Source organism: Myotis yumanensis, unplaced genomic scaffold (assembly GCF_028538775.1).
Source record: "Myotis yumanensis isolate MYYU_CA2020_CCGP unplaced genomic scaffold, mMyoYum1.0.hap1 SCAF_10, whole genome shotgun sequence".
Classification (NCBI taxonomy): Eukaryota; Metazoa; Chordata; class Mammalia; order Chiroptera; family Vespertilionidae; genus Myotis; species Myotis yumanensis.
This window is the reverse complement of record NW_027223761.1, coordinates 61,172,939-61,317,117: the sequence shown is the minus strand read 5'-3', so window position 1 is coordinate 61,317,117 and position 144,179 is coordinate 61,172,939. Positions and strand designations below refer to the sequence as shown.

At 38.6% G+C, this 144,179-nt stretch overlaps 2 protein-coding genes and 1 non-coding gene across 5 annotated transcripts; 2 read left to right on the top strand and 1 right to left on the bottom strand.

Moving 5' to 3' along the window:
- Window positions 1-25,867: 25,867 nt before the first annotated feature.
- Window positions 25,868-25,974, top strand: LOC139019192 (U6 spliceosomal RNA). Its single transcript, XR_011473071.1, has one exon. It is a non-coding gene; the product is annotated as a U6 spliceosomal RNA (small nuclear RNA).
- An 8,192-nt stretch (window positions 25,975-34,166) lies between these two features.
- On the top strand, window positions 34,167-79,708 carry NAALAD2 (N-acetylated alpha-linked acidic dipeptidase 2). 2 transcript variants are annotated; one of them, XM_070425880.1, is made up of 19 exons: window positions 34,167-34,293; window positions 35,077-35,188; window positions 42,818-43,004; window positions 45,577-45,678; window positions 46,361-46,486; window positions 49,122-49,308; window positions 55,849-55,942; window positions 56,929-57,027; window positions 61,338-61,423; window positions 61,704-61,823; window positions 61,926-62,008; window positions 64,139-64,202; window positions 65,102-65,169; window positions 67,414-67,505; window positions 68,650-68,740; window positions 70,123-70,387; window positions 72,466-72,547; window positions 72,698-72,790; window positions 73,339-73,432. In XM_070425880.1, exons 1-19 carry the CDS (start codon window positions 34,212-34,214, stop codon window positions 73,412-73,414), a joined length of 2,109 nt encoding a protein of 702 aa, XP_070281981.1. In that variant the 5' UTR covers window positions 34,167-34,211; the 3' UTR covers window positions 73,415-73,432. The 2 variants fall into 2 exon arrangements, with proteins under 2 accessions (XP_070281981.1, XP_070281980.1); XM_070425879.1 differs by lacking the exon at window positions 73,339-73,432 and adding an exon at window positions 78,510-79,708 and having other exon boundaries at window positions 34,168-34,293.
- Window positions 79,709-86,740: 7,032 nt separating this feature from the next.
- On the bottom strand, window positions 86,741-109,096 carry CHORDC1 (cysteine and histidine rich domain containing 1). 2 transcript variants are annotated; one of them, XM_070425878.1, is made up of 11 exons: window positions 108,911-109,096; window positions 104,526-104,575; window positions 102,078-102,134; window positions 100,367-100,524; window positions 97,902-98,002; window positions 97,191-97,246; window positions 93,265-93,335; window positions 92,221-92,326; window positions 89,080-89,199; window positions 88,577-88,639; window positions 86,741-86,931 (listed from the first exon to the last, which is right to left on the bottom strand). In XM_070425878.1, exons 1-11 carry the CDS (start codon window positions 108,972-108,974, stop codon window positions 86,785-86,787), a joined length of 993 nt encoding a protein of 330 aa, XP_070281979.1. In that variant the 5' UTR covers window positions 108,975-109,096; the 3' UTR covers window positions 86,741-86,784. The 2 variants fall into 2 exon arrangements, with proteins under 2 accessions (XP_070281979.1, XP_070281978.1); XM_070425877.1 differs by having other exon boundaries at window positions 97,191-97,249; window positions 108,911-109,095.
- Between the last annotated feature and the right edge of the window lie 35,083 nt (window positions 109,097-144,179).

The window sequence follows — 144,179 nt, the reverse complement described above, 5'->3', positions numbered from 1 at the left end:
AAGATCTCACGGACATCTCCAGTACAATTTTCCTCTAAAACAGCATTCTCAAAGTGTCAAAACCAGAAATCATCCCAAATCCAGAACCTGCTCCTTCCTTGAGCATCCTCTCCGCATTGATCCCACCGACCGATCACCACTTGCCCCAATGCTTTTCATTGTACATTCAGTGACGTTCCCTCCTCACCTCCACAAGCACAGTGAAGGCGACCCACCCTCTCTACACACAAGCAGGAATGGAAATGTGAGTCCCAGGGGGGTTTTATAGGGCCTGCCAAGCTCTAAGAGAATTTTCCTAAATTATCCTGGCTAGTTAAATTTTCTTCAGGCTTTGCTTGTTGCTAGACATAGAATGAGTTATAAAGAGTGAAGGAGCACTGACCGGTTTGCTCAGTGAATAGAGCGTTGGCCTGGGGACTGAAAGGTCCCAGGTTCAATTCCAGTCAAGGGCATGTACCTTGGTTGAGGGCACATCCCAAGTAGGGGGTGTGCAGGAGGCAGCTGATCGATGTTTCCAACTATCTCTCTCTCTTCTTCTCTGTAAAATATCAGTAAAATACCTTTTAAAAAAAGTGTCATTCTATAGTTGACGATTATAAATTTGTAGACAATTAAAAGACTGAAGGAAAATATTTTTAATTAACCTTATTTTTTGGAGCAGTTGTAGGATAATAGCAAATTGAATGGCAAGTACAGAGCTTTCCCTTATAACTCCTATCCCCACACATGCATTACCTCCCCTATTGCCAACATCCCCCACCAGCATGGTATGTATATCTATTACAGCCAATGAACACACATTGACATAACATTATCACCCAAAGTCCATAGTTTTCACTATTGGTGTAGAAAAAAAATATTTTTTTCAATGTAACTTAGATTTTTATTCCAGCTCACCACGTTGATTTCTTCATTCATTTTTTTATTCAATTTATTGGGGTTACACTGTTTAAGAAAATTATACAGGTTTCAGGAGCAAAATTCCACAACACATCATCTGTATACTGTATTGTATGTTCACTATCCTGCAGGGAAAATTTTTTTCAGGAAAGTATTTTTAATTTAGCACATCAAGACTTTGAATGTTGTATCTTATCTATATACATAGTGCAGACCCTAAAAAATTTTTGTTTCCTCTTATTAAAACAAATATTAAAGCCAACTTAGAGATTTTTATTGAATGCACATGACATCTAGCATTCAAAGAAAGACTAATACTCTTATTGTCTATAGATTTCTTTTCCATTTTAGTAGGATGCTAAGTGTAAACACATGCATTTATTCTCAAAGTTCCTGGACATTTTTCAATTTTCCATATTATACTTATTTGGATAATTATTTAGCGTATTGTGTCACTTGCCTTCCCTCTTGACATTAAATTTGCAAAATTAGGTTTAAGACATGTTTCTTTTTACTTCAAATCAGCAGATTGCAGAAGTCATTTTTGCCACTAGGTGGTGGTACAGTTTAGGCTAATAGCGGCTAGATAGTGAGATTATGGTCAATTAGGGCTCTGCTTGTGAATCGAGAGCATGTCTTTTCTAATTCATTCAGCACCTCCTGTTTTGAAAGCCATGTCTCCTTGCATGGGAATCAGAGATGAACGTTATAGTTTCTGACTTCATAACACTCACGGTCTGGCAGTGAAGACTGACCAATGTAATCAGCCAGAGGAAGCATTATTTGGTTACAAAAAGCACTAACACTGGAATTGAACAAATATGCATTAAAATTCTGAAGTTGCTATTATAATAAGAATACATTGGTTAAAATAATTACCTCTTTATCATCTGTTTCCCCATCCATACATTCATAAACTGGTAATAAAATTACAGTGAGCTTTGATAACAGTAGAGATTAAGCTTAATGCTTATACAATGCTTGGCTCACAGTAGATTTATAGAAAACGTTAGGCTGATTCTATTGGAGCTGCTGTGGCAAAATATCATAGACTGGGTAGCCTATAAACAACAGAAATTTAGCTTTCACTGTTCTAGAGCCTGGAAGTCTCAGATCAGGGTGCCTACGCGGCTGGCTGATAGCTCTGTTTCCAGGTGGCAGACTTCTTGTATCCTCACTTGGCAAGGGACCTCTCTGAAGCTTGTGTAAGGCACTAATCCCATTTCTGAAGGCTCCACTCTCATGACTTAGGCATTTTTCAAAGACCCCACCTCCAATGCCATCACATCGGTGTTAGGGTTCAATACATGAAGTTTGGGGCCACACCAACATTAAGATCATAGTTCTTAACTTCTTTTATTCCTTGATTTCATCCATCTTCCAAATTTCTTCTTTACTGAATTCCAACAAGAAAGCATTAAATAATACATATCATATAGCAAGATAATTTACGTGAAAATGCATTTAATGAAATTATAATATACAGGCTATGATAACCTATAATCTTGCTGGAATTTATTTTCAACTCTGTCCAAAGCATCATTCCAGAAATTTAGAAAAGTAGTTCCATTGCTATATAGATAGATTTCTATAAAATAATAGTAGGAGATCCATGGTGCAAGGGAAAATGATAGCAGTACAGCACACTTTTTGAAATATAAAAATTTTACTGAAAGAAAATTATTCCTGAGTTTGTTCTTAAACAAATAGGGATTTGGGGAAGAAAAAAAAAAAAAGTAGTGGAAGTGGTGTTCAGCTAGAGGTAACAGCGTGGCCAAAAATTCAGAGTGAAGGTGGGCATGATGTCTTGGAGAACAACTTCCACAATTCCTTCGTCCTGGTTCTCTATCACACACAACTCCTACAAACCACTAAAATCCCTGGTATTCAGGCTGGAGGCATTCTTCATTTATTCATATATTTCTAAATATTATACTTAGGGCTCTGGCCTCTGTGTGCTAGCGTTGGCTCATGCACCTCAGCTCCTGCATTGTTCAGAATTCAAGAGGCACAGAATGACTCTCAGAATTTAACAGCTCACACGGGCTATTAGACCCCACTGCAGGCCTGCCAATCACTGAACTCTCTCCCCCATGAGCCAGTGCCAGTGGCCAATTCCCTGGCGTAAACACCACCGGAAGTGAGTGTTTATGGGGAATGAACGCAGGCCTTGGGCGCAAATAGCCCACAGCGTGAACAAGAGTGAAGAGGGGTGACATCTGAGGGGTAAGTGTCCCTGCGTCCCTTACTTCTTCGTTTACATAACCCACTCCTGTGACAGCTATGCCAAGCCTCGTGTAGGCCAGGAACACTGTTGGGGCCCCCCCTCCTCCATGCATGTATGCCCACCAGAGCCAACCTTACAACAGATACAACCCATGCTGGGAGTCCTTGCAGGGTGGAGCCCCTCCCCCCATCTTCTGCACCAGAACGCATGTACGTGCATCATGGCGCCAGGCACCCCCTCTTTCCCAACCTCTCCCCGCCGACCCCATCTTCTGCACCAGAACAGGACAAGGCTGAGGAACAGGAGAGGAAAGAACTGGAGGAGGTGGGGGACTTCCTGCAAAGCTTCTCCAGCAAGGCCTCCTTATCAGGAACCTCCATGGTGGTTCAGACCAGGACGTGTGCAATGAGCACTTAGGATTTAAAATTGCAACCGTGCAATCCATGCTGTAGATGCAGCCCTCCCTCCAGAAAGAATTTGGAGAGGTCTACCTGAGCACATGTCCTCACACTGGGGCAAGTGCCTTCATGTCCTCTGGACTGCATTTCCGTGGTTTCTAAAAGCAGTCGTCTTTTCTCCTAGCAAGTCTGAATGTTTCATTAAACAATTCTGGCCATGAAATTTAGACCTGAGAAACACGATATACTTCCCCCTGACTCCATCCCTCAAGGTTTTCCGAATACATTTACTGTACTAGAATATGTTGTTGTTTTTTAAGTTTATTTCTCTAGCGCATGGAAGTTTTTCAATAAATGTTGATTTGCAGGTATTTCTATTGTAAGGTTGCTGTTATAACATTGATCAAGACTTGACTGGACTCATTTCTGTTCACAAAGCAAGTAGCATGGGAAGAATTTCACCTTCTCCTCCCTTCTTTTTCTATGATGTGCAGAATTGGAATTATATTGGAGTCTTTTTCAGGAATGTTCACAGTCCTTTACCCTACCAGTAGGAGGACTTCTGCTGCTACAGCAGGGAGTGAAGCTTGTCTTCCCAGAGATTTGGTTGCAATCCTCTGAAGTCGTCACCCTTCATCTCCGTTGACCAATTTCCTAACAATCCTCTCCTCTCACAGCACAGAACACAATTGCTCTTTCAGATCATTGTGACAGTGATTAACAGACATTTATGCACGGTATGAAAATAAGTATCGAACAAGTTTTTTAAGGGGTGCTACCATGGTTCACACGCAGATGGAACCATGGGCAATGGTGAACCTGTCTTTCAAAGAGCGAGGGTGCATGTCCCAGGCAGAAAACTTGGAAGTCTATGAGCAGGGCTTCCAGGTTCAGACTGGCAAGCTGGGCTGTAGGTGGATGCAGGTTTCTGAGGAAGGGGGTTGGGCATGGTGGAGAGAGACCTGGCTTTGCCTCAGAGTGCCACGTACGTCTCATGGCTAGTGGAATTTTAACAAGTTGGGCCAACCAGACCTTGGGATGTCAAGCCCTGTTAACATGTGGAATCACAAGATTTTCTGCCTTCCTGGCCCTTACGTCTGTCTTTCCCCCACTAGACACGAGGGACATTCAGTGCTGTATGATGATGGCTCTCATAAGTTCCGTATCTACCAACGAATGTGCACATGTCACGTGTATGTGCAATTGTGTTTAGTGGCGGAGCCAAGATGCACACCTGAATCTTTTTTACTTCAAGTTCTCCTTCTTCTAGGGGGAGTAGCTAATAGTAGCCTAATAAGTTACTTGTCCGGGAGATAAAATAGAGGATGCCAGTTAAGTGTCAATTTCAGAAAACAGCAAGCAAATTGACAGTAAAGGTATGTTCCAAGTACAGTGGGGACCCAATTATCCTAAAAACTAATTCGTTGTGTATCTGAAATCCAAATTCCATTGGGTGTCTATTATTTACTAAATCTGGCCACCTATTCTTTCATTAAAATCATTCAAAAGATACTTTGAATTTTAAGGAACTGTAGAACTTCATGTTCTAAGAATCTAGCCTCCAGAAATAAAGAGGAGCCATGTTACGAGTACAAAGACAATCATTATGGTATACCCTAAGTAAAATTACATGTAAAATAAGTATATTGAGACATATATTTTTTTAACCAGAGAAAAAAGCCAAGAGCATTTTTTTTTAAAAAAATAGTTTGCATTTGCTCTTAGTTGCATAATACATCTCTGAAAAAATTTAAAGGAAACAGATAACAATGGCATCCTGGGGGTAAGAAGACTGTGCTACCAGGGCAAAGAGGCAGGCAAAAGACACGTCACCATATTTTCCATTTTGTGCAATTACACTGTAAACTAGGCAAGGCATTGCTTGTTTAATATATTACATTAAAATCAGTCGAAAGATTAAAAAGTAAACATTGAACAATGGAATACTCTGAGAAACAAAGACTAGTGATTTCTGGTCTTGGCCGTGTAGGCTATGGAGCCTTCCCCTAATGGACTGGAGCAAAGGGGATCATTTGGAAGGCTGGGCCGGCTGCATTCTGCAGAGCTCCCAGCACTGGATGGCACTTGGGGCCACAGGACTGCTCCCCAAAGAATGATGTGCACACAGCCCCCCAACAGGCTGGATCTGCTGAGTCAATCCGGGTTTCAAACACTGGGTTCCGTGTGGCCACAAGTTCCCAGTGTTGTTTATGTTTGAAATTTGTTCAGAAAGTGTAGTCTGTGTTGAAGTCAGCCAAGAGCTAGACAGGAAGCAGGTTGAAGGACCCAAACTAGGCTGATGGATCAAGAACTGAAAAAAAGGGAACATCAAGTAAAGCTTTTGTGCCGTGAATCTGAAAAACCAACATATAAATGGCCTAAGGAGGCACACGACAATTGTGTCATCACTAAAAACTTGAAAGGAGATGCTGATTCTTGTCTACCTGCCAGATCCCTCCATGGAATGTCTCCTCACCCCACCTCCACCCAGGCACCAACCTGTCGCCCCTCCCCCGATGCAGAATGTCTGGAATCCTACATTCTGACATTTAAATCCAACCTGTTCCTTCACTGGATCCTGAGTGTCTGTTGGAGCAGGTCACCTCTTGGACCTGGACTTGAATTCTCTCATTCTCTCTCAGCGGTGGTCAGTGCCTCAGCCTTCAGGGATGGCTTCAGAAGAAGGTAAGCCTATAGGTTGGAACGGGAGTTGGGGGTTGATTAGTAACCATGATGTACCTCAACACTTGGGATTAAAATGTAATACTTCCACTGGAGAAACATAGTTCGGACTGAAGTAGGGGAAGGAGAGAGCACTGATCCCCCAAGGACCTTTCACCAGGGGAGACTGAGAGTCCGGGGAAACCTGTGACTGAACAGGAGGGCTCCTCAGAGGTGGGTCAGGATGACTTCAGGGGAAATGCCTGGGTGTGGAGGCAGCAGGCACATGGATTCTTTCTAAAGGAGATACACGCCACTTCCACATGTGCGTAGAGAGTAATGGGCTGTGTCGTGGTGGTGGCACAGGGTCGGTCACAGGAAAGCCTAATCCTGTGTCCTGTTCTTCAGGCACCTGGAGCTCACCCACAATATCTTTCTAAGGGATTTCAGTTTAGGATACCGAAGCTATTGGGGCAGTGGGGAGAGGTAGTCCCAGCCAGAAAGTTGTCCAGTGCTGTCTGTGGCCAAGTCCACAATGAAATGTCCTCCCCGAGGGCTGGGCTGGAAGGAACTCCAGCTGCTGCAGCCCAGGCTCCTCCACTGCTTCCAGCCCAGAGGTCACTTCTGAGCCCAGGGAGCTGCTTGTTGTGCTGGACTTCACAGGGGCAGGGCAGCCGGGCAACTTTCACCAACAATATATTAGGGCGGAAGAGGGGGACAGTGACCTGGGTGGCCCTGAATTTTTCCCCTTCTGTGGCAAGTCAGTTCTTCAGACCTACTTCCTCTTGTTGTGTATCCTCGGTCCTGCCTTTATTTTTATTTTTTTAAAATATATTTTTATTGATTTCAGAGAGGAAGAAAGGGGGAGAGAGGGATAGAAATATCAACAATGAGACAGAATCATTGATCGGCTGCCTCCTGCACACCCCACACTGGGGATCGAGCCCGCAACCCGGGCATTTGCTCTGACCGAGAGTCCAATCACAACCTCTTGGTTCGTAGGTTGATCCTCAATCACTGAGCACCCAGGCCAGGCTCCCCTGCCTTTTATCTTTGAGATGAGGGGTTTGCTCATAGTCCACATCCCTGCTTTATAGACAGAGAACAAATGTGGAGTGTGGTTGTTTTTCTCTCGGGACATCTATAAAGGCAGATTTCTTTTTAAAGGGGGCAAGGGGAGTAGCACAGAAGCAGGAAGATGATCTGTATCGTTAGTAAACGTTTTAGGACACCAGTCCTGAGTAATTAGGGGCACATGATGTGTACCTAAGAAGCGATTGAACAGGGGAGTTGGGGGGCCCTTGGAGAATCAGGGGCTCTGCACATCCTCACATTTGACTCTTTTGGATGCTTCCCTCGGACCTCTCCCCTCCCATGGTAACATGGCTTCAGAGGTTCTGACCCAGTGGCACCAATGTTACTGTCCCCCCAATACTGCCCTCACTATCACATGCTCAGGGGGTGGAAGCTGGAGTCCCTCACACTCCCTCTTCTTTCCTCTGCCACAGTGTGCATTGCCAAGCAGGCTGTACCCAGGGCCCAAAGTGTCCAAAGCCCCCAGCAGCCCCAGGAGACCAAGGAACCCAAGGATATCCCCCCTGAGGCTGTGAAAGAGAACATGGATGCCAAGGATGGGCTGGTGGAGCTGGCCCAACCAGCCACGGGGGAGCCAGGTGGAGAAAGGGAAGAGGACGGAATGGAGCCACAGCAGGAAGAGTGTGAGCTCTCCCTGGACCCAGATATGACGACTTACATTGACATGCTGTTGTCCCAGGACGACTTGGTTAACAGGGTGAGTTGGCTCTGAGCTCCGAGGTCTACAAGATTCCAGAGCTTGGCACTCCAGCACCCAGATCTGGGTTCTGCCCAGGAGGATTGGATTAAGTTCTGTTCTTTGTTCCTGAGCTGGGTGCATGCATGGGTGATGGGTGTGTCTCTTTGTGCATGTGTGTATGTTGTATGTATGGTGTGTGCTTTCAGTGTGTATATGTGGGTGTGCCCTTGTGTTTGTATGTGCATATATTCCTCTGTGTGTGTGCGCTTGGAGCGGATGACCATGAGTAGTAAAACACTCACCTTGTGCAAGAGGATAGGGTGGGTCTTTGCTTTTTTACTTTTCCTCCAGGTCCTGCTTATACCTTCTTCCTTCTGTCCCAGGTGGAGGAGGTCATTCAATCCCGATTTGTGGCGCAATTACTTTCCTCAGATTTGCAGTTGGATCTCTTGGCTCTAACTAATGAGTTGTTGGAGCTGGAGGAAGGACTCGCTCTTATCTGGGTGAGTCAGGGGATGGGGGAAACTTAAGAAGATGGGAGGGGGGCTTCAGGTGGGCCATGGGAGGGAGGGACAGATGCCAGGTGAGTTAAAGGAGGAAGGGTCCCTATGTGAGTCATGGAAGGAGGGACTCCAGGTAAACCAGGGCAAGGAGCAGCTCAGAAAAGGGGGCACCTGACTTTGTCCACCCCAGTGCTGCCTGTAGGCATGCCATACCCAGGGGCCAGCTCTGGGGTGGGTGAAGTGCAGGAGGACAAAGAGGAGAGAATTGTAGACAGAAAAGGATGACGGGAAGAAGAGGATTGGGGGCCCAGAAAGGGAGAGAAGGACACAAAGCTGACTATGGCAGAGGGATACAGAGGAGAGCCACATGTCTGTTTGGGATTTGAATCACGGTGTCCCCCCTACCACTCCTTCCCCAACACCACTGTCCCATCACCCACGCTCCTCCTCCTCTCACACATGTGGCAGAGCATGTCACTGTCCCCCTCTTCCTCCCAGCTGTTAGAGAAGCTGCACCTGTACGAGGAGGAGGAGGAAGAGGCGGAGGATGAGCAGGCACCCCAGAGTGATGGTGCACTCCAGTGTGACTCAAGTCCTTCTGAGTCTGTGGCCAGCCAAGATGCCCAGAGAGATGACCACGGCCCCCAGCTGGAGGTCAATGGCAAAGCCTGCCCACCGGAGACCGACATCAAGGATGATCAAAGGCCTGGTCATGCAGATGACCACCTGTCCAGTCTCCAAGCCTTTGCTGCCCCTTCAGGATGTCTGGAGTGCCCACCCCTCGGGGCTATATGCCCTCCCTCTTCTCCCCAGAGTCCCAGGAGCACTGATTCTGGCCCGGGACCCAGGGATGCCACCATTCCCAGGCAGGTCTCTCCTGTCAGGGGGACCCCCGGGCCAGTGGACAGGTCCAGTGAGAAGGAGGGGGACCTCCCCTCCCTGGCCTTCACCTTGGCCTCTCCTAAGAGCCTGTCACCCAGTGCTCGCTCTCCGAGTCCTGACCCTGCCTCGGGCCTTGACTGCCCTGGAGGTCGAGGGCCCAGGAAAGCTGCTCAGTCCCAGGCTCCAAAGAGAAAGAGTGAGCAGTCTGTCTCGGAGAGGGGGAGGAAGAGGAAGAGGTACTGCAGCCAGCGTGGAGCAGTGGGGGGCCCCTCCTGCCCCAAGTCAGACGGCCCAAACTAAATGGGACCTGGCTGTGCCCCAGAGGAGCCCAGGGCTCCTTCTCATTTCAGAGCTGATCCTGGCTGTTCTAGGGACGTGGGAGGGTGGGAGGGTGGGAGGCTGGGAGGGTGGGAGGCTGGGAGGCTGGCAGGGAGGGCATGGTTGTTAGGGTGGGGGTGGGCCTGGGGCGTGGGGGTAGGATCAGCACCTTTGGGACATTGTATTTCAGTTATGAATAAAGATAGTTGTGTTTGAAAATGCTCGGGGGCCATTGTCTTTGTCTCTGTACTTGAGTCTGCGCTGCTCCTTGGAGAGGGGACCCAAGAGGAAGGGAATGTGGGAGGTCAGGGCGCTCTGGATCCACAGGTGAGCCTCAGTCCCTCCTTCCAGATTGAGAGGAATCTCCTTCCGCCTGCTCCTGGCAGCACAGGGCTCTCTGATCCCCAGCGACCCCTCCCATCATCACTTCTACTCCCAAGGCCAGGCTAGACGGATGAGGGGCCTGCCGGAAGCAGTCAGACAATGGGGCCCAGCGATTCTCAGCTCCTCCAGGGTTTCCTGTGTGGGTGGCCTGACCCTAGACCACAAGGCTTGGCCCCAGGTGACGGACTGTCTGCCTCGGTGCCTCCTTACAGGGGAAGCATCCTTTAGTCTCAGTGGGATGGTCAAATGTGGAGGGAAGTGGAAGGGTGAGGCTAGAATGAGGGGGTGACAAGAAAGTAATGATGACAAGCCTGTTAGAGGTGTGGACTCGGGAAATGACAGTGGGGGGGGGGGGAGGGGGGAGGGTGCCATGTTCCTGTCTGGATTTCTGTGTGGGAGACTCTTGTCCAACTGTGAAAGGAGGACCCATCTGGTGTGGCTGGGGGACTAGGCTCAGGGACAATGGGTCTTCAAGGCCACCCCACAATACTGTTCCTTCTTTTACAACCATGGCTGGACTCGTGTGTGAATAGATGCCAACATAGATTTCTATTCCCGTGGATAAAAAAAGTCCTACTAACAAACCAAGACCCAGTTTCGCAAGCACACCAGGACCAGCAGGGGCGGGAGGGGAAGAGTCGCACCAGATACAATTGTTCCGGAATTGTTTCTTTGTTACTAATGTTGTGGCCCCACCCCATAACAAAGAAACAGAATTTCCGGAGGATGAGGCCCAGAAATCAGGATTTTAAAAAGATTCCCAGGTGATTCTAATGTGCAGCCAAGGTTGAGAACCACTGCCCTAGGCGTACGTTTACGTTGCGTTTCTGGAGTAACCTACCGCTCTCACCTGATTTCCATCACCTGATTCTACCTTACATTCACCCAACCCCATTAACAACTTGGGGAGGTGGCCCTAAACACGACTAGGAGAACCTGTGGCCCTGAAAACATTCTGAGATGAAGCAAGAGCCTCATATACCTGTGGGGGAAAATATTGCAACTGTGTTTTCAGTTGTGCAGTATTGATTTTATTCAGTAAAAGAGCCACAAAGTACCTTAAACCTACACAAATAATAATAAATTAAACCTAAAATAAATAATTGTAGGCTTCCTCACATTAAGCCTACCCCTGTCCCAGCCCAGGGGAATAGAAAGGTAATAGGCAGGTTTCCCAGTCTGTTCAAGATGCCACAGTCACTGCAGAGAAACCCAATCCCTGGCTCTTTGCCAAAGGGTCATTCCATATGGATCAAGATGTATGTCTCACTCACATTCTGGAGAGATTATTTGTCTGGAATCAGACAAAGTATCCAAAATACAATTGCAGCATCACAGCCTCCCTAACAAGCAATATATGGCCATCAAGGATACGAAAGCTAAAGCTAAGTCTGATGCTTCCCATTGTGGCCACAGCAACATCACAGCTGCTAGCAGCTCTGTGAGGAGCTCTGTGAGAATCAGTCACAACTTCCCCAGGATCACAAGTGATTTCAGCAGCAGGACAAGGACACTGTTACTGGCAATAACTTGCCTCATGGTAATGTCATCACTAAGTACCCAACGTTGGCTCTTTCCTCTCAGATGCTCCTATTTTCTCCTTTCACTCACTATTCTCATTTCTATGTCTCATTGTGTAAAAATGTCTTCTTCGCATGTTTGAATACACTCACACTAGTGGTGTAAACACCTCCAGCTGTGTAAGTGTGAACGCATGAGAAAATGTGTCGTGTGTCTACCCACTGCTCTATGAGTCCATGAAATAAAGAGGAGACACCCTTTTGGTATATATATATATATATATATATATATATATTGCCCACCCTTTTAGTTTTCACTTTTCTCAAACAGTAGATATCTTACATTCAGCATAGAATTGAGTTTTGTGTTTTAATCGGACAGTGTCTTTTTGCTTTTCATAAGAGAATTAAGTGCATTGACTTCGATTCCTGCGAATTCTGTTGGCTTTTATTTGGGGGCCTGGTATTTTGCACTGTGTGTTTCATGCAGAGATGTGTCTTGCACTATCTCGTTTGCATTTGTTGCTTTTGTTTTACTGTTGAGATATTTAGGCAGGTTGGCTTTTTGTTCTGATGTCTGTCTGATCTACTTCCCTACACTCGTCACTCCCTTTACACAGCATTACTGTCTCCAGCCAATGCTCCTTGGACTCTCTTTCTTCACCCTCCCATGTTCTCCTGCATCCTCCAGTTCGATATCATACCAACGTTAAGTGTCTCCCTTGGCAGCAGTAAATATGCCTTCGCTTCCACAAACAACTCTTTGACTCCCAGGCATAAGAGATGGACCAGTCAGAGAGCTTATTCTACAGAATTCCTTCTCTTTCTCCTTTTCTCCCATTTTTCATCCTCCTATCATTTCATTTTCAGGCCACCTGACTTTGCACTCCATTCCTTCAGCTGGACCCTGCACTTGTTGTCTTCTCAGATTTGACATTAAGTATATTCCAGGCTCACCACCTCCACTCTGAAGGGAGGAAGTTGTTTTGCTTTTTATTTTTTTTTAATATATTTTATTGATTTTTTACAGAGAGGAAGGGAGAGAGATAGTTAGAAACATCGATGAGAGAGAAACATCGATCAGCTGCCTCCTGCACATCTCCTACTGGGGATGTGCCCGCAACCCAGGTACATGCCCCTGACTGGAATCGAACCCGGGACCCTTCAGTCCACAAGCCGACGCTCTATCCACTGAGCCAAACCGGTTTCAGCTGCTTTGTTTTTTAATACAGGATAAAACAATCAAAAAATGTATATGCCCATAAAATAGGGGGCACGAGAGAGAGCAAATGAGGGGATGGGTTTGAATGTGTTCTGCACTGGGAGGGATAGTACACAAAGTATTGGCTCTAAGACAGCAGGAAGGATGGTGGAGTATCAACAGGTGAAGTTAATAGCTTTTTACAGGCGGCGGGACGTGCTGCCCCCAATAAAAAGCTGAGCAGACTCTCGCACTGGTGGTATTTCAAATCCACAGGTCAACCCAGAGGTAGGAGTTTGAGAGTGCTCTTTTAGCACTATTTTCCTGAGAAAATATTAGGTACTTTTTTGCTGAGCAACTGTCTGTCTGAGAAAGAAAATGATTGGATTAGTAACAAGAGTTAGAAGATTTAACTTATTGAGCCAAGACTTTTATTATTTATTTCACATTCATGGCTTCTGGTCTTTCTGGAACCTCAAGGTAAGGAAGTTACCTGTGCTTGAATTTGCTGAGAACTGCCTCCCCCACCCCCACCTCCACCCTCCGGCATGTTTAATCTGGACATCTCTTTTCTTGGTCCTTGTCCAACTTCATAACTGACTTTCTGAAGTTACTCCTCAGGAAAGGGCTTTGTTCTGGAAGTGGTTAAATTGGTGAGTGCATGGGGCTGCAGACCACCACTCCGTCTGCTTTTGCCATCCTCTCTCTCCCCTAAGGAGCTGGAAGCCTCATAGTCCTCCTGGCCTCAGCTGCTCTCTCCAGGCCTGCCAAGCAGGGCTCCCTGAACTGGGGGGAAGGGTGTCTGTTAGCAGTTGGATTTCTAAGTTTCACAGGTCCCAGAGCCTTTGGGAACCCTGTGTCCTTTCCTTGTGTCCTCCGGGACAGACGGTGGCTCCTGTGAGTCTTTGTGGATTAGCTCTACTCGCTCAGTGTGGGGTTCACGGGGGTGTGGGGCTCATGGGCTACCTCTTCACTCTGTGTTGTCATAGGTGCTGCTTTGTTATCCTACTTGCTCTGTAGGGTTTGGTGGCAGATTCAGAGACATTAAAACTTGGCTGCTGCTAACACATTGCAGATAATCCCTATTAACATGTTTAATGTACGTATGGTTTGAGCCTATCCTTTTCATCTAAGCTATTTGACAGAAATATGGAAGACGGCCTCCTTATATTTCTACCTTTGTAAAAATGCCAGATTTTTAATTGAGATGATATGTGAACAACAGAAATGACCCAAAAAACAAACCCACCAGCCATTCATTATGAGCTTAAATACTATGCAGGTGTTAAGAATGAGGGAATTAATAAAAATTAACATGGGAGTAACTACACTAAATTAAGTAATTTATACTTTTTAAATAATGTCATTTCATTCAACTTAGTTTTTTTACATTATGTGTGTGCGTGTGCATGTGCTTTTATTATGTGTGTGGACTCATGGAACCACCAACATAATCAGGATGCAGAATATTACCATATAAGGATCCTTTATCCTTTGTAGCTACAGCCAACTCTCTCATTCTTTCTGTGTCTACTCTAGCCCCTGGCAACTACTCTGATAACTATCTATATGATTTTGACATTTCAGGAATTTTTTAATAAATAGGATTGTGCGGTATGAAACCTTTGGAGACTGACTTTTAAAACCCAGCATAATTCCCTTGGGAATCCATCCAAGTTTTGCCTGTATTTATACTTTGTTCCTTTTTATTGCCGCGTAGAATTTCATGGTTTGCTTTGTTTGATCTTTCACCCACTAAAGAAGATTTGAGTGGGAATATGATGAATACAACCTATACACATTCATATATATGTGTTTGTATGAACATAAACCCATTTTATAGCTCTAGGATAAATGCCAAGAGTTCAATTGCTGAGTTTAGCAAATATTTAGTTTTATAAGAAACTTCCATATTCTCTTCTTGCCAGCATTTGGTATTATGATTTTTTTGTGTTAGCTATTCTGATAGATGTATAGTTACATCTCATTGTGGTTTCAATGTGCATTTCCCTAATGGCTAATGATATTGAATATATTTTCCTGTGCTTATTATGAATATCTGTGTAGCATTCTCAGTAAAATGCCTAGCCAAGTCTTTGGCCTATTTTCTAATTAGATAGCTTGTTACTTTTCACTGTAAATTCTCTCCATATTTTACATATAAGTTCTTTGTAAGGTATGTGGTATGCAAATTATTTCCCCCATATGCAAATTATTCCCCCTCTATGCAAATTATTTTTCCCCCAGGCTGAAAGTTGTCTTTTCATCCTTTATGGGTCTTTCTCAGGGCAAATTCTTTTACTTTGATGAAAGCTAGTTTTATAAATGTTTTTATCTTTGTGAATTATGCTTTTATTTTCTTTTTTTTTTTTTTTTTTTTTTTTTTTTTTTTTTTTTTTTTTTTTTATATTACATAATTTTATTTGTTTCTTCAGAAAATTTTTATACTTTTTCTAGACTCATCATCATATACCCCCTTTTTGGCTGCCACTGCTTCAGCAAATTTTAGTGAGCTTTGGGGGCCAATATGCTATTTGGTCACATTTTTCTGTACAATAGGACCATGAGCTTTCTCCTCAATATATTTTGTTTTCTTTGTAAGTTCCTCTGTAAGTTTAGGATGTTTATATATTTTATTATAACAGTGCTTGTTGGAGGAGGAGATTGAGAGAACTTATGTTGCTCTATTTTCTCTAATGTCCTAAGGTAGAACTTAGAATATGAGTTTAAATATTTCTTCCTTTTAATATATGCATTTAATACTCAAAATGCTGTTCTAAGCACTGTTTGCATTGTAGGTCACGGATTTTGATAAGTTGCATTTTCATTTAGTTTTTTATTTATTTTTTTTTTTTTTTATTTTTTTTTTTTATTTTCCTCTTAAAGTATTACAAAGGGTATTACATAAGTATCCTTTTTCCCCCCCCCCGCCCTTGACAAACCACTACCCTCCCTTACCCCCCAGTGTCTTATGTCCATTAGTTATGCTTATATGCATGCATACAAGTCCTTCGGTTGATCTCTTACTCCCCTCCCTCCTGCCCCCCAACTCTCTCTGGCCTTCCCACTGCAGTTTGACAATCAGTTTGAGGCAGCTCTGCCTCTGTATCTATTATTGTTCAAAAGTTTGTAATGGTCTTTATTATCCATGAATGAGTGAGATCATGTGGTATTTTTCCTTCATTGACTGGCTTGTTTCACTTAGCATAATGCTCTCCAGTTCCATCCATGATGTTGCAAATGGTAGGAGTTCCTTCTTTTTAACAGCAGCATAGTATTCCATCGTGTAGATGTACCACAGTTTTCTAATCCATTCATCTACTGATGGGCACTTAGGCTGTTTCCAGATCTTAGCTATGGTGAATTGTGCTGCTATGAACATCTGGGTGCATATATCCTTTCTGATAGGTGTTTCTGGTTTCTTGGGATATATTCCTAGTAGTGGGATCACAGGGTCAAATGGGAGTTCCATTTCCAATTTTTTGAGGAACCTCCATACTGCCTTCCATAGTGGCTGCACCAGTCTGCATTCCCACCAGCAGTGCACAAGTGTTCCTTTTTCTCCACATCCTCTCCAGCACTTGTCGTTTGTTGATTTGTTGATGATGGCCATTCTGACAGGTGTGAGATGGTACCTCATTGTTGTTTTGATTTGCATCTCTCGGATGATTAGTGACTTTGAGCATGTTTTCATATGTCTCTTGGCTTTCTGAATGTCCTCTTTTGAAAGGTGTCTATTTAGATCCTTTGCCCATTTTTTGATTGGATTGTTTATCTTCTTTTTGTTAAGTTGTATGAGTTCCCTATAAATTTTGGAGATTAAGCCCTTATCCGATATGACGTTGGCAAATATGTTTTCCCACGAGGTGGGTTTTCTTGTTGTTTTGTTGATGGTTTCTTTTGCTGTGCAGAAGCTTTTTATTTTGATGTAGTCCCATTTGTTCAGTTTCTCTTTAGTTTCAACTGCCCTAGGAGCTGTATCAGTGAAGAAATTGTTTTGGCATATGTCTGAGATTTTGTTGCCTTTGTATTCTTCTAGAATTTTTATGGTTTCCTGTCGTACATTTAAGTCCTTTATCCATTTTGAGTTTATTCTTGTGTATGGTGTAAGTTGGTGGTCTAGTTTCATTTTCTTGCATATGTCTGTCCAATTTTCCCAACACCATTTATTGAAGAGACTATCTTGGCTCCATTGTATGTTCATGCCTCCTTTGTCAAAAATTAATTGAGCATATTGGTTCGGGCTAATTTCTGGACTCTCTATTCTATTCCACTGATCTATATGTCTGTTCTTGTGCCAGTACCAGGCAGTTTTGAGAACAGTGGCTTTGTAATACAGCTTGATATCTGGCATTGAGATCCCACCTACTTTGTTCTTTCTCAGGATCGTTGCAGCTATTCGGGGTCTTTTTTTATTCCAGATGAATTTTTGGAGAGTTCGTTCTAGATCTTTGAAGAAGGCCATTGGTATTTTAATGGGAAGTGCGTTGAATGTATAGATTGCTTTGGGTAGTATGGACATTTTAATGATGTTGATTCTACCAATCCAAGAACATGGTATGTTCTTCCATCTGTTTATGTCTTCCTCTATCTCTTTTTTCAACGTCCTGTAGTTTTCTGAGTAGAGGTCTTTAACCTCTTTAGTTAAGTTTATTCCTAGGTATCTTAATTTTTTTGGTGCGATGGTAAATGGGATTGTTTTTCTGATCTCCCTTTCTGAAAGTTCACTGTTGGTGTATAGAAATGCCTCAGATTTCTTGGGGTTAATTTTGTATCCTGCTACATTGCCAAATTCATGTATTAAGTCTAGTAGCTTTTTGATGGAGTCTCTAGGGTTTTGTATGTATAATATCATGTCATCTGCAAATAAGGCCAGTTTTACTTCCTCTTTTCCAATTTGGATGCCTTTTATTCCTTCTTCTTGCCTAATTGCAATGGCTAATACTTCCAGTACTATGTTGAACAGGAGTGGTGAGAGTGGGCATCCCTGTCTTGTTCCTGTTCTTAGGGGAAATGGTGTTAGTTTTTGTCCATTGAGTATGATGTTGGCAGTGGGCCTGTCATATATGGCTTTTATTATGTTGAGGTATGATCCTTCTATTCCCACCTTTCTGAGAGTTTTTATCAAAAATGGGTGTTGGATTTTGTCGAATGCTTTTTCTGCATCAATTGATATGACCATGTGGTTTTTTTCTTTCAATTTGTTTATGTGATGTATCACATTTATTGATTTACGGATGTTGTACCATCCTTGCATCTCTGGGATGAATCCTACTTGGTCATGGTGTATGATCCTTCTGATGTACTGCTGGATCCGATTTGCTAAGATTTTGTTGAGGATTTTGGCATCTATGTTCATGAGGGATATTGGCCTGTAATTCTCTTTCATTGTGATGTCTTTACCTGGTTTTGGTATTAGGGTGATGCTGGCTTCATAGAATGAGCTTGGAAGCGTTCCTTCCTCTTGAATTTTTTGTAGTAGTCTGAGGAGGGTAGGTTTTAGTTCTTCCTTGAATGTTTGGTAGAACTCCCCTGTGAAGCCGTCTGGCCCTGGGCTTTTGTTTGCTGGAAGCTTTCTGATGACTGCTTCAATTTCTTCCATAGTTATTGGCCTATTGAGGTTTTTAGATTCTTCCTGATTGAGTTTTGGAATGTTGTATTTTTCTAGGAATTTGTCCATTTCCTCCAGGTTGTCCAGTTTGTTGGAGTAGAGTTGCTCGTAGTATTGTTTAACAATCATTTGTATTTCTGTGGGGTCTGTTGTTATTTCGCCTCTATCATTTCTGATTTGGTTTATTTGGGACCTCTCTCTTTGCTTCTTGGTGAGCCTGGCTAGGGGTTTGTCAATCTTGTTTATCCTTTCAAAGAACCAGCTCTTGGTTTCATTGATTTTCTGTATTGTTTTTTTGGTCTCTATGTCATTGATTTCTGCTCTAATCTTTATTATCTCCTTCCTTCTGCTCACTCTGGGGTTTTCTTGTTGCTCTCTTTCTAATTCTTTGAGTTGTAGAGTTAGATGATTAACTACCATTTTTTCTTGTTTTTTGAGATAGGCCTGTAGAGCTATAAACTTCCCTCTCAGGACTGCTTTCATTGTGTCCCAGAGGTTTTGGATTGTTGTGTTTTCATTGTCATTAGTGTCCAGGATGTTTTTAATTTCTTCTTTGATGTCATCGGTAACCCAATCAATATTTAATAACATGCTATTCAGCTTCCAAGTGTTTGAGTATTTTGGGTTGTTTTTATTGTAGTTTATTTCTAACATTATGCCATCGTGGTCTGTGAAGAAGCTTTTTATGATTTCAATCTTCTTGAATTTGTGGAGACTTTGCTTGTGACCCAATATGTGGTCTATTTTTGAATATGTCCCATGAGCACCTGAGAGGAATGTATATTCCGCAGCTGTGGGGTGAAGTGTTCTGAAGATGTCAATTAAGTCCATCTGATCTAGTGAGTCATTTAGGATTGCTGTTTCTTTGCTGAGTTTTTGTCTAGCGGATTTATCCAGTGATGTCAGTGGTGTATTAAAGTCCCCTACTATGATTGTATTGTTGTCGATCTCTCCCCTGATATCTTCCAGAAGTTTTCTTATGTATGTGGGTGCTCCTGCATTGGGTGCATATATGTTTACCAGGGTTATATCTTCTTGTTGTATTGATCCCTTTAGTATTATGAAGTGGCCTTCCTTATCTCTGGTTATGGCCTTCACTTTGAGATGTACTTTGTCAGATATAAGTATTGCTACCCCAGCTTTCTTTTCCTTTCCATTTGCGTGAAAGATATTTTTCCATCCCTTCACTTTCAGTCTGTGTGAGTCCCTTCTAATGAGGTGGGTCTCTTGTAGACAGCAGATGTATGGGTCATGTTTTTTTATCCATTCAGCCACTCGATGTCTTTTGGTTGGAGCATTTAGTCCATTTACATTTAAAGTTATTATTGAAAGGTATTTGTTTGTAGCCATTTCTTTTTGTGTGTGTGTGTGTGGCTGTTTTCTTTCTGAGCTTGATATTTCTTCTTTTTACACCAGTCCCTTTAGCATTTCTTGCATGGCTGGCTTGGTGGTGATAAACTCCCTTAGCCCTTTTTTGTCTGTGAAGCTTCTTATTTCCCCTTCAATTTTGAATGATAGCCTTGCTGGATAGAGTATTCTTGGATTCAGTCCTTTGCTTTGCATCACTTTGTAGATTTCCGTCCATTCTTTTCTGGCCTGATGTGTTTCTGTTGAGAAATCATTTGATAATCTAATGGGAGATCCCTTGTATGTTACTTTCCGTCTCTCTCTTGCAGCCTGTAAGATTCTCTCTTTATCCTGAACATTTGCCATGGTAATTATGATGTGTCTTGGTGTGGGTCTTTTCGGGTTCACCTTGTTTGGGACTCTCTGGGCTTGTGTGACTTTTTTCTTCCCCACCTCAGGGAAGTTTTCTGATATTATTTCTTCGAATAGGTTTTCTAATCCATGTTCATCTTTCTGTTGTTCTGGCACCCCTATTATTCGTATGTTGTTTCGTTTCATGTTGTCCCAAAGCTCCCTTAGGCTCTCCTCCTGTCTTTTAATTTTTTTCTCCATTTGCCGTACAGTTTGAGTGTGTTTTGCTTCCTTGTCTTCTAATTCACTAATTCGGTCCTCCGCTTCTCCCAGTCTACTGTTGATACTTTCAATGGAGTTTTTTATTGAAGCTATGTCACTCTTCATTTCTTCTTGGGACTTACTTAAGTTGTTGATTTTTTCATCTGTTTCTTCTAGCTTCTTGCATAAGTAGTTGAGTTTTTCATCTGTTTCTTCTTGCTTCTTGAACATGTGGTGCATGTACTCTAGGAACCTTATTCTGAATTCTTTTTCCGTCATGTTGCATATCTCTGTCTCACTTAGCTGCTTTTCTGGCGAGTCCTCCTTTTCTTTCCTTTGGGGGTTTCTTTGCCTACCCATGTTTGATCTCGCTGACATATGTAGATGTTGAGGTGTTCAGTGGCTGCTCCCTGGGTGGCAGGGGCTCCTTGGGTTGTGGTTGCTGCTCAGACGGTTGCGGTAGCAGCTGCTTTCCAGTTGGCAGCAGCTCCTCTGGTGGGTGTTGTTCACAGCTGTGTTGGCTCTTCTGGCTGGTGGGGGGAGGCTTCACGTACAGTTGCTGTTCCACAGACAGAGGGTGTGGTGATCAGGAGGCTGTGGTGATCAGGAGGCTGCGGTGATCAGGGGGCTGCTGTTGCTTGGATCTGCTGCGTTGATTTAAAGGCACAAAATACAACAGAGCAAGGCACAACGTACCAGGCACTGAACACAAGTATATTCACAATATTAATAACTCCAAATAAAGGTGACCAACCGAATTAAGAGAATTAGGGGATAAGGGAGAAAGAAGAGAAGAAGATAAAAGAGAGAACAGAAAAGAAAAATAAGAAAAAAACAAACAAAAAAGGAGTGCAAAAATAGAATTGGGAAAAAAGAGGGGGGAAAAAAGAGAGCGAAAAAAGAGAATGAAGTAGAAGTGGGGAAGAGACTCCCCGTATGAGGAGCAAACTCCAATAGAACTGCCACTAATCTCAACAAATTCCAGCAACAGATCCCTGGAGATGAATGCAAACTACAAACCACCAATAATATCCAGAGGGGTAAGGGAAAACAGAAGCACAAAAATAGCTGGGGTGGGGTGGGGGAGGGAAGGGAAAAACCAGCAGAAAAAAAAAAGAAAAGGAAAAAGAAAAAGAAAAACAACCTCACAACCAGTCCTAAAAAAGAAGAAAAAACACAAAACAAAACAAACAAACAAATTTAAAAAAAAAAAAAAAAAAAAAAAAAAAAAAGCCCAATATATTCAACAATCAAGAAAACAATAGAAAGATAAGAGAGAAAAAAAAATGGATGGAAAGTGAAGAAGGATAAAGAATAGGTGTATAAGGATTTAGAGCAGTAGATTGGAAATAGGATATATAAGTAGGGTGGAATTAGACAGGGGGTAAAAAGAGGGAATTGGGAAGGTCTGGAGCAGGAATAGGGTAAGAGAAACAGGACACCAAAAGGGGAAAAGTAAGGAAGAGGGTTTTAGCAAAGAGGTGGAATTGAGATAGGGAAAATTAATGCTAAAGGAACGATGAAAATAGAATGGAGAACACTAATCCCAAAAGAAAATAAAGAGAAAATAAAATGGCACTTTAAAAAATGGTAAAATGGTAGGAGTAATAATACTGGTTAAAAATAAAAATGTGGTAATTGAAAGGGTAAAATCAGGTGATGGAAAAAGAAGAAAAAGAGAAAAAAAAATTGGTTTCTTAGTAAAAAGGTGAAAAAATTAAAAAGAAAAAGAAAAAGAAAAAATTTGCAGTAGTGATGGTCTTTCGGTTCTTCTACTCTTCAGCCTGGTTCGCCTTGGTCCTGCCAGGTATTTAGGAGAGTGTTGCCTGCATTACACTGTTCCTCCGTGTTGTAAATCACAGTCCTGATTTTAAAGCAGGCCGTATTTGTGATCCAGTCTGCCTTAATTTGTATTCCCCTAAGAGTCAGTTTGTGGCTCAACCTCTGGGTGGCAGTGTTTTTGGGTTGGCCTCTGAGGCTATACAGCTTCTCTATCCTTTTTTAATCCTTACCCTGCTCTGTGTTGTTGGTGGGACTGAAAATCCCTCTATAGGCCAGACCCTGGTAACTCCCAGGGACTAATCAGCTTGTTTTAGTCCTTTATCTCATACAGGGTGGAATCTGGGTGTGGCTGTGCTCCTTGCCTGGGGGGCTGGGGGGAGGAATTCCACCCTCTGGAGGAATGGCTGCCCCAGTCCTGGGCCCAGGGGGGTCTCAGCACTCAATTCGCTGCCACCTCCTCCGGCTCCCCCTCTTGCCTCAGCCTCTCCCCAGATTCCCCTCGTCTGCACCTTCACCCTCTCTTCAGCACAGGTGAGTGTCTGTATCCGAACTGTCCTATGAGCAGGGTTCAGTGAAAACAAAGAAACAGACAAACGCCGGCCGGCCGCGGAAACGCTCCTCTTACCGGTCTGGGAAACGCTCCTCTTACCAGCACTGCATGGTCTGGGAAACGCTCCTCTCTTATGGGCACTGCACGGTCTGATCAGTTCCTCAGGATGCCCCCTTTAGTCTCAGTTCTCCGCAATCACAAAATCCAAATCTCAAATCTCCTGGCGCCAGCAAACCCGCGGAACTCCTTACCCTGGTCAGGGTCTGTGTCTGTCCCAAGAGACGCGGCTGTCTGCCATGCGGTCTCCCTCCGACCCTCTGGGCTCAGGTCTGGCAAACTTTCCTGCCCAGATCCCTGGTTTTTAACCTTTCCAGGGGAGGTCTGCCCTTCCAGGCTGCAAGCCGTCTCACCAGCTGAGTAAATTTGCCAATTCGGGGTGGGTGTTATTAGTTTCAGCTGCTTACTCCGTTTGCTCCGGGACAAGACCTGGGACGCGTCTGCCTATATCGCCGCCATCTTGCTCTTCCTATGCTTTTATTTTCAAGCACAAAAATTACTGCCTCACCCCAGGTCCAAGGATATTTCTTCTATGTTTTTTTTTAAATAAAAGTCTTATAGTTTTACATTCTCTGATCCATTTGAATTTTTGTTTTAGCTGTGAATTTAGTCAAAGCTCATTTTCCTGCCTATGGATCTAATAGTTCCAGCTGGCTATCCTGTCTCTTTCAATTGCTTATGCATCCTTTTAAAAATCAGGTATATTTGTGTGTATTCTTTACTCTTTAACAAAAAGAAAATAAAAAAACAACAAATCCTTAATATTCACCAATTATGGAATGTTAATATTTTTTTTAGAGGGGATAGTTCTGAAATTAGAATAAAATACTTTCACACGTCAAATTGGTTAATATGCATAGCACTATTTCCTTTAAACATATTCAAATGAAAACAATTCAAACCGCTAAAATTACCCGACCATAAGTAATAAAAATATATTAAGTCAAATTGTTTAATTCTATGCATTTGAATGTGTTCAGAAAAGTCTATTTTAACCATAAATAAGCAAAATCTTAGTTTTTTTGTTTGTTTGTGAGGCTGGAATTGACGCACTTTGTGCAAATACTGTCCATTTCAGGTTATTATGAAAAGCAATGAGGGTGTGTCATTCTTGCAAAAGCCATTTTCTGCTTTCTCAACTCCTCAAATGCGATGCAAATTTAGAAAGCCCCGTTTTCCCTTTCTTAAAACACAGTTGTAGATATTTGCATCAGTGAATTATTGTGTTTGTGGTAATATATTTAAATATGTTTTGGTAATATATTTGAATAGTTTAATTTGTTAAATAATTTGTGTCAGATATTTTTTAAATATATTTTTATTCATTTCAGAGAGGAAGGGAGAGGAAGAGAGAGATAGAAACATCAATGATGAAAGAGAATCATTGATTGGCTGCCTCCTGCACGCCCCCCACTGGGGATCAAGCCCACAACCCGGGCATGTGCCCTCGACCATAATCGAACCCAGGACCTTTCAGTCCACAGGCCGATGCTCTATCCACTGAGCCAAACCGGCTAGGGCTGTGTCAGATAATTTTGATTAAAACTAAAACTACAAATCAAGCAGGGTGTGGGGTTTTGTTTTTTCTTTCTTTGAAAAATCAAAGTGGATTCTAACAGTTATGTAAAAGCTTTTGGCAACTATGAAGCTGAGGTCCCAGCCTCCTGGAGGACTATGGGTCTCACTGTACTCTTGGCCCTTGGACCCTTCCCATAAGCCCCTTGTAGGGACACAAAAAATTCCTCCCACCTTCTAACCTTTTCTGCCTGGGCTAATGATGAAATTAAAATGAGATATATTAACAGAAGAGTATGACCAAAGGTGATTGACGTGGATATTTGAGAATGCCATGAGAATAGACCAAGGACACATTGGGCAGTTGAGGCTTGTATTCCACCTGGGACCAAGGAGAAGGGGGTTTGTGGTTTGGGACTTAAAAGGGCAGAAAGGCAAGTCATGTGGAGGTAGAAAAGCACATGTTTGGTAAATGTCTTCTGGGCTATTGTAACACTGGGGCACAGAGAGGAATTGAATCCAAAGGGCCTTGCTAGGTTCTTCCCTGGCTATCACACACCAGCTCATTTCAAATGGTAGTTATCTGCGATGAGATCACCCTCCTGGAGCAGTAAAGGGGAAGGTCAAAGGGTTTTCCAGAGTCTTTTTTTTTTTTCCTTAAAAATAACCAGCTTTTAAGAATCAGTATACTAAAGAGGCATATTTGCTTTTAGCAAACTCTGCTCTCCCTCCCACCCCTCCTCAATAAAATGGTTTGATCTCAGAAAAAAAAAGTTATATAAAAATCTAAAAGTGTTGCCCAGCCAGTGTGGCTCAGTGGTTAAGCATCGACATATGAACCTGGAGGTCACAGTTCGATTCTTGGTCGGGGCACATGCCCAGCAGGAGGCAGCTGATGGATGATTCTCTCTCATCATTGATGTTTCTATATCTCTGTCCCTCTCCCTTCGTCTCTGAAATCAATAAATATATTTTAAAAAAACATCTAAAGTGTTAAAAAGATTCCAGTTAATCTTGAACACATTTTGACACATGTGTACTCAAGATATCGATGTATTTTGAGAACTTGAGTCCCGTTAGAGTTTGTGTGTTTTTGAGACCAGAATCTCTGCAAATGAAAGTACATTTGGGTCACCTGGGTACCTTGTCAAACTGCAAATCCTTACTGAGGGAGGCCTGAGGGTGCTCCCAGGTAATGCTGATGCTGCCGACCTTTGACCAAACTTTGAGTAACATGATTATAGGCTAGTGGTTTGCAGCTCTAGCTAAATATTCACCTATGGAGCTCTTAATTATGCCAGACCCTGGAATCAATACAATGAATTTAGAATCCTTGGGATTAGGCTCCAATCACTGTCATGTTTAAAGTGCAGTCATTATGTTTTAAAATGGAGAGATCCAATGTGTAGGGAGAAGCTGGCATCTCTTAAAAACTATAAGGATTAGTTCTGTCTCTGTCCTCTTGGAAACCTCAAATGAATTTCAAATTTGGGACAGAGGTAGAAACCAAACCAAAATAACCTTGAAAACACCCAACACCAGAGGACATTGGTAGACATTTGCATAACATGACCCGTATACCATGAGATCAGTTTCCTCAGAATATTAAGAGTAAAGTCTTAATAGTGCTCGCTTCAGCAGCACATATACTAAAATTGGAATGATACAGAGAAGATTAGCATGACCACTGAGCAAGGATGACATGCAAATTCATGAAGCATTCCATATTTTCTTTTTTTTTTTAAAAGTAAAGTCTAACAAATAAGTCAAAAGCTATCTTGTTACTGATTCAAAGTCCTTGTGCCTGATGCTTTGAAAGGCCAAAACTCAAAATGTCAGAGTTTGGAGCAAGGAAATGTTTACTGATTGAGAAGGTGGCAGACTCAAATTCATTTTAAGAAATTAGAGAGTGCAGACATCTTTAACATCAAGGGAAGGGAGAAAAGGGAATGGCAAGAAGTGATTGATGAACCAAGGGGGCACTGATTTTGAGATTTATCTATGTTGTTATGTGCATGAATTTTTATTGCAGAAATAATATTCATTTGAATGGATATACCATAGTTTGGTTAATCCTGTACCTGTTCATAGAAATCTCAATGGTTTTTCACTTTGGGGATATAACCAAGAAAGCTGCTATGAACAGTCATGTACGAATCTTTGAATGGACACGTTTTGATTTCTCTTGAGCAACACTTTGGAGTGAAATGGCTTAACCACTAGCTATCTCTGCTTGTTGACAGCACCCGGTTTGAGCAAATCCCATTTCCCTTAGACCCTCACTCAAATTCCTCAACCAAAGCCCAAATCCTGTAATATGTGTTTTTTTTTTCTAATATACTATTACTGAGACATCTCATGGTTCCCCATTGTGTGTTTCCTCATTGAAGAAAGTCATAAACTCAACTTAATCTATTGTAGGTGTGTTCTGGTGGGCTGGGGCTGAACTGCATTTCCAGGTTTCTTTTTCACTTCATCTAAATTGCCTAATTTATTGGCAGAAAGTTGTTTATAATATGTTCTTAGTCTTTATTTACTGTCTGTAGAATCTATAGTAATGTCACCTTTTTAATTCCTATATTGGTCATTTGTATCTTCTCCACTTTTTTCCTGATTAGTCTGGCTAGTGTATTGATCTTATCAAAGATTTTGGTTTTGTTGATTTTCTCAGTTTTTGTTTTCTATATCACTGATTTCTGCTCAGATTGTTATTTCTGTGCTTTGGCTTACTTTGGGTTTAATTTCTTTTCTATTTCTCTCTCTCTCTCTCTTTTTTTTTTTTTTGTTCCCTGGGTTCTTGAGGTGAAATCTGAAGTTACTGACTCGAGACATTCCTTCTTTTCTAATATCGAGATTTTAGTGCTATAAATTTCCCCCTTAAGTGTTGCTTTACTGTCATACCATAGATTTTGATATGTTTCATTTTAATTGAGTTTAAAACACCTTGATATATATTTTTGCATTTTTTTCTTTGAATCATAGGTTATTTAGAAGTATATTATTTAGTTTCCAAATAATTTGGAATTTCTTCATTATTGCTTTCTAATTTAATTTCATTGTTTTCAGAAAATATATTTTGCGTGAATTTTCATCATGTCAAAGTTGTTTCAATTAGTTTTATGGCCTAAAATATGGACTATCTTGCTAAATGTGCATAATCAAAAAGAATACTTAAACTGCTGTTATGGAGTGGTATGTTCTATGTTAATTAGCTCAAGTTGGTTGATAGAGTTGCTCCATCTTCTATATCTTTATTAACTTAATTATTGACAGAGATATATCAAAATATTCTATTATAATTATGGATTTGTTATTTCTTCTTGTAATTCTATTATTGTTTGTCTCATCTATTTTAAAGGTCTTCTCTTAGTGAATCAATGTTTAGGATCATGTGTTCTTTTGATGAGTTCACCATTTTATTCTAAAATTACCTATTTACTACAGTAAAAGAATTGGAAAAAATTTTTTACTGATATGGCAGAAAACACAGTAAAATAAAAAATTTAATAAATTTTTTGCCATAACCCAAAATATAATATATATACCAAAAAATAAAATGATGTACCTATCTTTGCCAATGTTTTTTGTTATTAAATATAGTTTCTCTGATACATCAAAAAGCAGTCTTGTTATTTTTTTGGCTTAGTGTTATCAAGTTATATTTTTTTTATCCTTTTACTCTTTAGCCAAGTTGTCTTTATATTTAAAGTGCATTTCTTCTTATAGGTACATATAGGCTAAACTTTCATTATTTTTTTTTGTATGTCTTACTTTACATATATTGTAAATTCCACACTACACTGGTATTATCATTCTTTAAACAATAAAATACTTTTTAAAGAGACTTGAATATAAAAATGATTAACTGCTACTAGCAGCTCAGCGGTTAGAGCATTGGCCCATGTACCAGAAAGTGCATGCCTCCTGCGTGCCCCACACTGGGGATTGAGCCTGCAACCCAGGCATGTGCCCTGACTGGGAATTGAACCTTGATCTCCTGGTTCATAGGTAGATGCTCAACCACTGAGCCATGCTGGCCGGGCTATCCTATTCTTCAGTATGCAAGTTACACTTGGATTTTGGTTCTAGCTTAAAGGATTTTTATAAAATGTCTTAATGACATTCTTCTTTATGGAAAGAGACTTCAGGGGGAATAAACAAAATGTCTATGTCGGTTAGAGATTTAGTTTTGCTGTGGAAGGATGACCTGTGTTTCAGGAATTAGGACAGAATGTTGTTTAAAATTTTGATCTTTGCGAAAGTCAGCGAGCATTCATAGAACCAGTTATTTCACATTCTTTGGACCACACCATGTGGTTCTCTTACTCTGTCTCTTCTTCCCGTGATCCAGTCCTACGTGCAAAACAGAGTGTACAAGAACTTCACCACTTTAAGCAAGAGCATGAAGGTTTCTGATGATCTGAAAACCTCTCTCACTTGCTCGCCAATAGCCTTGCTTTCTGGGTCTATGACAAATGAGGCGTTCTGCATGAAAGCTGGTAGTGATTGGAACTTGGCAATCCTGGCAGACTTTCTCAGGATGGTTTGAGGTTTAGAGAGAAGAGAATAAGCACTGAATTCCAAATAATGGCAGTGCAGTTTAGGGAACCACTGGGCTGATCTTTATTGTGGAGATGGCCTGCCGAATAGGAAATACGTTGTTATTGTCATGAGTTATTTTGTCCTTGGTCATTCTAGCTGGCCAAGAAGAGCTAGCAGTTAAAAGTGTCTTGGCTCACTGGAGTGAAAACATGAAATACTTTTAGTTCTAATAACTGCCTCTAATTATACAATTTGAATTCTGTTTCCTTGCTGTTTGCTTTGTTAGGGACCCTGGGACAATACTGTGGAAGGAGGCCAGGAACGTCCTTGGCCATTTGCCACTTACCAATGCCTCCTCCATCGGCAGACATATGGATACACTCACTGGGAGGGCACAGTAAGTAGCACGGGCCTCCCTTTGGGATTGTCTGGTTCTTTGTGATGCTGGTGACCGCTGCTGATGTGGTGGTTTCCTGGTCTCTATGCATTGGGTTGTCATGTGTTTGTTTTCTTCCCTCAAAGGGAGGCAAGATTCAAAAACTAGATCAAGTGGGTTTGGTTGCCAGCTCCCAGAAGTCTTAAGTCTCATTGTTTTTAAGTTTAATGAGAAAGCTTTGAAGGATTTTAATAACACCCCGATCTGGAAGAAAACTCTACTAAGTCAGAGATGGTCTATATATGAGCAAGAGTGGGGCCAGAGACCACTGCCGGGGGGCCGGGGGTGGCAGTTACAGAAGTCTAGATTAGAGATGATTGTGCCTGAGATTAGCGGGATCCTGGATTCAAGCAGAGACAGTAGAATTTACTGGTTCGTTGGATACAAGGTGTGAATGAAAACAAAGAGTGGGGGACCGGAGGTGCACCCACATCTACAAAGCAGACATTACAGTAACTACAGGAGGTGGGAGAGCTTGGTGGGAGAGGCTCACTGGGGGCAAAGATGAGAACAGAAAGCAAATGATATAATCAAAGGTAAAGAACTTCAAAAGAAAATACATAGTAAAAGACCATGGGCAGAGAAAGGTTCCACCTTTCCTCCCTGACCCCACAAGTCCCTGTGAAGTGGACATTTATCTGGTTTGAGGGAAACTGGTCTCATCAAGTGAGGGTAGGTGCCAGGTCAGCTGGAACAGAAAGCGGGCTATCAGAAGCAAGATCAAGAATCTAGAGATTTATGCAAATTCTAAAGATACTGAAAGTCCACAGGGACTGAGGATGCAAATGAGGCCAGAGATGAAAGAGCTGGAAGAAAAAGCATGAGGGCCCCTGACCATAGCACTGTCTGATAAAAGCCATTATGGAAAATAGACTGAGGGCACATGCTGATAAGGAATGAAAAACATGAAGCAAGAACATTTAGTTTAAAGGCCAACCCGTAGAACTTACCGGTGCCAAGATTCCGTCTGGAATGTGAGCATCATGGTACTCACGTCCCGTGTCAACAGGAGGGCATGGGTGGCGGTCTTCTCTCTGTTTTACAGTTGAACTTGGGGGTGTGGGGTGGGGGGAGGTCTTTACTAATTTACACATTTACTGTTGAGTAGAGTAATTGTGACATCAGAAGGAAAATATCCAATCATGGTTTTGTGCTTTTCTTTTGAAACTTCTCCTCACTTTTATTAGTCTTTTACCTCTATACTCGTGTCTTACTTCTCACCTGCTTTATAGGTTATGGTATATTGTACAATGTCCTAACATTCTAACATCTTTCAGTTTCAAATGGATTTTTGGCAGTTTTGTGACCTAGGGTTTTGAAATATTCAACGGGAACATATCTCTTCTCATGAATCTCAGCCATGTTAACATCAATCTTTCACTTTTTCAGAAAGGGGACACTGCGGCCTGCATGGCCAGATCATCATCATGTCACCTTGTGACATCATTAATGTCTGGATCATGTCTGGATCCCCGCAGTGAGCACCCAGGTGATCCCTCTCTTGTGAAAGACATGGCAACATCGTCAAACAAAATGTGAACCTTGACACCGTTAAACATCATTCCTTCTTTATGAAATCTTAACTATTGGTATGTTCGTTAAGGAATTCACCTATATTGCTTTATTAGGCCATGAGTGAAACTTTGTTTTCAAATCTCCTGTGACCCAGTTGATGGAATTTTAACATGAAAGTTACAAGAGGGCCTCTTTCAGGATGTGAAAAGGGGGAGAGATTATGTAAGAGCAGTTTATGTTTGTGAACGGAGAAACTAATTCTGTCATGTGAGAGGTTCACTGAATAATGAGCAGGTCAAGTGTGTTAAGTAGTTTTATTGAGAGTTGCATTTTCCAATACCAAAAGGTTCTTATACACGTTTTAGCTTTGAAGGAAGGATTGAAAGGGGTTGGCATAAGTCAACAATGGTGTTTTGTTAAATGTGCTTATAGGAAGCAAATATTGTCCAAGGACAAATAATTAGAAACTGTGATAGCAACCTTCTGTTATAAGGTTAGTTAAGATAAAATAATGTACCATCTGTATCTGTATTAACACAAGGCCTAAGATGTGCTGAACCGGCTAAGTGGACATTTTACGATGGATTGGCAAGACAAAGATTGTAGATGCCACCTACTGAGGCAGCGACAACCTTCACATTTAAGGTAATATTGCTCCACCCTAGAACACTTACCTTTAATTACATATTTAATATTTGCCTTCTCATTGTACCATCGGCTTCCTAAAGGCAAGGATCAGATTCTCAGAATTTTTCACTTCTGGCCGGCTGTAGCCTCTTAATAAACATTGACTTAAGAATAATCTACCTTTAATTTGGGAAAATTAATCAGCTTAGAAAACTGCTAATTAATACCCCAATTTCTTCTATTAACCCAACTTTAGCTATAAAATTGAGATAGGAGTAGGAAAACACAAATTTCACCAATAACAGTCCTTTTAATCAGTACTTTCTAACTCGTCTTTCTGCAACAAGCCTTCGTCTAGAGATGGTTTTGATCTGCCTTTTGAGAGGAATGTAGCCAATAACAGTATCCCATGGGGAGCAGATAGAAAAGGCCAAGAGCCTAGAAATTAAGAAATTATATAACCAATCCACCCAAGTTATATGTGTAACACATTTTTTTGAATACTGACACAAATGACATTTGATATTGTTTGTGGCATTGAGGAGACCCTTGTCGCCCGACTAAAGTATTTTGAAATCAATTCATTCACTAACAATATTTGTTTCAATGCTAACTATCAGGCATTTCACAAAAGTGCCAAGAGAAAAACCATCAGATATATTCCTCAACAATTACAGTGCAAGAAACAAGAAATTAGACTCTTCTGGAAACTCCTTAGGAGCAAAGTAAAATGCCTTGACTTTGTTAATCTAAAATAACAGGCCAGAGTGATGGGCAACAAGCATTTCTCTGAGATCCAAAAGAACAGCTCTTTAGGAAGCACCGATTCAGGCAGAAACCCAGATAGCATTCTGATTAGGGGGCGAAGGCAAGGGGTTTTTATGAGAAAGGGAAGAATAATCACATTAATAGAAGGGAAGGCATTTCTATTGGTGCTAATAAGCCAAGGAAGGCACTTCTATAGGGCAGGTAAGCTGAGTTATTGCTTAGCTATACATAGTGCTGCTGATTTAAAGGATGTCTTTAACTTTCGGTCCTGTCGTCAGACTGTCTGCTTTGCAAACAGTGGTTTGGAATACCATGTTGCTTTGTCCCAGTTATTCTGCTCACTGAAGACATTTCAAAATGTGAGGAGTGAGACAGGTAAGGCAGCTCCTCTGGGTTGGTGACTCCAGTCCCATTTTAAGGTGGATCCGTTCACATATATTTTTTAAAGTATGTTTTTATTGATTTATTTTAGAGGAAGGGAAAAGGATAGAAACATAGAAACATTGGTGAGAAATATTAATGACCTGCGATCTGCTGCCTCCTGCATGACCCCTACTAGGGATGGAGCCTTTAACCCAGGCATGTGCCTGAGCAGGAATCTGACCAGTGACCTCTTGGTTCATGTGTCAACACTCAACCACCAAGCGACGCCAGCCAGGCTGTTTACGTATTTTTCACAACTGAGATCATAGGGCTTAGAAAATGCAGTGGAGATTGGGAATGTGACCACAGATACACTATCTCTCATAACCCACTCATAGGCATTTTTCCTTAGGCTGCAAAACTGCTTTCAGTTGGATATGAGGAATCCAGCTGGGACTTGCTAAAGATTTCCTCTAGGGCAGCAGTTCTCAACCTGTGTGTCACGACCCCTTTGGGGGTCGAACGACCCTTTCACAGGGGTCGCCTAAGACCATCGGAAAACACATCTATAATTACATATTGTTTTTGTGATTAATCACTATGCTTTAATTATGTTCCATTTGTAACAATGAAAATACATCTTGTATATCAGATATTTACATTATGATTCATAACAGTAGCAAAATTACAGTTACGAAGTAGCAACGAAAATAATTTTATGGTTGGGGGTCACCACAACACGAGGAACTGTATTAAAGGGTCACGGCGTTAGGAAGGTTGAGAACCACTGCTCTAGGGTGAAATGGATGGATTTGGGAGTGCCATTTACAGGGATCTCCCTTGTGCAAACTTTCTAAAACACTTTTGTTGTTGTTCAAAAAACTTACCTTACTATAAAGACAAAACACTTTTAAAGAGAAGCACCTGTAAACGTGGTAGGTGGGGGAGGACAGGGAGGGTGGCATTTGTTGAGACCCTCCTGCCAGTGATGGAGCAAAGCACTTGCAATGGTTAATCTAATTAACTTGAACCCACAGCACTCCAGTGGGGTAGGGACACGCTCCAGTTGCAGAAGGAACTGAGAAGTACAGGAATCTGGAAACCTGTTCAGCTAAGGGGGAAACAAAAGAACTCAAACTTACCAGTTGTGATGTTGATGCCTGAAGGAACTCCTATGTGAGACAGTGAAGCAGCCAGCACCCAAAATGCTTCCCAAGCGTGACCCATCAGAAATTAGGACAGAATCCGGGGCAGCAGGGTAATCTACAGGGAAGGGAAAGCAAGTGGGACTTCGGTGCATTTCCAGCTGAAACTCAGCAATGCCTAGAACGGGGGTGGCACAGAGGCAGGTCAGCAGAGTGCTTTAGGTACCCAGTAGGGACACTTTCAGAGCTCCCACGCCGACTTTGCTGCCTGGAATCAACAGACTGGAAGTTGCCTGCCAACCCCGACAATGTGTTTCCCTCCCCTGCAGAGCGGTCTCTCTCCCTTGGCGGCCCCCTGGGGAACGAAGGAGCCAGGAGTCGTTGGGAGCAGGCTTGCACCCCTCGATGGGGGGACCTAGGGGGCGGAGGCAGAGCCTGGGCCAAGGTCCACGGTGGCCACGCCCCGCGGGAGCCTGGATGCTCAGCGCCTCCCCACGCGCGCTCTCCTGGTTCCTGTGCCCCCTCGAGGCTCCTTACAGCAGCCTGCGCTCCGAGCTCAGCCGCGAAGAGGCCATGGCCAAGTCCAGGGGCCGGTTGTACCTCTGCATGTGCTTGGCTGCAGCGCTGGCCTCTTTCCTGGCAGGATTCATGGTGGGTAAGTGTGCAAACCCCGGCCCCCAGCCCAGGGCAGCTGCGGCTCGGCAGGGAAACCGGGCTGGGCTGTGCTGGCCTCGTCCCCGCCTGCTGAGCTCATCTCAGTCCGGGATGGTGAACTCGCGCAGTTTCAGCTCAACCGGAAGCCTAAGGGACGCAGTGGACCTTCCTAATAGAGTGACCGAAGTCCAGGTTTATTAGATGCTCCCTGGGTTCAGGGTACTGATAAGAGCTGTTTAGAGCGTCACTCTCTGCAGGGATGAACATGGAGGTTTCCGTTACAAGCATTATCAATGAGTCACCCAAAGCTAGTAATTAATGTGTGCAGCGTTGCAAAAAGTGCCCGTCCCCCGTCATTGATTAAATAAAAATCTGTGGAATGCTCCCTGTGTGTCTGGCATGGTGCTAAGAATTAGCACCCCCACACTCCATCGCGCTCCTTGTCCGTCCCCCTTCCCCACCCCCTTCCCCACCCCACCCCCGCCAGAACAAGAGGAAGGCCCAGGCCTTGATATCTAACGTGGGGAAATGAAAAGAACTTCCCTAATATAAAAACTCCTTTTAACCAACTCAAAATTGCATTACACAGAGGAATTGGAAGGTTCCCTGCCTTTAATATGAATATTTCTGTAAAGCTCACCAAGATCTATTTCTTACTTAGGGAAGGGCTATATTAGGCCCTAGTTTTTATAAAAGTTTAAAGTAAGTGTGTGTGTGTGTGTGTGTGTGTGTGTGTGTGTGTGTGTGTGTGATGTATATGTGCCTATGTGTCTTCTCCCCTCAGGCTGGTTTATTAAGCCTCTCAAAGAAACAACCACTACCCTGCGCTATCATCAAAGTGTGCGGTGGAACCTGATATCTGAGATGAAAGCTGAGAATATTAGGTCATTTCTTCGGTAAGTTTGTTTTGCGTATTTGATCTTAACAATAAAGTGTTTAAGATATTGCAGAGTGAAGAGTGTACTGAAACTGGTTGTATTCCCATGGTAATCTTTGTGTGAAGTTAACAGGATATCGCATTCATAAAATGTCCCTAAACCACTATTAAGATACAGTGTATTTGACTGTGGCAGGAGTCTTTCTGCCCTAATTTCATCTTCAGAAAAAAGTTAGCTGATTGCTTTATTAAGAAATGTTTCAACTTCATATAACTTTGGGCTGCAACTGAATGTTATTCTTTGTTCCTCGGCCCCTGGGTTTAATCAGCAATGTTATTTAAACATTATATTTTGTCAGGAAGACTTAACTGGTTGCAAACTCTGACTTAGAGGGAAGGAGGTTAAAGTTTCAGAATCTCTCTGCCACAGATTAAACCTCTCTCCCATGTTGCAAGTATAAGTAATACAAATAGGACAAAGTGAAAGCAAAAGGCTCAGTGCAAATCCTCCGGTCTCTAGGCATGAAAAAGAGTGACATTTGAGGGAGCCATTTTGAACTCCTTGAAGGTAATCAGCATGACATTTATTTCTATATTCAGACTCTTTTAAAGGATATTGTCATAAGTTATACCCCAACTTTATTGAAGTATAATTTACATAAGGTAAACTGCTTCCATATAAAGCCTGCAATTTGAGAGTATTGACAGATGTAGAATAGACTCAACAAACCACCACCTCAATCTCAATACAGAAAGTGTACATCATGCCCTTTGCAGTTTATTCCTCCCTTTACCCCTGGCCCTAGACGATCATGGATCAATTCTAAGTCACTATGGATTCCTTTGCATTTTCTAGAATTTTATATAGATGGAATCATACAATAAGTGCTCTTTTGTGTTTATCTTCGTTTACTCAGTGTGATGATTTTAGAGTTTATCAAAGTTGTTGCATGCATCAGTAGTTTATTGCTTTTTACTGCTGAGTAGTATTACATTGAATGAATACTACAATGTGTTGATGATGGACATTGGGTTGTTTCTGTTTTTTTATTTTATTGTGAATAAAGCTGCGATGAGCAAATGTGTGCAAGATTTTGTGTGCACATATGTTGTCATTACTTTTGGATTGCTGTTTTTGGATGATAAGCATATGTTCAACATAAGAAAATGCCAAACAGACTTCCAAATTCCTAGATTTCCATTGCTAGGGATCATGTGTGAATGTGCCCGTGCTCCCATCCTGGCCAGCAGTTAGCACTGTTAGTTGTCTTAATCTTCACCATTCTAATGGGTGTGTAGGGGCATCTCGATGTGCTTTTAATTTGCATTTTCTGATGCTAAGCATCATCTCCAGTGCTTATTAGACACTTGTATATCTTCTTTTATAAAGTCTCTCATGTGGTCCATCTTTGTGAATGATCCATGTGCACTTGAGAAAAATGTATATCCTGCTTCATTGGGATGAAATGTTCTATAAACGTTCTATAAATCCATCTCATCCAGTATGTCCTTTAGAGTCTGTTTCCTTGTTAAGTTTTTGTCTGGAAGATCTATCCAGTGAAGTCAGAGGGGTGTTAAAGTCCTCTTCTATGACTGTATTGTTGTCTTTCTCTCTGTTAAAGTCCTCTAGAAGTTTCATATATATATATTTAGGTGCTCCTATATTGGGTGCATATATGTTTACCGGGGTTGTATCCTCTTGTTAGATCGATCCCTTTATTATTATGTAGTGACCTTTGTTGTCTCTTAAGATGGCCTTCATTTTAAAGTCTATTTTGTCAGACATGAGTATTGCTACTCCAGCTTTTTTTCTTTTCCATGGAAAATTATTTTTCCATCCCTTCACTCTCATCCTATGTGTATCTTTTGTTTTGATGTGGGTCTCTTGTAGACAGCATTCCAAATAAATTTCAAATCAACTTCTCAATATCTACCAAAAAAAAAAAAAAAAAGCCTAGTCAATCCATTCATTTATCTTGAGGGTTGCCCCACAGTTTAACTTTTCACTCATTGAGGGACACTGCCATTTCCGTCAGTTTTGGGGTATTAACATTTGTGTACAGGTTTTATGTAACCATAAGCCAGTGATGGTGAACCTTTTGAGCTCAGCGTGTCAGCATTTTGAAAAACCCTAACTTAACTCTGGTGCCGTGTCACATATAGAAAATTTTTTTAAAATATATTTTATTGATTTTTTTTACAGAGAGGAAGGGAGAGGGATAGAGACCTGGAATCATCGATGAGAGAGAAACATCGACCAGCTGCCTCCTGCACATCTCCCACTGGGGATGTGCCCGCAACCCAGGTACATGCCCTTGACTGGAATCAAACCTGGGACCCTTCAGTCCGCAGGCTGACGCTCTATCCACTGAGCCAAACTGGTTAGGGCTATAGAAATTTTTTGATATTTGCAACCATAGTAAAACAAAGATTTATATTTTTGATATTTATTTTATATATTTAAATGCCATTTAACAAAGAAAAATCAACACAAAAAATGAGTCATAGGTTCGCCATCACTGCCATAGGCTATCATTTCTCTGAGACAAATGCACAGGGTGAAAATTTCTAGTTTTAGAAGGGTCTGCCAAACTCCTGTAGAACACGGCCTAGCACTCTATATTCTCCATTAGTGTTGTCTCTATTTTAAATTTTCCTCATTCTGACACGTGCACAGTGATACCTCACTGTGGTTTTAATTATCATTCCCCAAGTGGCTAATTAATTATATTGAACCTCTTTTCCTGTACTTATTCACCATCTGTATATGCTCTTCACTAAAATTTCTGTTCCTGTCTTTTGCCTATTTCCAGCAAGTTCGTGTTTGTTTTTTTCTTTTGAGTTTTGAGAGTTCTTACATTTTCCAGATACAATTCTTTTGTAAGCTTTGTGGTGTGTATATATATTTTACCAGTCTTTCATAATTAACTAGAGGCTCGGTGCATGAAATTTGTGCACGGAAGGGGGTTGTCCCTCAGCCCAGCCTGCACCCTCTCTAATCCGGGACCCCTCGGGGGATGTCCGACTGCCAGCAGTCGGACATCCCTCTCGAAATCCCAAGACCACTGGCTTGTAACCACTCACCAGCCTGATCCCCCTAACTGCCCTCCCCTGCTGGCCTGATCCCCCTAATTGCTCTCCCTGCTGGCCTAATCCCCCCTAACTACCTCTGCCTTGGCCCCACCACCATGGCTTTGTCTGGAAGGATGTCCGGTCTAATGTGCATATTACCCTTTTATTAGTATAGATAGAGGCCTGTTGCACAGGTGGGGGCCAGCTGGTCTGCCCTGAAGGGGGTCCCGGATCAGGGTGGGGGTTCCCTTGGGGGGCAGGACCAGCCTGGGAGAGGGGCTAGGGCAGTTTGCAGGCTGACCATGCTCCCATTGGGGTGGAGGGGTATCTGTTGGGGGTGGAGCTGGGCAGGGTGAGGGGCTGAGGGCCATTTGCAGGCCTACCATGCCCCCATCCGAGTGGGGGTCGCTGCTGGGGGCGGGGCAGCCTGGGCGAATGCCTGGGTGCAGTTTGCAGGCTGGCCAAGCCCCTGGCTTTGTCTGGAAGGTCTCCAGAAGGTCTCCCGGTCTAATTAGCATATTACTCTTTTATTAGTATAGATGGGGCATTTGCAGATCAGAAAGTTTTAATTTTAATGAGGTTTAGTTTATCCAGTTTATCAGTTTTTCCTTTTATGGATCATGCTTTTAGGTTCAAGTGAGTAGCCCTAGATCCCTTTTCCCCTTTCCCCACCCCTCCACCCCCACATTGTGATTCATCTAGAGTTAATTTCTACATATGGTACAATGTTTGATGAGGTCTATTCTTCTGCCTATGGATGTCCAATGTTTCCAGCACCATTTGTTGAAATGCTATCCTTCTGCCATTTAATCACTTTTGCGCCTTTTTCAAAAATTAGTTGAATATATTTATGCGAGTCTATTTCTGGGTTTCTATTTGTTCTATTAACCTATGTGTCTACTTTCCCCAGTACACTGACTGTATGCCTTTTCCTCCTCCTCCTCCTTCTCTCCCTTCTTTTTGGTCTTTGTTTGTGTGTGTGTGTGTGTGTGTGTGTGTGTGTGTGCGTGCGCGCGCACACTGACTGAAATTCCAGTACTGGGTTGAATAAAAGTGATGAGAGCCAACATCCTTCCCCTGTTTCTAAATCTTGGGGGAAAGTACTCAGAGTTTTACTATTAAATTCAGAGTTTTATGATGTTATCTGTAGTTTTTTGTGGATGCTTTTTATCGAGTTCAGGAAACTCGGCTCTATCCCAACATTGCTAAGAAAATTTTTAAAATTTTATTTATTGATTTTTTTTGAGAGAGAGAGAGAGAGAGAGAAGGGAGAAAGAAGGAGAAAGAGAGCAAGAGAGAGACATTGATTTGTTGTTTCCCTTATTTATGCACTCATTGGTTGATTCTTTTATGTGCCCTAACCAGGGACCAAGCCCTCAACCTTGGCATATTGGTACAATGCTCTAAGCAATTGAGCTATCCAGCCATGGCAGAAGTTTTCTTGTTTCTTTTTTTTAAAATCATGAATGAGTATTAAATATTGTCACATGGTTTATCTGCTTCAGCTTATATGATCTTATGATATTTCTTCTTTAGCTGGTTAGCAATTCTTTTATTTCTTTAATGATTTGGGGTAGGGATCCAAATTCTATCAGGAATGACTTTCCAGTCTCCTATGGGAATGTGAAATTATCTGTTCTTTCTAATTCTGTAAATTGTTAATTTATATATGATGAGGCTCATTTATGAGGTATATACACTATAATTTGTTATGGCCTCAAGATAGAACGACCCTTTTTCTTTATGAAATGTCCTTCTTTATCTTTGGTAATAATGCCTAACTTTAAATCTATTTTATTTGGTATAAATATAGCCACATCAACCTTCTTATGTTATATTTACATGGTATGTCTTCTTTCATCCACTTATTTTTAACCTACCATTTTCTTTACAATTAAAATGTACCTTCTAGGAAACTCCATACTATTTCCATAGTGGCTGCATCAATCTGCATTCCCACCAACAGCGCATGAGAGTTCTCTTTTCTCCACATCCTCGCCAACACGTGTTTGTTCATTTATTGATGACGGCCACTCTGACGGGCTTGAGGTGATATCTCATTGTGGTTTTCATTTGGATTTCTGTGATGACCTTGAACATCTTTTCTTATGTCTGCTGGCCATCTATAAGTCCTCTTTGGAGAAGTGTCTATTCAGGTCCTTTGCCCATTTTTAAATTGGATTATTTGTCTTCCTGGTGTTGAGTTGTATAAGTTCTTTATAAATTTTGGATATTAACCCCTTATCTGATGTATCATTGGTAAATATGTTCTCCCTTTCAGTGGGTTGTCTTTTCATTTTGTTGATGGTGCAAAAGCTTTTTATTTTTGTGTGGTCCCATTTGCTTATTTTCTTTTCCTTTGTTTCCCTTGCCAGAGGAGATATGTCAGAAAAAATATTGCTACAAGAAATGTCTGAGACTTTACTACCTATGTTTTCTTCTAGGATTTTTATGTTTTCATGACTACATTGAAGTCGAATCCATTTTGAGTTTTTTCTTGTGTATGGTGCAAGTTGGTGATCTAGTTTGTGTCCATCAGTAAATGAATGGATAAGAAAGCTGTGGTACATTTACTCTCAGAAATTTGAACTCATGGCTTCAGTGTTTTCTAGCCTTCAAGATTGCTGTTGAGATTTGGGGGCCATTTGATCCCAGTTCCTTTGTATCTGATATCTCTTAAAGGAATATTTTAGTATCTTTTCTTTCTTTCTTCCTTTCTTCTTCTTCTTTTTTTTTTTTTTAGAGGGAGTAAGTGTAGGGAGGATGGGAGAGGGAGGAGAGAGAAAGAGCGCATGACTGAAACATCATTGATGTGATAGAGACACATCAATTGGTTGCCTCCCATACGTGCCCCCAACCAAGGCTGGGGATCGAAACTGCACCCCAGGTATGTGCCCTTGACCAGGAATCAAACCCACAACCCTTAAATCTAAAGGCCAACAGTCTAACCACACTGGCCAGGGTTCCTCATTTTCAAAATGGGAACAATAGAAGAGGAATTGTGAGAATTCAATGAGGTAACCCATGTGCAAGTACCTGGCATATAGTTCCTGGCATTTGGTAAGTTTTCAATAAATGTCAATTTTCCTTTTTTGGTTGTCCTCTGGTTGACTAAAAAACCAACTTACGAACGTATTATTGTTCTGATGGGGAAAGGGGTTTGGGAAATAGTTTTAAAATATTACTTACCTCAAGCAAAATATATCTCATTAAGAACTACATTTGTGAGGCCACGTGAAGGTTCCCAATCATTTAAACTCAGAACCAAGGGAACATTGCCCAAACTCAATTAAACGAGCCTCTGTTGTATAATCCTTAGGTCACAGGCAGGAATTAAGTAGGAGGGACTTTCTCTTTAGTGAGATAAATAAACAATTTCATACAAAATGATAAAGCACCAGTATGTAAATATATATAGTGTTAAATAGACTTGCCCAACTGGCCCAAAATGTCCTGGCTTACTGATGAGCAGCAAGAAGGCACGCCACTGGTATAGAGGTGTGATGTTTGTCTAGGGTGAGTTCTCATCTGAGCGTCTACTGATTGTATGTGTTTACCATGAAATGTGTTCTTTTCCAGGGGAGCATGATGTGAAACCTGTAGCTACACACAAACTTTTAAAAACTGGGGTGGAGCAGCCATCTGGTGTGGCTCCACCAGGAGATCATGCTTCGATTCCCAGTCAGGGCACATGCCCAGGTTTCCACTTGATCCCCAGTAGGAGGCGTGCAGGAGGCAGCCGATCAGTGATTCTCATTATTGATGTTTCTGTCTCTCTCTCCCTCTCCCTTCCTCTCTCTGAAATCAATAGAAACACATTTTAAAAAGAAACAGACTGGAGTGGGGCAGAAAAATAAATTTTCCTCCTACCTTTCCTCCAAGGTCTTCTGGATGGACTGATAAACTAACATAAGATGGGTTAACAGGAGAAAATAACCAAATTTATTGCATATGTATACACGGGGGTCCCATAAGAATATGGGGCCGGAGGACAGACCCCGCAGTTCAGGCTGGTATTGCACCTGGAGCTAAAGGGAAGGGCATTTGGGGTTTGGGACTTCAAAGGGCAGGAATGCAAATCACATGGGACTTCAAAGGCCATGATAGCGAGTCACCTGTATTTATTGGTAAATACGTATTTTAAACAACGGCACACAGAGAGGACTTTGATCAAATGGGCCTTGCTAGATTCCTTCCTGTCTATCAGATTTGGCTCATAGCACACTATAGTTACCTGTGATGATATCTCCCTTTCTGATGCAGGTTCTCCATTTAAATTCCTTTCAGGCAGTAGAGGGAAAGGTCAAAGATTTTTTTTCTGAGATGTTTATTTCTTGGAAATAACCAGCTTAAAATAATCAGTACCCCAAAAGGCTCATTTTGAGGTCGCCATCTCTCCTCCCCCTCACTGGCACATCGAGAAATGGGTAATGCTCGATGGGTTTTTTATTTCTCTCTGATACAGAAATGATAAGTTAATGCCTACAGTCTGAGTCACGCATCTGGAATAGTTCTTAGGCACATCATCTGAAAAGAGCAGTCACTAACTCCCCCTTGTGTTCCCTTTTCATTTTAGTTCGTTTACAAAGCTCCCTCATCTGGCTGGAACAGAACAAAATTTGCTGCTTGCCAAGAAAATCCAAACCCAGTGGAAGAAATTTGGACTGGACTCTGCCAAGTTGGTTCATTATGATGTTCTCCTGTCTTACCCTAATGAGACAAATGCCAATTATATATCAATTGTGGATGAACATGGCATTGAGGTGATGTAAAATTGTTGGTACTTCTCATACTTTACAACTCCACCTTTTCACATGAATTGGAATTTAGGGTCAAGTAAAGATCAAGTTGTTAATAGTGCACTGGGACTCATGTTTTCTAGAAAAGTTAAGTTGCAAACTAATTATTCGGTGTTTACTGTGTGCCAGGCACAGTGCTAGGTCCGGTGACCAGAATGCAGACTAGGGCATGGTTCTGTTGCTACATAAGGTCAGGCAGACATTAGAACACATCATTTCAAATCAACGTGGTAAGTGCTCTGAAGAGTTTGATTGGGTTCTTTATCTACAATGAAAAGGGTCACGTGGCCCAGTATTGATGTAAGAACATCCAAACCTGTAGAAAATTGTTATACAAGTTTATTTGAGTCCAACTGATGTCATATGCCTGGTTGCAACTTTTTATGCATTTGAAATTAAGGAGGGAACATAGGAAGATCACATGGAGGTGTGAGAAAACAAAGTGGGGATTGAATTATAGGATAATTAACAAGATGATGAGCTCTCTTGAGGGTGGTTATTTCAAAGGTGTGTTAACCTAAATGCACAGAAACAATGGACGGTGCTTGCTTAAGGCAAAGGTCAACCTTTTACTAAAAAGTTATATGTCTATTTTTACAAAAGACAATTATGGAGAAATATGTAAATGAGCATTGTACTTAAATGGGATAATAAGCTTTTTTAAAAGATTTCTTTATTGGTTAAGGTATTACAAATGTGTGATAATAAACTTTTTAAAAGAAATCAACAAATGTTATATGTTTAGGGTGTGACTACCATCATGACCTGCCCGGTTAGGAATTTATGATCAGATCATCCTGTAAGGTTACTTTCCATAGAACCCCCTTTTTTGTTCATACCTACCTGTAAGTCATAGAAGGCTTCCCAAAAGAGTTGATGTGTGAGTCATGAAGATTCTAAAGGTTTTTTAAAAAATACATTTTATTGATTTTTTACAGAGAGGAAGGGAGAGGGATAGAGGTTTAGAAACATCAATCAGCTGCCTCTTGCACACCCTCTACTGGGTATGTACCCACAACCAAGGTACATGTCCTTGACTGGAATCGAACCTGGGACCCTTGAGTCTGCAAGCTGATGCTCTATCCACTGAGCCAAATCGGTTAGGGCTCTAAGGTTTAATTAATCATATAATAAAGCAAGATAAGAGAATTCTACGCAGAAGAGAAAATATTGGCAAAACTGGAGATGTACTAATTTCATATTATTGGGGAATTTAAAGATTTTCTGTATTTCAAGAGTGTAAAATATAAAGTGAGCCATGAAAAAAAATAAAGCGAGCCACAATAAGAGAGAAATCAGTATACAGTTGACTCTTGAACAACATGGGGTGAGGAGCACCGACCTACAATCCATGAATAACCTTTGATTCCCTAAAACTTTACAAATAGCCTACTGTTGACAGGAAGCCTATTGGTAACATAAGCAGTCAATTAATGCATATTTTGTATGTTATACGTATTATATACTATACTAGAGTCCCAGTGCATGAAAATTCATGTACTCGGGGTCCCTCAACCCGGCCTGTGCCCTCTCACAGTTGGGGACCCCTTGGAGGATGTCCACCTGCCAGCTCAGGCCCGCTCCCTGAGGGAGCGGGCCTAAGCTGGCACTCAGACATCCTCTGGCAGCCCAGGAGCCCTCCTCCTTAGTGCTGCAGAGGAGGCGGGGAAGGCTCCCATCACTGCCGCTGTGCTGGCTAGCCATGAGCCAGCTTCTGGCTGAGCGGCACTATGGAAGCACAATGACCACTGGGAGGCAGCTTCTGCATTGAGCGTCTGCCCCCTGGTGGTCAGTGTGCATCATACAACCAGTCATTCTCCTGTTAGGGTCCATTTGCACATTACCCTTTTATTATATAGGATTCTTACAATAAAGTAAGCTAGAAAAAAGTTATGCAAATCATAAGAGAAATTACATTTACTGTATTGTACATATTTATTGAAAATTTTCTGCTTATAAGTGGTCCCTTGCAGTTCAAACTTGTGTTGTTCAAGGGCCAACTATATATGTTTTGGGAGCAGGTCATGGAAGGGCTTATACACTGTCCTAAAGAGCGAGGTCTTCAACCTCAGTCAGTGAAACCATTAAATACATGTCTGGAAGGCCGGGCATCATAAGCATATTAGGTATGGGTAAAATTTTAAGTCAATGAAACCTCCCAGGAAGGGAGTATGGAATGAGGCTAGCACTGTACTGCAGACAAAACACAGGGAAACATTATTTAAATACAGATGAGAGACAAGCTGAAAGGAATAGGAGAATCATGAGAGTGCCACCTTCGAAGCCTGTTTTATACATCACGTGGGAACTTTTAGTTACTCCAAATTGCATGCATGTGTAGAAGTTTCCATGATTTTGAAGACAATAACGATGATAAGGCTCTTTCTCCTTGTTGCCAGTGGAATTTATCTGTTGAATTACAGAACCCAGTTTCAGGATGCTTAATCTTAAGTGTATACTTGGGGCAAGATGCATTATTCCTTAATAGCAATCTAGAAAGTTTCTTTCTAATGTCATGTGTTTCATTGCTTGCTAGATTTTTAAAACATCATACCTTGAGCCGCCACCAGATGGATATGAGAATGTTACAGATATTGTACCGCCATATAATGCTTTCTCAGCCCGAGGCACGCCAGAGGTAAAATAAAAGGCATTTTCTTATCCAACTCTTTAAAACTTCTTTTGTTATACAAAACCTATGTGGAGGACTAATCCGAAGAGATTAGGAGGACCATGCATGCTGATCGTTGAGGTTCAGTGCTATTCACACACTTCCTAAATAAAAAATAAAAAAAAGAAAGAAAATAAATAACACAAAAATGAGACCCTGATGGACCAAATGCCACTTTTTTGAAATAAAGAAATGTTGAACATGCCTTTAATTCAGCAAGAGCAATAGATGTTTTTACAAGTTTTTTTCTTTGTTCATAGCCTGACTTTGTTACAGAATTATAGATGTGATTTTATAGATCAGACAATAGACATTTTAAGATGAACTCCATAGTTGGAAATTAAACATAGCTGGGATTTTAAAATGACTTTTATTTAATCCTACTTCCCACGACTCAATGTACGCTGGTAGTTTCTTCAAAGTAGGATACATGGTTTAAAATGTTTTACATATTGTCATTTTTTAAAAACTTTTGAGCATATTGAAATATTTTTCTACTTCTATAGAATTAGCATGGACCTATCTATTGAGCCCAAGCAGGAGAGACAGCATTTGATGATGCAGTGTTGTGGAGCAAACTTATTCTCCGGTTTTCTCTTTAATTATAACAGTGGTATGTATTGTTTTTCTTTTTTTGTTTCTCCTGCAGGGAGATCTTGTATATGTAAACTACGCTCGTACTGAAGATTTTTTCAAACTAGAAAGAGAAATGGGCATCAACTGCACGGGAAAGATTGTTATTGCCAGATATGGGAAGATCTTCAGAGGAAATAAAGTACTGTGTTGTTTGTTTTCCTAGAGTCCTAGAGGTCCTAGAGTGAAGAAGATAAGATATATTCTGTAGATGTAAATGAACATCTTATATTGTTTCCAAAATTGCTTTGTAAATATATATATATATATATAGGCATATATATATAGCTATTTCCATGGTTGCACAGAAAATCCTGTTTTATGAATGTGTGTGTGTATATATATACTAGTATATATACAAATATATGTGTGTGTGTGTGTATATATATATATATATATATATATACTATTTCCATGGTTACACAGAAAACCCTGTTTTTATGTTATCTCATATATCTAGAAAGGGAAATTATTTTCAATAATTTTATTACCAAAGCAATATTTGCTTTTCCCCCTCTTCTTAAAAAATGTGTTTATTGCTTTTAGAGAGGAAGAGAGAGAAATATCAATGCATCAACATTGATTGGCTGCCTCCTGCATGCCCCCTACTGGGACTTGAGCCTGCAAATTGGGTATGTGCCCAGACTGGGAATTGAACTGGAGACCTCTTGGTGCATGGGTCGATGCACAACTACTGAGCCCCACTGGCCATGCAATATTTGCTCTTTTATTTGATTGAAGGACATTTATATGATTTTTTTAAAAAAGCTTGCCCTGATCAGTTTGGCTCAGTGTTTAGAGCATCGGCTGGCAGACTGAAGGGTCATGGGTTCAATTCCCAGTCAAGGGCAGGTACCTCCCTTGAGGGTTTGTTCTCCAACCCTGGTTGAGGCGCATGAAGGAGGCAACCAATCTATGTTTTTCTATCACATCAATGTTTCTCTCTCCCCACCCTCCCCTTTCCACTCTGTCTGAAAATCAATGGGAAAAAAATATCCTTGGGTGAGGATTAAGAAAAACAACAACAAAAAAGCCCAAAAAGCTCTCCTGTATTACCCAACTTCATTGCCCAGCCATAATTTTAACAGCTCTTTCCAGACCTAATTCTGTGAAATATGAATATAAATACATGTCTCTATAATGATTTTTACATATATAATTTTTTAACAAAGAGGGCATCAGACACTATACATTGTGTAACTTTATTTTTTCCCTCAGCAATAACTTGTGGGTATTCTTCCATGGTTAGTGTATGGGATTCTACATCCATAGAGCCTGGGTTCTGCTTTAGTCTGGACTTCTATTCCCTAAGGCTTTTACTGTAAGCAAGTTGCTTAACCTTTCTGTTCCAGTGTTTCCTCAGGTATGAAATGGAAACGCTAACAATAGTACCGAACTCCTAGAATCCTCGTTCGGATTAAATGACTTGGTGTAGGAAAGCGCTTCAGATAGTGACTCATACTTAGTAATTTCTATGTAACTGTTTATCAAGCGAATTTCTCATTATTTTAGATGACTACATAATATTTCACAGAATTGATAGCAACTTATTTGACTATTTCTCTGTTGACAGATGCTTGGCGTCTTAAATTTGTTAGTATTACAAATAATTCCATTGTGAACATGTATTTGAACATGTGTATGAAGATATTTTTGTAGTGTTGATTCCTAGAAGTTGAATGGCTGATTCATACGGTATATTGTTTAAAAAGTTTGATACGCACTATCAGATTACCCTTCAGAAAAGTTGTAACAGATTGTGCTCTCTCTAACATTATATATGAGTGCTTTCTGAACATTTTAGTTGATCAAAACTGATGGTTATCTACCTTTTGCTACAACACTTCTGGGAAAGAATAATTTAGTATCTTATAGGGTATATTCTCTTATTCGTGGTCAGTTTGGATAATTAGGAAAACATTTACAGAAACACTGTGGCCAATTTTTAAACAATTTGGCTATTCTGCAGATAATTTCAAGTTAGTTTAGTTCCACGCATATTGGGAGTGGTTATTCTATGATGTGCCAGATTTTGGAGGGTGGATAGTTCTTAAAAACACCCTCTGTGCCAGTATTCTCTTATATATAGAATGGAAATGCTAATAACAACACTAACCTCTTAGAATGCTAACCCAGGGGAGAAAAGATATTTAAAAGATCTTAAAATACTTTCATCCATCCTAAAATAGAAATATGTACAAAATATAGAAGTATGAAAAGGGGAGGCATTAATTTTAACTTTTCCTTTATTTATTTATTTATTTATTTATTTATTTATTTATAGAGAGGAAGAGGGAAAGATTGAAAGATTGAGATAGATGAGGGGGGGATGGGAGGGAGGGGGAGAGAGAGAGAGAGAGAGAGAGAGAGAGAGAGAGAGAGAGAGAGATAGATTACTTGTTCCACTTATTTATGCATCTATTGGTTCTTTCTTGTAAAATGTGCCCTGACTGGGGATCAAAACCGAGTCCTTGGCATGTTGGGCCAATGCTTTAACCAACTGATCTACCCAGCCAGGGCAGGAAACATTAATTTTTCAGTTTTAGGAACAGTAGGAATGTTTTCCAGAAGTGATAACTGATTTGGAGTTGTGTAGAATAAATGAGAGTTGCTAGGCCTACCGAAACTTTATATTCAAGGCAAAGAGAACTAAATGAGTAACAGCATGATAAAAAGCAGTGTCTGAATTTGCTTGCATTATTAAGGTGATTTCCGCGTAGGTGAACAAGTCAATCATTTGCCGTTTCTACGTCATGGACTGCACGTTGCCCATGCAGGTTAACAATGCCATGTCGGCAGGAGCCATAGGCATCATCTTGTACTCAGATCCAGCTGACTACTCTGCCCCTGAGGTACAGCCGTATCCCAAAGGATGGAACCTTCCTGGAACTGCAGCCCAGAGAGGGAACGTGTTAAATTTGAATGGTGCTGGTGACCCGCTCACTCCTGGCTACCCAGCTAAAGGTAAGGGATGAGCCTGTCATGATCTACCCGTTTCTGCAAAAATAGTACTTGCCCTTAGAAGGCATAGAAGCAAGCATCTACAGAACAACATTAAAGCTGTGTGTAATAATAATTTGGATTGCTCTTGCTAGGAATTCAGGCATTTCCCCTGTATTATTTTAGTTTTAAATTTTCATGAGGTGTGGACATGGAGAAAGGAAGGTTAGTTCAGTTCTCTCCCTACTTTTAGTAGAGAGGAGGTTCAGAAACACAGATCCTCAAATCCAAACTAGGATGTAGGGTTTCAGAGTTGCCTAGTGATTTTATGCTTCTCTAGATCATACATTTCTATTTTTAAAAATACCAATGAGACTTTTTTTGTGGTATTTAATGTGTAAAGTGTGAAAAGTTTTGACATCTATGTAACCAACTCCACAATCAAATTAATGAATGTATTTATAACCCAAAAGTTTCCTCACATCTCTTTTTTTATAAATATACTAGAGCCCTGGTGCACAAAATTCGTGCACTGGGGGATGGGGTTCCCTCAGCCAAGCCTGCCCCTCAGTCCAGGAGCCCTCAGTGGATGTCCTACTGATGGCCACAGTCTGGTAGCAGAGGCTCGGTGCAGCTGTCCCCATGTGTGTGTTTGTGTGTGTGTGTGTGTGTGTGTGTGTGTGTCTGTCTGCTGGGGGCCTGCCCCCAGCCACACCCTAGAGGCTTGGAGCAGGCACCCCTCTCTGTTGATCTCTCAGGCTCCTGGCCTCCACTGCATGTTGTACTCTCTCTTGAGCTGTGGCCAGGGTGGGGCGCCCTTTCCTGCTGTGGGATCCCCAGGGCTACCCAGGGACAGGCGCACAGGGGAGCTGGCTGCAGGCAACCCTATCCTGCTGTGGGATCACATGAGCAATCCTATGGGCAGGCAGGCGCACACAGGTGCTGACTGCAGGCCACCCTATCCTGCTCCGTGATCGCCGCAGCAATCCCATGGGCAGGCGCACACAGGGGCTGGCTGCAGGCCGCCCTTTCCTGCTCCATGATCACCTCAGCGATCCCACGGGCAGGCACACACAGGGGCTGGCTGCAGGCCGCCCTATCCTGCTCCGTGATCGCCGCAGCGATCCCAAAGGCAGGGGCACAGAGGGGCTGGCTGCAGGCCGCCCTATACTGCTTCGTGATCACCTCAGCGATCCCACGGGCAGGCGCACACAGGGGCTGGCTGCAGGCCACCCTATACTGCTTCGTGATCACTGCTGCTATACCACGGGCAGGCGCACACAGGGGCTGGCTGCAGGCCGCCCTTTCCTGCTGTGGGATCTCTGGTTGCTCATCCCTGGCGGGAGGGCCTGTTGGGAGCATGACTACTGGCTGATGGGCAGCAGTCCCCGCCAGTGCCGGGGGATCTCCCGAGGGAGAGCCGGTTGGGGGCCTGGCCAGTGGCAGATTGCTGGGGGCACGCCCGCCAGCCTGGGTTGGGTTGCACAGGGGTCGCCCACCATCAGGGTCACTGATAGCAGGCCCGGATAGCAGCGGGGCAGGCAGAATAGCGCTGTCCCATCTTTCCTGCAGTATGCAAATTAGCCACCATCTTTGTTGGCGGTTAACCGCCATCTTGGCTGGCAGTTAATTTGCATATCGCTCTGATTAGCCAATGGGAAGGGTAGTGGAGGTACGGCTAATTACCATGTTTCTCTTTTATTAGATAGGATTTTCATTGATTTTAGAGAGGAAGGGAGAGGGAGAGAGAGATAGAATCATTGATTGCTGCCTCCTGTACATCCCACAGTGGGGAATCGAGCCCGAAACTTGGGCATGTGCCCTGACCTCCTGGCTCGTAGGTCAACACTTAACCACCGGCCAGACTACTCTCATCTCTTTGTAATCGCTCATTCTCAACCCTTCCTGCCCCCTCCCTGCTAACCCCTACACAACCACTGATCTGATTCCTGTCAGCATACTTATTTTGAGGTCCATGTTGTTGATATATGTCAATAATTCATTCCATTTTTGCTGAGTAGTATTCCATTAGATAGATATACTAGTTTGTTTATTCATTTACTTGTTGATTAAAATTTGGATTGCTTGCAGTTTGGGGCTATTCTATATAATAAAAGCCTAATATGCAAATTGTCCCCACGACTGGGAGTTCGACCGCTTGCTATGATGTGCGCTGACCACCAGGGGGCGGTGAGGAACATGGCAGGCGCCTGCAATACTCTGCAACCTCTTACCAGCTACCTGGGGGTGGGGGTGACAGGGACAGAGGTGTGGTGAGAATGTGGGGTGTCCGCCAAGCTTGCTCCCACTTTCCCTGCTACCCGCCCCTGGGACACCAGGGCTTGCGTGCCAGGGAAGCCCTCATGTGCAGGTGCCAGGTGCCCAGGAGGAGCCCACCCTGCACCCACGCGGCCTTTTCCGGGTGAGCCAGGCCACAGCCGCTGGGACCGCAGGGGGCGGGTGGGCTGGCTCCCCGTGGGTTCGCACAGGAGCCAGTCTGCGAGGCCAGCTGGGAGAGAGCACACTGCCTGCCCAGCTTCCATGTAGCACCACTGGGTGGCCCAGAGGCCCACGCTGCACCCTGGCCCATGATGTCCAGTCACGTTCACCACATCTCCATGTGGGGACTCGGGCATTGTGACTTAGGTGGAGGAGGGCACACGTGGGCACAGGTGCTGCCCAGGGCCCAGAGGTCAGCTGGGACCTGCCCTTCCATGCCAGATGCTCACGCTTTGATAGCCAGCCAGGCCTAAGGACAGCATCCGTGCATGAATTTTGTGCACCAGGCCTCTAGTAATACATAAAGCTGCTCTAAAGAGTTGTATACAAGCCTCTTTGTATGCATGCTTTCATTTCTCTTGAGAAAATACATAGGAATGGAATGGCTGGGTAATGTGATAGAGGTATATTTAGCATTTAAAGAAACTTTTAAATTGTTTTCCAAAGTGGTTGCACCGTTTTATATTCCAGCAGCAGTGTATGAGTGCTCCGGTTGCCACCTCCGTACCAACACGTAGTATCATCAATCTTTTAACATTATATTCTAACTAGAGGCCCGATGCACGAAGATTCATGCAAGAATAGGCCCTCCTTCCCCTGGCTGCCAGCACCGGTTTCCCTCCGGCACCCAGGACCTGGGCTGCTATGCTCCAGCTGCTGCCAGGCATCCAGGACTGGGGCTGCTTCACTCCGGCCACTGCCACCACCCACTGTGGGCATGCTCCAAACCACACCATGCAGCTGCTCGGAGCACGTCGTCCGCACCCCTGGTGTGTATGTGTGTCCGCTGGGACTGGGGGCGGCACGCAGTCCCCTCCCACCCATCTGCGTGCACAGTTCCTCCTGAGCATTCGTGATGCAGCCTCCTCGAGCCAGTCGTGACGCCTGGCTAATTTGCATATTACCTGTTTATATATATAGATAGAAATGTGAGTTCTCCAAGTTGCATTTCTTTTTCAAAGTTTTTGTGACTATTCCAGGTCAGTTCCATTTGAATTTTAAAACCAGTTTACCAATTTTCACAAAAAAAGCCTCCTGGGAGGTTGAAAGACATTGAATTAAATCTATAGATCAGTTTGAGGAGAATTGATGTGTGTGTGTGTGTGTGTGTGTGTGTATATATATATATATATATATATATATATATATATTAATTTGAATCTTCAGATCCCTGAACATGGTACAATTCTCCATTTATTTAGGTATTCTTTAATTTCTCTCAGCATGTTTAAAGTTTCACTTTACTAGTACATTATATATATGTTTATTTGCACATTTACCCATAAGCATTTTATAGTTTTGTTATCTTTAAATTACATTTTAAATTTCAGTTTCCAGCTATATTGCTGGTACATAGAAATACTATTGTATTTTTAGAAGAAATACATTGACATTGTATCCTGCAAACATGTTAAACTCACTAATAGAGTTTTTGTAGATTCCATCAGAGTTTTTACATAATCATGTCACTTGCAAATAAAAACATTTTGTTTCCAATCTGGATGCCTTTTATTTCTTTTTATTGCCTTACTAAAGGCCTGATGCATAAAATTCGTGCAAGGGGCTCAGCTCTCGCAGCCCCAGCTTCGTCCAGAAGGTTGTCCGGAAGGTCGTTCAGCCGTCAGGCCATCCAGTCTAATTAGCATATTATGCTTTTATTATTATAGATTGCACTAGCTAATACCTCTAGTACTTAATTGAAAAAATTTATTGCCCTGACTGGTTTGGCTGAGTGGATAGTACTTAGGCCTGCAGATTGAAGGGTCCCAGGTTCGATTCCAGTCAAGGGCATGTACCTTGGTTGCGGGCACATCCCCAGTAGGGGGTGTGCAGGAGGCAGCTGATCGATGTTTCTAACTCTCTATCCCTCTCCCTTCTTCTCTGTAAAATCAATAAAATATATTTTTTAAAAAATTTATTGCAACAAATATCTGTGCCTTGTTCCTGCCTTAAGAAGTCTTTCTCTGTTAAGTGTGATACCATCCTTGATGTTTGTTTGTTTGTAATATATTTTTTTCATTGATTTCAGAGAGGGAGAGAGATAGAAACATCAATGATGAGAGAGAATCATTGATTGGCTGCCTCCTGCACGCCCCATACTGGGGGCGAGGGGTCAAGCCCGCAACCCGGGCATATGCCCTTGACGGGAATCGAACCTGGAATCCTTTAGTCTGCAGGCCGACGCTCTATCCACTGAGCCAAACCGTTTGGGCTGTATGTTTTTTACAGATTGTTTTGGTCAGATTAAGGAAGTTTACTTCTGTGGTAATGTGGGAAGAGTTTTTATCTTAACACATGTATTTAGAAGTGTATGCTGGATTTTGTCAAATGCTTTTACTCCATCTATTGAAATAAAAATAAGCTATTTATCTTTAAGTTAAATTGATTGGTTTTTTTAATGTTAAACCAACCTTTCCATCTTTGTTGGTCACATTGCATTATCCTTTTATATATTGGTATATTCCTGGATTTGTGCTGAAATTTTGTTGAAATATTAGTCTGTAGTCCTGAAGGAGGTATATCAGCTTATAGCTTCGTTTTCTTGTAATATCTCAGTTCTCATTTTGTTGTCACTAATGTTGTCCTCATGGAATGAGTTGGTGACTATCTCATATTCTTTTTTTTAAATGCAAGAGTTTATAAGAATTGAATTGATTTTGTCTATGAATGTTTGGTAGAATTCCCCAGTAGATCCACCAGGCCTGAAGTTTTGTTTGTAGAAATGCTTTTAACTACAAATTCAATTTCTTTAATATATATATATGGCTATTTAGGTTATCTATTTATTCTTGAGTGAGCTTTAATAGTTTTGTGTCTTCAAGGATATTTGTCCATTTCATCTAAGTTATTGAATTTATGGGCATAGAGTTGTTCATAATATTCTTATTTTTTTTTTGTTTGCAGGTTCTAGAGTGATAGTCTCTTTATACCTGATATGAGCAATTAAGTACTTTTCATTTTTCCTGATCCATCTTGCTAAAGATTTATTTATCAGTTTTATTGATCTTCTCGAAGGACTATCTTTGAGTTTTATTGATAACGTCTATCATTTTTCTGTTTCTTATTTCTTATATTTGTGCACTGATCTTCCTGTCCTATTGCTGATTTTTAATTTATCTTTGTTTTCTAGTTTTTTAAGGTAGAATCTGATGTCATTTTTTTGAAACCTTTTTTAAAAATAGGTGTTTCAGTGTTATAAAATTCTGTTTTGGTGGACAAAGTCCCAAGGAGGTTTTTAAGCCTGATAATATGTTTCAACCTTTCTTTAATGAGAATATTATGTTTGAATAAGATGTTTACCACTTATTCCCAAGATCTCTTGAATTCCCTTTAAATTTTTTATAGTTATTTCTAGTTTCAGAATACGGACACATTTTCTAGATTTCTGGTTAACTGAAGCTTCTCCGAGGATTCTGGATATCCTTGAGAAAATAAAATATGCTTGTAAAATTCAGGAGAATTGTGTGAAATATCAAAACAAGTTTGGGAATCTGCAATACCTATAATTGATTTTTAAATTAGAATGTAAACAGTTTAATTTCTTACTGTTGAATTAAATAGATCATATTAGTTAAAACAGTCATTGATTTGAGCAGAACTTTAATCCTATATAATAAAAGAGTAATATTGCAAATTGACCCTAATAGCAGAACGACCAGGAATGACGGGTTGCTATGATGCACACACCAGGGGGCAAACGCTCAATGCAGGAGCTGCCCCCTAGTGGTGAGTGCGCTTCCTCAGGGGGAGCTCCACTAGCCCAGAAGCCGGCTCATGGCTGGCCAGCCGCCACTGCGGCAGCGCTAAGGATATCTAACAGGTTAGGCCCGTTCCCTGGGGGAGCAGGCCTAAGCCAGCAGATGGACATCCCCTGAGGGGTCCCGGACTGCGAGAGGGTGCAGGCCAGGCTGAGGGACCCTCCAAGTGCACGAATTTTTGTGCACTGGGCCTTGTTTGAATATAATGTCAAATGTATAGCAAATCTGCAATAGTAACAAAAACTATTTTTATACCCCTGGCTCAGATTCTTCAATTGTTTTCATTTTATGTAATTTATTTTTGCAGAGTACACCTTTAGATTGGATGTTGAAGAAGGAGTAGGAATACCCAAAATCCCTGTACATCCCATTGGATATAATGATGCAGAAATATTATTACGGTACAGTTTTCTTGTTGGATTTGAGATCAAGATAGTTTGCACTAATGTGTTCATTTGATATTCTAAAATCAATGTAACCTCATTATGTTAAAAGTATCAGATCAAAATAGCTTCTGAAGTAGAATAAGAGGGCGCACCTTTTCCCCTACCCCCATAAATGCGGTCAGTTTAGTGCCTAAGAAAACATTACTCTTTTGCTACAAATGAGTCTCAAAAGCAAAACTATGCCCAAAGACAAAAATACTGATTTGAGATTTTTGAAGCAGTTGGATTTTCTTAAATATTCATTTGATATTTGTACTTGACCTGCATTTTAAAAATATATTGCCCACCACTTGGATATGTGAACTTGGACCATTTACTCAATCTTTCTTGATTCAGTTCCTTTATCTGTAAAATGAGGACAGAAATAGTTCCTCCCTGATAGGCTTATTATAAGAAGTAGAAAAGATCATGCATGTAAAGTATCTAAAATATGGTAAACATTATATTAATGTTTGCTGCTATTATATGTATTCTATAATTGATGCTCCTTTCCTTTTCAAATCGCCTATATATTTTTAAAAGCCTGTATCAATAACACTTAATAATTGCTTTATGAATACCTACTACATGAATGGCTTCTCTATAAATTAATTTCTTCTTAGCACAGTCATGTATTTCATATTTTTAAGATTTCTTGGACCTAATGCATCCCTACATAAATATAGTCAAAAGGAGGCCACAGCTTTCCTTTTCCTCTATATATTTTTCCTTAGCTCTTATCACTAACACATGAAATGTTTTGCTTATGTGTCTCGGTTATGACTCTCCTTAGAATGTCAGCTCCACAAGGGAAGGGAGTTTGGACAGCACCTGGCACTTAGTAAATGCTCAATAAGTATCTGTTAAGTGTATGAATGAGTATCTCGTTATCACACTTCATGATTTTTTTCTCAGAAATGGTGATGCTCAGCCTTTTTCTGTGTTTCATTTTCTCCTGGCAGCCATATGGGAGGAACGGCTTCACCAGATGACAGCTGGAAAGGAAGTCTTAATGTGGATTACAATGTCGGGCCGGGCTTCACAGGGCACGATTCTTTCAGGTAATTTCACTGTATTTTAGTAGCCTGGAAACGCATTCTGTGTTTAATGGGAAAATGTCAAGATAACTGTTCTACCAGGTATATTTTGCTTATCTTCTTTTCCTCATTTTTTCAAAATAATGAACAACTGATCATTTCCTATCAATTAAGAAATACGTACAGAATCATGTATCAAATTTCTTCCAGTAGTGGAAGAAATTTATTTCATAAAGTCTCAAAAATGGAGACTCTTGAGTTATAGGTTCACTATTTTAACTTTCCTTTTCACTTAAAGTTTTAAAAGAGTTTCCCTATCACTTTTAAAATGTTACACGTATGAAACACGAGGCTAACTTAAGGGAGAGGAGTAAAAGAGAAAAGAGGCGCCATTACTGATCACTTACTGGGTGAGTTAAGTGAATCAAATGGGCAAGCACATAACTATTGTGGAGCTCAATACACTTATTTTAATTATTATTAACACATTACAGCACTGTTGTACAGAGGAGTGATAAGAGGACGTGTTCACTGAGCTTAATTTTACAGAAAGAGTTTATTTTCTACTGAATCGAGACAGGCAGGAACTGCCAGTGAGAGAGATCAGCTGGAACAGAGCAGTGGAACAGCATGGCATGGTCAGATGTGAAGGAGTCTGATTTGCCTGAAATGCAGAGAGAAAAGGCCATGTCACAGTGATAAATCAGGGAAGATAAAGCTGATTTTATTAAACCAAGATCATTAATCAGTCTTGTTTGCTAAGAATTTACATTAATAGTGTGAATTCTTAGTTTTTTAGTTTCTGTAATTTCTTATTTATTATTGATTTTAAAGAAAGGAGGGGAAAAAGAAACATCAATTTGTTGTTCCATTTATGTATGCTTAATTGGTTGCTTCTTTTATGTGCATTGACTGGGGATTGACCCCGTGACCTTGGCGTATTGGGACAACGCTCTAACCAAGTGAGCTACCAGGCCAGGGCTAATTCTTTTTATTTCCGAACTTTCAAAGTATTAGAAGTTCAATTTCCTTGTTTTGTAGACAGTTTAGAATTTTTTACATAAGTGCTATTTATCTCTATAACTCAATCTGAACAGAGCTCCTTTGATATATAAAAATAAAGATTTTATTATTAATTTATTAATGTCCCCCAGATGTAAGAGAACATACACAATGAAAAATAAAGGCCTTTTAAATTTACAAACAGAAACAGCCACAGTGAAAGCAGAAAAGATGTTGCTTTAGTTCTATTTTTAGTCACAGTTCAAGGGAAATCTCAAAAACATAAAAATTCTCCGGTCAACATATCAAAAGGCTGACCTCCTTCAACATGGGCACAGAAGTTTTAATTGATTTGAGCTCAAAATGGACAAAAAAACACAAAAAAAATTACTAAAAAACACATTTGCTGTCAGATCTCAACCCAAAGAGATCTTGATTATCTAATAATCCATTTACAGAGATTACCAAATGACAGGACATGAAATCAAATTCCTAGCCACAGCTGCCACTGGGGAGTAATTTATGTGCCATAAACAAACTAGAAACAAACAAAACACAATCAGCAGAAAAAAATTTATAGGTATGGTCAGTCAGCGAAATTAGAACTCTATTGCTACTTGGATTTACTTCGGAGAGCCAAAGACATGTCTGGGTTGAAGCTGCCCATACCTGGTCTTCCAGGTGAATTCATTGTGCATCACATTGGGATCCAAAAACGATAAAATGATTTTTTTTTGAAAAAGTAAAACCACAATTCTTACACAGATATGAAATGAACATGTGTCCAAATTGAATGTAATCAATGAGGGAACTTGAAAGGAGTTAAAACTGATTCAAAGGAGAATTCAAAGTTCATACCAAAACGTCAGCTCATCAGGATGCTGAAAGGAGTGTACTTAACAGCAGAAAAACAGATTTCGTTCACAGTGGGGAAGGGAAGTCAGTTCAAGTTCACTAGGGAGATTGTGCATTTCAGTGGATGTGGATTATCTGCATTACAGTCATGTTTCTGTAAGTTAATTTCTGTCTCTACAGAGCTGTAAAATTGTCTAAGGACAATAATAGTCAAAGGTAACTCTGATGGATGAACTGAGGTCTTAATTTTTCCTTACAGGAGTGTATTAAAAAAAAGTATTTTTTAAAATATATTTTTTTATTGATTTCAAAGAGGAAGAGGGAGAGATAGAAACATCAATGATGAGAGAGTATCAGTGATTGGCTGCCTCCTGCATGGCCCCTACTAGGGTCCAAGCAGCAACCCAGGCATATTCCCTGACCAGGAATCAAACCATGACCTCCTGGTTTATAGGTTGATGCTCAGGGAACCATGCCGGCCGCAAATTTCACAAATAGTTACTGAGCATTTTCTATACCCCACGCACCATTCTGGGTACTGGGAATTCAGCAGTAAATAAAACAGGCAAAAATTCCTGCTCTGTGGAGCCTACATGCTAGAGTTCAGTTGATTTAGAACATGATGAGTTTGAAGTGATAACAGGAAAAGCATGTGGATGTTTAGGCATTTGGAGTCAGTGGTACTAAACATTAGAAAGACATAAAAATTAAAGATGTGGACGAGCTCTTTTGAGAATCTGAGCAGATAGCCTCTGTTCATGTTCATTAAAATAAATTTTTCTAATTAAATATAACAGATTTTTTCCCCATTCCTCACTGTTGACTTTCTTTAAATTCATTTAGTGACATAATATCAATGAATTTGGGTTTCTAACTAATAGATTTTAGGCTCATATGTTTAGAAACACCTTGAAACATGTTTCTGCCCCCCCCCCCCCCCCCCGCTATTTTAAAAATATCTATATTTTATTGATTTCAGAGGGGGAGAGATAGAAACATCAATGATAAGAATCATTGCTTGGCTGCCTCCTGCACACCCCCTACTGGGGATGGAGCCCACAACCAGGGCATGTGCACTTGATCGGAATCAAACCTGGGACCCTTCAGTCACCAGGCCAATGTTTTATCCACTGAGCCAAACCAGCAAGGGCTTTGCTATTCATTTTTATCAGCAAAAATAAATCTTTTACTTGATGTCTTAAAATGAAAAAAACAAAAACACACAAAAGAAAACATCAACCATTGATCAGTTTTCCCCAAAAGCATTTTAGTTGAATATTGTACATAAATTAAATATGCAGTCAGAAGCGCAATATACTTTTGAAGGGAAAAAAGCTGAATCTGCACTTAACAATTTATAGGTTTTGACAGCTTGTTAGTTCTTCCATTAAAAAATAAACCACAAATTAGAAACTGCTGGGATCTCCACTCCCCCCACCCCGCACCCCTCTATAGGTAAATTTTGTTCCCTTATGAAAAAGACTCAGCATTTCCCATGTCGTTTTTGATTCATGAAATGTGAATGTATTTCTCCCTTGTCTTTGATTGCTTGTATTTTCCCTTGAATTCTAATTAAGTTGATTATAATTCATGAATAAATATTTAAAAGATTTCCCCAAATCAGAATCAACAGTGATGGCCTGGGAGTTTCATTGTATGGTTGTCTTGTACATATTAATAGGCACTTCCCCAATTTCCATTTAATCAGAGTTTGTCATGCTTCTTACTGGCAGCACTGTGCCAGCTCTTTAACTGATACACTACTTCAATCATCTTGAAGAAAACTATTAAAGAGCAGAAATTAATGTAAATACAAAGACACATGTAAGAAGACTTACTTGTCCTTAAATACATAATGGCTGTATTCCTTCTGTTTGTAATTAAGTAGCCTATACTTAACATTTTAGAATGAATACCCAAAACATTTTGAATAATAGACTACTTTGAATTTTATTTAAATGTCAATATAGTTATAGGAAGAATATAAAATATTGAGGGTTGTTTAAAAAATATATTTTATTGATTTTTTACAGAGGAAGAGAGAGGGATAGAGAGTTAGAAACATCGATGAGAGAGAAACATCTATCAGCTGCCTCCTGCACACCTCCTACTGGGGATGTGCCCACAACCAAGGTACATGCCCTTGGCCGGAATCGAATCTGGGACCTTTCAGTCTACAGGCTGACACTCTATCCATTGAGCCAAACCAGTTAGGGCAAAATATTGAGTTTTTAAAATCTTACTGTAAGGTGCATGCGTAAGTAGTTAGGAGTAAAATGTCATGATGTCTGCAACTTGCAAATAGTTCAGCAATATTAACCATTATTTAATTTAGGTGGTGGCTATATGGCAATTCATTGAACTATTATAATTATAGAGTTTTCTGTACTTCTGATATGTTTCATAATTAAATGTTGAAAGAAAGCTTTTAGAGATAATGCTCTATGTGAAGTAATTTATTCCTTTTGAAATTCTAGGAAGGTTAAAATGCATGTTCATAATAACAATAAAATTACAAGGATTTACAATGTAATCGGAACTATCAGAGGATCTGTGGAACCCGGTGAGTCTGAGAATTTTTAAAAGCACTTTGTTTTTATAAACATTAAAAGAGTGAGAGAAGATCATTTTACTCAACATTTGATGTTTTCTTTGGCTGATATAAAACAACTACATTTGAAAAAATATTTGTACTAATCTAAAATAAGACTCTCTCTTGTAGCGTTAATGTTTTCCTATGTAGGAAACTCAAGCAAGAGGAAATTTAATTTAAAAAACACGTCAATTACAACTATTTATAATGCATTCGAAGTTGTAGTTCTTTTGAACACATTCTTTTCCAGACAGGTATGTTATTCTGGGAGGTCATCGGGATTCCTGGGTGTTTGGAGGTATTGACCCAACCACTGGCACTGCTGCTTTACAAGAAATTGCTCAGAGTTTTGGAAAACTGAGGAGTAGAGGTAAGTGATGTTTCTTTGGTGGGTGAGGACTAAAGGTGACGCACCGCTTCTCCTTCATTCTAGGCAGGTGTGCCTAACTGTGTGTGTTAACAATGATTACAGGATGGAGACCTCGGAGAACTATCATTTTTGCCAGCTGGGATGCAGAAGAATTTGGACTTCTGGGATCCACAGAATGGGCTGAGGTAAACAAGTTCTTATTTTCTTGGTCAACCGGGAACAAGTATCTGTGCCTCAGGATGTCCACAAATAGATTCCACTGCCGAATATGGTTTTAATTTGGAGAAAGTCGAAAGTCTCAAGAGAACTTAAGAACTAGAGTTTGTTTTTACTTTCACATCAGTTTGGCAAGACAGAATAACCTCTTAAAATCTCTTAGGTTCAGAAAATAGTCAAAACTAGTGAGCTGTTTCTGACAAGTGAATTGACTTATCTAAAAACTCATACAGATCCCTAGAGTAACTTTTCAAGTGTTTGATGTTTTCTTGGAATTCTTCTAAGAAAACAAGAGGTTCTATTAAGATGTCTTGACTTTTATTATAATTTCACATGTACAGACTCCATATAAAATTGCAACCATGTGTATATTTTACTGTTCACAGAAGTGCCAGATGGTTGAATATGTGGTAATTTTGTACGTAGAATTACTTTAGTTAACTGCCTTACGTTAGAATTTCTGAGATTTATTTTTTCTTTGGATATGATTGCCATTTGTGACTGGCTCTTAATGCTTTATCCTTTAGTGTCTCTCCTAGGCCACCTTCTTTCATTTTTTCCCCTTAGCCTCTCTGTCAAGTAACTAAGTTCTTAAATGTACAAGGTAAGCTCACAATTCTTATAAAGGCATGTGCACTATATAAGCACTTACTCTCCCTCTGCTTTCCTTTGTGTATCTTTTATAAGTCCAGGTATTTTTATAAGTCCAGATTTCATAGGGTTGTTTGAAACATGTCAAACATTTCTTGACATTGGCTCTAGTTCTTAAAATGCTTTCCTCCTGACTCACTTTCTCTTAACTTTACTTTAAACTAATATGAATCAAATCAGTATGGGGGTAAAATCACACACACAGTTACCAGTCTAACACTTATCCTTTTGACTCATTTTTATATCACAAAGTTTTATTATTACATTGCTTTTACAAACATGCTTTTTTGAAAGTTGACTATTTAGATTAATCAAATTTTATTAAGGTCATTTACATTTAGAAACATGTAATGTCATGTGAATATATGTATACATAAATACATGTCTCTATAATTTTAGCAGCTTAAAATAAAGATCAGAGAACTCTAAGATATAAAATACTATGCTTTGCATTAATTTAAATACTTGGTCAAAAGACAATTTCAACAGTTTCTAGTTTTCTACCATATTTTTCATCATATTCAACAGCATACTTTATTTAATTAAAAAATCTTCCTTATTTCTAATTTAACTCTGTTATAATGGAAACTCCAACCCTATATTTACCCATAGCAGAGGTAACTATCGTGTGGCCTGTGTGGGCAGTGCAGAGAAGTGGCAGTCCTCATTTGTGCCGTAACCCCTCACAGCTTTAAATGTTTTTTATTATAATAAGTTCTTATAAGTAAGGCAGTGAGAGAGAAGTAAAGGGTGCTCTCGCATATTCCCATCTGTGTGTGACATTCATCTTCTCTACTTAATCTTTCTTGGGGGGGTGTGGAGAGGGAGAAAGTCAGAAACAGTCTTGTGTTTGTCCTAAAGGTCCTTCCTTTTCTCCCTCTAGTTTTGTCCTGCCTTTCTCTTTCTCTCTCTCTTTTGTTCATCATATTTTCTAATTATCTTTAAAAAATAAATGAAATTTTCAATTTTTTTGTACTTATTTTTCACTTTAAATGATACATTTATGTGGGTATCCATTATTAGTGGATCTCAAACTTCAGTGCATGTAAGGATTGCCAGGGCACCTTTTGGAAAATACAGATTTCCAGGCCTTGCTTTCAGCAATTCTTAGGTCTGGGGTGGGGCCCAGAATCTGGGAGCCTCATCATTTCATAGTCTGTCTGGTTTAGGGAATCAAAGAACCACACTTTGAAAGTACCTTTTCTCTGGGGCTGCCTCTATTGCTGTAAATAAATATCTACAGCAGCATAATCTTTTTCTTACTTGTTTTAATTTCATTTATGTTGTTGTCAACCAACCAGTTATCAGCATTTTTTAGAAATTATGGTCAAAGGCATAGGTATTTGATTCATAAAGTATTTGCAGACTACTTTTATACTTGTTTATTTTGTCTCCATCCCCACAATTGTAATACTATGGATTAAGTGACAACTTTGCTTCAATTTTAGGAGAATGCAAAAATACTCCAGGAGAGAAGCATCGCTTATGTCAACTCAGATTCATCGATTGAAGGTACATTTAATGTATAACTAAGCTATCAAGCCTAATTTCTTTAGAATATTTACCATTTGGATTCGTGTTTAAAACTCCAGTATTAACTATGTCCTTCCTATGGAGGTATTAAAAGAATTTGGCTAAAATATTTTAGAAGAAGTGGTTTACAGAATATTTCACACAGAAATACTTTCTGGTCCTAGCTGGTTTGGCTCGGTGGCTAGAGCGTTGGCCCACAGACTGAAGGGTTGAGGGTTTGACTCTGGTCAAGGGCATGTACATTGGTTGCAGGTTCTATCCCCAGCTCTGGTCGGGGCGCATGTGGGAGGCAACCCAATCAATGTGCCCTTCTCACATCGAGTTTCTCTGTCTCTATCCCTCTCTTCCACTCTCTCTAAACATGCTGTTGTCTAATGTCTTGCTATATACTAATTGAATGAATGCTGTAGCCTTACCATTATATATATTTTCCCCACTAAACACCCTCTAAGAGACACTGCACTAATGACCCTTACGACATGGGAGCTGCTGTCCTAGCCACCAAAGTCCACTTATACCTTCTGTGAAGAGTGCACTGCAGTCTCTCTTGCTCCTGAAGAACTATTTCCAGCCTAAATTTTTTTATTGGTTTTTAGAAAGAAGGGGGGCATGAGAGAGAGAGAGATCAATTTGTTCCGCTTATTTATTAATTCATTGGTTGATTTTTTGTGCCCTGCCTGGGGATTGAACCCACAACCTTGGCATATCAGGACAATGCTCTAATCAACCATCTGGCCAGGGCTCCACCCTATTTTTAATGCCCAGGGAGTGATCCCATTGAAATTTGTTATATAGTTATAATTAGAAAATAAAGTTAAAATTAAATATAGATTGGAATTTCATTGGAAAGTATTAAAATGCTCTGCTTTATTTTTCAGGCAATTATACTCTCAGAGTTGACTGTACACCCCTTCTTTACCAATTGGTGTATAAACTGACAAAAGAGGTATACAAGTAGATCTGTCTTATGTTTTTTGATGAATGGAACAGCGAATAAGTTTTTTTTTCTTAACTAGCTGTACTTATTTTTAAACTGGTGACAGACGTAGCTGATTTGTATAAATAATAAGTCAGAACAAAGATCTCTAATACACTATGTGACATTACAATTATGACAGTATTGCTAGTGTCTCTGTTCTAATAAGTTTGTATTGTGTCCACTGAGCTGGAATGGAAAAGCCTTGGTTCAGAGATTGCCTTGGCTGCTCATTCATTCAACAAATATTTATTGAGTGGTTACTAGTTACCAGGTCCCATAAAATAAATTATAGCAGCAACAATGATAAAATGACAAGGTCACTGAATCCAAATACTTTGTAATCTAGAGAGGATACAGACCCATAAATGAGGAATTACAGTTCCCTGGAATATTGGATACTCTATACAATGAAGAACAGTTACGGAAGAGAACCTAAAGTCCCAAGGTAGCTGGGGAAGTTGGGAAGCAACAGGGGATGTTTACAGAATAATTAATGCTTAGGCTGTAGAACGGAAGGATGTGAAGGTGAGGGAGAAGGCTTAAACAGAGGACACAGATCTCTCAAAAGATGTGGATGAAAGAACATACTTCCTGACCCGGAGGTAGCTCAGTATGACCTAAGCACAAAGTTTGTTGTGGGAAGATGGTAAGAAATGGAGCAATGACAAATCTACCAAAACTCAGTAGAAAAAGGACTCTTTTATTCTCCTGTAAGCAGATGATTACAAGCTTATCAACCTCTAGTGTGTGTTATAAGGTAAGGTGGTGGGGGAGGCTGAGCTTCCCCCAACCCATTTTAAAATATGTTTTTTGATTTTGGAGGAGGAGGAGAAACATATTCCTGCACGCCCCTTATTGGGGATTGAGCCCACAACCTGGGCCTTGACCAGGAACAGAACCATGATCTCCTGGTTCATAGGTTGATGCTCAACCACTGAGCTACACTGGCCGGGCTGAGCTTAAGAGAAGAGCCTCCGTCTGATAGAAGAAATGGGACAAGGTGTCCATGCAATGGAGGAGGGACAGCAACTATGGCAGTGCATATAGCTGAGACAGAAAAATTTGATCCCAGGTGCCCAACCGACAGGGCTCTGGTTAGTGTGACATGGAGATGACTTGATTCCAGACAATAGAGAATTTTGCAGGGAAATTGACCCAAGCAGATTGTAGGAACTGGAGCAGGACCTCAGCTATTGCAAATTGGCAGGAGCTGAGTAGATCCCAGGCAGTTGTCTGAAAATGAGCAGAACTTTCCTGCAACACGCTAGCAGGGAGGGGATGACTCTGTGCAGTAACTCGATTGTATGCTGAAGACCTCCTATGTGGTGATGAGGGAATAACAAACTCTGTATAAAGGCCAGAGAAGACAGCAGAGATGATTAAGTTGAGATGGGCACCATTCACCCCATTTCCGCAGGTAAGAAAATTAGGGTTTAAAGCAAGACACCAAAGGTGTCTGAGCTGATAAGTAGGGTCTGCCTTGGGTCCATTTTCGAACAAAGCAGTTATAAATGAACAAACTTCAACCAAAACGTGTGATAGATAATATAGAGATGGTTAGATGTTAGACTCCACAAACACATTCTTCCAACACATGCCCCTGCTTTTTCTGAGAGCAAAGAAAAGCAAAATATAAGTTTGTAAGTATTCTTTTAATGAGGGTAATAAAAATGTTTATGTATACACAGAGGTTATTAATATTCCCACATAGAAATCTGAGGTTATGTAGACATATCAAATCCCAGCTTTACTAAAATATAATCAGACTTTCTAAAAGAACATTCCTCTTCACCCACCACCAGGGTTGGTGACAAAACTAAGGTTTATAGTGACAGTTTCAAGCTCAGCTTCATAACCTAGATCTGTTTGCCCAAGGACTCTTGCAATTCTTCCCAGACAAAAACAATTTACTCTAAAGTAAATATTATATCTAATTCCCTCCCCCAGTACTTCCTATTAAAAGGAATTTAAATTGCCAAATGACATTTATTAAAAATACGAACCTCTATGTAAAAATTTACTAAAATAAGCAGAAAACTTTATCCTAGTTATTAGGCAAAATTACCAATAGGCAGGCATCATAAACAAGAATTTGGGCTGGATATTTTTCTACATCAGCATACATATAGTTAGAAGTTGATGTTAACATGTGGTTTTATGTTGGCATAAATTTAGTTGCTTCTGCTTCTAATTCCCAGTATTTCTTTCCAGATCTCCAGCCCCGATGATGGTTTTCAGGGTAAATCTCTTTATGAAAGCTGGTTGGAAAAGGACCCTTCCTCTGAAAATACAAACCTTCCTAGGTAAGTTACTTGTTTGTACATTTTCTGCCACAGGATAGATTATGAATTCCCCGTGCCCCTTGTTTTCCCCAGGCATGCAATGCGCAGGTGCCTCACCAACAATCCGTCAAGACAATCCTACAGGATTTCTCTGTGCGGCCTTTGATATGCTGATCAGCCAGAACAGCCAAGTCTTTTAACCCACAGTAGAGCAGCGATCTAGTTTCACAAGATTTTAGTCAAGATTATTTTGCTCCATTATTAAGCATTATTTTGCATTCTTATACAAAATTTCATTTAGACATGTATTGAATACTTAACATTATAACTTCAAATGATAAAGATGAAGTTAAAAACAAATGATGGATTATTAGTTTCTAAATTTATTAATGGGCATTATCAGTAACTACCAAATTGTTAATCATACCTGTTAACCAACTTAGACTTTAAGTATTAATGTATTTCTTAGTTCATCTCAGTCATACAGCAGTTTTCCTGAATTCATTTTATATTTTCTACTTCAATGCTATTTCTAAAAGCAGATGATGTGGTTTATGGCTTCATTCCATATTCCAAATACATCTGTGAAAGTAAATGTGTTTCCATTATAAATGTTTCACATACTTAAATAGAAAAAAAAACATTTAGATTTAGAAGAAGTATATAGTTAGGTTCTTCATGCATATGTAATTTTATATTCTGTTCTATTATGACTAGTTTTCCATGTGATTACATTATTAAATGTAATACATATGTATATGCATAGTGGTTTCTTAATTATATGCAAAGAAATATACTGTAATTAGACTTCCTCATTGCCATTTTCTGATTAGTCCATAATTCTGGAGGGCAGGAACCATCTTATTTTCCCCTCTAAACAAATACCATAAATGCAGAAAATATGGAAGACAGCAGTCACTAGATTGCCGTCTTTGGTGGCATTGCTAAGCTCTGGTTGTGGTCAATGCAGATTTATATTTATCACACCAATATCCAGCAGATAGCACCAAAGTGTCTTGGGGTGGTATACCTTTTCCTAAATTCTATAAATGTGCCATTAAATTCCTTCTATTCTTGGGATGGGATTCACTGCCCCATCTATTTAACTTCGTATTATTTATGCATTCTCTCTCTGTATGTCTATGTATTTATATTCTACATCTAGAATCAACAAGCTGGGATCTGGAAGCGATTTTGAAGCTTATTTTCAGAGACTTGGCATTGCGTCAGGCAGAGCCCGTTACACTAAGAATAGGGTAAGCCATTTTATTTTGGATACATAGTACCTCATCCACATCCTTTTTAAGAATTCTGTCATTTCACTGTTTGGTACAGGCACTGGGTGGACATGTGGCCTGTAAAGAATTTCAGGGATAGACAGACTGCAGGCCCCTTTGCAAATGGATTAGATAGTAATTTGGGTGGTTTTGTGATTTTCATTGGCAGTTATTCAATGCTATAGTAGTTGATCGAATAATGTCAGGGACTTAGCTAGTGATCAGTGTTAAGTAGTAGTTCACATCCTTTTCCTGACACAGGCGTTGTTGGAAAATCTCACGCTCCTAGTCCGGTAGGTTTTGATGTGCTTTTCCTGGAGAAAATGTGCCGGTGGAGAACATTTCTGTTACAGGGAATGTGGCTAAGATTCTTTGTTACAAGCCTCTCTTCACATTCCCATACTGCCTGTCATTTGCGTCCAAGCTCTTGAATAGGCAACAAAACAGGTTTCTTTTAATTTTTAACTTGATCCTGGTTTGCATGATCGCCATTCAAACACATTGATGATACGCAAGTACTTAGATATGCCAAAATAAAGCATGTTTGCTTGCCTATGTTATAAATTATTACAAATCACACTGAATCTTAGAGTGAAGAAAAGCAATGTGTAGCTTTAAAGCAATGTGTAGCTTTGCAAATTGGCAGGAGCTGAGTAGATTTGTCAGATTTTAATAATTTTCAAAACATATTTGCAAGATAATATCTTGCTTATATAGAATACAACTAAGAATGAAGTAGAATAACTCAAAGGCATACATTTGTATAGTGATACTCATTAATACTTTACCTCTTTCATGGCCCTTTCATTTTTATACTCTGTCATCATTCTGAACAATGTTACCTAGTTACTAAGACAATGCAGATTAAAAACCAACTAGACAGAAGGATATTCCTTTTAGTGATAACTGAAAGCAGTGAAAATGACAGCCTGATAGCAGTGAAGATACGTAAAAACTAAAGTTAAGGAAGACGTAAGAAATAAAACAAATATTTACACAGAATACCACCATGAGCTGTTTTTATAGTGGTAATACTTACACAGGGTAAATGGCATTTGGTTATGCACTGTTTGTGGGGACAGGGAAGGAGCTTAAACTGCCCAGGACCTTTCATTCCCAACTGTCAAGTGTGCTTCTTTGCAACTGGATATGAACTCCTTAATCTTATCAGAAATACAGTAAGGAGAATTTCCAAGCAGTATTTTGAATGAAGATTACATGAATTATATAATGAATGGTAACTTTTTTGCTCCATTGCAATAAAACTCAGAGTGCCATATAGCTGGATTTTCTGCAATCAATTTGAATATATAATGTTTGTACTTGGTCTCCCCCCCCTCCCCACCCCAACCTTTCTTTAGAAAACAGATAAGTACAGCAGCTACCCGGTATACCATACAATTTATGAGACGTTTGAATTGGTAGAAAATTTTTATGACCCTACGTTTAAAAAACAGCTCTCTGTGGCTCAATTACGAGGCGCACTGGTTTACGAGCTTGCAGACTCTCAAATCATTCCTTTCAATATTCAAGACTATGCAAAAGCTTTGAAAAACTATGCAACAAGTATCTACAATTTATCCAAGAAACACGGCCAACAATTGAAAGACCATGGAGTATCATTTGGTAAGAAATGACTGAGCAGGTATTCTATAATCTGTAAGAGGTTTAAGATATTTTGTATCATCCTAGAATTTATCCCTGCCTCACTTATTAGTTGTGGCTTCCAGAAAAAAAAATTTAACATCTAGTAAAGACTGATTTAATTTGGTACTTATAGGCTGAATCCATTTTGCTCAAGTTAGTGCTACAAATGTTGGGCTTTCCCTGTTATAAGACTAATATATAGATGCAGTACACCATCACACAAATATTGGAAAGTAGAGAAAACCAATTCCACTACATAATTATTCCTGCATATGTCTTTTAATGCTTGTATACATGGAGGATTTTATTTATTTTATTTTTTTACAGTTTTAAGCATTCTTTCATTGTCCATCTGGCCATTTTGTGGTTGCTGTTCTACAAAACATGGATGAAACAGTGTAGTAGCATTGGTGTGGTTCATATCTTGGCTCTACTATTTATTCACTGTGTGACCTTGGGAAGGTTACTTGAGCCCTCTGTGTGTTGTCAATTTTCTTATGAGTGAAATGGTAAAACAATATACGATGTTTCCAAGATTGCTGTGGAGATTCAGTTGACACAGAAACAATGGTGACTGACACTTAATGCTCATAAATGTTACCTATTATTACTGGTTTATTATTCTGAGAGTATATATGAGTATATAATGTAATCATTAAATTTGTACTGAATGCCTATCGTGTACCAAGTATTGTTATTTCCTGGACTACATATGGATGTTTAAGACAGTCATTGTCCTCAGAGCTTAAAGTCTCATGTGGGGAAGAAGACAAAATGCAAGGGACGAGTTATTATAAAGATAACAGAAAGTACTGCCATAGGAGCAGAAAGGTCAGTAATGACTTTTGAATATTACTACATAAGAATTAGTATTCTTCAGAAAGTTCTGATGAGCAGCAGGTACTAAGATCTAGAAATAAATGAAGCAAAGACAGAAAACTGTGTTTAGACATAACAGAGATAAAATATAGACATAGCAGGGCCTACAGCAAGATGGATATCCATAGGTCTATGGTTATCCAGCATCCAGTTCTAAATGCCCGGATTTCCTCTTGGCAAATCATCTTTTATGAATTTGTATAAGTCAAATTGATAAGAGAAACCATACAGCTAGGACCTAGTCCTTAATACCTCCTCCCCATATTTCCAAATTTTCCATCTCATATTAGTGATTCTTTATCAATGTCAAACATTATAATCTTTTCTATCTTAAAAACATTTCCTCTCCTGATGTGCCCTACCTCACAATCAAAATTTTTCATTTAGTACCAGGAAAAAAAAAAAAAAAGTCCCTCAAATGTCTTAATAAAAGAAATGGATGATTTACACTCCCCACCTCCAGTTCTTTACCTCCCATTAACCAAACCACTGCATTGTCTTCATGTTCCTACTATTGTAGTGAAATTGCTCTTGCAAAAGTTTTATTCACCTGTCACTAAATCCCAGCAACACATTTCAGTTCTCATCTATCTTGATTTCTATGCTTCTTTCGAAATTTCAACCCTTTGTCCTTAGTGCCTATAATATCTATTAGATTTATATGTGGCTTAAAACAGCAACAAAAATGTAAGTTTATAGAATATCTAGGGCTAAATAAACCTTGTTTTTTGTATTGAATATACTTAAACTGAATGTACTACCCAGTAGGTCCTCTAATAATGTTGTTTCATTAAAACAGATAAATGCCTGTGGACCTTAAGTCTAGTTTATATCAATTAGCCTATGGTAAAACTGGTTTCATTATATGTTGCCTTGCTTAAAGTTACAGTACCTATCAATGATGTGAAGTGAGGGCTTACTGTCCTTAGTAGCAGTGTGAATTACATATGCCCTAGATTCTTGAAAGTTATTTTCTTAAGAACCAATTTAGCCATTTTCTGTCTGACACTTTCTTTGTCACAATACTTTAAACAATTTCCATGACTCTGCCAGAGGCTCGGTATAAAAATGGTTTCAATATTATTCAGTCATCTCAACCTGGAATGGGAGGGCAGGAAAGCGAACCTCTGAAAGATGAAGTGCTTATACTTATTTCCCTCTTGCTTTTCTTTGGAAAGACGCCTTATTTTCTGCTGTACAAAACTTCTCAGAGGCTGCTTCAGATTTCCACAGAAGACTTACAGAAGTGGACCTTAACAAGTAAGTTTCCAATGTAAAGTTGCCCTGCTATTTTAAAGCATTCAGCGCTAAATCACTGCTACTTAAATTATGGTCAGCCTTATCCTTATTTAATATTTTTAAATATGGCTTCCTGGTAGGAGTGTAATGATCTGTTTCTTGTTCTCCAAGTCCCATGGCAGTGAGAATTGTGAATGACCAGCTGATGCTCCTGGAAAGAGCATTCATCGATCCCCTTGGTTTACCTGGGAGGAAGTTCTACAGGTAAGGAAAGAGCAGGTGTTCCATTAAAGGACACTGCTTTCAACTATTGCCATCATGTGAGTGGAAGGTAAATACGTGTATTGAGAGGAACATGAAAAAGTTTATGCAAAACAGTATAATTTCATGTTGTTTATTGCTCTGCTGTAGATGTAAATCATGATAGTTAAAAAAAGAACTCTTCGTAACAAAGGGGATCTCATAACTCATATGGTTAAATATTCTGCAGAAATCTTTTCTATAGGATCTCAGATACAGGCAAACCTCATTGTATTGAGCTTCACACATGTTGCCCTTTTTGCTGGTAGAGGGTTTTGCCTTCAATTTATAAAAAAGACTGCAAAGCTCTCTTTACTGTGGTGGTTTGGAATTGAACTTGCAAAGTCTCCAAGGTGTGCCTGTATCTAGACATCCAGCTGCTATTTGAATCTTCTGATGATAGATGGGGTGCTTATTACCTCTTGAAGTTTTTCCTATAAATTTCCCCCTTTGATTCTGTTCTCCAAAATCAAATAGATTAAATCTAGATTTATTTGTATTTAACATTTTAGGTTTTTGAAGATGGCTCTCATGTTTCCCCTGAAGGAATTGCCTCTTTTTCCACCTAGAATTTTTGCTTATAACTAATAACAGGCAAAGGATTAAAATGATATATTGTAAACACTTAACTAATGGATATTTCATTGGTATCAAACATTAAGTTCATATTATTTATGATTTTATAAAAATAGCAGCCATTTACCGAGTATCTCTGAGCTATCCTCTATATACCTTAAATCTGCAAGCCTATGGGGGTGAAAGCAACTTAATCTCCATTTACTCGGGGGAACCTGAAGCTTAAAGAATAATTTGCCCAAGTTATACTTAGTATGTAGAAAAGCTAGACTTGAAAATCCTGTGTTTATTAGGATTAGTCAAATGTTAATACTAATCCTAATATTTGTAAGAAAGGCAACATAGTGAACATGTTATTTAATGATAAACAGCCTTATAGAATAGTTTTCACCATCTTAATTCAGATGAAAACACCCTGGAAGTCACTTACATATGTGTTGTTAACTAGAATATGGATTTTCTGATTCGAAATGATAGGTGCCATTTTTCCTCCTCTTCCTGGCAGGCATCATGTTTAAGCTCTCCCTCTCTGGAGCTGCAAAGCACCAGTATTTCGTGTCCTGGTTTTTATAGCTGCTGCCCAGGGAACAGCCTCAAAGGTTTGGTTCTAGAGGTCACCACCTACAAGTTACTACACACCCCAGCCTTTCTGAGAAAGCATATGGAGTTGCTCTCAGGGATGGAAGCAGGTGGAAGCAATATTTGTGCTCTCCTTCTGCCTCACTCCAGCTTAGTGGTTTCTCCCAGAAAGGAGGGTATACCCTTTGTCTGGCACCACAATTTGTGTAGCTACTGCCCAGGGGCAACTCTACCTTGCCTGGCTCTGATCTGCTAGTGGGGCTTATGCTGGCAGGTCCCACAGGACTGTAACGAATGGAGAAGGAGTTCTTAACACATTGCGTACCGCTCAGGAGTTTTCTCGTGTTTTGCGCGCCATCTGTTATGGACCTTAGATGTCAACACACTGTCTTGTCCACTGTGGGGCGCGGTTACAGTGTTTTGGCCAGGTTCAAGCCTTGGACTAATGAAAGGACAGGGTCATCTCGCTGCCAATTCATTTAGAGTGTACAATGTCCTCAATCCATAAGCAAAAATGAAGTATAAAGAGTTTCTGCTATCTGGCGAGAGACTGGATAACGGATGACAATAATGAAGGCTCTCGGGAACCAGAGACAAATCTGTCCAGCCCTTCCCCTGGGGGTGCAAGGAGAGCACCTTGTAAAGATCCACCCAAAAGGTTGTCAGGTGATATGAAGCAGCATGAACCTACGTGTATTCCAGTGAGTGGAAAGAAAAAATTTCCTACGAGAGCCTGCAGTTTGTGCCGCCCATGGAAAAAGGAGCGAATCTAGATACTTACATAAATTTTGTTTGGTCCCTCTTCATAGAGGAAAATGTTTTACGCAGTACCATATGTTAAAAAAGTACTAGGAACTTTAATTGTTTTTGTAAATAAAAATAATTATTGAAAAACACCACCTAAAGTGCATTATGACCGGTAGTTATGATTTAAACAGCGTGCAGTTTGCCCAAAAACGTGCGGTCCCTGGCGTATGTCTTAGAGATTTCTATGTGGTACGCAATGTGTTAAATAGCTCCCACCCTCACTGCATGAGGCCCAGAAGCACAGTCTTGCAGTGAAAGAGGCCTATAAGTTTATCAACTACAGCCTGAGGGGTAGGTTTCCAACTAAACATACATCTAAGGGTTAACTGTAAACCATATCAAACATGCTGGATGGCTGATGCTGTCTTTATGCTTTTCTTCCGTGCTCCAGAGTCTCTTATGTGTCTCGTGGCCCATTTTTACACATGAAAATAGTAAAATATGACATCAAAAACATAATGAATGGCTCAGTTGATTTGAGCGCCGTCCCACACACCAAAAGGTTGCGGATTTGATCCCCGGTCAGGCATGTGTGGGAGGCAACTAACATCGATTTTTTCTCTCTCAAAATCAAACATATCCTTGGACGAGGATAAAACAAAAAACCCCATAAAATCTGTGTTTGGTGGGAGAGTAAATACATTTTTATAAAAGTATAAATTATTGTATGTTAGCTTCATGGCAGTCACAAAGCAAAACCTACAGTATATACACAATGATAATGAGAAAGAAAGCTAAGCATATCAATAGTCATCAAACCACAAGAGAAGCAACAGAGAACTGATAACAGCCAGCAAAACAATAGCAATGAGTGCATACCAATATTTACTTTAAACAGTGAACTTTCCAATCAAAAGACTCACTTGAGAAGGACTCACACAAACTGAAACTTATGGAAAAAGATACACCATACACGTGGAAACCAAAAGGAAACAGAGTAGCTCTACTTATATCAGCCAAGATGACTTCAAGAATAAATAACAACTAAATATATATATATGCATGCACTCAATATAGGAGCACCTATATATATGTAAATTGGAGATTTCAAGACCATACTTGGGTGGATAGATTAACAGATAAAATCAGCCTTAAGTGATATATATAAAATATTCCAGCCAAAAGCAACAGAAAACATTTTTCTTAAGTGTACATACAACATTTTTTTTTTCAACATTCTTAAGGATAGATAGATATATATTAGGCCACAAAACAAGTTTTACACATCTAAAATCATATCAAGCAAATTTCCCAACCACAGTGGTATGACACTAGAAATCAATTACAAGAGAAAACTGGAAAGTTCACAAATATGTGGAGATTAAAAAACATGCTACTGAACAATAGGCCAATCTAGAAATCAAATACATATCAATCTTTTCAAACTCATTTTATGAATTCAGCACTATCCTGACACCAAAACCAGACAAGGACATCAGAAGAAAACAAAATTAGAGGCTAATAAACCTGACGAACATAGGTACAAAAATTCTCAGCAAAATAATTAGGAAATGAAATTCGAAAGTACGGCCAAAGAATTACACACCGCGATCAAGTAGTATTTATTCCAGCGATATCAGGGTGGTTTACTATATGCAAATCAATGTGATACACCACATTAAAAGGATAAACGTCATATCTCAATAGATGCAGAAAAAGGATTTCACAAAATTCAACATCCATTTAGGATAAAAACTCTCAACATAATAAAAGGCTATGTATAAACAAGCCTGCTATCATATACTGAGTGGTGAAAAGCTGAAAGCTTTTCAGGAATAAGACAAAGATGGCCATTCACGCCACTTTTATTCTTCAACATACTATAGAAAATCCTGAAGACTACCAAAACCTGTTAGGACTAATAAATTCATTAACACTGCAGGGTAAAAAAAAAAAAATCAATATACAAAAGCTTGTGTTTCTATGTACAAACAATGAACTAGTAGAAATGAAGAAAACAATCCAATTTATAGCTGCAATAAACAAAACACTAGGAATAAATTTAAGAATGGAGGTAAAAGACTTGTACAATGAAAACTATAAAATATTGAAGGAAATTAAAGATGACTCAAATAAATAGTTCATGCTCATGGATGGGAAGATTTAGCATCTTAAAATGTCCATATTCCCTAAAGCAATATACAAAATGAATGCAATATTTATCAAAACCCCAAGGGCATTTTTTCATAGAAATAGAACAAAAAGTGCTCAATTTGTATGGGACCAAAAGACCCCGCATAGCCAAAGCAATCCTAAGAAAAAAGAACAAAGATGTGTCACACACCCTGATATCAAACCATACTACACAGATACAGCAATCAAAACAGAATGGCATTGGCAGAAAAACACACACACACAAATCAATAGAACAGAAATACATCAGACACAGATCATACCATATGATCTCACATATATATTGAATTAAAACAAAACAACACACACACACAAACAAGCTCGTAGATACAGAGAACAGATTGGTGGTTGTCAGAGGGTGGGGGATGTGCCATATGGGTGAAGGTGGTCAAAAGTTACAAACTCGCACTTACCAACTTAAGTCATGGGACTGTAATGTACAGCATGATGACTGTAGTTAAAAATACTGTATTGCATATTTGAAAGTTGCTAAGAGTAAATCTTTACACCTATGGGGCAAGTTTAGAGAAGTTAGATAATTTGCCAAAGACAACAGAGGTATTAGATGCCAGGTCAATGATTCAAACAAGGTTTGATTCCTCTGTCAATGATGTTTTACTACACTCTCCCTTCACAATTCTCCAGAAGAGGGTAAGTATACTGAGGACTATCTATGACCCTATTTCTAATACCTCAACTTGTATATAGGTCACTATGTCAATGCTTACAGTGTAGCACTTATACTCACTTTAGTAAACAAGAGCCATTTGAAACCATAGCAAGACTTAAAAGCCAAGAGTGATAAAACCTGATGTACTTTTGGAAATCTAAGTAATTAACCTTATAAATTTATCTTTGATCATTAACACTGACTTAATACAGTTCCCTATTTTTTCATACGGTATTCTCATATAGTTTAAAGAACCTCGGATTTTAGTGGACAGAATTTCTGATGAAACTTTTATTAAATATGTAGCTTGAGCTACTGAGATGAAGTTGGAAATCTATTGCAAAACTTTCCTTCATATGAGAACTTAACTATCTTTGCGGGCAACCCATATATAATAGTTTTATCTTTGTAGAATGGCCTTCATTATCCTTACCATCTATGATATTTTGGGAATAACAAGCTTCTTCAGTATTGCTTTTTAATGGCTAAAGAGTACTGGGAACAACTGTCATTCTTGTTAAAACTCTAAAATGGGCAACACAAAGATAAATTACTGTTTTCGATCTCCTCTCTGTCTCACTAAATATACCCATAAAACACACCTTCTACACTGTGGCAGTCTAGGCAGTTAGATAACTAATGCACAAACTTAACTTAGTTCCATTCCAACCATATGGGTTGGTAACATGGTATGATTTACGAGACAGATCTTAGCTCCTTTCTTTGCTTAAAATTATACTGTTACATAAGTATCTCAAATCAATTATATGTCTTCATTTTGGAGTAATAATAGTGAATGCCAGGAGAGAAAGATTACTTAATGTGTGATCTAACAAAAGGGAACATTTTTAAAAAGGCATATACGATATATTTGTATAGTTTTCAGCTCAACCTGTCTTATTTTTTTTTTCCTAATAGGCACATCATCTTTGCTCCAAGTAGGCACAACAAATATGCTGGAGAATCATTTCCTGGGATCTATGATGCTATGTTTGATATTGAAAATAAAGCAGACCCACGTTCAGCCTGGAGAGAAGTAAAGAAACACATTTCTATTGCAGCCTTTACAATTCAAGCAGCAGCAGAAACACTGAAAGAAGTGGTATAGTAAGGTCAGCCAAGTGGCCATCCATTAAAAGTATTACTGGAAGTCTGAGGATAAAATCCGTGTTTCATCTTTCTTTTCATGTCATATTTGATTTTAGACTTCCACCTTGTTCATCTGCAAAGTGTGTTCAGGTTCTTTAAAAATGCATAACTTCATCATGTGTGTTATTAACAAAATAAAACAAAAAACTCCACTCATGCGGCAGAAAGAGACAAAATAACTGAATATTCCTTAAAATAAAAAATGGCATGGAACTTGAACTCTCAGACAGTCTGGTAGAAATTTAAAATGGTATAACCACTTTTGAAAAACAATATTGTCAGTTTCTTATAAGTTAAACATATACTTACTTACGTTATGACTCTAAAATTCCACTTCTAGGTATTTACTAAAGAGAAAAATTAAATATACTTTAAATAGCTTCACCTCTACTGAATAAGTATGATAGGTAAAAAAAAAATTGTTGCCACAAATCTTTTGCCTCCTCTAAATAAAACTATATCAGCACCAGTAAACTTTTATGCAGAGACTACTGACCCAGAATTATGGGTAAATTGACTAAAGCTTCAACAAGCTTGGATGTTCAATTAGCCAAAAAGAGTTGAGAATAAAAATTTAAAAAGCCCTTATAGGCAGGCACACTAACTACAATAAGAAGTGACCACTCAAAGTTTGACTGCAAGAGAAAATTCCCCTGGTACCTTTGCTTGCTAACCAACAAAACAATCAAACAGTGGGAGTACTTAGTTTAGGGATAAACATTTCCTAAATATCTCAATATTACCAGAGGGTATCTCACTGATTTCCCACAATAACATAAAAAATAATGGGATTCAGCAAAAGTAGTTCCTAAAACAAAGTTAAAAGTGATAAATGCATTTATTAAGAAATCAGAGAGCCCTAACCGGTTTGGCTCAGTGGATAGAGCATCGGCCTGCAGACTGAAAGGTTCCAGGTTCGATTCCAGTCAAGGGCATGTACCTTGGTTGTGGGCACATCACCAGTAGGAGGTGTGCAGGAGGCAGCTGATCGATGTTTCTCTCTCATCGATGTTTCTAACTTTCTATTTCTCTCCCTCTCTGTAAAAAATCAATAAAATATATTTTTTAAGAAATCAGAGATCTCAACAATCTAATTTTATATCTCAAGGAACTAGAAAAAATAAAAAATTAACCTCAAAGTTAGCAGAAGGAAGGAAATAACGATCAGAGTGGAAATGAATGAAATAGGGATCAGAAAAAAAATACAAAGGATCAATGAAACGAAAAGCTGATTCATTGTAAAGAAAAAAGTTGATGAGTCTCTAGCAAGACTTAAAATTAGAAATGAAAAGACACAATTGATTCTACACAATACACAGGACCATAAAAGACTATTATGAAAAATTATATGCTAATTAGATAACCTAGAAGAGATGAATAAAATTCTAGAAACACAACCTAGCAATACTGAATCCCAAAAAAATAGAAAACCTGAACAGCCTACAAATGGGCAAAGAGACTGAATGAGCAATCAAAAACCTCCCCCCACAGAAAACTCCAGGAGAGACGGCTTCCTGGTGAAGTCTACCAAACATGCAAAGAATTAATACCAATCCTTCTCAAACTCTTCAAAAAATTTGAGGAAGAGGAAATACTTCCAAACTTATTGAGGGCAGTACTGAGAATATCATAAAAACAGTATAGATCAATATCCCTGATGGATAGAGATATAAGAATTTTCAACAAAATATCAGCAAACCAAATTCGTGAACAAATAAAAAGGATTATACACCATGACCAAATGGGATTTATCCCTGTAATGCCAAATGGTTTTACATATGCAAATCAATAAATGTAACACCATATATTAATAAAATGAAGGATAAACATCGCCTATCTGAACAGATGCAAAAAGCATTTGACAAAATGTAACATTTTTGAAATGATTAAAACCCTCTGGAAATTGCATATGGATGAAACACTTCAACACAATAAAGGCCAAAAATGAGCTAACATAACACTCAATGGAGAAAAAAAACATAGCTTTTTCTCTAACATCAAGAACAGGACAAGGATGCCCACTCCCACTACCCTGATTCAATATAGCATCGGAAGTACTAGCTATAGCAGTTAGGCAATACATTGAAATAAAAGGCATCTAAATAGAAAAGGAAGAAGTAAACCTGTCATTATTCACATATGATGAGATTTTAAACACAGATTATCTCAACCAAAAGACTGAAAATAATTTTAATAAAATTACTAAATACAAAATCAACATACAGAAATCAGTTTCATCTCAATACACTAAAGATGAAACATGTGAAAAAGAAATAAAACGATCCTATTCACAACATCAAAAAACAATAAAATACCTAGGACTAAACTCAACCAAGAAAGTGAAAAGTCTTTATAAAGAAAACTACATAACTTTGCTGAACAAAATCAAAAATTTGCATAGATATCCCATGCTTATGGACTGGAAGAACGCTACTATAATGTCATACAACCCAAAGTCATCTACATATTCGATGGAATCCCCCATCAAAATACCAATGGCATTCTTCACCAAATAGAAAAAAAAACAATCGTTAAATTTGTATGGAACCCCCAAAGACCCCAAATAGCCAAACCAATCCTGAGAAATATCGAAGCTGGAGGTACCACACTTTGTGTGTGACAAAGCTATAGCAATAAAAAACAGTATGGTACTAGCACAGTGATGGCGAACCTTTTGAGCTTGGCGTGTCAGCATTTTGAAAAACCCTAACTCTGGTGCCGTGTCACATATAGAAATTTTTTGATCTTTGCAACCATAGTAAAACAAAGATTTATATTTTTGATATTTATTTTATATATTTAAATGCCATTTAACAAGGAAAAATCAACCAAAAAAATGAGTTCGCGTGTCACCTCTGACATGCATGTCATAGGTTCGCCATCACTGTAACTAGCGAGAAAAATAGACACAGACAAACGTAATAGAGTACAGTTCAGAACTAATCCCTGCTTATATGGTCAACTAATATTTGACAAGGGAGCAAAAGCATCCCATGGGGAAACAGTACTTTGGGAAAATTGTCCCGGGAAAACTGGATAAACTCATGCAGAGTAATGAAATCGGATCCCTATCTTACACCACACACAAAAATTCAAAATTAATCAAAGACTTAAACATAAGACCTGATACTATAAAACTCCTAGAAAAAAACGTAGAGAAGCAGTTTCTTAGCATGGGTATTGGCAAGAATTTATTAGATTTGACAACTAAAGCACAAATAATGTAAGGAAAAACCAACAAATGGGACTACAATAAAATTTAAAACTTTTGCACAGTAAAAGAAACATTTAAAAGGCAACCTACAAAATGGGAGAAAAAATACTTCTGTAAACTATATTATCTGATAAGAGGTTAATAACAAAATATGTAAGTTGATAAAGTAAAAAAAAATAAAAGCAAACCTAATTAGACTCATGCTGCTAGTGTTTTTCAAACTTTATTGTATGTCACAATGAAACACAAAATATACTGCAAATTTTTGGGACATCACCCTGGTTTTGATTCAGTAGGTCTGATGGTAAGGAAAAAAATTAGCATTTGTCACAGATTCTAAGATGCTGATACTACTGATCTAGACCTGATATTTTGATAACCACTGACCTGGCCTAGAAGACAAAAGCAAAAAATGCAAATGATCCATCGCTATCTGTCCCTAGGTTTACAATCTTCTATGTTTCTTATGTTGCACTCTAAATTAATTCATATTAATGGCAAAAACAAAGATAAGTTGATGTTTTTTCATTACATCTTATCTAACATGTACATATGAATTCCCATCTATGAGTTACACACAAAATACATATCACTATAAGAATGGCAATGGAAAAAAATTTTTTTTCAACTGCTTTTGACTAGAGACCCTAAGAGTTGCCAAATCACAAATGATGAGTTTATTGTTATAACCAAAACCATCCATGCAAAAGGACTACATATTTTATAAATTTATTTTCTAACAAAATATAAGAAACTAAAATTGTGGTCCTGGTGACCAAACACAGTGTTACTAATTTTCCTTGCCATGTGCCAATGTTTTAAGGAACCTATTAATTCAAATGACAGACATAACAGCACAGAACACAAAGCCAGGATGCCCAAGTTTGAATTCTCTACTCCACAACTCACTCATTTTGACTTAGGTCAAGTTATCCAACCTGTGCCATAAATCAGTTTTCTCTCCTGTTATACAGTAATAGAACCTACCTGATAGGGTTGCCATGAGGATCAAGTTCATATTCACTGAAGTCCTTAGACAGTGACTGGCCCATCACAAGTCCTGCATGTCTTGATATTTACAAAAGCCAACCAACATGCCAAATATTAAAAAATGAGGATAAGATGATTGGCCCCAACACAAAGTTATATGCAGTTTATGAGAAGATACAGACACTGACAAATTAATCATAGAAATAAATAAAATATGAAGTATGGAACTGCAAAGTGAAATAAGCATTGTGAAGGAAAGGATAAGCATTTTTAAAAAGGCATTAATAGACCCATTTTTCGAGGAGAGGATTCCCTGTTCCCAGGCTTACCACCAGTACTTTTACTCAAATTATCAGCCTTAAAAAAGATAATCTAATAATCCAATTATGTGGACAATAAATAGCTTAATCAAAAATGAATGGCAGGTTATTTTGACACCATCTTTAATATAAAAATGTTTAAGGCTGGAAGTTTTATTTCATTTTAATAGACATTAAATGACCTTGTAAATTGGAAAACTAAAATGTCATGAATTAGCATTTAAAAATATGCTGTTCAGAAAAACTGTTCTTGAATGAATTACAACTAAGAATTACATAAAAACTTAACATCAAACAGTAACTACACAGAAGAAAAGCCCACTATTTTAAGGATAATGCCACACATATACAACCCTGTGAGCCTACCCTTACTTACCAAGGCAGGCCATGCAGCAATTCCAGATGAGTTTAAGTTGTAAGATAATTGGACAGTAAGAAAGCAATCAGATAAAAAACCAACTTCCCAACTACCCAACAAACCAGCAATGAAAATATATGGGGGGAAAAATACAACACATAACAAAAAAAAGCCATAAACCCCCCCAAAACACTAACAAAACCTAAAAACAAGACAGACTTAGTTTTTCCATTTTAGAACTGAGGACAAGAAATAACATAAGCAACAGAATCAAATCAAGTACCAAATATGAGTTCTAGATCAAAATAATTTGTAATGAAACAAAAACACTCATTAATGTTCTGATAACTTGAAAGTACCTGGCTGTTAAAAAAAAGTTATAAGAGTACATACCCAAATGCCCTAAAACTGACATTACACCTTGTACACGAGTTTTTAAAAAGTTTATTGTGCGTGTATGCATGACAAGTATTTTCAAACTGACTGATTTTTCTAAAAAGCAAGCAGTGGCAGAGCAATCATCCAAAGTCACTTAATGTATTTGCAAGAATTCTTTAAGGTTCTCTTTACCATAAGATGGCTGAAGAATTGTCTAAAGAAAACCAAACAAAAGAAGTTATACATGATGAAAATTAAAATCGATGGTATAAAATTTAAATAATAAAATAGATCATTACAGTCCTGTGCCAGTATATGGTTAGAACAAGAAGTTACACCTTTGACCTATAAACATTTGTCTATGGTAGATTGATTTCAATTTATATTTTTAATGGTTTACAAATTCCTGGCTTAAATGACCAAAACCTAGGATACGTCTCAAGAACTACCCTTTAATAGTGTTCCTCTAAAAACAGATGGTCAAAATTAATGTTCTACTTTAGTTAATAGTATTATATCAAGACTAATTCTTAGTTTTGTAAATGTTTTATGATTACATAAGAGTTTAACTCAAGGGGAAGATTAACATAACATATAAAGAACTGTGTACTTCTATTTTTTGCAACTTACCTAAAAATAAGAGGTTGAAAAGAAATAAAAGCTCAACTTCTTAGGACCTTACGTTATACTAGCAAAAGTGGTAGGCAAGAAAAATAATGTTTCCCATGGTTAGTTTAGCTATCAAATTAGTTACCAAGTATATAATAAACCTCGCTTTGACTGCTTTGCTATAGTAATTACTTGAAATGCTGAGAAAGACAAAGTCTATTTCTAGAGAAATAACTTAAAGTTAAGCATTTTTAATTTTTTGACAGACTGAAAAAGTAAAACACATTTTACCTAATTATAAATCTGTTGCTATATGAATGTATGAGTTAAAGAGAAGTATCATTTAGATTTTTATCTGGGCAGCAAATTCAGAGGTTCATGGAAATGAAGAACAGAAGAGTCACTAATGTAACCAGACTAAAGACGTATGCTGTATCCAAAAATAATACAAAAGTCAGTGCTTTGTAACTAACTCTTAGGTGTATAATCCACTTGCTTTAAATAATAGTTCGATCACACAGAATATAGTAAGGTAGTGTTTGGGGGAAAATAGCCTCAAAGAAGGAAACATAAAAAAGGGGTATATTAATTCATCACCTCAAATCAAAACAATAGCAACCTTTCCCCTAAACAATAAAGATTGCATGTGTCCTATTGAACCCAGGTTCCTAAGTTATGAAAGCTAACTTTACAAAATTTAAATACAATTCACTTGTATACTCTATTTGAAAACCAATTTTACTGCCAAAATATTCTTGCCACAGTATTTTAGTATCATGAAAGCCTAGTTGACATATATTTTACATCTTTATTTGTAAGAGAGCTAAGCCATTTAACAATTACATTAACTACATCTAATAGTTATTTATAGAGTGAGATATAGTAACTCTTTAACTAAAATTGTATTTCAGCAAATTTTCCATGATAAAAATCCTATTCATCCCGGGGGGGTGGGGGGGGCACTCAAAGGGCTTTGGAAATAATCATTTAATCAATGCAAGCATGATTCATGCCCAAAAATTCTGCCAGAGTTTTGGCCTTCATAACTTTTTTTCATTTTCTTATTGAGTTTTGCACTACCTCAAAAAGTAATCTATCCCTTAATGGGTTCAATAAGTATAAACAATCTAATACTGTGAAACTTATTTAATAAAGTACAATATATAATCAATATTGTATCACCTAGAATTGTCAAACTGTTCATGAAAGCCTAAAAAAATCCCAATAAAACAATTACGCTATTTTACTTAACATGTAATAGCTGTCATAAAGCAAAGCTCAAATATTTAGTTTTCTGAAACTCTAGTGTATTTCCATAATGTACTTCTATAATTTTATATAGTTTACCATCAGGAAAGCCAGATTTATATATTTAGTTTCTCTTTATATGTAATTTAAAAATATTAATTTAAAAATGGCCTATGATTCAGATACAATTTAGCCATCACACCATACCAAGACCTTATAAATAATCAGGAGATACTTAATATTATTGCTTAGTTTTATAAAATGATGAATTTTAAACAAATTCATACCTCTATATTTTTTATTTATAATGTTTATTGTATTCTTAAGTGATACTGCCTTGCAAGTAATATAGATATTGATATAAAGTTTTTGCAATTAGTTGCAAACAAATTGCAATTTATTAATCAATGCATATATTCTTAACTAGTTACTACACTACCTCACAATTAATCCTCCTACAGAAATTAACCGTCCGAGTGGAAAAAAACATTGTGGAGCTTTAACTTTTAAAGAAGATTTTCAAGTATTATAGGAACACAAACTCATGGAAAAACTAATTAAAAATTTGACATTCCATCTTGCTTTACTAATTATGGAATAGAAAGAGATGATACTTTATGTATCTGTTTAACACAATATTATACTAAGAACTACTCTATTTATGAGCTATTTTCTAGCTTCTTCAAGTATGGGACACAATTATAGTTCTATTAGTGAGGAGAAATGAATAATCAATCTTAAACCGAAAAAATAAAAAAATAAAAGGAGGCACAAAAAGATAAACTGACTTTGGCTTTTAAGAACCTACACTGTTGACCCTGAAATACCAGATTCAACTATAACAACAAGAGATTACAGCAGCAAGCGACTACTTCACCACATATTAAGAATTCTGAAATAGGCAATAACTTTTTATTCCCTCTCAATTTATTCTGTTTTCTTTTCTTTTTGCTTTTCCTGGTTTTTGGCTGCAGGCAGTTCGAGGCTTGCCCATTGCATTGGTTCAGCTTTTCTCATGGTGATCTCAATCTTTGTTGCAGTCATAGTTACATAACTTCGCTTTACATCAATCACCTGCAAAATATCAAAGATAATTAAAGTAAACCTGGGAAGTGTAGTTAGTCTTAGAGGAAAATACTGGTCTTACCTATCTACACTAATAAAAGAGAAACATGGTAATTAGCGTACAACCGCTACCCTTCCCATTGGCTAATCAGCATATCCTTATGCAAATTAACTGTAAGCCAAGATGGCAGCCGGCAGCCAGGCAGCTGGAAGCGAACATGAGGCTTGCTTGCTCCAGTGACTGCGGACTCCAACGTTCCCCGCCTGCCTTGCAGGCCTCTGAGCTGGCAGTTTGAAACTTTGTAACAAATATAGCCGGTTGGGATCTCAGAGCTGAAGTTATACATTGTTTCGATTATAGAAAGCAAACAAACCAGTAGCGGAAGCCTCAGAGCTAGAGCCAGAGCTAAAGCTGGCCCAGAATAAAAAAAAAAAAAAAAAAGAAAAAAGGAGCGGTTGGGAGCTTCAGTCAAAACTGCCAGCCTGAAAGCAGCCCTCAGCCCCTCACCCAGACTGGCCAGGCACCCCAGTGGGGACCCCCACCCTGAAGGGTGTGTGACCAGCTGCAAACAGCCATCATCCCCTCATCCAGGCTGGCCAGGCACCCCAGTGGGGACCCCCACCCTGATCCAGGACACCCTTCGGGGCAAACCAGCCGGCCCCCAGGCCTCTATCCTATATAGTAAAAGGGTAATATGCCTCCCAGCACTGGGATCAGCGGAGCCGAGAGGTCTCCTGGCACCAGATCAGCATGACAGGGTGCAGCGCCCAAACCCCCTGATCGCCCTGCGGCTCTGTGTGTGACAGGGGGTGGCGTCCCAATTCCCCCCCCCCCCCCCCCCCCAGGGGCCCTGCTCTGTCTGTGACGGGGTAGAGCCATAACTTCCCCATCGGCCCTGCCCTGAGTGTGACAGTGGTGGCGCCCCAACCCCCTGATCCGCCCTGCTCTGTGTGTGACGGGGCGGTGCCCTAACTCCCCTATCGGCCCTACTCTGTGCGTGACGGGGGAGCTCCCCAACCCCCTGATGGGCCCTGCTCTGTGCGTGACGGGGGGCGGGGGGGGGGGGCAGTGCCCCAACCCCCTGATTGGCCCTGCTCTGTGAGTGACAGGGGGCAGCACCCCAACCCCCTGACTGGCCCTGCTCTGTGCGTGACAGGGGGTGGTGCCGCAACCTCCCCATTGACCCTGCCTTGAGTGTGATAGGGGGCGGTGCCCCAACCCCCCAATCAGCCCTACCCTGAGCGTGACTGAGGGTGGCATCACAACCTCCCAATCCACCCTGCTCTGTGCATGACAGGGGGTGGCGCCCCAACTCCCCAATCAGCCCTGCTCTGAGCCCGACCAGGGGCTGCACCTAGGGATTGGGCCTGCCCTCTGCCACCCAGGAGCAGGCCTAAGCCAGCAGGTCGTTATCTCCCAAGGGGTCCCAGACTGCGAGAGGGCACAGGCCGGGCTGAGGGACCCCCCCCTTCCCCCCCGAGTGCACAAATTTTTGTGCACCGGGCCTCTAGTTTTAATAATAAAAAAAATCCAAGACTCTAATGCCATTTAAATACCTAGATTTCAACTTTTTGGTTAGAATAATTACTAAAGTACTGCCTTTAATTATACAAATGGTATTTTAAATTATTATGCTGGATTCATAATACTTACACCCCATAATTTCACATTTTGATGAAATTCCTTCTCTCCTTCGAATACAATGTGTACATTTAACTGAAAAAGATATTTATAGAAAGCTGAATAACTGATCAAATCCAAACTCATGTTTACTACAATGATTATGAAAATAAAAATATGTTGATAAAAATCATTTAAGCCATTTTAACAAACTGCCAATTGTACTTTTTATCTGAAAAACATCATTAACAGAAAAGAAAAATGATCTGAAGCTTCCCATTGAGAGAACTAAGTACCATATTATTTGATACATTTTCTAAGTTACTACAGTGTCTCCAGAATGCTTCAAATAACACTATTATGTAGAAATTTTCATTTAAAATAGTTCCTGTAAAAGTAATTTCAAACTATTTTTTTCAAATGGGAAAGATGAAAAGATCTTACCCTAAAGCCAGTTCAAATAAGAACAATATTACATCAACATAAAAAATAAATGTATAAAGATACTTTTTACTCAGAAATCTCTATGTACTTACCAATGTACTATTTGCTACTACTTGACTAAGTTCTGGAAGTGAATTTTTAGCATATACTGAAATTGTGACTTGACCCCCAGTTTGATGCCAGTCATGTCTACATGGAACAACTTTTTTCCCCTGTAATATAAGACAAACTTTATGAATTTACAAAGCTCCACGTAACTTCTTAAAAAGAGGAATATTTTTTAAAGAAGACCTATCTAAATGAGAAAAAATTATCATGTAATGCTTTAATGCTTGTAAGAGTAAACTTCTAAAGTTGCCATCAAAAAGTTTGAACAGTAAAATATATCATGACACAAAGAATCTTTATAGTTTTATGATTTGAGAACACATGCATTCCTTCCATTTTTTTTCTTTTAGAGCCATAAGTATTAACATATTAAAAAATGCAATTTAAGAACTCCTACAAAATTTCATCCAATTTTAAAATTAAGTACAGCCATAAAAACATTTTTGAAGACTGAAGTGAGAGACATTTGCTTAGTGGTATAACCAGATAATATATTAATCTCATGCATAGGAATCTTTATTTTCTACAAATTGGAATTTGGAAAAAAATAATTGACTGCTTACAATTATTTGTTTTTTTGTTTTGTCTTAAATATATTTTTATTGATTTCAGAGAGGAAGGGAGAGGGAGAGAAATAGAAACATCAATGATGAGAGAGAATCATTAATCGGCTGCCTCCTGCAGGCCCCCTACTGGGGATCAGGCCTGCAACCCTGTCATGTGCCCCTGACTGGAATTGAACCTAGGACCTTTCAGTCCACAGGCTGATGCTCTATCCACTGAGCCAAACTGGCTAGGGCATAACTATTTGCTATTGAATAATTATTTTCTTCTCATAATAACATGCAGAAAAAGGTGAGAATTTTTGGAAGTAATATTTTAATTATAATTGTGGAAATTATTATCTGTCAGTGATACATTACTGTTATCAGCAACTATTTTAAAAAGACAAATTGTCATTTGTTTTATAAATGAGGGTTAATTAGTCAAATAATGCAGGAAATTGTGAGGTACTATAGCTATAAAAAACAATATTTACATTTTGGTACAATTATACTAACTGAATTTAAATTACTTTTTTCACTTACTTTTTTTTTTTTTTGCCATTAGACCACTGGCTTAGACACTTAATACCTGATATATGTATGCATTAAAAAATAATGAAAACCCTGGATAGATCTGAAAATAACTGAAAAAGAGACTCAAACAGATACTTGCATGCCAATGTTCATTGTAGTAGTATTCACAAGAGCAAAAAAGTGAAAACAACCCAAGTGTCCATCAAGAGATGAATGAAGAGCCCGGTCAGTGGGTCAGTCATTGAGCATTGATCCATGAACCAGATTGTCACAGTTCAATTTCCACTTAGGGCACAAGCCTAGGCTGCAGGCTCGATTCCCAGTAGAGGGCGCACAAAGGGGCAACCAACTGATGCTTCTCTCTCATCATTGATGTTTCTTTCTTTCTCTCCCTCTCCCTTCCTCTCTGATATCAATTTAAAAAATACATATTTAAAAAAAAGGAGAGATGAATGGATAAACAAAGTGTGAGATATATACATACACACACACACACACACACACAATGGAGTATTACTCAGCCACAAAAAAGAAGGAAGTATTAAAACATGCTATAGTGTGGATGAATATTGGAAATATTATGCCAAGTGAAGGTAATAAGCCAGACACAAAAGGACAAATATTGAATGATTCCACTTATATATCTAGAATAGACTAATTTGTAGAAATAAAAAGTAGGTTGAGGTTACCAATGAACTGGGGAGGAAGCAGAATGGGGAGATATTGATTCAATGGTATAGAGTTTCTGTTTGGATCAAAAACTTTTGGAAAAAGATAGCAGTGATGATTGCATAACATTGTGAATGTACTTAAGGCTACTGAATTTCACACTTAAAATGGCAAATTTTTAAACAATCTGAACATTTCTCTCACAGATTTTATAATTCTGCTTACTTTTTTCTATAAACAGGAAAAATAAAGCTATTTTAAATTACAAAAAAAAATCTCATCAAGGGTTCTATTCTGAAAAATTTTGCATATAATAAAAAACAACAGTTTTATTTTTTCAAACGAAATCTTTCAAATTTTTGGGCCTTGGAGAAAATACAAGGAGACTTCACTTTTTTGCTAATAAAACACACCTAGGAGTTTTGTGATAGATGAATTATAATTTGGGGGATATATAGTGTGGGACAAAAGGTTTATAGTTGTTCATGTGAAAATAATACAACTAGTAAGTAATAATACAAGAATAAATTCTGTGTTTCACATAATCACAACTGTAAACCTACTTTTGTCCCACCATGTATTTATAACCTCCAGCCATGTGTTATTAAAAGGCAGGAAATATAGAATACTCAAATGCAGAAGAAATGAATCCCTACAGCAATTGGAAAATTTACAATTACTTTTTAAGTTAAAAGACATATATTGAAAAGGTTTGCCTCCGATTTATTAGTTAGTGCCAATGCAGAACATAAATCTAATTACATTACAAAATACATTAGTAATAGCTATTCAACAGTTATTTAGCAATAAATTGCTTGCCTTCTTACAGCTTACTGGGATTTGGGGTAATTATTTGCAGAGCCCCAAGTCTTTTTAAAAAGCTGTCTAGGGAAGTAGGAATTGATGCTTTCTTTTTTCTGCAAGCAGAGGCATTCAAAACAGTTCCAACAAGTCTGCAATCCTCCTCTTTGGCCAACAGATGAAGTGTGTGTGCATCTGTAAATGGCTGAATGAACTGCTAAAGAAGCCAAAGACAATCAGAGGTCTAAATGATCGATAACATCAAATGAGCAGAAAAGTGATTTTTGTTAAAAAAGTGGGAATAAACACGGAATTACAGAAAAATATGCTCTAATTTCTCCAGGCTTAAGTATTTCATAAAAACCTATATACTGGCATCAATATATACAATGACTATCCTGACAAAGGGCATGCTCCGGGAGTTGGACTCAGATTAATATTAGTTTTTAGGCCCATCAAAACTGTGTGAGAGAGAGACAAACTTTTATTTTTATTCTAAAGACAGGATAATCTCAGAATTTAAAAAATTACTCAGATGAATATACTTTAATATGTTATCTTGAAAAGGTTACTTACAGCGTCTTTTGCCGTCCACATATGTCTCCCTGTTGTACAGCCCTCTTGGGCTAAGAAAGTATTAAAATCAGAAGTTTTTCTTCTACAACAGCTCCAGTATTTCATCCTTTAAATTATCATAGAAAAATTTCAGAAATAAAATCTCACAACCAATTAAGTCCAGAAGTATCATAGTGACAAATGTGATTTAAAAAAAATTAGTTAAGTGTGTAACTTTAGTATCTTAAATCTAGGTAACCAGTTAATATTATCAAAAGACTAATAATTCTAAAACCACAATGTTGTTTATTATAACAATTTTGGATCTCCTAAGTAATGGTGCTTAAAAACACCACAAAATTACAAATCAGCTTTTCACCGAGAGCTCCAGGGTCCTCATGAAGCTACCAAAGCGTGCTATGACCAAAGGTTTATATCCTCACATTTTAATAACCCAAGAAAATGAAAACATGCAAACAAACTAAAAACTAATGTCTGCACATCTGTGAAGGTCAATCCCAAAGTATTGGGATTGTGAATAATGAAACCCACTATTACATACTTTAGAAAAATCTAACACGAGAAGACAAAAATTACAGAACTTTGGGCTTGATTTCTGAAGAACAGTGGAAACAGAATGGAAGATTTCAACACAGTTTTTCTATAAACTACAGGGTAATAATGAGAGGCTCTCAACTGAGGGCTGTAGACAAGCATGGCTTTTTGCACACCACAATGTTGGTGTCATTAGTGCCCAAGGTCAAAAATTATAAATGTCCTGCAATGCACAGAATGGTTCTTCAAACAACAAAAAAAACCTATTCAGCTAAAATAGGTATCACATTAAAATATAAAATGAGAAACATGAGGTTTGAGTCACAATGGCTACTTAACTGTAATACTTTTTCAGTTTCTCATGAGTAAAAAGACAAAGCCCACATTTCTAGATTATTGTAAAGATTACACAATATAAATAAAAATATCTAATTTACTGCATGGCAAATAATGTTTAAATGCATATTAACTTTTCTAACCTCTACCATAAAGTTTTAATTAGTAAGTTACCCTTCATGGAAAATAGGTACACCAGAATGATATACACAGACTTCTTCTAGACTCTGTAGACCCTGATATGTCTAAAAAAAAAAAAAAAAAAAAATTAGCTTCAGACCTCAAAGTTACATTTCATACATATTTGTAGTATTGGGCACCTTTATGAACTATGAAAATGCTCAAGAAATAACTTAACCTAGAATAGTCACAAATTCACCCAGGCCATTTCAATAAGAAATGAAAAATGATTCCTGTTTAAATAGGCTTACGTTTCAGTCCCCTATGAAAAAGGCAAATAGAAAAGTAGGCAATAGGATATATTAATATGCTTTCAGACCTTTGGGTAGGAAGTCACGTCCAAGCATATTAAGGTATTTAAATTTACAGAACAATATTAAAACCAAGAGATTAGGAATCTCATCAGAAATGTAGTTAGTTACAGTATGATTTATGTGCATAGTAAAGTCTGTGTGGGCATTATGAATTAATATGGAAAACCTAGTAAACAATTCTGCAAGTTCTAAAGTTCTAGAATGATGATTTCTTATCTCTATGAAGGGTAAAATGAGCTGCAGACCATATATATATCCTCTTCTGTGAAAGTAATGGTGCTTAAAAACACCTTATCCATCCATCCAGGATTTGTCTGGAAGATCCGGACCCCATTGCTGCTATAGGTGAAGGGTCTACAGATGAATTCACAAAAGTTATGTTAATAAAACATAGATGCAGCCAGTAGTTTATTTTCTATTTTGGTATTTACTGTAACCACCTACAGTACAGAAAATAAAATTCTGTATATTTACTCTTTTGTAAATCCAAAGTCCTGGGTGTGTGTATCTCTTAAAGATATGCCATAAGTACATGAAACTCAGTATGTTAGATTCTGAACTTATCACTGTTGCCTCCCAAACCTCCTATTTGTCTTCCCACCTTACTTGATGGCACCATATCAACTCAATCTCCCAAAACAAAATTCTGTATGTCCTCTTCTATTTTTCCTCTCCCTCCAATCATATTCAGTCTATCAAAAACTGTCAATTTGACTTAAAAACAACAATTTGACTTGCTAAGAACCTTTCTCATGATCACCACCAGATTTTAGGCAATGAGACTATAATAACAGATTCTAATTCAGGGCCTTGAAGTAGGCGGATTTCTTAAACAGGACACAGAAAACACTGGTCATAAAGGAAAAGATTAATAAATTGGATTTTATTAAAATTAAAGAGCCTCTATTTATCAAAAGCTGTTAAGATAGTGAAAATGTATACTGTCTCTAACAAAAAAACTTTTAGCTAAAAAAATATAAAGAATTTCAAAAATCAGTAAGAAAAAGGCAAACTTAATAGGAAAATAGGTAAAAAATTTGGACATTTCACAAAAGAGGATATCCAAATGGCCAATAAAAATACAGAAAGGTACTCAATCTCATCACCTACAAAGTTAAATTAAAACCACAGTAAGAACACTACACACCCACCAGAATGGCTAAAATATAAAAGATTGATATTATGAAGTGTTACCAAGGTGTAGAACAAATGAAACCAGCCTAACAAACCACTGTAGGAGTGTAAATACAACCACTTCGAAAAACAATGCCGAAATATCTGTTAAAGCTAAACATATACACACTATAACCCAGCAATTCCACTTGTTGTCATATCTCTAACAGAAATGTGTACATCTGCCCCAAAAGTCATGCACAAAAATGTTCATAGTATCACTAATCCAAAAATTTAAAGGACAGTAGAAAGGATAAATTGATTGGCACATTCAAACAATGGCATATTTCAAAGCAATGAACATGAACAAACTACAGCTAATGCAACAAAGGTCATGCAATATTTTATTAGGCAAAGAAGACAAAGACAAGGGTACCTGTTCTATGATTCTATTTACATTAAGTTCAAAATCAGGAAAAACTCATCTATGTTGATAGAAAACTGTGGTTACCTTTAGGAGAGGGAATAATGAGAGGAGGCATAAGAAGGGTTCTGCTTTGGAAAATCTCTCAAGCTATCAACTTGCATTTGCATGCCTTTAAATGTATATTCTGATGAAAAAGAGTACAAATTTTCTTTAATAGCTTTCATAACCTAAAGTCTCACTTTTGAGCATTATAAAAGCCTTTCAGGATCTGGCCCCTATTTATCTCTTTTAATCTCAACTTTGCACCAGCAAATTCTGTACCATTATTAATAACTACTTATTGTTTTCTGCATGCTACTTCTACCACACGTCTGCTTGGGATATACTAGTATATCCTTTTCCTTTCTGTCCATTTACAGAACTATCACTGTTTTTCAAAATTCATCCAGGACACCTTCTTTCTATGTCTCTTTTTTCACTATCCTACGATCTGCACTGACTCTCCTACCCCAAGAATTATCATTTATCTACTACTTCTACCTTTGTGAAGATGTTTATATTTCCATCCCTAAATGAGGAAGGTGATCTCCAACTTAACATGAGGATAAACTATAAACCTGCTCCACCTAACACTGTCTTCTTTCTTCATCAATGCTCCACCAACCACCTACATGCTAGAGACACAAACCCCCTTCCTTCACTTCCAGTTCAGTAGAAAGTCCTACTAATACTTCAAGATATCATTCATTCTACATACATTTGCCATGTGCCAGGCACTGCTCTAAGCACTCAAAATACAGCAAAGAGCAAAACAAATACAATCATTTCCTTGTAAACTTTAAGGGAAGGAGGAGAATGGAAAGTTCGATGGAACATTAGCAAAATAAATATGCAAAATAAGTAGTATGTCATAAGGTGTTAAGGACTAAGGAGATAAAAGGAGTGGAAATGCTGGAGGGTATGCAATTTTACATAGAACAGGTGGGGAAAAGCCTCACTGAGATGTTTGATTACATTCCACATTTAACCACTTCTAAAAAACATACTTTCCAGTCTCACTGCTTGATCTCCCACAATACTATCCTAGATTTCCTTCTTCAAATTCACTCTTGCCCCATTATACTTGCCATTTAAGCAGCCAAATTTTTTATACCCCTCCTTAAAACAGATAATAGCTTCCCATTTTACTTAGAATAAAGCCCAAACACCTCACTGTGGCTTTTAAGGACCTCCATAATGTTGCCAACCTCTCTTTTCCACTACTTACTTACACACCTTTGTCCAAGCCCCCCTGACCTTTCTCATAATTCTTTGAATAGACAAGCTCTAAAGACTCTATACATGCTACTCCCGAGTCTACTCCAAGATTTACTTAACTCATCCATACGTAATTAAGATTTTTGACTTAGTGTCACCACTTCATAAAAGATTTCCGACATTACGATTTTAATAGCTTCCTTCCGCCCTGACCAGTTTGGCTCAGTGGATAGAGCATTGGCCTGCAGACTGAAGGGTCCCGGGTTCAATTCCAGTCAAGGGCATGTACCTCGGTTGCGGGCACATCCCCAGTGGGGGGTGTGCAGGAGGCAGCTGATCGATGTTTCTCTCTCATCGATGTTTCTAACTCTCTATCCCTCTCCCTTCCTCTCTGTAAAAAAATCAATAAAATATATTTAAAGAAATAAAAAAATAAATAGCTTCCTTCTATTTCCTTGTCTTCATAACTATCTGAATTCATTTTAATTATCTATCTGCTGTTCTTTCCTCTAAACTAGACTATCAGCTTCACAGAACAGAGATTTCTGCTTTAATCGACTATGTTCCTAGACCTTAAACAATGTCTGGCCCATAAACTCTCAGTGAGTGCTGACTAACTTAGGATTATTTAATCCCATGACTCTATCAGATATGCTCCTCAGACTGTCCCTTATCAATGTTCACAAGCCACAGTCTAGTACAGTGTCCAACATGTAATAGGCAAACAAATGTGTGTTGAATTGATTTATGAAATTACACTTTTTTCCAAAATATTTTACTCCCATGACTCAACACAAATTTTACAATACCTTTGTACACCCTCCATTTTTACATGAAGTCCCAATCTTAATTTCATCACTGTCTTCTTCTGAAACAAAAAAATCAAACGAGAAACATTAAAACAGAGCACTTTACTGTAGTTCCATTCTTAAAAAGTAACCATTTCCATAAAACAAATATTTTTTAAAAATAATATAATTACAAAAATTAACATATTAAAATTAAATAAATTGAAATTAAGCATTTTAGGTAACTATGTTTCCTATGTGACCTTTCGTGTATTTAAAAAGCTAATATGCCGACTATTGTGATTAGGTTTTACCGATATCTCTAAAAGGCTATGGGACACATTTCTATTCTTAATACAGTATTAGATCCAACATCTTAACTTGTTTGAAAGAGAAACCATGAAAGGGAACTTTCCTCCCATGGGTATCAAGTATAGGTCAGAGAATATATTTTATCTAGTGCACAAGGAAACATTTACAATTATCAAAGAAATTTATCTTACTGTTTAAAAAATAATGAATTGAAGAAGAAAAATAATTTAATTTTTTAAATAAACCACATACCCATTCTGTGGTGTTACTGGCATTTAAAAAACAAATAAGTTCTTTACTACAATGTGCTACATGTATATTTTTTATATTTATATTCAGTAAATTATACAGCTCCTTTTGCTTTTAGATAATTGTTTAATTATACAAAAAATAATTGCAATATACAAAACAAAATCTTACCTTTGTTTTTTTCATTCCCAGATGACAGTTTAAGTTTATCAAGTGCTTGTTTTAGGGAGGCAGATACTTTTAATTCCAAATTTGTCATTGGTTCATCTGGGCTGGAGAATTGTGAAATTTTATTACCATCATTGATGTACTAAAATATTTACTTGTACTAAAAATAAATATATTTAAGAGCCTACTTATGGAAAGAAGCCAAATCATGTGTGAATCAAGATTTTCCCATTATGAATTTTTTAAATTGATTTTTAGAGAGAATAAGGGAAAGAGAGAAACATTGATGGGTTGCCTTCTCACAGGGCCCTACCAGGGATTGAACCTGCCTCCTTTTGGTGTATGGACTGACGCTCTAACCAACTGAGCCACACCAGCCAGGAGAAGTTTTTCCAAATAACTGCTATTATGTATGAACATGTGTAAGTTTTAACAGAAAAGGTTCTGATATTAAAATATTAAGTCTCAAATAATCATGGTATTGCCAACAGAATAAATTAATCAACAGGCTAATGGGAAGGAAATAGAGTGGCAATCCAAGTTTATCAAGATGAGTGTACCCAAGAAAGGGACCATAATGTACTTTTATGTTTCATGCCTAAGCAAAATGCTGAGTATATAATAAACAAGCAATAAATATGTATGTACTAAGTGAATCATATTCATACTGGTGAAGACAATTCACTTTGTGTGGATACAGATATTATCTATAAATTCAGATGTACCAACAGGCAATTTTAGTAAAGTTAATAAAACAGCAACAGCATCTCCTAGAATTTCATATGATTAAGTGACGTATGTACGATCTGTTTAAGGCCACTCAATAGATATTAAGACTATCAATAAATGCAGGAATAAAATTATAAATCCTAGGTTATTCATTCTATATCCTTAATGAAATAAAACCTCTGATGTAGGAGGCCATTAACAAAGTACATAAAAGCCCTAACCGGTTTGGCTCAGTGGATAGAACGTCGGCCTGCGGACTGAAAGGTCCCTGGTTCGATTCCGGTCAAGGGCATGTACCTTGGTTGCGGGCAACATCCCCAGTAGGGGGTATGCAGGAGGCAGCTGATCGATGTTTCTCTCTCATCGATGTTTCTAACTCTCTATCCCTCTCCCTTCCTCTTTGTAGAAAAACAACAACAAAACCAAAAAAAACCCAAAGTACATAAAAACCTCAAAATCTCTACAATACCACCAAATTTAGGATAAAATATTTATCTCACTTCCTCTAAAGTAAAATTAGTAGTAGTCCATTATTTAAAGAAAACAGTAACTCATAATGACAATTATAGTATTATAAGTACACTGTAATACTTAAGGAATCATGCAACAATTCTTGTCTTTTTCTGATAATTAAAAAAAAAACATTTTAGACTGCCAAGCAAGGCATTTGATAAAGTCTCTCATGATTTTTAATAAGGTGAAGTTGGAATAAAACTCATTCTAAGTAGTTTGCTTAAATAATCAAATATTCAAAAAGTCTCTTGGGGTTCTTATCTTGGTCTGATATAATTTAATATGCTATAAATTTAAGTAAGATCAATAAAGGAAAAGCTGGGAAACCCTAAGTCTATAGTGTAAAAATATTTAACAGGAGCCATATTTGAGGCCAAAGTCCAATCCATTTTTTGATTCTTGTACTTTGGTACTAAAACAATTTAGCACTCAAGTGCAACATGAAGAAGACCTGGTGTAACAATGGCACCCAATATGCATGTGTAGGAATATAAAACTGAGTCTAGGTGAGTATGAAGAATCTATATAATTCTACTGAGCAAAAGTACTTTAACAGATATCCTATCTAAATCAAATACATTAAAAATTTTAACAGAAATGCTATCGAAATCAAAGTCAGTAATAATGAGATTAACAGTTTCAGGCATCTGAAAGTAAAAGATGGCACTAGGCTTCTTCTAAGTGACAAAATATAGACAAATAAAAAAGAGACTTTGGCTCAATGTGAAAATCACATACTGATCTAGTAAGAATATAATAGACCCCTTTGAAATAAAAGGGCATTCTACTTTACTAGATTTGAAAGGGAACTAAAAATTTTTCTGTCAAGAATGTCCTAAAAGATATTCAAGAAACAGTAGAGAAAATGAGAAGGAAGACCTCTAAGTTCTTTTTCAACTCAAACTGATGAAAAGGGCAATTCCTTTACAGAATCTCACTATGTCACAGTGAGAAAGACACAAGCCAAGGCACAAGACGGATGTGTGGCTCCTCCACCCCACCATAACTATGATGGTACAGTGACCAACTCTGCAATTAAGTTTACTGTGTACAGGGCCTCAAGTTGAGGAGGAATAAAAATAAAAGATCTATCTAAAGGAAAACGAAATGGTAAAAAAGATGGTGACCCAAACAACTGTTACAAATGCAATTATGCAAATCCATAATACTAAGAACAAATGCTATTATCCAAGTGTGACAAAAATATGCAACTGTAAAACAGGTACCTCGGCCTCTTTATTGCTTCTACTGGTTTAGGGGCTTGAATGATGTGCTCCTGAAATTTGGGTTTCAATTCAGATAGTTCTTTCTTCTCAGTAGTCTTGACTTCAGGTTTGACTGGCTCAGGTGGCTTTTCACTATTATGCCTACCTTTTGTACAGCCCTGTTAGTGAAAGGTATTCATTAAGAGTTGCCCTCTCATCTATTTCACATGCCTTGATAAAAATACTATTTTTAATTCTTTATTAATAAGTCCTCTTGTTCAGTTTTATCATACTGACTTATTTTAAGAAACTAAAAATAAGACTCCAAATTTGCTTTTATTTGTAAACTAGAGGCCCGGTGCACGGATTTGTGCACACTGAAAGGAAATTAATTAGATCATGGCTGGAGGAGCAAGATTGGGTGAGACCAGCTGGACACGCCTCCCAAAATCCCTCCCCAGCTGGCCACACCTGGGGTGGCGCCAGGGCTCGAAGGGCGTCTGCAGAGTGAGCGGGATCCCTCCAGCAGGTGGGGGTCTCAGCCTGGCCTGCAGGGATCGGGCCGAAACTTGCAGCATGACATCCCCCAAGGGGTCCCGGAGTGCAAGAGAGAACTCTGCAAAGTTGCTGTCACTCAGCACTTCCTGCATTTAGCGTCTGCCCCTGGTGGTCAGTGTGAGTCATAGCTACTGGCCAGTCACTTAGCCTTTTATATATATAGATATTATATCTGAATAATGCATTTTTTTTTAAAAAGCTTCTGAATAACATTTCATAAATATCTACTTAACTCTCTATTAAACATACAGCACAAACTTCTTGTTAATAGGAAACAAATTCTGGAGATCTCACAAAGAGAATTCTATAAATTATTTATAAAAAAGGGCCTCAATCTGATTCCCACTTCTGATACTAACTAGCTACATGATCTTGAACAAATTAATCTTCTGAAATCTCAGTTTTCTCATCAGTAAAGGAGATAATGGTAAGATATTTTTTGAGAGGACTAAATAAAATAATAGAAAATGTGGCACGTCTGGCAGGTGGCAAACATTCAATAAATGCTAGCTACCTTTCCATATCCCACTGAGCCAAACATACATTTTAACATCTCTGAAACCATAAAATTAATGACACATCAATTAACAGCTCTAGTTTCCTCTCTTACAAGAATATAAAATAATGGTACATTTCCATGGTATCTTTGACTTGATAAAAAAGTATTGTTCCTAACTGAAAATGCATTAAATTGTTACCTACCGTCTTCCATCTTCTTGATGTTCCTTTAGGACAGGGGTCCTCAAACTTTTTAAACAGGGGCCAGTTCACTGTCCCTCAGACCATTGGAGGGCCGGACTATAGTTTAAAAAAAACTATGAACAAATTCCTATGCACACTGCACATATCTTATTTTGAAGTAAAAAAACAAAACGGAAACAAATACAATATTTGTATTTGCATGTGGCCCGCGGGCCGTAGTTTGAGGACCCCTGCTTTAGGACTACTTACATCAAGCATAAATCAAAATGGGAAACTTGAAATTTTAATCTCTAGAACAGGTAGATAAATTCCTACTTTTTAAGACTCTAGGAGGGAGGTGAGCTCCATTAAAAAAAAAAAAAAAAAGATCTGCAAGTTAACAGGGCCTCGTCTGAAATCAGACTCCTTAAATCTGGAGCTTCGCAGAATATGCACTCTTCAGGAGATAATCTAGAAAAAATTTAATACTTACTACAATGCTTAAAAAATCAGAAAAATCCGTTGTTCTTCTCCTACAGCAAGTCCAACCCTATGAAACATGAGGAAAAAAAACAAACCTGAAAACCGTATTTGCATGAAAACCACAACCCAGTAAAAGACTCTACTTGTACTTATCTTCTTGAATCCTGAAGTGACTTGCATTATATATTTATGTAGTTCAAAAATTTTTTAAAAATAAAGTGAAGTGCTTTATTCTAAAAATCTGGTAAACCAGAGAAATAATTATAGTAACCTAAGCATTGTTAGACCTTTGAAGGTTAAATGATCTTTTCAGTCAGGAAACATAAAAATATAGAAATTGTTATCCACTGTGTAACTTCTGGACAAAGTATCAACTGGCTCATCAAAAAATGACTTGAAGTTTAATTCCAATGTAGTACAGAGAATGCGGAAATGAAAAGGTAGCAAGACTTTGGAGGCCTGAAATATAGACTAAGGGCCAGCTTTGCACATACCCATCTGGGTCTCACACCACCCCTCTCGCCCAAATATACTGCTTGAAGAATTTGGTAGTGATTTTTTTCACAATATGCACTTAGAGGTGTTTTGATTTTTTTTTTTTTTAAAGAAAAAATTAATACATTTCCTTTATTTTGAAATGTAATTCTTTTTTATTCTAAATTGAGATATAGATGAAGAGTTAGTACAACCTTATATAGAGGGTTTAAATAGCATTAATAATATAGTCATCAGAGACTATATTATTTTCTTGCAACTTCCATGCAAGAAAAGGCTTTATTGTCTTAATGACATATGAAGAATTTTATCTAGTATATGCTGGGGATACTGGTCTACATAGATGATATAGACTAGTTGTTTCCAAATGCCAATCTAGGATCCATGGTAGTCCTCAGTAAAATGAGAAAAAATGAAGGATAAATTTAAGTATATGAGTATAAGGTTCCTGTTGTTTCTTAGGAAGGATTGTTCTTTTCTCTAAATATACCTCTTCTAAGTTGAATATTAAAATGTTCTTTCTTTTGTTACTGCAATGTTTAACATCTTGATCAAGTATAAAAGTGGCAACAGTAGACACTATATTGACTTAGTTTGTCTAAAATCTACTGAGCTGTGAATCCAGTAGTCTTAGAAAGTCTAGGTCTTTAAGAAAATGCTTATAGAGACAATAAACAGTAGGATTGGAGTAAAGAGAAATAAAGTACTTCAAAGTAAAATCGTTAACATTAATTAATCAGAATAATTGACAATGTTTAGTAAAAAAGAGTGATGGACTAGACTGGAGAGTTAGTGATATCTAGCAGGAGCAAGATTGAGGGGCAGGCTATTTTTGGAATAAGAGTCCACCAGTTTGCAGTTGCCAATTACACACATAAATGGAAATATGTTGTAGAAGCCATAGAGGTAACATTTAAGGGAGAAGAATGAATTAACAAAATGAGAGAAAGTAGGAAGTTGAAGACTGAGAAGCAAAGTATGACTATGGTTAATAAATTGGAAGAAAACATAAAGAAAAAGAAAAAAGAAAAACATACAGTAAGAAAACTAAGCTTAGAATAAATGGTAGTCCAGGAAAGCTAAAACATCCCTCACTCCTGGAAAAAAAAAATTTCCCAGTTTCCATCCTTACAAGTTTGTAAAAGGCTAAAAAAGCCATGAGGAGGAGTCAGGTCTCAATTTCCGCTATTATTTGTTCCCTCACTTAGAACTAATCAGAATAACATAAACTTGCTATTTGCTTGTACATCTTTGTTTATAGTTGGCTATTGAACAGATAAACGTCAATAAAGATCCAAATACTCTCTGAAAGGTATAATTAGAAATTCAAAAGGATCAACAATATTTAAACATTCAAGGAGATCATTAACGTTCCTAAGAACAAGTAGCCACACCTAAAACCATGGCAGCCATGCTGCAACATTTTCTTTTTAAGATATAGAATGGGAAATGTACCATATTATCATACATTTTAAAAGGCCAAAAAACTCACCATGAAAAGCCTGGACAAACAACATTCTATTATTTCACTACTTCTCCAGATCAAAGAACAGGTGGGAAACAGGTGGCATCTCTTTCCTGTTGACTTTCACTCTAAAGTTACATTCCTGTCCTGAGATTGGCACAATTAAGTGTTTATAACAATCTTTCCTAAAATCAGATCTGCTCTTATTAGACAGCAGCTGTCTGACAGATTGAGATGAGGATTCAAAACTTACTTTCATTTCCCTTCAAAATTAGGAAAGTGAAGAAGTGAGGGGTATAGAAAATGAGTTGAGATAGCAATAACAATTTTATAACTGGAAAAGATCTGCCCCTGCATTTGGTGGGGTACTTGCTTAAATCATCCCAAAATGGTCATTAAGAAAGCAGAGTCACAAAAGATGAGAAAATAAAGATTTAGTATTACAGCTCTGAATTTACTCTATATATACAAAGAGGCTGAAATATATCAAGTTCCTACCTTTAATGCATCATGAAAGACTGGTACACCTGGGTGGTATGTGCAAGCATCTGGCCAAAAACAGAAGAAAAAAATACTACTTTATAATAAAGAAATGTTATTTCTGTCAGGTGTTAACATTTGGTTATTGTAGTTGTGAATCTTCACACGAGGATATTTTCCCATTGATTTTTAGAAAGAGTGGAAGGGAAGGAGGGAGGGGGGAGGGAGAAGAAAGGAAGAAGGGAGGGAGGGAGAGAGAGAGAGAGAGACATTGATTGGTTGCCTCAGGGGCAGGGGATTGAGCCTACAATCAATCGAAGTACATGCCCTTAAGGAGAATCGAACCCTGGACCCTTCAGTCTGCAGGCTAATGCTCTATCTACTGAGCCAAACCTGTTAGTGCTCAAGTGTTAACATTTTCTTTCCAAATGCAGGTAATAATTTTCCTTTAAAAATTCACTAATGCTCAAATATGATGCATGGCACACAGTGCTTAATATAACATTGTATTAAAATAGTAATAACGTTCTAATTCAGGAGTGTGATAGCTATAGGTAAAAATAATGCAGAATTGTTCAAGTATAACAAATTACATTCTATATTCCTCTAATCTTTGTAGTAAAATTTTAGTACCAAAACTTTAAACTCCAAGATTTTGACTGTTATCTTTCAATTCTGTTTTTATGAAAATACTATCAAACTTTAAGATTACCTATGAGATAATCTTAGGACAGGAATTAATTAGTAAAAAGATATTTTAGGAGGATAGGTTCAAAAGTTTTAAAACTGTTGTAATATCTAATTTCTAATTTACCTTTCATAAACAGGTATCAATTCTTAGAGATGAACCTCATTAAAAAGAAGCTGAAATTCTACAGTCTATTTTCACCAATTGTTATTCTATATTTCCTTATACCTTTCTTCATCACACCACCAATTTTTACCCAACTCTCTCATAAAAATGGGCTTTAGTAGTTTGCAGTACGAACCATTACGCTTAAAAAAAGTCACATAACAGACAGACACACTGATTGAGCCTAGGAAAAAAGCAGGTCAGTTCCATACCTGTGTAATTTTCTTATAAGATGTTTTGCTCAACCTTCATGTCCGTTTGGATTTCAATTGTTACAACCTCTGATTCCTGGTGTTGATTAAATACTGGTACTTACAGAAATCTCCCTATCCCCGCTTTAACAGCCAATATGGTTTCCCAACTTAGTAACCAGGTGTTATCTAGATACTATGCTAGCAAAGAGAACAAGAAAGTGTCAAGTATTTTCATGACACAGTAAATAAACCCATGGATATGAAAGAAGCTATTAATTAAGGGTAGTAATGGAATTAAGGACTAAAAAAGGAGGTTCGAAGTAGAAATGAAAGTGCAGAGGGATATGAAATTGAGAGGGGAATCAAAGTAGTGAATAGAGACTTAAAATGCCAAATTTACAAAGAGTCAGGGGCATAAATGCATAACAGTAAGAAGCAGTATCATAATAATGGTCACTGTTGGCAGAATAGCAGCAGCAATGAGTCAGGTCTTAACCATACAACTAGTATGAACAAAATCGGAAAACACTGTTCTCAAAAGTAAGCAACAAATAGATGGACAATGTCCTCTCTAGCCTTTTTGTATCATGTTTACCAGGTTTTCTCCAAGTAACACTTAATGCGTAAGGAGTTACAACATGGTATCGGTTAAGAGCCAAGGGCTTTGAACATTGGAACTGACCCCGGCTCAAATTCTGGCTTGCCTCTTGGCAGCTGTTTCCATCTTCTCATCTATGTGGACTAAATGAAATGCTGTTTGTGAAGTGGTGCTTTGTCCGGAATAACTGTTTAACATATGCAAGTTACCAGTCAGGCTTCCTTTAAAACACTCAAGTACTTAGTTGTGTTTCAAACTGAAATGTTCTATCAGCTTAGAAGAATCTTGTTATTTAGTCAATACTGTACATGTCAGATCTCTCTCATTATACAGAACTTTCTCCCAACATAGTCCACAGTTCACCCTTTGCTCTTGTCTTCTACTCTCTATCTCCTTTTTCTTAACTTTCCATTCTATCAATCAACCTACTGGAATACTTAATTCTGTCTCTAAATCAGGGGTGGGGAACCTTTTTTCTGCCAAGGGCCATTTGGATATTTATAACATCATTCATGACTTGGCAACATTATCAACTTAAAAATTAGCCTGCTATATTTGGTCAAACATTTAATTAACTCACCCCTAATGCACTGGCAGGGCCAGATGAAATGATTTTGCGAGCCTTACACCGCCTGCTGAATGCTCCCCCACCTCTGCTCTAAACAATTCCCATTTTGCTAAAGCAAGTAACTTTAGGCAACTTTATTGGCGCTCCCAGCTGATTTTGGTACTGTTGATCACATGATCCTTGAGACCGTCTACTCCAGTGGTTCTCAACCTTGGCTGCACATTAGAATCATCTGGGAATCTTTTTTAAAAAAATCCTGATTTCTGGCCAGGTGATTCTAATGTGCAGCCAAGGTTGAGAACCACTGGTCTACTCCTCTGGCTTTCCTGTACCCCACCCCCAATCTCTTTTTGTACCATTGGACACACACAGAGCTGACTTCCAAAAAATGGTGTATCTCTTAATTTTAACACCCTATAAATAAACATACTGTCTGGTACAACCAAGCATCAGCCTTTCACCATTATTTAGTATTAAGTTAAAGTAGAACACATGCAGACACTAAAGCAGCGCACTTTTTTTTCTCACCAGAGGATATTTTTCCATTGATTTTCAGAAAGTGGGAGAGAGAGGGAGAGACAGAGAGAAATATCAATGTGAGAGAAACACACCGATTGGTTGCCTCCTGCATGAGCCCCACCAGGTCCGAGGCCAGGTAGGAGCCTGCAACCGAGGTACGTGCCCCTGGCCAGAATCGAACCCGGGACCCTTTGGTCTGCAGGCCAACGCTCTATCCACTGAGCAAACAGGCCGTTAGGGCAGGACAGTTTACTTTTCACATAAACTGCCAATAGCAGAGCGCTTTCAAACCCCTCACTACCCAATTATATCATCACTGAACTTTCACAATTTCCCCCTTGAATAACTTAACATTAATATCATTAAAATGTCAACGACAATCGCTTGAGTATTGTACAAAGATTGGAGAGTCTTGCCAATGCTCTTATTTTAAATGATGTCACCAATTCACCTGTGCACCAAGATAAATATTTTAGAGATCTCAGAGGTGGAAACTATTTTTAAAAACCTGGAATTTAATCTCCTTCACAACGTGGAACCATGTTGCTACCATGCTGAACTCAGGCTCTCTGAATAATACCTACTTCACAGGGTTGTTGTGAAAATTAAAATGAGATAATGTTATAATGTCTGGCACATAGAAAACAGACACTAAGTGCTAGAGCTGAATTTGAATAAGTGTCACCTCCCTCAATATTCAAATAGCCAAATCACTTCTTTATCCCATTCGCCAATCAAAATTCAAGTTCATTGATCACTTTCTACTTTTCCTCTAGTCTAGTGACTAACTTTTACTTTACATCCTTAATGCTACACGTTGGTGTGTGGAGTTAATTCGAGCACTTTATCCATAAGATGGCATGTTATTTCATTCATTTTGGTTAGTCTTCACCAGGGATGATTTTTCCCATTGATTTTGAGAGAGAGTGGAAGGGAGGGAACCCGCCGCCCGGGTACGTGCCCCTCGACCGGGAAACGAACCCGCGACCCTTCGGTGCCCGGGGCGAGGCTCTAACCACTGACCCACACCGACCAGGGCGAGAGAGCATGTTACTAAAATGGAAAGGCCGGGGCAAAAACACCCGCCACGACCACGGCTGTACCGCCCACCCGGGCGGGTGTATCCAATCTTAGGAGATAGAGAATAAATGTTCCTAACCAAGCACACTGACAGAAGCAAGTCTATAGCAGGGGGTCTACCAGACACGCCTTCAGACAAATAAACTTCGGCACGGATACAACCAGGCCGAGCTGAAATGCGGGGCTCACCCGCCCACGGCCCAGGCCTCCCGTCTCTCCGCCGCACACACACTCACACACAATCACTGCAGATCGACCGCCCGGGGAGACCGGGGCACCTGCTGCCTTTTGCTTCCTCCACGAGACGCGGCTGCAGGTCAAGGTGTTCTCACTTCCAGGTCAATTACACAGTGAGGGGCCGCGAAACCCGTGCGGCCGCGGGGAAAGCCGCCCCGGGGTGCGGGCGGCGGACACAGGCTCCCGCCGAGGGGTCCGCGCACGTGGGCGGCGCTGCCAGGGGGCCCCGGGGGGGAGGGGACCCGATCGGGGCAGCGCGGCGACGGCTCGCGGGGGGACCCAGGGCACCGTGGGCCCGCGGGCGTCCCCCGGGTGCAGGGGAGCGGGGAGCGCAGGCTGGCGCGCTTCTCTTACCGTCGGAATTGCTGTCGGCATCGAAGCGCTGGCCGCAGCCCCGGTTGTAGCACAGCAGGGCCATCTCCGTGCCCAGCGACCCGAGTCAGGAGCAACGGCGGGGCCGCAAAGTCGGGGCGCGGACAGGTCCCCCCGCAAGCACAGCTCGTTTGGCAGGGCGGCAGCCGGCTTCCGGAAACGGCCGCTTTCGGGTCAGGAACCTTCGCGAATTTTCCGGTCGCGCAGGCGCAGAGATGCAAGGGGTGGGGCGGGCAGAGGAAGAGGGGGCGGGGCTTCGACCGGGGGCGGGGCTGCCACTGGTCAGGGTCAGACTCAGGTGGCGGCGGCCGGGGCTGCAGGCTGGGAGGTGAGCCCCGCTGTTACCGGAGAAACGTTGATCGCGGAAAGCGAGGGCGTCCGAGGGAGGGACCAGCTGTTCGTGGCTCCTTGTTGGCTGCGGGTGACTCCGCAGATACTGCCCTCTTACCCCCAAGACTGCAATTACACACCGTTGTCCCTGGTTTCCCCCAGATGCTGGAGAGGATCTGCAGAGTCCTGCGGTTTTCCTGCATCCTCTGCCCGGGGCGAGGTTGCTCAGTGATGGATGAGAGGAGGGTGGACCACGCTTCCCGTGTGTGTGTGTGTGTGTGTGTGTGTCCGTCGTCCTCATTCTGAAGCTCTGAAGAACTGTGGGCAGTGGGAGCGATTTTACTAACAGTCATTGGGGTCAAGCCGCTGTGCAAATGCAAAGCGCTCAGAGACCAGGGTATCAAAGAAAAGAATGGATCCAAGGCAGAGCAGGAAATGGTCGCTATTGCTCCAAGACCGGGGGTAACTGTTGCTCTCTCATGTGAGTTTCCACTTAATTAGTTTGTCAATACATGTTTTTCAATCTTGGGACCTTTAGTGAGAGTTCATCAAGCGCCTTGTAAATCGCATAGTAATACACTAGCAGGCACACGCCTAGGACTCAAGCTCCGACTTGGTTATCTGCCCAACGCTTTTAGGTAACAATATTAAAATAGTAGAATCAGTAGTTTTTCAGTAGAAGTAGAAAGCTATATCATGTTTTTAGTGATCCCAAGTGTGTTAATGAGAGATCAGGTCAGAATTCCCTCCCCCTCCCCCGCCCCGCAATAAAAAAAGAGTTTTTCCATGTTTCCTTCCCCTCTTTATATTTAGACATATTATATGTAATGTAGTAGCCCTGAGGACTGAAGGATCTGGGGTTCGATCCGGTCAAGGGCACATGCGGGGGTTGCGGGCTCCATCCCCAGTGAGGGGCGTGCAAGAAGCAGACCGATCAATGATTCTCCCTCATCATTGATATTTCTATCTCTCCCTCTCTGAAATCAATAAAAATATATTTTTAAAAAAGAAGATCCTTGCCCTAACCGGTTTGGCTCAGTGGATACAGTGTCAGCCTGCGGACTGAAGGGTCCCACGTTCAATTCCCGCCAAGGGCATATACCTTGGTTGTGGGCACATCCCCAGTGGGAGGTGTGCAGGAGGCAGCTGATCGATGTTTCTCTCTCATTGATGTTTCCAACTCTCTATCCCTCTCCCTTTCTCTCTATAAAAAAAAAAAAATCAATAAAATATATTTAAAAACAAATAAAAAAGAAGATCCTTTAAAAAAAAGTAATGTAGTAATTCCAACATAGGTATATACAATGTTGTATTCTTCATTTAACCTAACATGAGTATTTTTCTATTTTGTTTCGTTATGAATGATGAAGTAATATTCCGTTGAATAACTGAATTATAACCATTCTTCCTTTAATTTCACCAACTTTCTTTATTGGACATAAGCTTTGACAACTTACTGTATGTTTTTTTCTTTTTTTAGATTACTCCTCAAAATAATTGTTGAATACAGGACTGGGGTAAAGGGCATAAGCCTTTTAAAATAAGTTAGATATTTTAAAGGTACATATTGCCAATTAATTTCCAAAAGATGATACCAGTTTGCAATTTTGCCAGCCATGGATGCAAGGAATAAACCATAGGAATTGGTCTTACACAATTAGAAATGGAGAAACTTAGTAAGTTTTGATTGTGGCCAAATCCATGGTCTGAGTATCCTAGCATGCCTGTTACATTATTAGGATTCTTAGCAAATGGTTTTAATATTTATTGTCAATTTTTTCAACCATAATTTGTAAAAATCAGAAAATTATAAATGCTTATAATAGATAATTTGAAAATGCAGAGATATGTTAAGAACAACATCCAGAATGATTCCACCACCCAGCAATAAGTACTAAATCACTAAAATAACTCGTTGATAAATTTATTTTCAGTGTTACCGGTTTTTTTGTTTTTGTTTTTCTTTTCCAACCCTAGGCACTTGTTGGATTACCAGGTACCAGGAATACAGGAACTGTGGTGGTAACATACATAATTTACATAGCCTTTGATTCCAGAGCCTGACCCCTTCCGCCACCCAACACACGCACAGTGTATGTACTGTTACATAGCATCTTGACATTGTTCCCATGTTTTGAAAGCAGTGCTACAGAGTAGTTAAGAGTGGAGTTTTGGAGTCAGACCAGTATTCAACTCCTAGCTCTATAACATAGAGTTAAAATACTTAAATCTGATCATTTCAGAACATCTCTCTGGGCTTCAATGTTTTCTTCTGTAAAATGTAAATAATAATTTTGTGTAGACTATGTAATTGTTGCTAGTATTAAAAGCATGTAAATAAAAAAAGCATGTAAATAAATAACTTGTAAAACACTTAGTACATTAGCTTGCTCATGGTAAGAGCTCAATAAAAACAATTTTTTCTTTGAAAATTTCTATGGAAATAGTATGACTTAATGGCATTCAATCCTATTGCTGCAAATACCAGTTAATTTTCTTAAACAACAATAGGTGATTCTCTGTTGCCATTGAAGTGTTTTCCAGTATTTTTCTTTTGTAAATAATAATATCACAAAGACATCAAGAAGTATGTACAAAAATGTTCAGAGTAGCATTATTTAATGAAAGACAAAAACTGGAAGTAATCCAACTATTAATGAACCATGAAAAGGTATGCACAAGTTAGGTACTATACAAAAATGGGAGTGAATGAACTACAAATTCTACAACATGGATGAATTTTGCAAACATAGTGTTGAGTGAAAAGAGCCAAAGGGAGAAAGAAAATCATGCTTTGTAACCATTTACATAAATTTTAAAAGCAGGCATAAATAAGCCATTGTGTTTAAGAATGCATGCTGAGAACCTAGAGATAGAACCTAGTGAGAGAACATGGCAAAAGATCCTGGACAGAACCTGGCTGGAGAACCTGGCTAGAGAACCTGGCGACCGAACCTGGCTGGAGAACCTGGATAGAACCTGGCTGGAGAACCTGGCGACCGAACCTGGCAACCGAACCTGGCTGGAGAACCTAGACCGAACCTGGCTGGAGATCCTAGACAGAACCTGGACATAGAACTTGGCTGGAGATCCTGGCTAGGCTGCTGATCAACTGAACACTGTCTCCGTGTTGTTCCTTCTTCGCTGACTCCGTCCACACCTTGGGGAACCCCTGGACCTGTTGGAGCCAGACCCCAACAATGGAGTCTTTAGGGTTTTTTATGTATAATATCATGTCGTCTGCAAATAAGGATAGTTTTACTTCTTCTTTTCCAATTTGGATGCCTTTTATTTCTTCTTCTTGTCTAATTGCAATGGCTAATACTTCCAGGACTATGTCGAACAGGAGTGGTGAGAGTAGGCATCCCTGTCTTGTTCCTGTTCTTAGGGGAAATGGTGTTAGTTTTTGCCCATTGAGTATGATATTGGTTGAGAGATTCCCACCTTGCTGAGAGATTTTATCAAAAATGGGTGTTGGATTTTGTCGAATGCTTTTTCTGCATCAATTGATATGACTATGTGGTTTTTTTCTTTCAATTTGTTTATGTGATGTATCACGTTTATTGATTTGTGGATATTGTACCACTCTTGCATCCCTGGGATAAATCCTACTTGGTCATGGTGTATCATCTTTCTGATGTACTGCTGGATCCGATTTGCTAAGATTTTGTTGAGGATTTTGGCATCTATGTTCATGAGGGATATTGGCCTGTAATTCTCTTTCATTGTGTGTCTTTACCTGGTTTTGGTATTAGTTTTATTTCTTCTTGACTCTGTTTCAGTTGTTTGTGTCTTTCTAGGAATTTTTCCATTTCATCTAGATTATGTCATTGTTGCCATATTTTTTTTCCATAGTATTCTCTTATAATCTTTTTTCTTTCTGTAAGGTTGCTACTAATGTACCATCTTTCATTTCATATTTTAGTAATTTGAATTTTATTTATTTTTCCTTATTCAGTCAATCTAAAAGATTGCCAATTTTGTTGATCTATTAAAAAACCATTTTTTGGATTTAATGATAAAAAAAGAATACATGCTAACATTATAAAGCCATAAGTTATTATCATAAATGCCAGGATAATGGTTATTTTTAGGAAGGTTAGAGGAAAGGCGGATGTTTCTGAGGTACTGGCATATTTCATTTCATTTTTTTTTCAATCCTCACCTGAGAATATTTTTTCCATTGATTTTTAGGGAGAGTGGAAGAGAGAGGGAAAGACAGAGAGGAACATCGTTGTGAGAGAAACATTGTTGTGAGAGAAACACATTGATTGGTTGCCTCCTGAACAAGCCCTGACTAGGCTTTGGGCCTGAGAAGGAGCCTGCAACCAAGGTACGTGCCCTTGACTGGAATCGAACCCAGGACCCTTTGGTCCTCAGGCTTTATCCACTGAACAAAACACGCTAGGGCATATTTCATTTCTTAATTGGTGCATGTTCACTTTATAATGATTCATAAAGTAATGCATTTATTTTATGTACTTTCTTATTTTTCCCATAGTACAGGAATCTGAGTTCTAGATGCTTAAGTATTTAAAATTTCCAGTGGTAACATAGCTTTTAAATATTATAGGATAATTTTTTCATATAAAAGACTAGCTTGAATAATCAAATTACATACAGATTGGTTGACTACAAAAAAACTGAACTCTAACTTATTGACAGTGAAGGGTCTTTGGATACTGGATGGAAGTAGGTAGACAACCAGGAACTAAGAAAAAGAAAAAAAAAACAGTAAACATAGCATCATCTACCTATTATCTCAAATCAGAGGAATAGAATAGCTAGCCATGACCAGTTAACTTGTCAACTTTCATCTTTCTTCCTGATCAATTGCAAATCTTGTGTCCCATGTAAGATAATTATAGACCTGACCTGGCTACCTGGCTACAGGGGGAAGTCCAATCTCAGAGCTTAAAGAGTAATCTTACTCTAGCTGGTTTATCTCAGTGGTTAGAGTGTCACCAGAGGACTGAAGGATCTTGGGTTTGATTCCCAGTAAGGGGCACATACCTGGGCTTCAGGTTGCTCTAGTCAAGGCTCTTGCGTGAGGCAATCTCTCTCTCTCTTTCTCTCTCTCTCTCTCTCCACTATCCTCCTCTCTCTCCCCCTACTCCTCCTTCCGTTCCACTGTCTCTAAAAATTCAATGCGAAAAATATCCTTGGGTGAGGAGTAACCAAAAAAAAAAAGTAATCTTATGTATTTTGATTATAAAAGCCACATTGAACCTCCATTTTTTCCTCAGATTCCACTACGATTGTGGTGTAAGGTATTCACACACACACACACACACACACACACACTCACACACTCCATAAGGAGATTTGAATAGGGTTCTACAATAGACGAATTACATCAGCAAGTTTTGTTTTGTTTAATTTTGTCTTCATTATGGTATTTAGGAATGTTTGTATTTTTATTCTAGTGATTTCCTGTATACTAATACCTTCATAAAATTACCTCTTTTTTTTTTTTTTTTTTACTTATGCTTTCCTACTCATTTTATCAGATTTAGCTGACTTGGACTTTTAGTTTTCTATAAACCAGAGATTTTCAACCTTTTTCATCTAATGGCACATAAACTAATTACTAAAATTCTGTGGCACACCAAAAACTATATTATGTTTTGGCGATCTGACAAAAAAAATAGGTATAATTTGATTCATTCACACTGGACAACTATTGTGTTGCCTATTATCTCTTTTTTATTTGACAATCTAAGGGAAAATAGGTCAGTTTCCCTGTCTAAATAGTCAGGTATTGCATTTTTAAAAATTCTGTGGCACACCAGTGTGCCTCTTTCAGTACACAGGTTGAAAATTGCTACCATAAAGAGTTTATGAGATTATTGTTCTTTTCTTCTTTCCTTCCTTCTCTCACTTTATGTTTTTTTCTACTTTGCTAAAGAATGTAACATTTACATGTTAGTCTCCCACTCTGATGCCTAGCTTTATTATTTATTATTTAAGTATATTTATTATATACAATATATGTTAACATATAAATGCATATTCACCAAATATATGTATTTCTTTACTCACAAGAAGTATATTAAAAATATATTCACTGCCTACCTCTAGTCTTGTGGCTGAAGTTTCCTCATTCTTGTGGTCAGATGAAGTTGGTCTTCCAATAGAATCATCAGGAATAGCTTATGAAAACAATATTCTCTGAGTTCTTACATGTTAAAAATAGCTTTTTCTATAGACCTGAAACTTGAAGAAGGACTTGAGTTATATAAAATCCTTTGTTCATACTTTTTTTCTAAGCATTTTTAAAATATTGCTTCATTATCCTGATTTCTGCATTGTTCTTTGTAAATATTGGACATCTGACATGTGGCATGCTATTGTAAATTCAATTAAAAAGTTCTACATTGAAAATAAAATTACTTGAATTACTTGTTTTAGTGTAACAATATGGACACTAGGTTTGTTGGAGCACATCATGGCACAGTTTCTTAGCAAATTAAGAAACCTATGAAGTAAAAATATACTTGGGATTAGTGGTGCTGGTGCACATATAATTTTATTTACTTAAGCTGTGATGGCATACCAATTAAAATAGAACCCTAATTGTGAAAATTTGCAAATATTTCCTACATAGAATAACTGAACTGAATTTGTGTGGGAAGCCTATGTTGAATGAAAAACAAAATTAGGTGAAAAAAAAAAAAAATCTCATCCTGGAAGCACGTTTACTTTTTGTTTCTCTGTGTTAATCAAACTTTCAGAAATGTCCTGAACTCATTTTTTTACTCTGTAAATCAATATAAATGTCCTACAAGTAGTACTGCATATTTTTTAATGATTTCCCCAAAACTTGGTTACTTTGTTTTTCGAAATAAGCTGAACATCTTTAACCAAAAATAGTTCATAAAATTGGATTGCTTAAAATTCTCCAGCTTTTGAAGTCCTTAGTGAATTGCAATTTTAAAAACAGATTACAAACAAGAATACATTGAAACATATCCCTACAATGCCAGGGAGAAAAGGAAACATAAATCAATAGAGAGGACTAGAGATGATAATTTTGTACATTAGAAAGCACACATTTATGTGTATGCTCTTTAGCGCTCACACACACAGTGATCTGAAGAGTTCAACTTTGATTACGTTACCGAATATTCACTATTGGCAGCAATCCCCACAGAAGTAATTTTATTGAATTCCCACATCCGAATTGTAAAGGACATTTCCTTACAATAAATTCTCGTTTGTTTTTACTTTTAAAAAATGTCCATTCTAAGATGGTATGCTTATTTGTTTTTATAGCACCACCACAAGGGAGGTGAGAATCATACACATTTTGTCTCCCACCTCACGTTCTCTCGGCTCACCATTTTACTCCATCATTGCGGATGAACCGGAAAACATCTCGTTCCATCTGCATCAACTGCCTTTCCCTCTTCAGTCCCAGGCTTCTCTGGTGCGATTGTGTAAAACGCCTGATGGAATCAAACTTGGAAGTAGGAGGAGGAAACATTCACTGGTGCAAGTCTTGCCCAATGTGCAGGTGGGGACTGGTGGTACATGCTCCTGATTCTTTCTCAGGTGGACAATTCTGAGGTGCAGTCTATACGGCTTCGTGGAGGAATTGGGTCCCAGCTACTTAACTGCAGTAATAATATTGCTCAATAATATATCCTGGGAGTTAATTTTCTTCCTTTCTTTTCCCAGTTTCCCACTCTCCTTTGGAATTAATTTCCTACAGAAAACTGTTTTACTTTTGTCTCCTGCTCTGCTTTTGGAGAGGACCTAACCTGAGACAAACTGAAATATGCGCGTTCTTCCTGAATATCTGTTTTTAAAATTAAAGCTCCAAAAATGAAATTCATCCTATTTCAGGAGTTTATAGACTAAATGCTCTATTAATAGAAAAAGTGAAGGCAACTTTCTAGTTTGAAAGTTTGAAGCTATTGTGGATTAGAAAGAATGATTTCCTTGGGCAATCATTGCTGGTACTTCCTTAAAATCACATTTCCTTTACTGTCTAAAAGGCCAGCTTTTCTAAACCATTTCCATTTTCATTACGCGTAGGAGCTTTACATGGCACCTATGAGGGTTAATGACTTGGTTTGTAGATTTGAATAAACCAAAATTTTAAAATGTGTTGTTGACTCATTGATTTGTAGCCCATTTTTATAATTTTATAAATACAGAAAAAAAAACACTAAAGTTTTCAGTTTCTATGAAATTTTATATGCATGGTTTTAATTTTAGGTTATCCTATACTACATTTTTTTCTAGAAAGAAATCCCATTTTAGTGATAGTTTTTTCTATATCATACTTCCTTCCAAACAAGAAACTTATGCTGTTTTTTTAATAGTGGATAACAAAGGACATTTTTAAAGACCATCAAGACATACAAATTTACTTTATATTTCCAACTAAAATGTAAGATCCTTGAAAGTGGGTGCTTTTGTCTCTTGGTTCACTATTATATCCTGAATGCTTAGAATAATGATTGACATAATATAGGCAATCAATAGATATTTGTTGAATACAGTAAATGAATGAATTTATATGTACTCAGTAGGGAAAGAGCTAGAAGATGGAAAATTCACAATTAAATTATCACAAGTTTTTCTTCAGCCTGCAGCATTTGGAGCAAAAAATTAAATATAGAAATTAACTTAGAGATATTTATATTACAATTAATAAAACAATGTTAAACTCCTGAAAGATATGAAAAGTCCATGTACATTGAAAAGTAAGTTTGCATGAAAGCAGCAGAAAGAAGGAATACTTTTAAATGTTTAAGGGTTAAGTTGAAATTTATTTCTTTTTAAAAAACTAAGTATTTGTCCTGACAAGTGGGATCAGTGGTTAGAGCATCGGCCTGGTCATGGAGGGTTCGATTCCTAATCAAGGGCATGTTCCTTGGTTGCAGATTTGATCCCAGTCCCCGTTGGGCAAGTGCAGCAGGCAACCAATCGATGTGGCCCTCTTTCATCTCTCTCTCTCTCTCTCTCTCTCTCTCTCTCTCTCTCTCTCTCTCTCCTGTCCCCCATCCCTCCCTTCCTTCCACTTTCTCTAAAAAAGCAATAAAGAATATATCCTTGGATGAGGATTAACAAACGAAGTATTTAACTATGGATAAACATTGTTATACAATATATCAGTAAATGTTATTCACCACAAGATGGCGGCAAAGACTTATTTTTGAGTCACTAGACACCCTCAGTCAATACCAAAAATAATGCATTTTTAAAAAGCTATAATGTATAAGGAATGTAGGATATATATATGTATATATATGTATATATGTATTTTTTATTATTCCTTGGAGGTACCACTTCATCAGAAAGATTTTATCATTGGTGTCTAGAGTTTCTAGGACTCTTTATACTTGCCTTCTCTCTTTTAAATTCTCTACTTCCATTGCATTTTGTACATTTCCAGATTAATCTTAAATTACAAATATGAACATGTCTCACCTTCACTAAAATTTTTAAAAATAATCTTCTATACCATACAGACATTTAAAAGATTATATTATTCACTCAACCAATTTAGTAACTATACTCTATTTACAAGGCACTGTGATATGTACTAGCAGTGGAAACAAACACATAAGTTTTTCATTTTGGGAGTTAATGTAAAGATATAGCTTCACGAAGCACTTACCTAGAAAAAATCTCATTTGAGGACTGTGGAGGAGCAAAAAGAAGAATGGGGATGAGAAGGGAGTTCAACTGTGAGCTTTGAGTCTGGGATTCAGGAATAAAATCCAGGTTTGAGAGAGCAGTTTGGGAATTATCAACATAAAAATAAAACTAAAGAGCATATAAATATAATTTATATATTACTGACTCTTTAAATTTAAAATTTATATACATGATAGCTGCAAAAATATTTTAAAACTATAGACATGATTAATGTAAAATTCATGCAGATTATCTTAATTGCTAACATTTTGGTTTATATATTTTCAGACATATCTCACATATAAACACAACTGATATATGCATAGTCTGAATATCTATCTATATATATGTAACAGGTCATAAATGGGGTCATAATACACATCCTGTTTTTATAACTGCAATTCACTTAAGATATAGTAAAGGAGGGGATGGTGGAGATGACAGCAAATGAGACTGAAAAAGAAAAGCCAGGAAGCTGCATATGCATTGGGAGAATAGCCATGTATGACAAGAATTGAGTGACTTTTAGGAATGAACAATTTAGTGTCAAATTCTGCAGAGTGATTAAATGAGAAAATAACTCATTTTCCTGCAAGAAGATTCCTTTGGAAAGACAGGATGGTATCTCCATAGAAAGTCTGAATAGAGGAATAGTGTTTATTGATAGATTTATTTAAAGTAGAAGAGATTAAAGTATGAATATAATTTGTGAAAAAGAGCCTGGTAGAGCCCTGGTGGGTATAGCTCATGTGGTTGAACATCGCCCATGCAAGAAGTTGCAGGTTCCAGAATGCCCAGGTTTTGGGCTCAATCCCCAGTAGGGGGTGTGCAGGAGGCAGTCGATCAATGTGATCCATGTTTCTCATTGATGTTTCTCTCTCTCTCTCTCTCTCTCTCTCTCTCTCTCTCTCTCCCTCTTTTCCTTCCTCCCTCCCTATCCCTTCCTCTCTCTCTAAAGCCAATAAAAAACATATTTAAAACAACAACAACAAACAAAACAGAGCCTTGTAGACAAAGAAATCTAAAATGTAAGAAAAGTAAAGGATAAATAATAGAATACTATTCTGAAAATGGTCAGATATGGTCTAAAACTAGGTGAAGCATTTGTTTATACACGGAGAAAATGTTTTTGTTTTTCTTTTTCTCCCAAGTCTGGAGAAAATTATGTGAAAATGAGTGTAAGTACAATTACATATTTAGGTATGGGGTGGAGAGTTCACACTCAAGGATCTTTACAAGATGGTCTCAGTCCTTTCTTTGTTAATTCACTTCGTGTGGCTTACTACACGATTCAAATGGAATTAGTTCTTACCCCACTATGTACCATGATTTCATATGCTTTGTTTACTGCATTCTCTCTTCCAATCTCTTCTTGTTTAAAGCTTATACATTCTTCAATGCCCAGAACAAGTTTCACTCCTATGTGGAGACCCCTCACCACCTAATCCAGTTCACGGGCAACTTCTCATTACCTGGAGTTTATAGGAAAACTAGTGAATGTTATCTGTAAAATCAGAATCAGTATAGAACACTGGAGGGAAATAAAACAGGTGTAAGGGGGATGGAGGTTTAGGGGAGAACCTTCCAGACCTTTCATGGTCTGACATCAGAGAATCTAGGGACAATGGAGGGGTCTCTTTGTTTTAATCTGTTTCAGTCATTTTAGAAAACATATTAAGTGCTCCTAAAATTAATTCAATCCACTGCTTTTTGAAAGCACAGATTTCACTCTTATTATTAAACCAGACGCCCAGTGCACAAAATTCGTGCACTAGAGGGGGTTCCCTCATCCCGGATTGTGAGAGGGCGAAGGCCAGGCCGAGGGACCCCACCGGTGCACAATTGGGGCTGGGGAGGGATGCAGGAGGTTGGCCAGCCAAGGAGGGACCACGGGAGGGCTCTAGGGCCTGTCCAGCCCATCTCGCTCAGTCCCAATTTGCCGTACCCCAGCAGCAAGCTAACCTACCAGTCAGAGCATCTGCCCCCTGGGGATAAGTGCCCATGATAGCGAGTGGTTGAGCAGCCTTAGCATACATTAGCATATTACACTTGGATTGGTTGAATGGCCGATCAGATGACTGGACACTTAGCATATTAGGCTTTTATTATAGAGGATGTAAAATGCATATTAAATTTGACTCATCATTAACAAATGTTTAATTTTTTGTTTCTGTTTAAGTTTTCCAAGGGTAATTCTAAAATTGTGCTAGTTATTTATATCACATGTGACTTTTTATCAATATAGTAGAATAAAATGAAGAAGAAGAATAAAAACAGTTGGATATTAATATAATAATAAAAAACAAGGAATGAGAAGAGCCAGATTTGGATGAAGAAGACCTGACATTTAGTCCAGATGTATAATCTTGGGCATGTCACATGCTTTCTAACCTAAAAATAGGTTGTTAGGAGTATTAATTCAAAGAGTTTCTGTAAAAATGTGTTGTGAACCAAACACTTGCAAAAGTATTAGTAAAGTTGTTTTAGAAGCTTTCTTGTAAAAGTATGTCATGGTTTTTATTTAAGAAGCTTTATGATATTTAAATTTACAATTATAAGTTTTATATATTTTGATACCCATGTTGACAGCAATTTGGTTTTTATTACTTAGTACAAGTTTGACAATTATAAGTCCCTCAGCAAATGTTTGTTAAATTAACAGTGAACAACTGGCTGTATCCTGAATCCTATCAAAATTATTTTATTTTAAGCATAAGAGGTCTTTCTTATACTTTAGAAATATAGATGCAGAATAGTCTGTTCAGTTTTTAGGTAATAGGTATTTAACTTTAAATTTTTCTTTTTGCTCATGCACATAAAATATCTTAATCAGAATTGTTACAAAAATTGATTATTTTTGGTGTGAATATATTTGGAGGAATAGATGTCATTACATTAGTTTAATCTGTTGGTCACTTTTCTCTACACTGTTAACCATGAATAATTTTGCCATTTTCATTTTAAACTTACTGAAATTATTTTTGCTAATATATTTTTTCTTATAAAGTTTATAACAAGATTTGATCCATTGTGATTTTTTTGGCCTAAATAATATATAATTTATAACATTTTCTTTGGTGACCATTATTTCTACCAGATCCAATGTGTCTGCATCGTATTTTATATGTCATAATGCTACCCCGGGAGTTGCACCTATCTGCAAATGTATTTGCACCAATCATACTCATCAAAAATTAAAGACTGTAAGTTTATATTTATTTGTTGACTAATCTTAAAAATCTACATATAAAATGATTATAATCAGATGTTTTAAGATTAAACTAATGTCCGGAGCTGGTTTCTTATATGGATAAGCCAATTTTTCCTTATTTTGTCAATCATTCTATGTCCTAGCAATGTTTCTAATTCATATTTTACTATACTTATAATGTACCTTTCTTTTCTTAAAGTCTGCTAAATGAGTCAGCTTAGTAGATATCATTTAAGTAGACACTGAAAAATCATATTTGGTTAATATATGTGGTCCTGAATAATGTATGCTTAGGCTTTCCTCCATTTCTTTGAAAAAGTGAATACAAATTATTTCATGGAAAATATTAAAATAAAATAGTCATTAGTTGGCCAAGAGATAATTTAATGAGAATTTCATAAAAATCAAAGCAGAATGTGTTAAGAGGACTAAAGAGAAATAAGATAACATTGTAATATAATAACAGAAAATTTAAATAAATATAGTTTCAGGGAAAATGTTCTAATACTAAAATCATGCTGTGAAATATCTTCCCATGGGAAGTATGAACACTTCAGTTATTCAAAACCAGCCAGGAAACAGCATTAAAAAATATACCCTTGGGAGTAATTTTATACAGTGGTTGCGTCGATTAAGAGCCTTCTAGGTGTTTACCATATCTACTTGGTATGACTTAAGCAAAATAGCAACTTTCACATAGTACTTGCCATTGGAAAGTAGAAATTAAAAAATACTGTGACTAGTGCAGGTAACATGATTCTTTTAATAAAATACAGTTATATTTTACTAAGCTATCAAATATTAGGAGTAATGATTTTCAAAGAATTTTTAAAATAAAACTGTTATGAAGTGTTGTCAGGCTCCATAACATATTTTTATTCACACATATTACTTCTCTGGAAAAATAATTCTATAGTTGAAAAGTTGAAAAGAAAGCGGGCTAATGAAATGAAAAAAATAAATAGTAGGGAAAACAAAAAAACATATGTCACACACTCAATGGGCATCAGGCTTTAATGGGACCAATGCAAGGAGTATTCCTACTAAAATAAAAAAACAAATCCAGATGTTTCTGCTTTGAATGTGTTAAAGAAGTAAATAATTGCTCTCTCTGGTTTTTATTTTTATTTTTTGGTGAATACACATCTTTTACTGGTAGTATTATCATTTTTAAAATCTCATGTAAAGACTATTTCATTGGTTAAGCTTTTGAATATCTTTTTCACAATGTTTCAGTTCCTTTTTTATTATTGAAAGTAACTAAATATGTTGAAAGATAATGATGTAAACTACAACTCCAGATACATAATATTTATGATATTGCATATTCATTAAAAAAATGAAAGTCCAGGGCCCTTTGAAAACAGCCAAAGCCAATTAAATAATGTCTAAATATATGCATGGCAATGCTTCAGATATATGCATGGCAATGCTTCAGTTGAACTTTGTAAATATAATTTCTTAATTTTTATTAATAGCTAAGAACATGGGATCATTCCATTTTTCTATATTCATTACTACATACAACAACACAACAATTCAGTGCTCACTCTGTTCCAGGCTCTTTACATTAAACTAGAGGCCTGCTGCATGACATTCGTGCGCTGGAGGTGGGGGTTCCCTCAGCCCAGCCTGCGCCCTCTCAGCAGCCCAGGATCTGTCGGTGGCGGGGAGTGGGCCTAAGCAGGCAGGCGGACATCCCCCGAGGGGTTCTTAGCGCTTCTGTGGAGGTGGGAGAGGCTCCCGCCACCACTGCTGTGCTCACCAGCTGTGAGCCTGGTTTCTGGCTGAGTTGCACTCCCCCTGTGGGAGTGCACTGACCATCAGGGGGCAGCTCCTGCATTGAGCGTCTGCCCCCTGGTTGTCAGTGTGTGTCATAGCGACCGGTTGTTCCGCTGTTCAGTTGATTTGCATATTAGGGTTTTATTATATAGGATAGTCCTCTAAGAAACTGAGATGGGTAGGTACTTTATTAACCCAGCTTTTCAGATTAGGACAACAAGGCATAGATGAGTTAATTGATGTGCCTAAATTATCACACCTAAATGATCACAGCTGGTAGGTCAAAAAGATTAATTCAAAGCCAGGCATTCTGAATCCAAAGCTTATATCTGTAGCTCTTCCCAAAGCATTTTTTTTAAAAAAAGCTTATTCTATAGTATTTGTGAGTTATAAAATTTGTACAACAGAGTTGGAATCTATTTGGTAGTGCTTGTATAATTTGAAGACACTTTCAGGTAGAAATTGACTGTTACTATCTTCTCAGTAAGTGTTCTATTGTAGTGAAAGTTAAGTCTTACTTTTATTCCTAACCTCCTAGTACAATGTCAGTACAGTATATAATTCCGAGGTTACCCAATGCATATTTTTTGAATATGTTATACATGAAAATTTCACAGAGGAAGTTGCTCAAAAAAGGGGGGGGGGTAAAGAGCAATATTTGAAAGCTACTTTTACTCCATGGAGCAGCTTTTTAAAAGAATTAAAAGTTTTATTTGGGATTTATTGACGATTCACATGCAGCTCTAAAAATGTAATACTGAGAGATCCCATGTACCCTTCACCTGGTTTCTCCCCATGGTGACATCTTGTAAAGCTATTATACAAATACCATGAGGAGGATATTGATATTGATACAATCCATTTATCTTATTCAGATTTCCCCAGTTTTGCATGTACTCATTTGTGTGTGTACTTAGTTGTATGCAATTTTGTCATATGTATTGCTGTTGTATGTAACTACCATCACAGTCAAGATACAAAACAGTGTCATCACTATAAAGTTTCCTATTGTTCCTTTATTTAATAATAATAATACTTTATTATTATTATTATTATTATTATTATTTTAATCCTCATTCAAGGACATTTTGTCATTGATTTTTAGAGAGTGTAAGGGAGAGAGGAGGGGGAAGGAAAGAGGGAGAAAGAGAGAGAGAAACAGATGTGAGACACATTGATGGGCTGCCTTTTGCATGTGCCTTGACCAGGACCAGGTTCGAACCTGCAGTCCAGGCATGTGTCCTGAATGGAAATCGAACCTACAACCCTTTGTGTGGGGGCCAATGCTCTAACCACAGGGAAACACCAGCCAGGGCCCTACTGTCCCTTTTGTCACCTTTTGACAAAAGTGCTTGGATTGCACTTTTGTCACCAAGCCCTCCAGATCCTGCCCCTTCCTTAATCCCTAATGACCACTCATTTGGTCTCCATCTCTATACTTTTGTCATTTTTAGAATGTTATATGAGTGGAATTCTATATTAAAAAGCCTTTTGGAACAGTTTTCTCACTCAGTATAATTCCCTGGAGACTTATCCAAGTTATTGCATTTATCATGACTTCATTCTTTTTTATTTCTGCGTAGTGTTCCATAGTATGTGTGTGCCCACTTTGTTTAACCTTTCACTCACTGAATGACATCTGTGTTGTTTCCAGTGTTTAGCCATTACAAATAAAGCTGTTATGAACATTTGTTACAGTTTTTTTTTTTTGCATGAATGTTACATTCATTTATTTGGGGTAAATGTCTAAGAGTGTAATTGCTGAGTCATATGGTAGTTGCATGTTTAATTTTATGAAAAACTTCCATAGTGTTCCGCAGTGGCTGTAATATTTTACATTCCCATCAGCAATGTATGAATGCTCCTATTTCTCTGCATGCTTGCCAGCATTGGGTATTGTTACTATTTTTCATTTTAGCACTTCTGATAGGTGTGTACTAATATCTCATTGTAATTTTAATTTTTATTTCTCTAATGGCAAATCATGTTAAACATCTTTTCTGTGCTATCAGTTTATCCTTTTTAGCGGTATATGGATGGCAAAATTTATTTTCCATTTATATATCCTCTTGGATGAAATGTTTGTTCATCTTTTGCCTGCTTTCAAATTGTATTGTGTTCTTCACTGTCGAGTTTTGAGAGTTCTTTATATAATGCAAATACTTGTTCTTGGTCCTTTATATAATCTAGATACTAGTCCTTTGTGTAGTTTACAAATACTTTCTCCAACAAAATGGTTTTAAAATCTCTTAACAGTTTTTTTATGGAAAGTTTTAACTTTGATGAGGTTTAATTTATCAATTTTTCTTTTATGGATTGCACTTTTGTCATCAAATTAAGAATTCATCCTCTAGCCGTAGCTGGTTTGGCTCAGTGGATAGAGCGTCGGCCTGCAGACTGAAGGGTCCCAGGTTCGATTCTAGTCAAGGGCATGTACCTGGGTTGCGGGCACATCCCCAGTAGGGGGCGTGCAGGAGGCAGCTGATCGATGTTTCTCTCTCATTGATGATTCTAACTCTCTATCCCTCTCCCTTCCTCTCTGTAAAAAAATCAATAAAATATATTTTTTTAAAAAGAATTCATCCTCTGGCCTTAGATCCTGAATATATTTTCTACTTTTTCCCTAGAAGTTTTATATTTGTTTATAATTCATTTTGAACTAACTTAAACATTTTATATATCATATGAGTTCTAGGTTGAGGTTTTTTTTTTTTTTTTGTTATGGAAAGGCTATCTTTCTTCCATTGAATCATTTTTTTCAAGTTTATATTTGTAAAAATCTGTTGGGCTAACTCATATGGGTATATTTATTTATTCTTCATTTTGTTCCATTGATCTATGTAAAGATATTTTAAGAAATATTTAATACCAAGAAAAAAGAAGAGAAAAATCCTATATCAGAGGTCAGCAAACACTTTCTTAAAAGTTCAGATAGTAAATATTTTTGGCTTTGTGATCTGTGTCACAAATACTCACTCTGTTGTTAGGCGAAAGCAGCCATAAACAGTACATAAATAAATGGGTGTGACTATATTCCAATTATATTTTATTTATAAAAGTACACAGCAGATTGGATTTGGCCCATAGGCTATGGTTTGCCAATTCCTCTTCTACGGAAGAAAGTAATAATTGAGGTGAAAAATCTAATTGTCCAGAAAGTATTGGATATTTGTTAAACACTGCTAAATTCCAGCCTATACTACAGTATTTAACATGCTAATGGTTTGTTTTCATCCTAATCAATAATTCTCACTTGAGTAATATATGAAAGCATTTTAAAAGGAAAACACTCTTGTATATTGCTAATGATTATTAAATTACTTTCTACTCTGGTATTATTCAATTATGTAAAAACATAAAAATAATTTTTTCTTTTGTTTACAGCTCTTATGTGTTTACATAAGCAAAACTATGAAACAAAAAAATTAATATTAACAAAATTAATTTGCTATAATGAATGCATGTCTTGTTCAATATAAATAACTTTCCTCAAGTTGAAAATGGAATTGTCTCTTTGAAAGCAGAGGTTGAAATGATTATGGGATGACTCAATTCTTCATAACTTTTTCTATTAAATTACTTTTAGTACATTGTTTATTTTATACACTGATATGATATTTGGCTGTCATTTGGCAAAACTCATCAATTACAGATAAATGTTTATTTTGTTGTTAGACTCTGATCATTAAAAGCTTGTTATACTATTATCATAAACACAAACTGTGTATTGAATCTATGAAGCAGTGCTTAGGTTTAAGATGGTCTTCAGATGATCCAGGATATACTTATATCAAATATCATATAAAATAAACCATAAAGTTTTTAAAAATCTTATGCACAATAACCTCCATAAATATGTCCAATAAAACATCATTCAGGAAATGCTGGTCTTTATTCTTTCTATTTAAAACCTGGCAGCACAGTCTTGTGAAAATAGTATCTGCCTAAACATATCTATAGGCTTTGGAAGAAAAATGGGTATATGTAATTTAATTATAGGTATTTGCTTTGGTATAATTAATTTATTCTGGAGGTCTTACATGGAATCATTGTCATCAGAATTTAAATTCTAGTTAGTATTATAATGTTCTTCTAAAATGTAGCATAAGGCATTTTTGTATTATTATTAACAGGTATTCCCTGAATACCTACTGTATGCTGGTATTGGGAGTAAAAATAAAATTAATGTTTGGTCCCTAACCTTGAGCAGTTTTCAACCAGTTTAAGAAATAAGCCATTAATATTAAATTTGTAATATCTGTAGCTAACATTTATCAAAAGCTTACTATTTTACAGGTTCTATATGTGGATCTTTATATGTATTAAATCATTTTTTCATACAAATAACCTTATAAGGTAGGTACTATTACTTTCCATCTTTTACAGAAGCAACTAAACAACAGAGAGTTTAACTAACTTGCCCAAGTTGCCAAGACTAATTAATGGCAAAGTTATCATTCAGACTAAGCGATCTAACTCAATAGCCTGTGCTTTTAATCCTTAATATTGTTTTCTCTGAAAGGGAAGTAAAACCATCAGGTTGGTTGGTGAGGGACAAGTTTGGGTCAACTGATTCTGCAGGTTGTGCTTTACCATCTTATACCCCACACTAACCCAATCGGAAGATTAACACAATCATTTTGGGAAATTGTATAATTGAGGAAATTATCTTGTCATTTATAATGACCAAGTTTTAAAAATATATTTAGGAAAAGCCTCTACCACTTATACACCTTCGACTTTATTTTGGGAGGCTCCTTCAGAATGACTGTCCCTGTTTTTGACTCCCTTGGACGGAATGGTAAAGACATTGCATTTAATGTGATGATTTTATTTCCAGGCTGGCCACATTGAAACATAAAAAGACTCAGGAGAACAATGTATTATGACCAAATAAGTCTACTATAGTTGGAGATCATTTAGTTTATATTTATATATTTTAAAGGGTGTTAAAGTACTCAAGTCTATTTTGATTGTTGACACTTTTAACATTCATGAATTAGTCCAATTAGGGATAGGAGTAGTATTTTAAAAATAACTTCAATAATAATATTAAAAGGACTTTTATTTGATATAAACTATTTTTGACATAAACATTTTTTAAAAAAATATATTTTATTGATTTTCTACAGAGAAGAAGGGAGAGGGATAGAGAGCCAGAAACATCGATGAGAGAGATCGATCAGCTGCCTCCTGCATGCCCCCCAGTGGGGATGTGCCCGCAACCAAGGTACATGCCCTTGACCGGAATCGAACCTGGGACCCGAGTCCGCAGGCGGATGCTCTATCCACTGAGCCAAACTGGTTCGGGGACATAAACATTTTTAATAAGTACATTGTTATTGTTGAGTAAAAAATTCCAAATAGAATATTTAGATAACTCTTTTTCAATGATGGCTTGATAATTTGGAGTTTTTCTTCCTCTAAAGCTATGCCACTTAATTAACAGCAAATCACTATAATTTTATAATTGCTTGTCCTTATATTAACTAAACCATAAAAAGCAAATGTTAATAGAATAGTATCTTAATTGCTCTAATAAAAGTTTTATAGTGTTATTGTTTTTTGTGTCTCTTTAATTGTTAATGTAACAATGAATGCATACAAATATGACTTGCTTGGTTGTGATTCTCAGCAAAGAAATACCATAGATTTGATCCTTTAAAAACATGCCTCATTTTAGTCATTTTAAAACAAAATATAAAGGTATCCTGGGGTCAGTAGGAATAATCAGAGAAATGGAATTAGAGGAGAAAGAGAATGGGTTAATAAAATGTGAACATTTATTAACATATATATTATATATATGCTAGTATAATATATATCATATATATGATATGTATGCATATATGCTTGCCACCTTAAGCTACATATCAAAATTTTAATTACACATATGGCTAATAAGTAGATATATGAAATAAAATTATTTCAAGTTATATAGCTTAAGAAAGCTATTATTCAAAATGTTTACTGATTCTTTGCAATTTTATTAATTAATTAAAAATTTAGCCAATTTTAGCGACAGTCATTTTTATTTGATTCAGAGATGCATTGTCTCCACATTGAGACATTCTAAAATTGAGGTATATGGTGATAATCCATGTTAAATTTGCTGCCTCAATGTCAAAAGTTTGTAAAGCATTGTTACCATGTGGTCCTCCCTGCTGTGAAATGAACTATGTGTATGTGCATGTTTATTTAATTGTCAATTGTAGCCCCAAATTCATAGAAATTATTACATTGGGATGCACCATTGAAATGAAAGTATTGGGTTCAGAAGAGCATCACAGATCTGCAAGGTGAAAATTTATTACTAATTGAGCATTTATTTGTTGCTGGAGCATTATCTGTAAACTTTAAAGCATCAACCGAGTGATTTCAAGTGATTTACCTAATCAGAGAAAAAATACACAGGAAGATAAAGCTGATTTTTAAAAAATATTATTATATTGATTTCAGAGAGGAAGGGAGAGGGAGAGAGAGATGGAAACATTAATGATGAGAGAGAATCATTGATTGGCTGCCTCCTGCACGCCCCCTATTGGGAATTGAACCCACAATGGGGCATGTGTCCTTGACGGGAATCGAACCTGGGACCTTCAGTCCCCAGGCTGACACTCTATCCACTGAGCCAATCTGGCTAGGGCAAGATATAGCTGATTTCCATTTTATTATTGAGATATTTCAAAAGGATTTCTAGTTACACTCCAGGCAATATGATTGAAAATAGGAGACATTTCCAAATCTCCTGGAAAAGATAATAGAATTTTCAAAACTAGGAAAGGTTGGTGTGATGATTCATACATCATAAAAATCTATCTCTCAGATACTGATCATGTAAATTTCAAAGGCTTCCAGCTGACTTCCAAGAAAAGCTATTCATTTCCAGGGATACATACATCCTAGAGGGAGAAAAGGAAACCTTGAATTGAACTAATTAGGAAATGCAGATGACCACTTGATATTCTTTGATAATGCCAAAAATTATATAATCTTAAATGTGCTGAAGCAGTCAGGATCATAAGCATAGAATGTAAAAAGCAGCATTCCTCTGTTATGTAACTGCATATGCCTGGAAGTGATTCAGGAGAAGCTCTGGATTCTGAATTATTAAGAAAAATTCTGTTTCCCCCTGGGGAAGGGAGCTTTATTACCTAGCTAATGTCCAACGGCCTCTAACTTATAAATAAGATGTCTAATATGTCTCCTAAATCTAGATAGTAATTCCAACAATGGCAGTCAGAACGAGAACAAGAGCTAAACAGTGAGAAGGGGATGATGAAAGTGAAGGGGAAATGAATAGATGGCCTCCAATACTTGAGAGCCTACCAGAAGAGCCAGCGGAAAGAGGCTGAACCAAGGTAGGAAGGAAAAATGATGGAATATCGTGTCATAGAAACAAAGCAAAAGGAGTGCTTCAGGAAGAAGGGGGAAGTCAACTGTTAAATGCTGCTGAGATATTGAGTAAGATGAAAGCTGGGATATGTTCATTGAATTTAGTTTCAAGAGCTACCTGAAACTTAAGGAAAGTGGTTTTCATGGAGTATTGAGGCAGAAGACAGATTAGAGTGTCTAGGAAGTTAATGAAATGTGGAGACTAAAATTCAATAACTTTTCTGGTAAGTCTAAATGTGTGGAAGATATGTACTGAAGGAGCACTCGGGGCCAAAATTTTTTAAAAAATATTTAGAGGAAAGAATTTAAAGATAAAGAGAATTAGCGTAATTCACTGTGATTCAAACGGCAGGTTAGGAGTTATTGGTGTATAGTAATATTAATTTAGTGAGTGGTAACAGCATTCAAAAATATATCAGTATGCCCTAGCTGGTTTGGCTCAACGAATAGAGAGTTGGCCTGCAGACTGAAGGGTCCTGGGTTTGATTCCGGTCAAGGGCACATGCCTGGGTTGTGGGCTCGATCCCCAGTATGGGGAGTGCAGGAGGCAGCCGATCAACGATTCTCTCATCATTGATGTTTCTATCTCTCTCTCCCTTTCCCTTCCTCTCTGAAATATATATATATCTCAGTGCGTCATGAATGATAAGGTAATATGAAATTTTGTTTAGGTTATTTGTATAAATTGTCTACTATAATTCATAGTAAGAGTTATACTTTACATATGATACTTTATATATGATATTTATATATAGTATACTTATTACATATGTTCACATGTAGTACATATGTAATAATATGTATATATTATATTACAATATAATATATATTTCTTGTTGTAGGTCATAGTAATAAGATAAAATACACTGAAAGCTAAAGCATTATATATTAGCATAGATTCTAGAGAATGTGAGAGGGACTAGGACTCATATGTAGAGAAATTTTATTTTTAGTTGGAGGCTTTGAAAGAACAAACGGACAATGGAGGTTAGTGTACTGGTATCAAAATGCTTGAAAAAAAAGATTTTAGAATTTATAAAAAATGTAAGAAATTTAACATTTTTTAAGAGAGTGGAGATATCAATGGACCTGCAGGCTCAAAGCACAGTGAGAGTTGGATTTCCTGGGCAGGCAAATGGGAATTTTCATAAGAGTGGAATGTTTGCGATTTGAAGTTATTTTTGGCGACAAGTTATAAAAAATGGTGGAGATTATGTAAAATATACCATTAATGATAAAAGGTCAGGAAGCGATTATAGTATGATATTAGGTAGATTGTCCATGTGGACATAGAATTTCCCGAGATGATGGCAGGAAACAAGGAGGAAATCAATACCCTGATACCCGTATCAACATCTTTAGTGAATGAGATGAATTAGCCAGGACATTGGTAGATGACAACCATAAGGAACAGGAGGTTTTAAAAGTGGCTGGAAGAGCTTCTGTAGAGCAAAGCAACAATGAGAACTGAAGATATTGCCTAGGAGCGCCAGCTCTGGGTTCAGACTGCCTGGATTCCATGACTGGCTTCCTCTCTCTGTATTCCTGTGACCTTGAGAAAGTTACTTAATCTCTCTATGCCTCAGTTTCAGGTCTATAAAATATGGATAAAGGGTCTTACCTCATAGTGATACCGTTATAATTTAACCCAGTTATTAATTAACTGGAAAGGAGCAAAGGGAAGGCCAACTGTTACAGTCATTGGAGCAGCCTTGCCAGGAAGCTGCGGTATAAATGCATGCCCAGGGAAGCCTGGGTGACATGAGGGAAGAACTTGTCAGTCAGCCATACCTGGGAACAGGTCATTGGCCAGGAGAGGTGTGGCCACTGCAAGCGTGGGAAGATTTGAAATACTTAAACTCCTAAGCAAAGGACTTCACTTTCTTGCTCGTGGCCTCTTGTCTCTTGCCTCTTGCGTGCTCCTGACTCCTGGCCTGCGGAGCTCTCGCTGAGCTCTCCTGCACTGCCCACAGGGCCCACAGCCATGTGGACCCCACACACGATGGACTAATGGACTGCAATGAGCTTAATGCTAAACCAGACCCAGCTGCAATATGGAATGGAAACTTTGGACGCTGGCTTTGCTTCTAGCTCTGCTAAATCTCCAGCTGCACATTTTCCAGGACTGGATTAAGGGAAATGGAACTTTGGAAACCCAAGGCTGTAATTCCACTAAAATAAAAATCACTCTTTGTCCTGTGTGAGACTCAGAAAATTCCTTTTCTTAAGATATCATAAAGACCTGACGCCCATCACTCAGTGGGGAAAGGGATACCCCACTGCCACTGATAATAATAAGAGTGCTGTGGATAATTAAATAAAATATATTCATGTATAGTATATGTATAGTGCTTATATATATAGAAATTGTACAATGAATGTTTGCTATTATGATCGGCTATTATTTTCTGAAGGTTAAATAAACTTCTACTTGAGAGAGCTATAGAATGTTCCTCAGTAGTCATCTATTTTTCAGTTAAAGAAATATGAGTAAGCTGATAGAGTTGTCGGGATTTGCTGGTTTTGTAGGGAGAGTTCCAGCATTGTTTTTGAAGGGTAAGGAAGTGTGAGTGGGATGACAGATCAGCGAACAGACATACTGAGAATGACAGAGATGAAATTAGAGCTAGGAATCGCTTAAAGAACTTCTATCTTCACAGTGTCATGGCCACATGGTACACTGATCACAAAGACTACACAGAAGCTAGCATAGAAAGAAGGGATCTGAGGCATTTAGTGAGTTTATTACCAATAGTCTTTTGAGGGAGGAGGCTATTTTGGACTTACAAAATTCACGCATATGTGATCTGGAAGGGAGGTCCTGTAGGTGTAGGGTGGGTAAAATATTTCCTTTCTTTCTGGTGTCAACAGGTACAATGATAGCAACTGTAATTGTCAACTGTGAGTAAAGGATACACAAGCCACCTTGTCTCACATAGAAGTAAGAGAGGATGTGCATTGGACACAATTTCCATATGTACTCAGTTGATCTAGTTATCCCTTATCCCAATAAGTATTGTTTCTCTATTTCCATCAAAGTCATTGCCAGTATCTTAAACTAATACATACTTGTTTAATTAATTTTTGCTTACATGAATTTGAGGCCAATAAGAGCAGTGAATCTCCCTCTCTTGTTTACCATAGCATCCACAGAGCCTAGACCAGCGGTTCTCAACCTGTGGGTCGCGACCCCTTTGGCGGTCGAACAACCCTTTCACAGGGGTCACCTAAGACCATCCTGCATATCAGATATTTACATTACGATTCATAACAGTAGCAACATTACAGTTATGAAGTAGCAATGAAAATAATTTTATGGTTGGGTCACAACATGAGGAACTGTATTTAAAGGGCCAGAAGGTTGAGAACCACTGGCCTAGACAGTCACCGTTACTTGTTAAAAAAAGAAGATCCTTCGTTTCTTTCAATCCAGGGGACTTGCGTAATTTTGAGCATGAGAAACCTCAGACCAATGTGTGGAGTTACTTTGCCTTACAAAAATATCATATTGCTGTTAAGTGCCTACAATTTGATTTAATTTACCATTTTGAATTTGTCTTTGTTGTGATACAAAAAAATGGAGTCATGATGAGTCACTAAGCACCGAGTAAGGCTTTGTTATGCAATAGTAAAAATAATTATGTTCTGTTAATACTATTTCTGTGAAACTTCACACATTTTTTAGAAATTAAGTCCTCAGTGAGCACTTCATCCAAAGTGCCACACTTGAAAGGAGGCAAGGGAAGCATGACAACGTACTGATGCTGAACTCACTATATCGGCCTCTGCTCGGTAACAGCCCCCTTGAGTTTCTCTCATAACCCTCACCATGAATTGAAATTAGTTCCAGAACTGGAAAGATCAGTAGCTTCATGAAGAATTCAGAATCTATAACATACATTTTTTTCTGAGAGCAAATGGTCAACTGGAATCCTTTCCTCTGTGCAAGTGAACAGATATTTCAGAAAGCACAATTTTCTGAAAATAATAGAGTTGTCCCTTCATATACACATTTGCTTTGATAGTCCTAGGGATTGTGACTGCTTTTCTATAGCAAAGATCGCAGTTTGCATTTTTACATGAGGCATCTGCTAAGATTCTTTTTTTATGATTCATAGTTTATAAGAGGACTATAATGCATATTGACAATTCCTATCCTTGGTTTCATACTCTGCTCCTTTACAGCCTGCTTTGTTGGAGTTCCTTAAGACTTTAACTGGGCCCTATTAAGTTCTCTGTCTGCACTCATTTCTTACCTGTTCACACACACACACACACACACACACACACACACACATGCATATACATGTATACAAAACATGCATACACACATATATATTATTTCATTCCTCTCTCCTAAGATTCAGATTCATATATCCAAAAGGGCCAAAGTTGTCTCAAATTTAACAAGTTTCTTTGTCTTTTCCTCACACTGCTTGACACCATAATCCATTCACCCTGTCTCATTAAGCGGAAGTTGAAAATTTTCTTCTTCATTATTTCCATCTATTCCATTAGTAAGGGCAGTCCAATCCCTTTTAAAGATATGTTTACAACATACCCACTGCTCTCTATCTCCTGTCACCCATCGAAACCAAGTCAATACCTTCCCTTTACAGATTACTTCATGTCTCCTAATTGCATTGATTTCAGTGTTAGTCATGCTCTCCTTCCCAGAGAAAGAGCATTTCTCTTTCCTAATTATTTGCCGTAATAAAAGTCTAAGGTAGGGCTCTCATGAGCCTGGTCCGAGTCATACGAGCATCCCAGCCAGAACCAAGTCCTGGACCACAGGAAAACATTGCTCTTACTTGACAAGAGTAGTTATGTGGGATTCTGGGGCCATCCCCACCCAAACCATGGGGACAGAAAGAAGGAAAAGATTATTCCCTAAAGCAACACCAAGGCATTATTTCCAAGAGATGGGGAAATGAATGTTGGAAGGCGAGAACAATGGATGCTGCCACTCCCACTGTTGCCCCCTACAATACATTCTCCACATATCAGGTAGTATGCTTATTTTAAAAACTCAAATTCTATCATTTCATTACCTTTTAAAACTCTGTTTATGGTTCTCGTTGCAATTAGAATACATTTACAACACCTTTTAATAGCTATGAGGCCACACAATATCTGGAACCAGCTCACTATTCAGTTTTATCTCATGCCACTTTCTTCCTCACTCACTGCACTCTTAGATGAAAGTTGTTTTTTTTTAATAGCAAAATTCTTTTCCCACCTCAGGCATTTGCATGCACTGTACTCTCTGCCTGGAGATATCTTTGGCCTACTCTTGCTATTTCGTTACTTCTTATCCTTCATGTCTCAGTTCATGCCACTTCCTCAGAGAGGCTTTCTCTGCCTACTCATGTCTACATTCTTACTTTTCTGTTTTAGTGTCTCTTTCTTTCTTCCTTATGCATCTCATAGCTCTAAACATTATTATTGCTTATCTTCCCCAATTGAATATAAGCTCTATGAGGAGAGGGGCTATGGTACCATTTTTTTCCCCATCACAAACCCAGAACTTACCACCATTTCTTTGGGTCAATATAATCCAAGTCATTGAATCCTTATGGGCTATTTCTGCCATGGATCATTTTTTTTTTATATTTTCATACACATCACTGGATATCTGCAATGCTGCATCAGCTACTGTAACATCTAGCTGCTTTTACTATTAATACCTTATAAAGCTTATTCCATATCGCATTAACAACCTTCTTTAGTCCATTCCTTAAATAAAAAATTCTTTTTCTGCCTTTAAAAAATGCATATCTTTTTGCATGATTATACATTTTAAATAAATCATGGAATTACAAAATAGCATAAAAACAATGAAGGGCACAGGTCCTTCCACAGAATCAGATAATCACAGAAGGGCCTGTTAGATAATACCCAGCATTCCACTGAAAAGACACTTCAGTAATCCTTCTTGTCCATTTTAAAGCCTTTTCCAAAATCTCCTGATGTATGGCATTTACTGCTGCAGAAAGACTATCTACCCTATTTGCTTCACCAATGGAACTCCAAAGCTTGGAGAGGAAAGAGAACCTGTTCCCTGGCCCCCCTCCCCGCCCCCCCAAATGGCCTATTGCCAGCATTTTGGCTACAGGAGCTAATAACGTTCCTGATGCATTCATTGTAAAAAATGCATGTCTTTAAGGTACATATTACTCTTATCTTTCCTCCCTGCCATATTACATCACAATTTCTCCCTGCAACAGCATAAACATATGTTTATCTATTTTTAAATCAATATATCCTCCAATTGCTATGTCATGTAAGCTTTATTTTTCTGATTTTTTTTTTGTTCAAAATTAACTTTATTTTTTTTTCCAGCTTTACTTCATCAGGATGTGGTAACAAAATTGGTAAGTACAAAAAGGAGACTGATATTGGGGTTAAAGAAAATGTCTCTGGCAAAGTGGTAGGTAACAAAGACAAACACAGAATTGGAGTTTTTCAAAAGTGAGTTCAAATGTTCGTTACTAGTACACCACCATCTGTGACTAACGTGACTTGCCCTACCTAAGCCTGTTTTCTCATTGGTCATTGGATTTGAGATCACTCATGTTCCCACTGTAATGCCTGAGCCCTTTGTTGCTGGTGTGTCCCTTTTTGGCCTTGTGAGACTCACTGGTCCAGGCTAAGGAGAGAAGGCCACCTGGTTGAAGCACTTTGAGGATCTGGACTTGGCTCAGTAAGCTTCACTGGCTTTGCCCAGCCTGGGCCCAAAGCCAGAGAGCTTGGCAGGTTGGTGGCACCGCACCCAAAACCTTAGGTAGCAGGGAACAGAGGGATGAGGGAGGCTCAGCAGCTATTCTGGAGTGAGGAAGCCAATGAACATGGAATTCTCCCATTCTGCTTCTAACTTAAACCAGGGTCTGCCCAAATGAAAAAGATCTGAACTCTTCTGCAACCTGTTCTTCCTAGGACACGGAGTCTACTTCTTGCTCCATAAACAAATGAGCAGATGGGGCAACTTAATTTTCTCCTCCTTAAAAACAAATGCGGGCTCCTCATGGATTCACTTTGCTTTCCTATGTAGAGAGGTTCTGACAAACCTCTAGGATGATGCCTTTTCCATCGCGGTGCCTTTAGTCTCATCCCAACATCCCCTTCATCTGCCTGATTGCCTTTCTCTCCCAAAACGAAATCAAACTCTCCCAGGGCTCTGCTTTGTCCTTCTAGTTTGAGGTTCCCCACTCTGTGTCCCAAATGCTCAATATGCTTACGGGTAGATGCTGTTGAACAGGTGAAGAATCCTCTGGACTGAATGGCCATGGGTGTGTGCGTGGGGAAAGAGGGTGTGAATGCTGATGACAAGCCCTGGAGTTAAGGTGAGACTCCTGGGACACATTCCGAGGTTTGCTCCTTAGGAATGGGTTAAACCTTGTATGTTTTAAAAACCAGGAGATAAAAAAAAATTGCATTTCACTATTAGACTGATGAGAGATTATCCTAAATTCCTACCTGGTCTCCAGCAGGTAAAGATACTTGAACAGAGTTGACAGAGTAAGTTGCCTAAGGACAGCAACAGATGATCACACAGTTCTGTTTTTATCTTCCTATTTCTGGTTTAGAACTATGAAGTGATTACATTTAACTACACTGCTCCTGCTCAAAAGTAATGCAGTAAATAGTTTATGTTAAAAAAATATATCTTACAGCCCTTTTGGATTGAACTTGTGTTTTCCTCATGACTGGTAATTCGCTGTCTCCCAGCGTGGTCACTGGTGCTCACTGACCACTATTGTATTAAACTTGGAATTATAGGTAGGGAAGCAAAGAGAAACCATTAGGGAGCCCCATTTCTTTCTAAGGAGGAGAGAATTACATTGTCCCATCTGCTCACTTGTTTATGGAGCAAGAAGTGGACTCTGTGTCCCAGGAGTGTTTTGCTCCTTGGGTGCTGGTTAGAAGAGGTGAATCAAAAGTTGAGGGTAGTTTTAATGGCCAGGCGCTCTTTGCTAGCCATTTTGGCAAGACCTGGGACCTAATGCTCCCTTGGTACTCTGGATGGAACATTGGACCAATATCAATAGTGGCAGGAACCTTTGGGGCCTGATGTCTTCAATACCAGAGTCCTGGCCTTTGTCCTGCCTCCTTCTAAAAGTGGAGAAATTGCTTCTCCTGAGGCAGAGGCCACAGCCCTAAAATGAGCTGAGCTCCCACGCACTGTTTGTTTGTTTTAATCTCTCATTTCCAACCTCCATTATCTTTTAGAAAAGGTTTCCCCATCCACCCTCCCCTACTTTCTTCTCTCCCCCCCAATATTTATCTAAGGCCCACCCAGATCTTTTTATCACCTTCCTCTCTCCATTGATCAGTTGGTCAGTCCTCCAAGCTCCTCATCAGGGGACCACCGACACCCCTATCCTCCTCCCCAAATCTCTGCCTTGGTCTGCTGCTGCCCCAGGGGGCTCCTGCAGGTGAGATAGGAAAAGAACACATAGCAAGAAAGGCCAGGATTGTTCGTCTTCCACAGCAGCTCACCCTGGTGACCCAGAGCGAGCGCCATGGCTTCCTCTTCACCAGGAAGCAGCTCAGTGGGGAGAAGCAGAAAACCAGAGAACCCCCGAGGAGGCAGGGGCCTGAACCAAGCACCGATCAACAGCCACTCCAATGCAGCACACCCCAGGCACTGTGTTTATGCCAGTCCTCAGATTTCTAAGCACGAATGCTTCCTTTCTAACTCTTGCTCACAATGTACAGCTCCTCTATCTCCCTCCAGCCTGGGAACCTCTGAGGTGTGCAAGTGAGGGTGGAGAAGGTACTTAGAAATGGACCAGTAAGATGAACTCACCCCTTTCGTGGGTGGAATTGTACTGTTAATTGTCCTCCTGATTTCTGGGCTCAGTTGTTGTTGTTGGGGTGGGGGGGTCCCTCAGCCTGACCTGTACCCTCTCCAATCCAGGAGCCATCAGGGGATGTCCTACTGACGGCTTAGGCCCACTCCCCATTAAATTTTAATATTTATTGTTACGTACATATTGTTTGAATCATTTTTCTCTATCATCAATGGATGAGAGAGAATCATTGATGGGCTGCCTCCCACATGCCCCCCACTGGGGATCGAGCCTGCAACCCGGGCATATGCCCTTGACCAGAATCAAACCTGGGACCCTTCAGTCAGCAGGCAGATGCTCCATCCATCAAGCCAAATCAGCCAGGGCTGTTTAATAATATTTTAAAAAATATACCTATTAAGTGAACTGCACAATTTTTTCCAATATTGAACATTTTTGCAATATCGACAAAAAAATGTAAAATTAAAGGCATTTATACATTTAAAATATGGACAGCAAGTTTTTATAAAAATCAACTATTTGTTTAGATAGGTAGAAATAGATAAATACACGAGAAAAGGATGGGAACCATAAACTCTGACAAATCATGAAAATGATTGTTTCACATCAGTGCACATTACTCAGAATATGATTTTTTATTTCTTACAGCATAATAATATGTAAGTATAAAAGGGAACAGTGTAAAAAAAAGCAAAGTATTGAATGCTCTGTAAGTGAAATTTTCACAATCTATAATGACAATACAAGGATATTTGCTTAGACTAGATCACTGGTATTTCTTTAAGTGCTTAAGAGAGCATCTTCTTTTAGTGATAAATAAGTGCTTTGCAGTAAGTATGTCACTGGGCTTATTATTATGCTGGTTTCTTTTTCCACTAGTACTTTTGCATTGTGCTTGCATTTCACTTTACATTTCATAATGTATTCTAAACATATTTTGAGGCTGTGTTCAGTTGTGTACTCAATCTGATTTTTCTGGATGTAGCATTTGTTGACAAAGGCAGGGACACATTGCATATCAACAAACCATAACTTTGTCAGTGTCAGGTAGAACTATTGTGCCAATGCTCCAGTTCACACTGCACAGAAAGGCATTTTTGGGTGGGCCATGCCACTGGTGTCTCTAATCATGAACAGCATCTTTTATGCACAAAAGATCACATCCTCCAAATTCTTCCTACTCAGTCTTGACCACATGGTCAACTTTCAATTAATCACTTTCAGAAATCCTTGATTTTCCTATTCTTTTTCCTTTATATCTTATTCAATTTCCCAATGTCCAACCTAAGGCAAATTATAAATGTCCCTGCTTATGTGCCATGTGTAGTTTCTTGGTTCCTACTCCCAATCATCTAAGCATTCATGGATACATTCATGAGATTGGCCTAATTGAGTCCGATTCTATTTTATTTTGGCCTACTTGAGTCCAGATTTGTTTCCTTTACTAAATACATCTGATCAATTCTAAAGCATTCTGGAAAGGAAACCTATAATATATTGAGTTCCTGTAATTTGACCAGCATTGGGTTAATATTTAACATATATTTTCAATAAATTTCTACCTGCATGATAGTGTGACATTCACCTCCTTCTCTTCTTTTCCACTGCCTCTACTCAAGTTAAAGACCTCTGTTAGACTTCCAGTTGAGAAGGCAGAGTAGGTAAATGTTGTGCTGACCTGCTCCCATGATCACAAAATGACAACTAAATTATAGAACAAATTGAGAACCACCTGAAGACTACCTGAACAGATGCCCTATCCCTAAGGATATAAAGAAGCCACAGCGAGGCCAGTAGGAGGGCCTGAAACAGGAAGGGGAAGGTCCCGCCTCCATGGTGTGGCAATTAAGAACTGGGAACAATGTCTTGGCTAGGTGTTCCATGCCAAAGAGTGAGGGGTCCTGGCCCCACACTGGGCTTCCCAGGCTGGGCACCAGTGCTGGGAAGCAGAGTTCCCATAACATCTGGCTGTGAAAACCAGCGGGGATGGAGCACTGCTGGAGTCCCGGGTGTTCCTCTTGGTCACAAACCCACCAGCTTTGGGACCCAGTATGAGGCAGCAGCTTGGAAAGTGCCAGGGACATACAGGGAGGAACTGAACTGACTAGTTTCAGGTGGAGGGCTGGAGGGGCAGAGGTCAGGGCATCTCTTCAGGGATGGAATGGCTGGCAGGTGCAGGCAGATGCCAAATCGGAGCTCTCCATTAACCTGGCTAATACAATTTGCCCTGCCCTGGTGATTCCCTGAGACCTTGCCTCATCCACTTGCGCACCAGGCTTCCAGTGGCTCTTCCATAGAAGTGGCCTGACTTGGCTCATTCTGTTCCTAAAATCTCTCAAATGTCCACAAACCCCAAACTAGTAGTGGCTGGCCTCAGAATGCCCTATACCTCTTGCAAAGTAGCCCCAAGACTAGTACAAGCAGTAACTGATCTCAACTTGCATTTTAACTCCCATCAGGTGGTCCCAGGCCTGGGGTAAGCTGTGGCCAGTGTTGGCTGAGAACATAGCTTTAACTAAGTGGCCACTAACAGCATAAATGGTGGTTGGCCTCAGCTTACATTGTGGTGCCACCAAAGGGTCTCAAGACCGGCACTAGTGGCAGCCAGCCTTGGTTTGCAGCATAGCCAAGTGCACCCAAGCACAGTACAAGAGGCCATGAACCACAGATCATTTTGTAGTTGCCACCAGCTAGCCATCAGGAGCAGGTGGCAGCTGACCTTGGTTTGCACTGTAGCCCCTTCCAAGAGGCTCTCCAGAACAAACACACCGGGTAACCAGCTTCAGACAATAGTGAACCACCGAACCAGCTCTACAATGACACACCTGAAGGGTGGACTTGGCTGGCACCAGAGCCACACTGAAGTGACCCCTGCTCTGTGGGGTTAGCCCTTGCACATCAGCTTCTCCACTGTAGTCATGGCCAGCCCTCAGAGGCAGTCAACACGAGGATAAATCCCACCCACTAACATGCTAACAGTAATCAAGGCTCAACTATAATAGGAAGGTACATACAACCCACACACGGGACACTCCCAGAGCACACATTTCAGGTGAACAGAGAGACTGTGCCATTGGGCCTCACAGGACAAATACTACATAACATCACTCTGCTAATTTTGTGAGATAGCAGGTCAACCTGATAAATGAAATAAACACAGGGAGGCAGCCAAAATGAAAAGACAAAGAAACATGTCCCATGTCCATAGTGTGGTGAAGGCCTGGGGCCTGGAGGTGGAGGAAGAGTAGAAGGGGTGAAAGAGGGGAGGAGGGGATATATTATAATACTTTAACAGTAAAGATCAATTTTTTAAAAGTTCCAGAAAAAGAACTACATGTAAATGAAATGAAGACAAGAAAGCAATCTACTAGATACAGAGTTCAAAATACTGATTATAAGGATGCTCAATGAACTACAAAAAAGAAAAGATAAACTCAGTGAATACCTCACAAAGAGAAAGAAACCATAAAATAGAACCAGCCAGAAATGAAGAATACAAAAAAGGGAAGAATAATATAACTGAAATGAATTATTAGAGGGAATAAATAGTAGATTAGATGAAGCAGAGAATCAAATCAGTGATCTGGAAGACAAGATAGTGGAAAACACTCAATTAGGACAGCAAAAAGAGAAAATAATTTTAAAAATGAGGATTGTTTAAGAGATTACTGGGACAATATCAATTGGACCAGCATTCACATAATAAGGATACCAGGATGAAAAGATAAAGAGGAATGTATCAAAACCTATTTGAAGAAATAATGACTGAGAACATCTTCAACCTGATGAAGGAAATATATAAGTTCAGGGAGTGCAAAGAACCCACAAAAGGCTGACACCAATATACATCATAATTAAAATTCCAGAGGTTAAAGACAAAGAGAGAATCTTAAGAGTAGTCAGAGAAAAGCAGTTAGTTACCTACAAGGGAGCTCATATAAGGGTGTCAGCTGATTTCTCAAGAGAAATTTTGCAGGCCAGAAGAGATTTGCACAAACTATTCAAAATGATGACTTACAACTAAGAATGCTCTACTTAGCAAGTCTATCATTTAGAATGGAAGGAGAGA

What these genes read in the sequence shown, in the direction of transcription:
- CHORDC1 (XM_070425877.1), bottom strand. Translation starts at nt 108,974, where the DNA reads ATGGCCCTGCTGTGCTACAACCGGGGCTGCGGCCAGCGCTTCGATGCC. An exon ending in TCTTTCATGATGCATTAAAG is followed by an intron (nt 102,135 to 104,525) that starts GTAGGAACTTGA and finishes CATGTTTCATAG; the next exon opens with GGTTGGACTTGCTGTAGGAG. An exon ending in GTACCTATTTTCCATGAAGG is followed by an intron (nt 92,327 to 93,264) that starts GTAACTTACTAA and finishes GATAATTTAAAG; the next exon opens with GATGAAATACTGGAGCTGTT.
- NAALAD2 (XM_070425879.1), top strand. Translation starts at nt 34,212, where the DNA reads ATGGCCAAGTCCAGGGGCCGGTTGTACCTCTGCATGTGCTTGGCTGCA. An exon ending in GATGCAGAAATATTATTACG is followed by an intron (nt 55,943 to 56,928) that starts GTACAGTTTTCT and finishes TTCTCCTGGCAG; the next exon opens with CCATATGGGAGGAACGGCTT. An exon ending in TGTATAAACTGACAAAAGAG is followed by an intron (nt 65,170 to 67,413) that starts GTATACAAGTAG and finishes ATTTCTTTCCAG; the next exon opens with ATCTCCAGCCCCGATGATGG.